This window comes from Macrotis lagotis, chromosome 3 (assembly GCF_037893015.1).
Source record: "Macrotis lagotis isolate mMagLag1 chromosome 3, bilby.v1.9.chrom.fasta, whole genome shotgun sequence".
NCBI lineage: Eukaryota > Metazoa > Chordata > Mammalia > Peramelemorphia > Peramelidae > Macrotis > Macrotis lagotis.
In genome coordinates this window covers 292,218,082-292,335,137 of record NC_133660.1, presented here as the reverse complement: position 1 = coordinate 292,335,137, position 117,056 = coordinate 292,218,082, and the positions used below count along the sequence as shown (strand labels likewise).

The following is a 117,056-nucleotide window of genomic DNA, read 5'->3' as shown; positions in this document are numbered from 1 at the left end:
GAAATTGAGTTCAAATCTTGTCCAAGATATGTAGGATCTATATGAGTCTGGGCAATGAACTTAATCTTTCTCACCTTTTTCTTCATTTAGAAAATACAGATGATAATAACCCCTATCTCACAAAAGTTAGTGTAAAGATCAAATGAAAATTTTAAAAGAAAACTGAAAATGCTAAATAATTTCTATCTCAAAATATCTTGTTGACTAATTATGGGGAACAAGAAAACTAGAAGACAAGATTTTTTTTACTTTTTTGTGTCACGAATATTGTAGATCTGAACATGGCCTATTGCTAGAGCTCTGATATCCAGAATGTCCCCTGTGACAAAATGCCAAGACTCAAAGGAGGAGAACTGATCTGGCAACTTCAATAAAGGTCTTCAAATAGTAGCATAAAACAGAGAAAAAAATAAGAGTTATTGTAGGAGAATTTCTTTGCCATTATCTAATGGTTGAATTCAAAGTCTGAGAAAGCCTCTGCCCATACTAGAAGCAGAATCTTGAATTTATCTCTTCATATTTGAAGCAATAGGTGATTCATTTTTGTCTCAAATTAGCTCGTGATGGTTTCTGATGAAATGAAGTGACATTCATTACAGAAATGCAAAGTTTTCATTTGATTTCTCCATTGAACTATGGAGAAAAAGGAATTATATTGTTTCCCCCATTTGGATCTTTAAAGGAGAACCTCTCTAGGGCTCATAGCCCATTTGTCTAGTATATACAAGGATAGCTGAATGCTTCCACTTTGCCCCAAAACTCAGAGACAAATTGCCATTTTTGTCTTTCAACTTTTGATTGAGTTGTAATTTTTAGAAATTTAAGAAAGCTTGCTATTTTCTCAAAATTTCAGCATTCCATTGAGAATAATTATAAAATTTGTTATTTTAATATTAAAACCTATAATTTTAACTATATACAAATCCCTCCTTTTCTTTTGATTTTATATGTGACAAATTATAAACATGAATAAGATTTGACATCAAGATGGCATTAAAAGAAATTTTCCTGATTCTTTCAGTATGGGTTAAAATTTTCTAAGGGATAAGAGCACCTTCACTTACCTATCTTCAATTCAAACCTTTATTTTGTGAAGGAGAAGAGGCCCCAATGAAGAAACTCCAGTCTGTTTAAAAGATCAGAATTCTTCATCAAAATCACTTATCCTCAATAATGTACATGGATTTCATGCAAGCAAAGTTAATAGTTGGCATGAAGCATGGAAGAAATATTTTCAGATAGACTAAAGAATAATAGACCAACCTCCTGACTGTACTTTTGTTTCACTGAAATTAATTCAAATGAAATCATGAAAGGTTTTCCATATTAATGGACATATCAAGATATGAAAATATAGCTTCTCTTCAGGGGAAATTATTCATCTGAGAATACCCACATTTACAACTAGCTAAATCGAAAATATAATTAGTTCTCTAGTGTATACAGATGCAGTCCTGATTTCTAAGGGAAGCCCTAGGAGTGTTGAGTTGTTGTCAAAACATTTTTTTGTTGTGTAGAAAGGAAATCTGCCATTGGGAGAGTCAAGAAATGAAGGACATGAGCCTCACTAGGCAGCAACCTGTTCTAATCAAGAAAAACACATTCACAGAAACAGTATAGTTTTATAGGGGCAAGTGCACTGAGGCTTCCAAAAATATGACTAGATTTCAATTAAGCCTTTAAAGTAATTTCCAAGCAAATAAATTACATTTGTGTTATGTAGAATATTAAAGAATAAACCAATTTCCTTTTTTCCAGTTCACTAATTATTTCAAAAACATTTCCACAATGGAACCAACAAAAATTAGAGTGATTCTTTGCCCCTCTTTTACATCAGTCTTGAAAACAATGAAGATTAATGTATTGATCACTTTGAAAGCAAATGCCTCCCTACTCTGGCAGCTCAGCCTCCTGCCTCTCAGGGAAATGTAGGTTCATGCTTCATTCTTTCATGAATTTCTAAAATCGGTTTCTCTTATGCTTTCTTAAGAACCAAGTTGGAATAGTCAACAACAGAATGGGTTTTCAGACGTTTAAATGACTTCTGCAGCCAAATTTCTCAATCCATCTTTGAAAAGAATTTTCTCTTCAAGTTTCCTGAGAATTCAGTCTGTCTGAAATGTACCAATATGGAAGAATTTAGGTTTTACTGAGGCATCTCCTGGCAATTTTGTCCTGTTCTCTTTAAGATTTTGCCCTTTATTAAGCTAGATAAATATCCTAAATGGAGTGTCAAAGGGTTACCTTGTAATTGGTACCCTAAATAGGGAAAAGATGATTTATGTTGTTCATGCTTTCATATACCTACTACCTAGAATGTTTCTACCTAATAGAAGGACAAGCCATAGATTGGTTGGTTATTATTCTTTCACAAAGAGGATTGTAGAGTTACCACATCCAGCAGGGATGGATTCGGCTCAGGAGAGAAAAGAAAACACATTAACACTTAGGTAGGGAATATCAGCAAGACAAATGACAGTGCCACTTTATTAAAAATATTAAACAATTCTTATAGAAGAAAACCACAAAAATAGCATACAGAGTAAAAACAATTTTGTTATGGGCAGAAATTAATCCAGCAGGATGTGACCCAGGTCAAGAAGTTCAGAAACAGGGCTTATCAGATAGTGAATTCACGAATGACACAGTTGTGTTATCAAATCAGAGTTCTGTGGAGGCTTTCAGCTCAAAGGTCACCAGATATTAGATTTTCCTGCCCTAAGTGGTATCTTGACCCCAAACTCTATTGAGAAGCCTCTACACTTCCCTCTTTTCTGTTTACACAACAAACTCACAATTGCCCTACCTGATGCTCAACCTAGGTGACAGGATAATGAACTCTATTGATAAGCATATATAGTGGCTTTGGCTACAGAAAAAAAAATTGAAAAAACTTGGTAAGCAACAAAAGAAAAACATAAAGAGAATTAATATAAGACATAATTGTATAATATTCTGGATCCAATGCCCCAAAAGGGTGGGATGATAAAACCATTTAATTATCTCATCAGCTGTCTTTTCAGGAATCAAGTCTCCTTTGGCAGGCTATTTGGATGTCATTAGCCAATAAACAAATTGTCAATACCAAAAGATATTTTTTTAAATGAGAAACAAACAACAAATGATCAATATCATAATTACAACAAAACTGAAATTTTATTTCTATTTCTATAATACCATGTAACCATGTACCAATTACAGGTGGAGAATACAACCAATCATACAATTTGTTACTCAAAAAATGCAATTGTAACAATTAATATTATTAGTCTGTAGAGCATGAGACTCTTAATCTCAGAGTCTTGGGTTCAAGCCCCATGTTGGGCACAAAATTTAGAGTCCCCCCTGTCCACCAGGGGAAGGATTCAGTTCAGGAGAGAAAAGAAAATGCATTAACACTCAGGTGGGGAATATCAGCAGGACGACTGACAGAGCCAGTTTATTGAAAACATTACACAATTCCTATAGAAGAAAACCGCAAAATTAGCTTACAGAGTAAAAACAATGATGCAGCTTCGTTATGAGCAGAAATTAACCAGTAGGATGTGATCAAGTTCAAGAAGTTTGGAAACAGGGCTTTTGGAATAGTGAGACCATGAATGATGCAGTTGTGTTATCAAATCAGAGTTCTGCAGAGGCTTTCAACTCAAGAGTCACCAGAGCTCAGGTTTTCCAGTCATAGACCAGTCTCTTGACCCCAAACTCTCTGGATGGGTCCTCTAAAGAGGATCACAATGGCATTGCTATGTTAGAGTTAAATTTCAGTGTGTCCTTTTGTGGCTGATGAACCCAGTAGGAGTTTACAATGCTCTACTATAGATCAAGCACAAATGATACATGTGAACATTTGGGGTGAGTTCTCTAAACTTGTGCATCTTAATGTCATTTGACCTATTTCAATTCTGCTTTGCTATCAGAGTACAGTATCATCTCTGATGATGGCATGCCATGCTGGGAAATCAAATACCTGTGTCTCCTATGCTACACAATCAATTTTAAAGCCTTAAGAAAGATCATGAACATGTTCTTGCACCATTTTTCTGATCCCACTATGAGCACATGTCCTGTATGTGTTTTCCAAAAAATAATCTTTATGGCAAGAATATGTTTGGCATTTAAACAGCCAGCCTATCAAATTTGCACCCTCAGTGGCAGTTTCAAAGCTTGGCAGTGTAGTGTTGAGAAAATAACTCAGAGTTGGATACCTTAATCTACCAGAATCTTCCTAAAATCATTTAAATGGAAGTAATTCAATATCTTGGCATGCCACAGGTAGACTATCCAGGTTTCATAAGGAATGAGGTCAGCTCATTGATTTCTTCTCTTCTTGAATCCTCACTGGCCTAATGTAATCTACCTATACTTCCCTACTTAATGTTCAACCCCACATTCCAAAATATACTATTTTAATGTGTTCCTTTTCTTTCCCCTAAAACTTCCTTTCCTACTTGAGTCATTCTATATCTTCACAGAGAAAACTGTCATCTTCTCCACAACTACATATACTGAAACCACTTCATTATCTCATGTTTATTTTTCATTTGCCTGTATTTCAGAGAACTCAGGGAATGTTCTCCTTGCCAATGTCAAACATTCTACTTCTATTCATCATCAAATTCTCTCTCCTTTCTACATCAGTATTAACAATAAAAATGTCTATGTAGCACTAAATTGTTTTTAGGTACTTTAAAAATCTTAGTTCATTTTATAGCAGATAGCATTCTTCATAATCATACCACAGTTTTTTCAGCCAGTCTCCAACCAATGGGTATCCAATTAAATTTCAGTTCTTTGCACTGGAAAAGAGATGCTAAAAATATGTATATACATACATACATACTTATGTGTGCATATGTATATGTATATATATATATATATGTGTGTGTATACATATATATGTATACATAAATATATATGCAGAAAGAGAAGGAGAGCTCCTTTTGCTTCCTATTTTTCATCCCTTCTGGATTACAGACATGGTAGTGGTAACACTAGGTTAAAGGGTTGTCATGGTTTTTTATACATTGGATATAGTTGCGAATTGTACTACAGAAGTTTGAATCATTGCATGAATCCTCCAACAGTACATTAATGTCTCATTTTCACTATAACCCTTCCAGCATTTGTCATTTTCTCTTCCTGTCCTATTAACCAATAGGTATAAAGTAGAACCTCAGAATTGTTCTAGTTCACATTTCTTCTATCATAGTGAGTTGACTTTGTTTTAATATGATCACAGGTAGTGTTGATGAGTTCATTTGAAAACTGTTCACATCTTTTGATGTTTTATGAATTGTGGAATGATCTAATTTTTTATATAAATTTGACTGAGTACTCAGTGCTTGAGAAATGAGATTTTTATCAGAGAAGCTTCTTTCAAATTTATCGAGTTTGAAAGTTATTATAGTCGACTGTATTTCCCTCCCTCCTATTCCTTAACCCTCGTTTATTCTATATTCTCTCTTCTTTCACTCTCTCCTTCCTCACTTGTTTTGCACCTCATTTCTCCCTCACACAATCTTCATTCCCTTCTATCATCTCCCTTCTCTACTTTTCTCTAGGATTAGATGGATTTCTTTACACAACTAAATGTGTGTATATTTCTATCCCTGATCCAATTTCAGTGAGAGTAAGGCTCACTCACTCACTTTCCCTCAACTTGCCCATCTCCCACACCACTACAAAAGATTTTTTCTCTTACCTTTTTATGTGAAATAATTTACCCCACTTGTTACCCCCTTTTCCTTTCTCCCAGTACATTGCTCTCATCCCTAAACTCCTTTCTAATATATAATCTTCATATTCAATGTCCAACTGTGCCTTGTCTATATAACTTCTTTCTAACAACTCTCATAAAAAAGAAAGTTAATTTGAATTATCATTATCATCACCCCATACAAGAATATGGCCAGTGCAACATCAAGTCCCTTAAGATTTACCCTTTGTGTTTACCTTTTAATGCTTCAATTGAGTTTCATATTTAAAGATTAAATTTTCTATTAAGCTCTGTTCTTTTCATCAGGAACATTTAAAAGTATCCTAATGTGCTTCTTTTCCCCTGAAAGAATATGTACAGTTTTGCTGGGTATTCTTTTGTCTTCTGAAATATGAAGTCCTATGATTCCTTAATAGAGAACCAACTAAATCTTGAGTTATGCTGATGGTGGCTGCATGATAATTGAATTGTTTCTTTCTGGCTTCTTGCAATATTTTTTTCCTCAACCTGGGAGCTCTGAAATTTGGTTGTAATATTCCTGGTAGTTTTTATTTTCGATATATATCTTTCAGAAGATAATCAGTGGATTCTTTCAATTGCTATTTTCCCCTCTGCTCCTAGATTATCAAGGCAGCTTTCCTTAATAATTTCTTGGAAAAAATGACATCTAGGCTCATTTTTTTTTGGTCATGGATTTCAAGTAGTTCAATAATCTTTAAATTATCCCTTATGAATCTGTTTTGCAAGTCAGTTTTTTTCCAATGAAATATTTCACATTTTCACCTACTTTTTCCATTGTTTTGGTTTTGCTTTTTTGTTTCTTGATTTTTCAAAAAGTCACCAGTTTCACTTGAATCAATTCTGTATTTTAAGGAATTTATTTCTTCAGTGAGCTTTTGTATCTCCATTTTCATTTGACCAATTCTTCTTTTTGAGATATTCACTTCCTCATTGACTTTTTAAACTCTTTTTCCATTTGATTCAGGCTAGTTTTTAAGATGCTATTTACCTTGATATTTTTTCTCATTTCACATAACTGCTGACTCAGTTTTCATGATTTTCTCCACATCATTCTCATTTCTCTTTCCAATTTTTCCTCTACCTCCCTTCCTTGGTTTTCAAAATTCTTTTGTGTTCTCAAAAGATTTGAGATGAATTCAGTGTTTTTCTTGGTATCTTTGAATGAAGAAATTTTGATTTTTTATCTTCTGAGTGTGTATTTAGATCTTCCTTATTCCCATAGGAACCATCTAGAGTCAGATGTTTTTTATTCTATTGTTTGCTCATTTCCCTGATATATGACTTGATTTTAACTCTTTGCTAAAGTAGGGCTCTGCTTCTAACATGTGGGGCACAGTATCCCAAGCTTTTGTAGATTTTTCAGCAGTTCTCAGAGAGATTTCTAAAAGCTTGCACGTTTTTAATTCTTCCAAGGTCTTACGATCTAAGGAGAAGTTTTTGACTACTCTCCTGACCTGTTCCCTGGTGTGTAGATGACCACCAGCACTCCTTTCTGCCCTGGAACTGAGAGGAGTAACACCTGCTCCAATGAGACAGTAGACTTTGTTGGGCTTCTGCTTCTTCTTCCTGGGACTGCAACCTGAGGCTGTGATGCAGATCTAAGTATGGACAAAGCAATAGAGTGCTTGCCTCAATAATATTAAGGAGACACCTGTAATCTCCTTCTTGCCCCCTTATTCTGTGTGGACTGAAAGCTCTGGAAGCAGCTGCCTCTGCTGATTCAGTATCTCCCAAGGACAGCTCCTGATCCATTGGGGCCTGGTCTACAATGCTGAGATCTTTGCTGGACTGTGCTCCACGGTCACTTCAGGGCCACAGACCTTCCAAGACCTTGGCAATCTCTGGACTGAGAGGTCTAGAAATCACAACTGCTGCCACTGACCCTGTCACCCTACCTTCTGCTCTTGTATTGTCGGGGTTAATTCTTCCCACAGGCTACTTTGCACTTGTCTCTCACACCAAGGCAGAAATCCTTCATGCCAATTTTCTAAGTTTTCATGGGGATGAAAATGTCTTTTTTTTCATTCAGTGTTTATGCGTGTTTTGACACTCTAAAATTTGATTAGAGTCACTGTTTAAAAGTTTGGAGTGGCTTGTGGGACAATTCAACAAGTCCTTCCCTTTACTCTGCCATTGGGCTCCTCCTCTACCTTCTATTTTTATTCTTTCCTTTTTCACTTCATTTTTGAATGCCATCAAAAACAATGTGGATACTTCCACATTTTTAAAAAATAAAGCATCTTGCAGAAGAATATTACATCTCAAATGATTGTCAAATTCATGTTCCTAAAACATTGATCTTCTTGTCTTATCTGATTTTTCACTGGAAACCTATGTTTTCTAAAAATTAAAATTTTGATAAATATTTATAATTATGATATAATCTTATAAATACTAGTGCTTTTGCCTTCTCAACAGTTTTCCTAACGTTTTATAGAACTCTTTTTCCTCAGATTATAGACAAGAGAGTTCAGAAAGGGGGACTATTATTGTATAGAACACACTTATGGAGAGACTTACTTCTACCTGAATGAAAGTAAAGATAGGGTTTTTTTTTAAGAAGATATTAAGTTTAAGCAAAGAAAAACAACTCCAAAAGAATACAAGGAAGAGTAAGAGGAATATAACTGTAACTAAACAGCCAGACTGATTAGCCAAAGCCAATTAAAATAAGTTTGGAGAAGGTGAGCAAAACTCTTATGGGGAGTGCAACCACCTCTTGGGCAGGGAGGAGTTAAGGGAGAGGTTAGGGCAGCATGGGGGAAGATTAAGGTATAGTTTAATGCATGACATATGGCTATATTTCTGCACTTGTTTGAGGGATGCAGACATTTGAATTAACCTTAAATTCTCAAATTAAGGTTAAGCTTTAACTAAAGGTGATTGGGATTTTTGGTTTTCATGAATACATGATGACTTTAAGGAATTTATAATACATAGCTAGGAATCTGGTGAGAAAAGATGAAGACAATAGTTTAAATAAAATTACATACCAGAGAAGGTTTAATGGATTTTTAAAATAGCTATTTTAACAGCATGTCTACTTTACTAGGTACATTTCTTACTTGTAGAGATTTGCTGGTTTTACAATATTTGTCTCAATGTGGAATAGGGGGAAGGTTGCAATATTTCTTTCTGCTCACAGTTTCCTTGTTTCATATTGGGAGATGACCTTCTTTCCCATCCCATCTTTTGGAAGCAATGGCTAATGAAGAAATACAATCCCTCAGGCAGATATTACTGAGCAAAAAGTACATGGGAGGATGGAGCTGGGGTTCCAAGAACATCAGTACTTTCAATCCTAGGTTGCTCACCAAAGATATAAAATAAATGAATGTGTGGCTGCACATTTTCTCACCAGACTTTTCTAGTTATACATCTAAAATTCCTTAAAGCCACCATGTATTAATAAAGACCCCAATTTCCCGTTAAACTGATGCCTTCAGTCATGGTTTTACCTTAATTTGGGAATTTAAGGTTAATTTAAAACTTTGTATCCCACTTGAAGCTCTGGAGCATCTGTCAGTCCACAGGAATGAAATCATCCATCTCTGTTATGTTCTCCATAGAGAAAATTTGGAAGTCGATTCAGGCATCAACTACAACAGTAAGGGGAAAAACCATCCTCTTTAAGGCAAAAAAAATAGTAACAACAGAATCATGAAGACACTGGATGGCTTCTGATATTCATCATCCACCTTCTTAGAATGCCCTGATATTCATATTTAAACTCTACCAATGGACTTCTGCTGCTAATTAAGGACAAAACAAAAGCGTTCAAACAAAGAGCTGCAGAATGCATAACAAGTCAAATCTAAAAAGACAGTGTGTTTGTATAGCTATCTGCCCAGGGAATGAAACTCATAGCTCTTTCTCCCTAGAAAGTAATATGATGTCAGGAATTAGTAAGCTGAGGATCCCTATAATAAAAGTTATTTGTGAAGTGTTAATATTTTCATTTTTATGTTTATGTATACAAGACTAGTATATAAATACATAGATGTGTATGTATGTGTATATGTGTATACATATATAAATATATGTTTACTTGAATATAATTACTACCTCCATTTACTCAACAGAAATAACATCAAAAACCTTATCCAAACCAAAGGTTGGATCTAAAACATAACTGAACATGCTCATTTTGTCCATTATCATCAGTGAGGGTATGTGTATCGATACAGTCAAACATCATTTCTTAATTTTGATTCCTTGTTGATCAATTAAGACAGTTTGTAACTCTCTTCTCTGCCTTTTGTAATGTAGCACTCATGTTTTTCCTCAGTTTGTTCTAATTACATTCTCTCTCTTTTGCTAAATTCCTTCTCCTAGAGAGAAGCCTATCTTTTGACTCATTTCTAGATGTCTATCATTGTCTTTTCATATTCTCTAAGATAAGACATTTAGCTCTATGGATTTGAAGAATTTTATATGTCAAAGGACATCAAAACTAAAAATCTGGCCTCAAACACTTGCTAGCTATGGGACACTGAGCAAATCACTTAAGCCTATTTGCCTCAGTTTTCTCCTCTATAAAATGAACTAGAGAAGGAAATAGGAAATTACTCCATTGTTTTTGCAGTTTCCATTGTCTTCTCCAAGAGAGCTCCATGGAGAAAAAGTTAGATATAACTGACAATGATTGGACCAAAAATGGTCTATAGACAAAACTTCTATCATGAAGTCATTTGTTAGATTGCTAGTAATAATATAAATATTATCCATTAACAGATTAGGAAGACTTTAAAAACTCATATTCTTTATCATGAACTTTGAAGGCACAGAAGTACAAATAAAAGGTATATAAATCATTTGTCATATTTAAAATTAAGGTGAGAGGTCATGAGCTGAACATTTTATTCTATTCCTTATTTTATATAGGATGTCTGACATGTCCCTATACTCTGTAGATCTCAGTTTCTTCAGCAGTAAACTACATAACTGCTGAAATTTCTTCCAACACTGAGTCTTACAATCTATTAGATTATATGATATGGGACCATGTCCACTTGATATTCAAAACATGTGATTAATAAACTTTTATACAGACACACACACACACACACAATTTTTGGCAGCAGTATTATAAATCTGAGTAAATTCTGACACTAGCATTTTCATATCAGAGTGCAAAAAAAGATGCAAAAAACAGTATCCTCTTCCAAAAACTTACAATCCAATGGGGAAGGCAACTTGCAAACAGCAATAAGCAAGCTAACTAAATGAAGAAGAGACAGGAAGCAAGAAACACAGGGAAGGCATCAGAATCAAGAGGCTTTGGGGGAAATTTCCAGAAGGAAGTTGACGTTTTAATGTAAACCAAGAATATCAGGATTTAGGAGAGAGGAGGGAAAGTCTTCCAGCTTTGGAGGAAAGACAGAGATAATGCTTGGAGCTAAAAGATGGATTGTCTTGTTTTGTGAAAGAGTTAGGAGGGCAGGAACACTGCACCAAAGAGTATGCATGAGGAATAATATGTAAAATTGGAAATACTGGATTAGAAAGGGCTTTGAATGTCAAAGAGAGAATTTCTTGTTTGTTCCCAGAGGTTACAGGAACCCACCTGAATCTGTTGAGTGGGAGATGTGGGGGGGGGGAGGGATGGGGTGATATGATCATTTTAGGAAAAACACTTTCATTACTGAATGAATGGAATGGAGTGAGAAGGTACTTGAGGCAGAAAATAGACTAGGACATTCTGAAATGGAAAGGAAGGATGTAACCTAGGAGTCAAAACAACTGAACTTGAAAATAGAATAATCCTTCTAAATGACTTAGCCCTGGGCAGAACCTTTAACAAATCAGCAGATGGGGAGGCTAGGTGGAGCAGTGGATGGAGCACCGGCCCTGGAGTCAGGAGGACCTGAGTTCAAATCCAGCCTCAGACACTTAATGGTTACCTAGCTGTGTGGGCTTAGGCAAGCCACTTAATCCCATTTGCCTTGCAAAAACCTAAAAAAAAAAAAAGTCAGCAGCTGTTGAAATGTGATATTAGTAGTTTTTCTCCATGATCCTGATTGCTCATAGAGAAAAGGTACTGCTATCACATGTTCAATTCCTTTTCTCATAAATAATATGAGGTTTAGGAATTTTCACAGATATTAAGATTTTAATGATTATTTATATATCATTCCACTGTCAAACATCTTTGTTAAACCAAATTCAATAGACTTTACCTTAAAAGATGAAGTTCCTTAAATAAGAAAACCAAAACATAAACCACCCAAAATAATCACTTAAATCAATATGCATTTAATGCAGGGGGATATCAGAACAATCCCGAAAAGATTTACATGAAATAATGTTCAATGAAGTGAGTAGAACTAGGAAAACATTGTACACAGTAACAGAAATATATGATTGACATATCTCTTCTCAGCAATGCAATGATCCAAGACAATTCCAAAAGATTTATAATGCTATCCACATCCAGAGAAAGAAATAGGGCATCTGAATGAAAATCGAAACATAATATTTCCACGTCTTTGGGGTTTTTTGTGATTTTTTTGCTTTTATTCTGTTTCTTCTTTCACAACATGACTAATATGAAATTATGTTTATATGATTGCATGTATGTAACCTATAGCAGATTGCTTGCCATTTGGGGAAAGAAAGATGGGAGGAAGGGACAAAAATTTGAAACTCAAAATTTCTTTTTAAAAATGAATACTGGGGGAAGCTAGGTGGTACAGTGGATAGAGCACCAGCTCTGCAGTCAGGAATACATGAGTTCAAATCACCTAGCTGTGTGGCCTTGGGCAAGTCACTTAAGCCCATTTGTCTGGCAAAAAAAACCCCTAAAAATGAATACTGAAAGCTGTCTTTGAATGAAATTGGAAAAAATAAAATGCTATTTCCAAAATATAAGCATTTAGTTATTTAGTTAGTACTTACTTATTTGTAAACGAATCTGCTAGGAGTCAGATATTAATATATATATATATATATATATATATATATATATATATATATATATATAACTTTAAGACCATATGATTTTTGATTCAAAATCTATAGATATCTCTACCGAACAGGAGAAACTGAAATTAAATATTAAGTGTTTGTCATTAGTAAGGTGAGAAGGGAATGGTGGTAACCTGGTTTCACTTAGTCTATATGGGAAAATAGGCTTAAGTCTAAGAAGGATATTAAGGAACAAACTCCACATGGGACTAAAAATGTTAAGTTCTGCATTTCACAATATAAGAAAGATACTGGTAAACTGAAGCATATTCATTCAAAAGAAGATAAGTAGAATATTGAAAAGTCTGTAGTCTCTTCATTAGAGAATCATTTAAGGGAATTATAAATATTTTTTAGGTTTTTGCAAGGCAAATGGGGTTAAGTGGCTTGCCCAAGGCCACACAGCTAGGTAATTGTCTGAGACTGGATTTGAACCCAGGTACTCCTGACTCCAAGGCCAGTGCTTTATCCACTATTCCCCCTAGCCACCCCCTAGGAATTAGGAATTAAAAAAAAAAGAACAGAAGCCTCTATGAGGGAAGATTCTCATTGATTTTGAAAATTTGGGAAATAGGTATAGAATAAATTATCATTTGGTCCCAGAGTTCAGATAGAGGGGAAAATGAAGGAAAGAAATGAAGAGGAAAATTTAATTTTGATATCATGAAGAACTCTGTATTAACAATGAAAAAAACAGAAGGGATAATTTTGAGAGGCTGTGGTTTTTCCTACTTCAAAATTGTTCATGGAAAGTCTTAGTGCTTTCTTGCCAGGAATGTCACATTGAATATGACTTTTGTACATTAGACTACATAGCAATGGAGTTAAATTTAACAAAATAATATCAACCAATAAAACTAAAACAATCTTTCACTTTCTGTCAAATATATGATTCTAGACTAGGTGCAATCATAGGAAATGATTATAATAGTCTGCTGTTTGATAAACCCAAAGAGTCCAGCTTTGGGGAAAAAACTCTCTCTTTGATAAAAACTGTTGGGAAAACTGGAAGCCAGTATGGAAGAAACTTAGATTAGACCAACACCTCACACCCTATACCAAGGTAAGATCAAAATGGATACAGGATTTACACATAAAAAACATTATTATAAGCAAACAAGGAGTTCAAGGAATAGTTTGCTTGGCAGATATTTGGAAAGGGAAGCAGTTTATGACCAAGGAAGAGATGGAGAACATCATTAAAAACAAACTAGATAATAAAAAGCTTTTGCACAGATAAAGCCACTGTTAAGTAAGATCAAAAGAAATGTAGGAAATTGGGAAACAATTTTTACAACTAGTATTCCTGAGAAAGGACTCATTTCTAAATTATACAGAGAACTGAGTCAAATTTAAAAAAAAAATAAAAGACAAGCCATTCCCCAACTGACAGATAGTCAAAGGATATGCACAGGCAATTTACAGATGAGGAAATCAAAGTGATCCATAGTCATATGAAAAAAATGCTCTCAATCATTCCTTATTAGAGAAATGCACATTAAAGAATATCTGAGATACCACCTCAAACCCCCTGAATGGTCAATATGACCAGAAAAGGACAATGTTGGAAGGGATGTGAGAAATCTGGGACACTAATACATTGTTGGTGGAGCTGTGAACTCATCCAACCTTTCTGGAAAGCAATCTGGAATTATACCCAAAGGCCACCAAAAAATGTGCATACCTTTTGATCCAGCAATACCCACTACTAGGTCTGTACCCTGACAAGATGATGAAAAAGGGTAAAAACATCACTTGTACAAAAAATATTCATAGCAGCTTTGTTTGTAGTGGCAAATAATTGGAAACTAAGGAAATGTCCTCCAATTGGGGACTGGCTTAACAAACTGTGGTATGTATGTCATGGAAAACTATTGTACTATTAGAAACCAGGAGAGATGGGAATTCAGGGAAGCCTGGAGGGATTTTCATGAACTGATGCTGAGTGAGATGAGAAGAACCAGAAAAACATTGTACGCCCTAATACTAACTTGGGGGTGATGATCAACCTTGATGGACTTGCTCATTCCTTCGGTGCAACAACCAGGGACAATTTTGGGCAATCTGCAATGAAGAATACCATCTGTATCTGGGAAAGAATTGTGGATTTTGAATAAAGACCAAAGACTATTACCTTCAATTTAGAAAATAAACATTATTTTATGTAATTTTGCAATCTCTTATACTTCATTTTTCTTCCTTAAGGATATGATTTCTCTCTTATCACATTCAACTGAGATCAATGTATAGAATGGAAACAATGTAAATAACAGCCTGCTTTCTGTGGGGGGTGGGGGGAGAGAAGCAAAAATGGGGTAAAACTGTAAAACTCAAACATAATAAAATCTTTCTAAAGAAAAAAAAGAAAAATTGAGTAGATTTTAATAATCTTTTCTACATTTCTTTTTGTTTTTGCAGGGCAATGGAATTAAGTGCCTTGTCCAAGGTCACACAGCTAGGCAATTATTAAGTGTCTAAGTCCAAATTTGAATTCAGGTTCTCCTGATTCTAGGACAGATCCTGTATTCACCACACCACCTAGCTGTTCCAATCTTTTCTACCTTAAACATTTATCTTGACTATAGGGCAGTGATGTGGTACATGGGATAGTGTTTGGACCTGGAGTCAATAAAACCTAAGTTCAAATTTGGCCTCAGATACTTACTAGCCATGTGAACCTGAGTAAAGCCTGTTTTCCTCAGTTTCCTCATTTATAAAGTGCTTTGGAGAAGGAAACAGAAAATTATTCCAGTATCTTTGTCAAGAAAACCCAAAGGGGGCAACAAAGACTTAGATATGATTGAAAAATATTGAAGAAGAAATGGTCTAAAACTACTTATGCCAAGTATTCATTTGATAGGCTTTCTAGAAATAGAATAAAAACTATCCCTTAAAACATCAGGAAAAAAATAAAAGATTAATTTTTATTATAATCTTGAAGGGCTGAAAAGTACAAATGATAAATATATAAGTAAGTAATCACATAAGAAATTGGAATTATTTCATGAGTTCAACATTTGGTACTATTTTTTATTATATGTGGAATGTCTGATTGAGTCCTTTGTACTCTCTTGGTCTCTATTTCCTCAACAACTGCTGAAATCTCTACTAGCTCTGAGTATTACAATCTATTAGAATATGCTAATGCATGCATTTGGCAGTCAGATCATACGATTAAGGACATTTTACACATCCACACCCTAATTTCATTTTTCTTCCTTAAGAGGCATGAGCATTGTGAATGTGAGGAAATTCTAAAGCAAGCATTTTAATATCAGCTAGGTACTTCAAAATTGTTTATTAAATTCTAATGTTGCCAGTGAGAGGGCACTTTTATTTACCCATCGCTAAAAATAATCAAGGTCAGGGAAGAAATCAGAGATCTTCTTGGAGAAACACTTCAATTCATGATTCTGAAAGATAAAAAGTTTTCATACATTGATTATTATCTATTCTGCATGTAAAATCAATTGATGGACTAAAGCACAGAAAAACAGGTTCTAGGTAACAATAATAACAATAAATAATGGATGCCCATTACACCACACATATGGTTCATAGAATTGAGACTAAAATTCATCAGGAAAAGCTATCTGTAACTACATGTATGGGAGTACAAGGATAAGGGCTTGAAGGAACTTGCTCCTCCAAAGCACACACAGAAGTTCAATTCACTAATTGTTTAATATATAATTATGCCTCTAGTCTTTAGGGACACAGATCTGTTTTCTTTGAGAAGTCCTTTGGGTATTCTGATGTTGTTGACAGGCCTTTTACATGATTCATATAAATATGTTTAGTACCACAACAGTCAAGAAATAATGGAGATGAGTTCACTAGATAGCAAAGAGGCTATAGACATTATGTGGTTTAGAGAATCATAGGGGACTAGACAAGTAACTAAGAGATAATAAAATGTTTCTTCCCATAAAGCAACTCTATTTCTTTAACCTCTTTATAAAGAAATGTCTATTCATTTAATGTTCATATAATCACCAGTGGGATATGAGGAAGTACCTCAGTTTCCTTTTCCAGTGCACTGCATATCTGAAAGTAGCTTTCCTCATCCAATCACCCAAACCTCAGAGAGAGATCCTCTATCCCACTGAAAGAAGAATCTAGATATGGAATGTAGTGATTTGTGGGTCAGTTTTAAGTGAGTACTTCCTAACTCTAGTGGCTCAGCTAAATGCCAAGAATGAAGGACCATGGTTCTTCCTATCATATCTGTCAGACTGACTTGCTTCCCTGATTCATTTTAAGAGCCAAATTGATGATCTTAAGTATCAGAGGATTCTGGAATTGTAAATTATTTCAATGGTCATTCTTTTAACCTCATGTTTAAACAAGAATTCCCTCTTCGTTGTTTCTCAACAATTCAACCTTAAAATGAAATTACAAAATGAGGAGGTAAATATTTCTTCCTGAGGCAATATATTAGTACCTATGTGTCAGTGGTTATCTTTGAAAAAATATGCCTCTAAAATATCCTAAATCAATATCCAAATTGGGGCATCAAAATTTACCCTAATCTGTACGTGTCATATTTGGGGATGGGGGTAGATTTTTTTTCCTGATATCCTTCCTATGTTGGTCTTGCTTTCCTATTCCTGTTCTCTTGGAAAGTTCAGGTAAGAAAAGGGAATTCCACTTATAAACACAAAATTAAAAGCATTACTGGTCTGGGTATCGTCTGGTACGAGTTATTCTTCCACAAATCCTTAATTAGTACCAATACTGAATGCCAACAAGAACACCAGAAAAAAAGCCACAAAATTTTGCATTAAGATCCTAAGGACTTAGGGAACCTTTTTTTTAAAGATTATGAAAACTTTGAAATTATTTTCATAGTAATAGATATTTTAATTTAAATATGGCTAATATTAAAATATATATAATCCACATAAACAAAAATTTAGATCCTAAGGACTCAGGGAACCTTTTTTTTAAAGATTATGAAAACTTTGAAATTATTTTCATAGTAATAGATATTTTAATTTAAATATGGCTAATATTAAAATATATATAATCCACATAAACAAAAATCTTTTGGATTCTTCAATAATTTTAAGAAAGGAAAAAATTTTGAGATAAAAACATATAAGAAATATTGAGTCTAAATTCTAGAAAGTTTCTTCTAGTACAAAATGTTTACATTTCTGAATCATGTAAAGGTATGATATATTTGTAATCTTTCCCAAATAATCCATTATCTAACAATTCCAGTCCAATATCAATATTTGATATTATAGGAGTTGGAGAGGCTATATGGAGTGACTCTTCAAAGTTTACTACCAATCTTTAAAATGTGTCTGACCCCACAGTGACACTGACAATATTGCCTACCTCTGGCAACCTTCCTACCTAGTTTACATCTTTGTTATTTCATTCTGATTGTTCCCATACTTACTAAAGAAGTGTCATGCAAAAGAATGAGTACTCAGGGAGGTTAGGTGGTGCAGTAGATAGAGTACCAGCCCTGGAGTCAGGAGTACCTGAGTTCAAATCCGGCCTCAGACACTTAATAATTACCTAGCTGTGTGGACTTCGGCAAGTCACTTAACCCCACTGCCTTGGAAAAAAAACTAAAAAAAAAGAAGGAATACTCAACTGAAGTCAAGAGAATGAAGTAGGTGACCCTAGATGAAGGATCATGGGAAAATTCTGTCACCTCTATGATTCTCAGTGAACTGTATAATGGTATTAATAACATCTATAGTTCTTAACTAATGGAGCTACTATAAGAACTAAGAACATGTAAAGTCATAAGCTAAATGGCAACTATTTTTTTCACTTTTACTTTGAACCTCTCTCCTTATACTTTACCTCTTACCCCTAATAGTGTCATATACTGTCCCTTCCCCTCATTCTGTTTTAATCTCCTGGTTCTCAAAGATCAATTTTTGATTCAAGGATTTATCTTACCTCCAATTATTTAATATTATAATTGTCCCTCCTTTTTATTTTGAAGGAATTCTTGTTCTCAATTTGTACCTGATTTATTTCTCCCTTTATTGATGTCTACTATTGAATTCTGAGATTTTTAGAAAGTGATAATTTCAGGTTTGAACGTATGGTTTAAATTTCATTTACAATTAATGACAAAATGTTACAAGGTAATGATCTGATGTAAAAGTTTTTGATTGACACAACACCTTAAAGAAAAGGGAAAGCTATAACCAAGAAAGTTAGACAAATGGAAAGAAAAATAAAACTATCCTTCCAACTCAGAAGTTCCCTAGAAAAATGTCATCTGCTGTCCATGGTTCTGATTCCAAAAGGAAACCAGAAACAAGTGTCATAAACTTCTATTTAAAAGAAGTAAATAAATGGACAGAGGATTGGGCTTAGAGACAGTAAGGCTCATCTTTTTCTAGTTCAAATGTGACCATAGACACTAGCTGTGGAATTTAGGGTAACATACCTAAACCTATTGTTTCAGCTTCCTCATTGGAAAAATGAACTAGATAAGGAAATGACAAACCACTCCAGAATCTCCGGCAAGAAAACACGAAATGGAGTCACAAAGAGTAAAATATAACTGAATAACAACAAAATCTTGGATGCAATTCAATAAACATTTATTAATTGTCTACCAGGTGCAGGCATTGTGATAAGTGTTAGTGATAAAAAAAAAGAATTAAAAGTCCCTGTCACCAAAAGCTTACAATCTAATGAGGGAGACAACTTAGAGCTAATTTTATATAAATCTAGCTAATTTCAGATTAGATAGAAAGTCATTAAAGAGGGAAGGAACTAAAATTAAGAGAGGTTGGGGAACCTTCCTGAAGGAGGTAGAATTTTAGTTCAGACTTATAGGAAACCAGGTATATCAGTAGGCAGAGCAGAGGAGGGAGAACTTCCCAGACATGGAGGACAGACAGAAACAGTGCTTGGAGCTAAAAGATGAAGTTCTTAATGGTGAAAGAGACAGAAGACCAGTGACACTGCATAAAAGCATATATGTGAGACCTAACAAATAAGGATATTAGGAATATTGTTAGAGGAATGTTTTGAAGTGTTTTGAATGTGAAACAGCATTTCATGTTTGCATACTATTTCACTTTGTCATTTGTGTGTCTTTTCCCTTTTGTTCTGTTTCTTCTTTCACAACATGACTAATGTGAAAATATGTTTTCATAATTGCACATGTAAAATTTATATTAGATTGCTCCTCATCTTAGGGAGAGGAAAGAAGAAAAAAATGGAACTCAATATTTTATTAAAACTGAAGGTAGGAGCAGCTATATGGCACAGTGGATAGAGCATTGGCTCTGGAGTCAGGAGTACCTGAGTTCAAATCTGGCCTCAGACATTTAATAATTACCTAGCTGTGTGCCCTTTGGCAAGCCACTAAACCCCTTTGCCTTGCAAAAACCTAAAAAAACAATGTAGAAACTGTCTCTACATATAATTGGAAAAAATAAAACACTATTTCCACAAATATGCATTTAGCAAGTATCTACTACGCGTCACCTACTAAACTTGGAGTTGGAGATGGACATGTACAAAGTTTTTTTGGATTAAAAAACCTATAGTTATCTCTGGGGAATAGGAGATATAATTAGATATAAAGTGTTGGTCTATCATCAGCAAGGCTAAAAAGTGAAGGGAGACACATCCTCACATGATTATTAGAAAAAATAAGACATATGCAACACAGAGTTGGCCACCATGCAAAATAAGGAATTAGAAAATAAACATATATTAAATTCTTTCTCTAAACCAGGGATTCTTTCTGTGATTTGATATCAGTAACATCTAACAAAAAAGTCAACTGAGGCATGTTGCTCCAAGAAAAATACTGTTTTATTAACAAGGACATGCTACCTAACAATAAAAGAATTAACAGATTACTTTTGTAAAACCTTACAGTTTGCAGGCAGGGGTACAGAACAAAAACCAAAACAGGATAAATGACATCATGGGATTAAGGGTTCCATGATTAGCTCCATAGCTGGGACACAAGAAACAATATAACTGTCTTGAAATTTGTAATGAGGAGCTGACAATAAGTCCCTCCTTCCCTCTGAGACTCAAGATTGTTTGTAGAAAAGACAAAAAATAAGGGCCCAAACTACGTTGCTCAGCAAATCAGACACCCCTAAAGTTTAGCCTGGTAGTGAAATGAGATTAGGCTATATTCTTCTATGCCAGGCCACATTTCTGAAAGTTTGAGAGAAGAATAGAACAATACTAGTAAAAGAATTGTATTTCTAAACTTAATCAATTACAGGTTAATTAAATTCTCAATTAAAATAAGAGGCAGAAAACTGTGATTTAGCAAATTATAGGGCAAAATCAATTAACCAAAAATGGAATCAATAAAAATCACCCAGAATCAATTCAATAATCTGAAATGGGATTGTAACATGTGTAATTAATTAGACCTGTCTACTTCCTAATTCCAAGGAAATCGCTAAAACCATAAGTTGACATAATGAACAGTGTTTGTTAAGCTTTTAAGAAATAAATAAAAGGCTGGAATTTTAAGAAAATGTATAGACTTGCCCAAATTATGAATAATATAAATCACAGAATCTGATTTAGGAAGGCATAAAAGGAACATAATTCCTATGCTCTTGAAGAGGGAGGATCCAGCATTCGTATTCCTTGATCCAGGTGAGCAACAACATAAAGTACAAAGAGATTTTATTATTAATATTCAGTCACTCAACCAAACTCTTCATGATATCCTTGATAATAGTACTCCATGTCCCTCTATCTGCCATTACCTCCTAAAAGTTTGTCCAAGTTCATGTTCATCACTTCCATGAAGCCATCTATTCTCCTTATCTACTGCAATTCTGTTTTTCCTCTTGCCCCCTTTTTATCCCTCAACATTAGGGTCTTTTTCAAAACTTCCTATCTTCTCATTTTGCGATCAAAGTGTTTAAGCTTCAAGGACACAGAAAAGTTGTATGTTAAGGGTGAAAGCGGACCAAAAAACATCCTTGAAAAATTCACTACTGTGTTATGAGAAGCCGAATGATCATTTTATCCTATCCATAATTTTCTTAAAAGCACTTTTGACTTCTTTATTCCTCAAACTATACACCAGAGGATTTAGCATGGGAATTATCATAGTGTAGAACACTGATGCAATTTTGTCTGTGTCCATGGAATGACTAGAGCTCGGTTGTAAATACATGAAGATTACTGTTCCATAGAAGATGGACACAGCTACAAGATGAGAAGCACAGGTGGAAAAGGCTTTCTGCCGACCCTCAGCTGAATGCATCCTCAAGATAGTGATAAGGATGACAAAATAGGATATCAAAATGATGAAAAAGGCACCAAAAACATTAATTGATGCAACAAAGAAGACAACCATTTCATTAATGTGTATGTCAGAGCAGGAGAGAGCCATGAGTGGTGGAATATCACAGAAAAAGTGTTGCACCACATTAGACTTACACAAATGTAGGCTAAAAGTGTTTCCTGTGTGAATGGCAGAAGTAACAAAACCACAGATGTAGCATCCAATGGCCAAATGAGCACATGTATTGGATGTCATGAGGGTGGTGTAATGGAGGGGCTTACACACAGCAGCATGGCGATCATAGGCCATTACAGCTAAGAGATAATTTTCAACAGTGATTAAGCCTACATAGAAGAATAACTGTGTAGCACATTCATTGTAAGATATAATTTTGTTCCCTGGGAGGAACCCAGCCAGGACTTTTGGAGTAACTGCTGAGGAGTAGCCAAAATCCACTAGAGAGAGGTTACTGAGGAAAAAGTACATGGGTGAGTGTAGACGGGAATCCCAATAGATCAGGGTTATCATCCCCAGATTCCCCACCAGAGTAATGAAGTAGATGATAGCAAAAATTATGAAGCCGGGCACCTGAAACTCTGAGAGATCTGTTAGTCCCACAAGGATGAACTCCTTCACCTCTGATCCATTTTCCATGAATGACTTTAAGGATTTGATTGGTTCACCTGTGTAAAGAACAAACGATATGTTTTGTTATAAACGATAGATTCTTTTGGTCATAGAATCACGTGAAAATATGAAAGGTAAGATTCTGGTCTGATAAAATGTGTTATGTAGGTTAAACTTAACACAATAATATCAACCCTACAATGCTTTTTAAACAGATGACAATGAAAAAAAATCCCTTCCCCCACTTTTCAACTCAGCAATGGGTTATTATTACTGAAATTTAACCAACTTAGTTCCCATGATATCTAAATCCTTGATTGGACTATATACTCATAATTGTTCCACCTCTGTGATACAGAACTCTGAAATTCCGTGCTTGAATTTCCATGTCTTATCCTTCCATGACTCATTTTTTCTCACTCCATCTTAAAGAACATTGACTCCTTGCCCGGGTCACAAATTGCTACATCCCTCACTGTTTAAGTTCATCAAACTTATTTTCATCTTTCTCTTTTATCTTCACCATTGTAACACTGTGATTCACTCATAGAACCATATTCGAATACCTATGTTAGTATCCGTGGCATTTTGTAATTATATTAGTCACTGAAACCCTGTGCTAATAGCTACATTTCCTGGTCATACTGATGTGTTACTGAACAAGTCTTATTTTCATATTGATAAAGTTCACAACAAATTCAAGCTATTTTCTTTCACTTGACTTTTCATATGCCTAAAGCAATCCCTGTATTGACTTCCAATTAACTCCCAATGCCACCTTCGAAAATATATTGTCAGGTGTTTTTTCTGTCTTCCAAATATTCCTATGCTACTTCTTTCATACTTCACCTTAGCAAAGAAAGATGTCTTCATTCTTGAATTCCCTCTTTCGTACACTGTTGATAATGACGACAATCTTCCTTAACTCATATTCTCCTTTTATTTCCTTTTATTTAAATGATGGGTTTATAAGAGATTATTATCTCTTACAATCATCTCCTTGCCAATGGTGACTTCTTTATTTCTGTTCCCCACTTACCTCTTCTTTCTCAGTCACTTTTCACTCGTATCTGACTTTCCATGGCCTCATTTGAGGTCTCCTTGGATGACATACAGGAGTAGTTTCCCATTGCCTGCTCCAGATCATTTTGCAGATGAGGCAAATAGCATTAAGCTACTTTGCCAGCATCACTAAGCTAACAAGTATCTGAAACCAGATTTGCACTCAGCCTTCCTGCCTTCATTCCTGGTGATCTCTCTACTAGCACCACCTATCTACCTCTGAAAACAACAATAAACAACATTGTAATAACACAATATTTGCAGATTATTTTTAATACATTAGCAAATTTTATCCCCATGCTAATGCTGGGAGGTAGTTGCTGCTATTATATTTATTTTACAAAAGAGAAAACTGAGGAAGACAAACTTAAAGTGACTCAAGTGACTCAGTCACACCTTAATGTCTGAAACGCAATTTGATCTCTATTCTTCTTGTGAATACATCTAACACAAAATACATCCTTCTCAATGTTGTTTTCTCATTATCTCCTTTTGCACTTCCTCTTTTTCTTTGATGTAGATTAATGCCTTGACTTTCACAACTTTTGAAAAAAGATCTCCCTTAAGAAAATACACCTTCAATTAAATTGTCAATTATTCCTAATGCAAAAATCTGCCTCATTATGGTGCTCCAGGACCTTCAGTCACCTGCACCAGATGCCTACTGCTTCCAAAATGCCTGCATATGTGCATGTGTATCTTTCTGTGTGTGTGTGTGTGTGTGTGTGTGTGTGTGTGTGTGTATGTGTATGTGTATAACAGTGTGGGGGGCATGCTTGATATTCAAAGTCCTTAATTTTGCTCCCTAACTTCCAGAGACATTTCACATTTGTCCTGTCATGTACCCCACATTTCAGTTTCGTTTATTCCAAGTCATTTTCTATCTGGAATCTCCCATATTAAAACTTTGTGTTTTTTTCAAACTGTGCCCCTGCCTCAAATGCTCTATTTCCTTGATATTGTTCTGAGAATCCCTGATGGCCTTAAAGATTGGAATTAGGTGCCAAATCCCATACTCATACCTTTCCTGTTCCTCCTGGTGTAAATGTCCCCACTTGAATGATTTACATTGTATTGGAATATATATATATTTAATTGAGTTCTCTGTGTACATTTTTATCCCAGTGGAATGGCAGCTCATTGATGTCAGGAATTCTTTGTGTTTGTTTATTCATTTACATGTCATCAGAGTTTTAAAATGTCTTGCACATGGTGAGCAAGAAATAAATGTTTCCTGAACTGAATTATCTGAATGAATTAGAATTATTAAGAATGAACCCCAAAAGTTATCACAGAGATCCTAGATTTAGAACTGAAAGTGTTTAGAGTTCATCTAGTTTAATCCTTTCATTTTACAAATAAAAGAAGTGAAGTAAAGGGAGACTAAGGCATTTACCTTTACTGGCAGAGCAAGGGTTTGAATCCCAGTACCATAATTCTAAATTCTTTACTCCTTAAGGAAATTTATTAATGTGGAAAGACTAGAATAAAGTAAAGGATGTGAAAGAAAGGAGAATTGAGTGAAAACCTTGTCCTATATATTAATAATTCACATGAGTCTGGGCAATGTATTTAATCTCTCTCACCTTCTGCTTCATCATTTACAAAATGTGAATGAAAGCAACCTCTATTCACAAAAGTTAGTGTAATGATGAAATGATTTTTAAGAAATGTGAATTACTTTACCAAGCTAAAGTGCTAAATACCTTCTAACTCATCTCCTTCACTTACCATGGGGAACAAGAAAACGACACCGACTTTAAAGACAAGGATATTCATACATATACATACATATGTATATATGTATATATATATATGATATGAATATTTTAGGTCTCAATTTATTTGTTTGTCCCTAGAGCTGTGATATTTAAGATGTCCCTTCTGATAAGATGACAAGAATCCAAGAATGAGAACTGACCTAGTGTCTTTACCAATAGTCTTCAATTGGTAACTTAAACGGAGAAGAAATAAATAAGAGGTATTATAAGAGAATTTCTTCACAATGACTAATATTAAATATTCAGAGTCTGAGAAAGCCTCTGCCCATATTGGAAACAGAGTTGCTGTTTTATCTCCTCATACTTTGTGGCAATAGGTGGGTCAATGTTCACACAAATTAGGTCAGGGTGATTTCTGAGTAAATGAAGCGGTATTTATTGCAGAAATGAAAAGTGTTCATTTGATTTCTACTTTGAACCAAAGAGGAAGAACAATTTTTGTTTCCCCATTTGGATCCTAAAAGTGTAAACTCTGAAAGGGTCATGAGCTATTTTTCTCCGGTGTACGATGCTTCATACAAAGAGTAGGATGAATTTGTTTGTTTGTTTTCTCATCCAACATTTGCACTGTAACCTACAATTTTTTATAAATTTAAGCAAACTAAGTGTTTTTTTTTCTAAATTTCTGGCACATTATTGAGGATAATTTCTAAAATTTGTTTACATTAAATCCTGTGATTCTAACTATATAACAAATTTCTCCTTTTCTTTTAATTTTATACATATCATAAATTGCAAATCTGAATAAGGTATGACTTTAAAATTGTACTATGGGAAAGCTACCTGAATCTTTCAGGTAGGCAAAGAAGTGGCAGAGCACATTCACTTACCCATTTTCAATTCAATGCCTTTCCCACTGAAGAAACTCCTCTCTAGTTGGTGCTTGTAAATAACCAGAATTCTTCAGCAAAATGACTTCACCTCAACTATCACTTTTGCATGGATTTTCTGCAAACAAATTCAGTAGTTTGGACTGAAGCATGGGAACAATATTTCAAGCAGTCACAAGAATAATGGAAAGCCTCTTGATTGAACTTTTATTTTTAACTGAAATAAATCCAAATGGTGTCATAATAGAGTTTCCATATCAAAACTAAGAATGGCCCTATCAAAACATGAGAATATAAATTATCTTTAGGGGAAATTAATCATCTGAGAATACTCACACCTCCAGTAAAATTTGAATTCAGAAAATGTAATTAATTCTCCAGTGTACAGGGATATAGTTCTGATTACTGAGTGAAATCCTAGGGGTATTCAGTTCATATCAAACTTTTTGGGGGAATATGTAGAACAGAAAGATGTTCAAGAGAATCAAGAAATGAAGGGTATGAGTGTCACTAGGCAATAAGTACTGTAATCCAAGGACAGGCAAGAGAAACATATTCAGGGAAACAGTTAAGTTCTGTAGGAGCAAAACCCTGGGGCTTTCAGTAATACAATTAGATTTCACTGAAGTATTTGAAAAGCACTGTCTCTCTACACACTTTCATGTAATCACCAACAAAAGAAATTAGGCCTGTATCAAACGGAAGACCAATGTTCTTTTTCCTGTCCATTCAATGTCTTAAAGTCATTTCATTATGAAACCAACAAAACTTCAGAAAGATTCTTTCCCTCTCCTAATAGTAGTCTTGGGAAAAGTGAGAGTAATGTGTTGATCAGTTTTTAAAACAAATACCTCCTCACTCTGAGTGCTCAGTCTAAATTATAAGGAAAATGGAAGGATCATACTTCATTCTAGATGAACTTCTAAAATTGACTTCTCCACACTTTCTTAAGAGTTAAGTTGAGACATTCAACAATAGAATGAATGGGCTCCAAACTATTAATCACTTTTACAGTCAATTGTTTTAGTCCATCCTTGAAATTTTTTTCCTTTGTTTCCTGATAATTCAAGATTTGTTTGAAGTATTCCAATGAGGAAAATAAGGTCTTCCTGAGGCAATCCATTGCATTTTTGGACTACTCTCTTTCAGATTTCCTCTCAGATAAATCTAAAAAATTCTCTAGAATGGGCTATGAAAGAACTACAATATGAAGAGGTGTCAGCTTCTGGCTTAAAAGCAGGGAAAAGATGATTGCTACATGTAGTTCATGCTATCTTGAATGTTTCCCCCCTAACAAATGGAACAGCATTAGATTGTTAGGTTGCTATTTGGTTGTTGTCCTCCAGTCTTAAAGATGACCCAATGATATTATATTAGTCAAGTATCACTGTGTCTGACTGTGGCTGCTATGTGTTTGACTGTGACTAAAAAGACCAATATAAGCTCTGAATGTTATACCCCAGACCAGGTTCAAATAGTCCATGTGTACATTTAGGGTGATTTCTTTAAACTTATGCAGTTCATATTTCCTTTGAGCAATTTCCCCATTTGGATCTAGTGATGATCAACCTTCTCTGATGAGGGTACACTATGATGGTAAGCCCGGAACCAGTGTCTCCCTTATGGTACAACCAATTCCAAAGTTCTTAAGAGAGATCTTGAGTGTTTCCTTGTATCCCTTATTCTGATCCCCCTGTGAGCACTTACCCTGTGTGAGTTCTCTATAAAAAAAGTCTTTTTTAGTAAGCACACATTTGGCATTTGAACCATGTGTTCAGTCTATCTCAATTGTGTTCTCTGTAATAGAGTTTGAATATTTGGCAGATTAGTCTGAGAGAGAACCATAGTATCTGGTATCTTATGTTTTTTATTGTATAAATATTTTATTTGGTTTCCAATTGTATACAATAGTCATTTTTGTAAGGTTTTGAATTTTACAGTTTCCCCCATCCTTCCTTTCTTCCCCTCTCCCCCCCCTCTACAGAAGGCAATCTGATAATCATTACATTGTTTCCATACCATGCATTGATCAAAGTTGAATGTATTGAGAGGAAAAAATAAATTCTTGAGGAAGAAATAAATTATTAGAGCTAGCAAAATTTTGTAGTATATAAGACATCCTTTTAAAGAAAATTGAAGGTAATAATCTTTATTCTTTGTTTAACTCCACAGTTCTTTCACTGGATACAGATGGTATTCTCCATTGCAAACACCCTAAAATTGTTCCTGATTATTGCACTGATGGACTGAATAGGTCCATTAAGGTTGATCATCACCCCCTTGTTGCTGTTAGAGTGTAGAATGTTTTCTGATTTTGCTCATCATTAATTCATGCAATCATTTCCAGACTTCTCTGAAATCCCAACTCTTCTGGTTTCTAATAGAAGAGCAGTATTCCATAACATACATGCACCAAAATTTTTTCAGCCATTCCGTATTGATGGCCATCCCCTTGGTATTCAATTCTTTTCCACCACAACCAGAGCTGCTATAAATATTTTTGTATAAGTGATGTTTTTACATTTTTGTGATCTCTACAGGGTATAGACCCAGATCAAAGGGTATGAAAATTTTATTGCCCATTGAGCATTATTCCAAATTATTCTCCAGAAAGGTAGGATCAGCTCAGAGCTAGGCCAATAATGCATTAGTGTCCCAGTTTGATATCCTACAAGATGATTCTCAGAATCTTCCTAAGATGATTTAAATGGAAGAAATTCAATTTCTTGGCATGGCACTGGTAGATAGTCGAGGTTTCACAAATGTACAGCAATGAGGTTGGCCTATGGTTCCACAGACCTTAAATCTGATAGTCAGTCTAATGTACCTTCTCTTCCAAAATGTCACTTGGGGTCTCTGGCAATATGTGGGCCAATCTTAGTATCAATATGTTCATCCCTGAAAAGTATATAGTCAAGGGAAGTGAACTTATCCACTCTATTTGCAACTTTCTTTGCTATACTTGATGGTTCCACATATAGATAATGAAGTACTGGAACTGATACTAACAATCCAAACCACATTCTGATGCCCTGAAGACTATTTATGAGCCAAAGAGCTATGGTACATCTTAAACACTCAGTGCAGATGGAGCCACATTAATTATTGATGGCGATATTATCGTAGAGAGATGAACTGAACCAAAATCTTCTCAACAGACCATCAGTGATATCTCCTATCTCAAATGACACAATCCTAATTTCTCTTTCACCATGAAAATTTCATGCTTGAAGTGAGAAATTTTAATTCCCTTATAATAAATTGACAAACATTTCAAATACATGATGTTAGTGTGGATGTTTTTGATTGACAAGAGAATTTAAGAAGGAAATAAAAGACCTAGGAGTTTGGTCAATTAAGCATAAAAATTGACCAAGTCCTTCTTCTAAGAGAGATGGATACTGGAGAGAAACTTAAGAAGTTAGCAGTGAGTTCCATTTTGGAAGAACAGAGCTTCTTTCTCTACATTCCTGGCTGCTAATAGAGGAGATTCACTGTTATAGCATACTCTGTTCCTTTTATAATAAATAAGCAATAGATGTTAACATTTGTAATTAAGTATGTGATTTTTCAATCACCTCGACTTTCTTTTACTTAAACCGAATTCATAAAAGTCCATTTGAAAAAGATGAAGTTTACTGCATCAGAGAATCAAAAAACCTAAAAAATGAAAATAATCAATCAACAAAAATTCATTAAGTATTAACAATCAACCTTGTCTACTTTACTATGCTGGGTATGCTAAAACACAATACTTCAATATCAGGACATTTTCAATAAAAAAAATTTTATGGAATATTTGTGGGAAAGAGGAGAGAAAATTAGGTTTAAGGTGTTGACCTGTCATCCATCAGATGAAAGGGAGCTGACAACTTTCCATTTGTTTTACCTAAAAATCATGCCCAATATAAAGAAGAATCCTAAGGAATAAATTTCATATAAGATTTAATGAATGGTCAGTTCTGAGCATCACACTATAAGAAGATTAATAAGCTAAAGAGCATTTAAAAAAGGGAACCAGAATAGTGAATGACCTGGAGTCCTGTTCATATTACAATCAGTAAAAAGAAATAGACATGTTTAGCATACAGTGAAACTCATAAAGTGAACATATGATTGTCTTTCTATATGTGGAAATTATTCTCATTATATTGCTTGAGTTTGTAGACAGAAATGAAGTAATGACTAGATGTTATGAAACTGCAAATTTAGATGATATGAGGAAGGAATGTCTAACTACAGAAGCAGGACAAAAGTTGATTGCATTACTTTAAGAAACAATGACTTCCTCCTTCTTGGAAGTCTTTAAGCAAAGACTAAAGGACTATTCTGAAGAGACAGGACAAGTAGCATAAACTTAGTTATGATTTCATAAAGAGGTCTATTCAGCTGAATGATGTCTTAAAACTTTGAAAAGACTGGTTTGTATTCAAAGCAGTCAATCAATAAACATTTATGGCATCTTTCTATATGCCAGTATATATTGGATTGTATCTCTAACTAGTAATGTGACAACTTATAAATAATTGAACTTCCAGTTTCCTCCCCCAATAAGAATATAAGTTACTAAAGAATTTCCTGTCTGCATATGGAGGGGTATTTCTCACACTGAGATCTCTATGCATGAATCTTCTGCAAAGTACACACCCCAACTGTTTCTACAAAAGCTTGGGAAGAATAATATCTAAATATTATATTGAACTATTGGGCAACTCTGACTCATACATCATCACACAATGACTTCCAGAGGTCAAAGAGTAAATGATAGACTCAAAAAGTGAACAGTATATGATTGTTCACTATTATATTGGATTTTCATTAAATATTCTTGATAAATGTGAAGTGATCTATTTTAAAATTTCATAGACGATACCTTGATGGTGATATAAAGAAAAAACCTAACTAGCAGCTGCTTAATAATCATAAGTCAGAGCAACCAAGAGAGAATTTCCCACAATACTTAATCTTGAAAATATAAATACATGAGTAGCACAAACATTGTAAATGATAATTTTGTCCCTTGTGAGGAACCTAGTTAGCATTTTAAGAGTAATAGCTGAAAAATAAAGAACATCCACCAGAGATAGGTTACTGTAGGATAAGTACATAGGTGTATGCAAAAAAGGAGTTCCCGAAGACTATAAATACCATCTCCAAGGTCCCCACATGAATGATGAGGTTGATGATAATGAACAATATACAGAAAGGAACTTGAAGTACTAGAGCTTCTGTTAATCCTACAAAAATGAACTTCAAATTTTACCCATTCTCCATAAACTCCTTTATGAATTTGGGTAATTTCCCTGAACAATAAAAATACAATCAGAAAAACAATTCATGAAATGTCATCATCCCTGCTCCAATCTGCTTATTTTCTTTCGTACTTCTGAACCTGTGCTTGTATGGTTCAACCATATTCAATTACTTATACTAGAACCGATGCCCCATTGTCCATGAATCCATCATTCAAACCCGGGACTATGCCTACCATCTACCTTTTGTCATACTATGGAATGAATTATATGGCTTATAGAATGAATTCCATGATTATAAGAACTGAATCTTTGAATATTTTGTATTTGATTCTCTTTCTGAACCCTCATTGGCCTAGATTAATCAATTTACCTCTTTTCTACTTAATGTTCAAATCCACCTTCAAAAATACACCATTTTATAGTTTTTTTCCCTATCTTCTAAAACTTCCTTTTTCCTTTTGATTCATTCTACATCATAGAAGAGAAGTTCTATCATCTCTTTAGGTCTCTCTCCAACACTTTATACACTGAATTTTCTTTATTATTCCAAGCTTATTTTTCATTTTTCTCTTTCAGAGAAAGTGGTCAGTGTTATTTGCAAGTGGTTCTTGCAAATGTCAAATACTGCACTTCTATTTATCATCACATTCTCTCCTCTCACCCCTAGTATTATGTGTCATCATAACATTTGCAAGTACTATTAAAATACTAGTTCATTTTATCCTCACTGCAACCGTGCACAGGAGATGTTATTTCTGTCTCCATTTTAAAAGTAGAAAAATGGGACTGATAAAGTTTGACTTATACAGAATCACATGAACAATGAGTAGCTAAGGAGCCATGAGAACTGTGTCTTCCTGAGTACAATTTCAGCATCATGCCCACTGTATCATCTACACCGCGTATATCATATGTCATCCCAGTCATTCTTTCTTTTTTTTTATTTTCATCCATTCATTTTCTAAGGTTATTAGAAATAATGTGCTTACTACCAAATATTTGAAAATAAATCAACATCCTGAAAAAATAAATCTTTCAAATAATAGTCACATTCATATTCCTAAAACAAAGAGCTTCATTCTCATTCTGGTGTTGCACCAGAAACCTATTGCTTCAAAAATTAAAAAAATTTAAAAAAAAACTATATTTGGTATTTAAAGTTCTTTATCATCTCTCTTTAACCTAGTTTTACAGATGTATTACACATTTTGTCCATTAAGGCATTTCATCATTTCATACTGCAGACAGACTGAACTACAATCCACTAGATCCAGGATCCCATATCTTCTACTGATTTATTTTTATGTTTTTGCAAGACAAATGGGGTTAAGTGGCTTGCCCAAGGCCACACAGCTAGGTAATTATTAAGTGTCTGAGACTGGATTTGAACCCAGGTACTCCTGAATCCTAGGCCACCTAGCCGCCCCTACCTATTTTCCTATGCACAAAATATTCCCCAATCTTTAAATATGCCATCACCTTAACATTTCTTTTGGAAAAAATCAAAACTTGTATCCCAAAAGTCCTGCTCAGATAACAGCTCCTATACTCAAAATCAGCTTAAGCTTTATATTGACTTATTGCATATTCCATGTTGTTAGAAGAGTGTATATGTATGTATGTAAAGAATGTAAACAACTTCATGGTTTGTGTTGTTTCATCCATCTTTTTTTCCTTACTTAAAGTCTAGCACAAATCTAGGCACATGGTAGTCACTTAATACTTACTGAATTGAATTACCTGAATGAATGAACTAGAACATAAAAAATTTCATGGAAGAGAAAGAATGGGAAGACAATAAGGAGAGCAAGAATTAACACAAATGAGTTTATATGATCACAAATGTAGAAGCAACCTGAGATCATCTAATCTACTGCTCTCATTTTTTACTGAGAGAACTGAGACACAAAGAAGATAAGACACTTCCTAAGAATTCATAGCCAAGCCAGTTCCTGAACGCAGCTACCAAATTTTTCATTTTTTAAAGAAATTCAGAATCATGAAAAGGCTAGTGAGCTTTGACTTGGGAGAGTTATCTCATTACCCTACTATTATCATTAACTTACTCAGCTACTTGAAACAACTCCCTCACCTACCCAGAGCCTTAATCACCTTAGCAATAAAACAAGGTTTTTTATAAGGTCTATTCTGATTCAGTCTTCTAGTATACTGACACTTAAGTGCATGTTTGTTTATGTATACTCAGATATTAGCAGAATGCAATAAAGAATAGAATGAAGGATGAGAAGTCCAGAACTGAGCTCCAACCCTGAACCACACACATGAATGAACCTTGGAAATGTATTTAATATATCTCAGTATATTTCCTTATGTATATAATTTGTATGACAGTATTCCTTTACCTAAAAAGGGGTTTGGAGCATCAAATACATTTTTTTTGCAGGGCAGATGGGGTTAAGTGGTTTGCCCAAGACCACACAGATAGGTAATTATTAAGTGTCTGAGACTGGACCTGAACTCTGGTACTCCTGACTCCAGGGCCAGTGCTCTATCCATTGTGCCTCCTAGCTGACCCCATCAAATAAAATCTAATCAAAATTCTTTTCAAAGCATTAAGTGTTAATTAATCACTAATCTTTCATTATCTTCCATTTAGTCATGATAGATAACAGTGCCAAAAATGCCTCCAAACTCATTATTTGAATCCTACGACTCCTCTCCTGAAGACAGAATAATCTTTTTTTTTTTTATTTTTGGCACTTATATTGCAGATATAAATGTGAATTTTCCCTTGAAATCTGATACCTATATCCTCCCTGGGTTCCTTAGACTACAAATGGTAAGATTAACTTAGGATCTTGACATACGTTTTCCAATTAGAAGTATAATTCAGAGAACTGAGGGTTTTTTAGGAGAAATTTTTTCCAGATAGATTTCTCCAGTGCATTACTTGCAATCCCCAGTAATTTTTGCTGGATATTGGTGTCAGTATGGTCATTATATGAATTTAAATGACAGAAATGATTTTTACCTAATTAATCAACTTCAGATTTGTTCTATTGACACTTGGCCAAATGTACTTCAGAAAAGGATTTCTGTGTCTCATGGGAAGGGTCTGAGCATGGATTTTCCAAATATTAGAAGACAAGCATTCATACGGGGCAATCATATATTTTTTTTTCCTGAGAACCCCTAGAGTTCTTCATTTTGCTTCTCTTCAAAACACATGAAAGCACATACAACTCTAAAAGAAGTCATCTTTCACTGCTTAAGGAACTTATTGGTGTGTTCAGCTGTTATCAACAAAGTTTCTCCAATTTACACAGGAAATATGTTTGCTTTCAGTAGAGTCATGAAATCATTGTGTGTGGAACTGATACAGTCACCCCACAGACAACAGAAATCTGACAGAGGATGAAATGACTTACACTTAATGCACTCTAAACACATTTGACTCTGAAAAAAAATTGTCTGGTTATAGGGAGGATGATGTAACAGGTCCTAGAGTATTTATAAGTAATGAAAATGAAAGGGAAAAAAAAGAAAAGAGAACCAATGAATCATTGAAAATACATAGAAAAGAACAAAAGGAATCTCATAAGGGGACACACACAAGGACAGTTTTGTTATTTTTAAAGGTAATGAACATTGAATAACTGAACAGTAAAATAACTGACAATTCCCATTTAAAATCACAATTTTTTCCTGTTCTTTATATGTTGAAAATTTTCTGTTTATTTATGCATGTTAATCATAAAAAAAATGAAACAAATTTAAAAAATACTTGTTTGTCCACTTATGTTCCATGTAACCATCTCCCAAATTTGCTAGTTACAACCTGGGTTCTAGATGAGGACAGAGCATCACCTTTTTTATCCAGTCCATAGTTCTAACCTACAATCAGAAAAAACTATGAGTGCTACAGCAACCCAAGGGTCCTAAAATCCCTTGGCCCCTATTGAGAAAAAAGTGTTGGGGAGGCTAGGTGGTACAGTGGATAAAGCACAGGGCCTGGAGTCAGGAGAACCTGGGTTCAAATCTGACCTCAGACACTTAATAATGACCTAGCTGTGTGGCCTTGGGCAAGCCACTTAACCTCATTGCCTTGCAAAAACCTAAAAAAAGTGTCAGCAATCTCTAAACATGCCTTATGATGGCTCAATTATAGATGCGATGTCTTCTAACTCTAATTGTTCATGTTGGATTTTGGTCAGATGAATAGTCATTCCAGTTTTCATCCTTGTAGCTTAACAATCAACCTCATTGACTTCTGTAGCTCTTTCTTAATATCTACGTTTAAGCATTCACACTCAGATTTGTCCAGAGGTGGTTGACTATTTAATCCTGAAGTTAGAACTCTGAATCTCTGCTCCATGTCAGAGTTTTTTGTCTTATATTCCAGATCTCCACATCTGGAATTCATATATTGGAAAGACCCTTCATTTCTCTGGTGTCTTCCTCTTATTGGATAGCTTCCCAGATTCTCCTTTTATGGAAGTCTTCTTCATCAACCATAACTTTTGTCCTTTCTGAGTTACATGTCAGTTTTTCCTAATTATGCTCCAGAACTGGTTGCTTAAACCCTACTCCCTAAATTTCTATGTCAGTTTAATTTTATTTTTTCTTCTCATTACAAGCTAAGTTATTTAAGCTAAAACCCCTTTTTTCCCCTACTTGTATTGGTATTTCATGCAGTTAATGACATGTGGTAGTCCTTAATAAATATGTGTTGACTGATTTCCAGAGGCCATCTAATTTGGCCATATGTATTCAATAAATATTTTTTGCAATATGGAGGAGATTATACAGATAGAATCAGAATCAGATACAGAGTACTATTCTGATCTTAGTATGGTGAAGAGACTATTACTACTCGTTCAGATTAGCTGATGGAATAATAAATGGGAACCCTGAGAATATCAATGCATAAGTGAAGAATTTTTATTTTGTAACTAAAAACAGAAGCAGAACCACATAAAAGTCCAATTTCCTCACTACTACATACTCACTCAACTTAAGACCTTTACTTACGCATTTAAAAAAACATATAAATAGCATGGTATAATGGTAGGATAAGGGTAGTTTTTTAAAGACCTAGGTTGACAATAATGTTTTTAGAAATCTATGTGAACTTTGGTGATGCACTGGTGAAAGCTCCCGGCAACCTAAAACCATAAGATATTTGCACATTCCAAATTGCTCCCAGTAGAGGGACATGCCACACAGGATGTACTCCCATTACAAAAAAATAAAGGTTGCCAAACAAAAACAAAAAGGTTGAAGAGAATATTAACAGTGTTTCCTGTAACTTTAAATGACTATAAATCTTAAAACAAAGATTAGGCTACTTGCATAAAATTATAAAATGAACAAATTCAATAGACACATGGATAATTTCCAAGACTAAACATCATGCTCCATTTCATTGTGAGAGCTGACCTGAAGGCTCCTCAAATAGATGAATTAAAAGTTTCAGAACTTTAGAAACTATCCTGAACTAAAGGCTGAAATTGTAAGAAAAGATTCAAATTGTCTCAATTCCCAAAAACTGGAGATAAGTATTGTAGGTACAGATTCAGTCATTGGAAAGTAGTGAAAAGGGAAATCTAGATCCTGTGTTCTATAGAAGCTAACAGGGTTTTAGAGGGTGGGATTTACAAAATTTGTATATTGGGAAATTGAGGAAAATGAGATCACTTTCTTCTTATCTATGGATTCACTAGAACAAAGTTATAAATATGGGAGGATTCCTAATCAACAGTATATGAAAATTGTGAGATGGAAAATGCAGATGAAGAGATCCTATTGGTAGTTTTCAGCAGGAAAAATTCTCAAGATGATTTTTACGGTGAATGTGACCATTGGTGGGGGAAAAATATCAAATTACATTATACATAAAATCAATTATCTGAGTTATGTCTCAGAGCAGAGAGAGTGATAAGTGAAGAAAAATCACAGAAAAAGTGATTGATTACATTGGAACTACAGATGTCAAAAATGAAGACGTTGTCTCTGTGAATGGAGGAATTCAGAAAGCCATAAATTTTGGAACCAATAGTCAAATTATTAGTGACATTAAATATTATGCTGAAGGTGAAATGGAGGGTACTATAGAAAGCTATATTTAGATCTAAGGTCAGGAAAAACTGCCAAGCGAAATACCATCTTCCTCAGTAGGCTTTCAAATCTTTTAATTAAATTGTCTTCTCCAGGTAAGTATTTATTATGTATTCTTTATATGGCTTGATTGTATTTATTCTTTATTTTCTCAGCCTTTAGACTTTCATTTCTTTAAGAGCAGGCCCTGTCTTTTCATGCTCTATGTGTTTATCTCCAGTGCTAAACACAATGAATGAGAGTAATAAATATTTACTGACTGATTCACTGATTAAGTGAAAATGATAAATTACGTAGTGAAAAAAAAACTCCGTATTTTATAAAAGTTGCTGGCAAAACTAGAAAACAGTGTGGCAGAAGTTAGAATTGGACCAACACAGTAAACCATAGTTGACTAATTGAATTGTCATTTAATAATTTTCAGTTATTCCTTATCCTTTGTACACCTAATTTGAAATTTTCTTGGAAAAGATAATAAAGTGACTTTTCATTTTCTTCTCTAGTTCTTTAGTATATGAAGAAACTAAGGCAAATTAGATGACTAGTCCAGGGTTGCAGCAAATTGAATTAAATCACCTGTCCAGGATCTCACAGTGTCAGAAAGATAAGTCTTATTAACTCCGGGCTTGGTAGTCTATTCACTGCAGCACGTAGCTGATTTTAAATTGCTAAGTGACCTTATTAAAATTAATCCAAAAATACATAAAAGAGAATCAAATCAAATATTCCTCACAGTTATGGATAGGAAATTATTCTTAAACAAATAAGAGTCAGGGAGTAATTAAAAAAGATAAATTAGATAATTTTAATTACATAAAGCTAAGAGGCTTCTGCATTGAAAATTTTAATGCATCAATTATAATAAGGCAATAAATTGAATGGGAAAAATATTTGTATCAAATTGTAATGATAAAAAGTGTTGTCCAAGATTATTTATATATCACTTTGTGAGTAACACATATATACATGCACATGCATTTGTAAATACATATAATAACCACTCCACAAAATCTGAGAAATGGAAATAAAACAACCTAGAGGTTTTCTTTCTTCCCAAGCAAACTAAAAAAAAAAATAATTGTGTTAGTCAATGTTGGAGGGGCTATGGGATAATAGGCAATAATACATTGTTGGTGGATATTTAAAATGTAAATAATTTTAGAAGATGATTTGGAATTATGCAAACAAAGGGACTTAAATCCCCTTCATCTTTGAACTAGAGACTCCTTCGTCAGTCTTATCCTCAAGGAAGTCACTGATAAGAAGAAATTTCCCATATGCACCAAAAAATTAATTGAAGTTTTAAAAGATAGTAAAGAATTGGAAGCAAAGTAGAAGCACATGAATTAGTAAATAACTTAAAAGAATTAAGGTGCTTGAATGCAATGGAATGTAAGTGTGTTGAACGAAATCATGTATCTCATAAATACCGAGGGTAGAAGAGGAGGCTAGAATTTATGAAATGAAAAATTTAGACTTCAAATTAGGGAAAAAATTCTAAGTAACTAGTGTTGGACAAAAGTGAAATGGACATCTTCAGTGCCCCTGGCTTTCTCCACTTGTTCCCCCACCCCAGAAGAAATCCAGTCATCACAGTTCTTTAAAAAGAGACTGCCTCATCGTTTAATGTTAAGAATGGAAATTTATTCTAAATAAGAAGCAGAATATAAGACCACTAAAATCTATTTTAACCCACAAATGCTTTTCTTCTTTGATTCTAATTCTAAATGATATGAATTTATTTATTTTAAAAAACTTAGAAGAGGAAAAATAAAAAGCAAAAAGTCAAACCTTGAGTTTTTATATTAAAGCAAATATAGGTGAATTAGGAACTTTATTCCCATTATTAAAAAAATTACACGTCATGACATAATGGATAAAGGGTAGATTGCTTTCAAGGCAGTCAATAAGTAAACAAAAAAATATTATGTTCTTAGTGTCAGTCCTGTTTGTGATGCTGTGATCATGTGTTATTAATTCAACTCTTAATTCTCCAATGTAAATGCCTAAAATTATTGTCAGGTAGAACTTGCTAATCCATATCAGGAGAGGAAGTTGTTACACTGTGAGTTTTATACAATTCTCTGTCCATTTGACACGAGCCTCCAATGACAAAAGCTTGGGGAGTATAACAAGTATTTTTTTTCTACCAGACTTTTCAGTAAAGCTTTCAGAGAATTAATAATTTAATGATAACTGACCTTTACCCCTACCCAAACCAAATGAATTTACAATAGCTTACCCATATTCAGTTAAAAAGCAAATGGCAGATTCATAAAGGCTTTCTGTGATGTGAGAATTTTGCTAAATCTCCTGTGAAAAGATGAATTAACACTTAAATTCAGAAGGATGCTCAATTCAGAGTTGAAATGCAAAAACATCCAGATTCACCAATTTTCTAAAGAAAATTATAGCATAGAATCAGGTACTGGAAGACATTAAGGAGAGAAATTTACTAAAATCAATATGGAAAAAGAAAATTTACCAGCTATGATCCATGGCTAATAAAGAGTTTCAAACAAGGAGTGCATAGACTTTAAAGATCATAGTGTGAAAGAAAAATACTAAGTACTTTCCTCCTTAATTAAAAGGAAAGGCCTAATTTAAGATTTTATCTTCTCTATGACTTTCCTAAAAGCACTGCTGACTTCCTTATTCCTTAGGCTATAGACCAAAGGATTCAACATGGGGATGACCATGGTGTAGAACACTGAAGCCATCTTGTCTATGTCCATGGAATGCCTTGAGCTGGGTTGTAAGTACATGAAGATTACTGTCCCATAGAATATGGACACAGCTGTGAGATGGGAAGCACAGGTAGAGAAGGCTTTCTGACGACCCTCAGCTGAGTGCATTCTCAAAATAGCAATGAAAATTAAGAAATATGATTTCAAAATGAAAAAAAGAGCAAAGAATACATTAAACCCTACAGCAAAGAAGACAATCATTTCATTGACATATGGCACAGAGTAGGAGAGAACCAAGAGGGCTGGAATATCACAGAAAAAGTGATGGATCATATTGGAACTGCAAAAATGGAGGCTGAAGGTGTTTCCTGTGTGAATGGAAGCAAAAAGAAAACCAAGGATATGAGAACAAACGACCAGACAAACACACACAGTGGGTGTCATGGTGGTGGCGTAATGGAGGGGCTTACACACAGCTGCCTGGCGATCATAGGCCATAGCAGCCAAGAGATAACTTTCAATTGTGGCAAAGTACACAAAAATGTACATTTGGGCAGCACATGCACTATAGGAGATGTTTTTGTCCCCTAGAAGGAATCCAGCTATCACTTTGGGAGTAATGGCTGAAGAGTAACCCATATCTACCAGAGAGAGGTTACTGAGGAAAAAGTACATGGGTATATGAAGACGGGAGTCCCACAGTATCAGAAATACCAGACCCAGGTTTCCAACCAGGGTGATGAGGTAGATGATAGTGAATATTATGAAGAGGGGGATCTGAAGTTCAGGAGAATCTGTTATTCCCACGAGGATGAATCCCTTCACCTCTGAACAATTCTCCATGAATGTCTCGTATGGATTTAAAGGATTAACCTGGAACAAAAGAAACAGACACATACACATACACACACACACACACACACACACACACACACACACACACACACAGAGACGAAATCATGACATCTATCATTATTTTGTGAGGGCTATAGTATAATATTTTGCATAATATGAAATTAGAGTTTGGCTACAAAAGTTAGACTTTTTGATGTTTGATAAATTATCATCATTCTGCTCTTTCAGTTTTAATTTTTTAGCACACATATGTCCCCTATATATGCATTAAGATCATTATTAAACAAATATTCAATTTCCACAACTTTCAAGATGCATATTTTTACTCAGGATCAGTCACATATAAGGTGGCCGTTCTCTGGAATTATTTATCCCTACAACTCTTTGATACAGAACTCTGAAATTCTTTGAACAAAACCTTCAATCTTTTCATTACATATTCTGTGACACCCATCTTCTCCCTACACATCCTCTTTACCATAACTAAAAGTTCCTACTAGTTTTCAAATATCTTTTCTCACTTTCACTTCATCTTTCCCCTTCATAGAATTCACCCCAGGATTGAGGACTTATGTGATACTCTCTCAACTGCTCAGGAATTTCTTGCCATTTCACCAGTCACATACCTTTAATGATCCCACAGTTATGGAGTTCATCAAGACTTAGAATTCAGCTGAATGAGGTCTTTACAAAACCTTCTTTCTATATTATAAAATGTCCATTCTTGGCCAAAGTAATGCTGGTATTCTTCCCCAATTAACCCGCTGATCCAATTTTCTAAATTACTTTCTTCCTTATGTAACAGCAGAAATAAATGTCATCACACCGAGATTCACTCTTTTCCCTTTTTCATACTCTGAACCCTCTTGATTATTCCATATCCCCTCTCGCTTTTTTGCTATTTTAGGGAAAATAGTGGGTCTTGTCACTGCCAAAGCTAATCACTTTGTGTGTTCCTTAACTCTTCTTATTCTATCTCCTCTTAAAATATTAATAGTTAGGATTGATATATTAATTTATTGTTAATAATTTATAGATTACATAAATATAGTAATAAACACTATTGGTGTACGAATGTCATTTAATAATATTACATCATTTGATCCTTACAACAAAGCTGGGTATAAGAGATCCATCCATTTTACAGAGGAGAAAACAGAAACAGAAAAAGATAAAGATTCTTTTCATGGGTCACCTAATATGTACCTGAGACCCTATTTGAACTCATCTCTTTGTATATATATTCCAGACTATATCCACCTGGTTTCTCTCTAATGCTAAGTGGCTTTTCTAAAATGAAATATGAATTCTTTTGTTTCACATGTAAAACCATTCACAAACTCTCCATTCTATCTTGTGAGATTAATTTCACGTTATTTCCCATCTTATGTGTCACACTGTCAAACAAATGAATCTATGTTCATTTCTCTATCCTTGATGTCCCATCTCCTACCTATTTAAACCTGTATAAAATCTGTCTTTCAAGTTTCCAAAGCTCTGTCTCTCAATATTTCCCCTTAGAATCACTGACTCCCTGAAACAAATAGTTCGATTGCCATCTCCAATTGTTAGAACCTTTGTTGTTCCTCATGTTAGTTGTGCTCCCCATTTGAAGAGTTTAGATTTTTCTTAGTATATATTTCCCATTGACTGATCACATAAACATTATTTTCTACTGACAGAATATAAGACCATGGAGGATGGGCAATATCTGTGTTGTGTCTGTGATTGTGTCTATGTGGTGGGGAAATGGCGTTGGAGGCATAGGGAGTTCAGTATTTTCACTTATTAGCAATGCCTTGCTACATAGACAGCAGTAAGTATATGCACGCTGAATTAAATTAATTGAAGAATAAAATTGAAAACATAAAAAGCACTGTACAGGAAAATTAGGAAAACACTAATAAAGACCGAGAATTTCTACATAAAATCCTAATAGAATTATTTATTTGAAATTTGGAATGCCCTTAAAGGCCGTCTAGTCCAATTCCTTCATTTTTATGATTTTCCCCAAGTATACATGGCTGACCCAAGATTTGACACATGATATTCTGAGGCCAAATTCTTATCTCAATAAGGAAGCCTGGTATAGGAAAGATTAGGAAGTTATTATTTTAGGGAGTTGGGTTGTAGCCCTGTCACTACCACCAACAAACTCTGGAATTTTAGACAAGTCACTGCCCCCATCCTGGGTCTCACTTACATTGCTTAAAGGGTAAAGGAACAGGAGGAGATGATCTTTCTAATATCCAAAATTTATCTTGTGATCTAGGTAATAGGAGATCTTTACTCTTTGAACAAAATTGAGAGGAAGATTTTTATTATTAAAACAAAAATATTATTGCAAAAGCTGAAAGAATTTTCTTTTTTAATTCAATTTTCACAATTCTTTATGAATTTCTTTGAAGTATTTAGGTGAATAAATAATAAATATATGAAATAATTACAAATAATATCATGGCAAAATTATGAGATCTAATGTGAGAATACCTCAATATGAATACTACTTGTGTCACTTCAGGCAAGACCCCAACCATCTCAGAGTATCTACTCACCTATAAAACTAAATGATTCATAAAAATCTTTACCTATTCAATCTAAAGACTGAGAAGGCAGGTAAACAGCAAACAGAATAAAAAAATGACATGGAACATGGATGAAGTAAGTTCAACCTCTGTCTAAGAAACTTGTCATTTGTTTGACCCTAGACAACTCATTTAACATCCCTCAGTCTCAGTTTCTCTTCTCTAAATGGAGGTAATAAAAGCCCCTACTTCAGAGGGCAGTAGTGAGGATCAAATGAAATTTTAAAAGTTTAGTGCATTGTAAATTATGAATTTCCCAGTAAATGCTAGCTACCATTATCATCTATTTGAATGTAATATGAAAATTATGAAAATGTCAGTTGCAAATCTATGATTTTGAACTCTCACCTCCCCATTCAGTTTTTTATTTTATACATTTAAGGCAATGGGGTTAAGTGACTTGCCCAAGGTTATACAGCTAGGCAATTATTAAGCATCCCAGGCAGGGTTTGAACTGAGGCCCTCCTCATTCCAGGGTAGGTGTTCTATCCAGTGCACCAGCTGCCTCCTCCCCATTCATTAAAAAAGGATACTACTCTTCTTTCATGGAGTACTTCTACTGCAAAACTAAAAGCTTTCTGATAGGTGAGACTTACCTGGTCCTTTAGAAGGGTGATGAGACTTTAAACAGGAGAACTTACAAAGTACCTTCACCTAAGCTTAAATTTTAAATTAGAAATTTAATTCAAAGGCAAGAGAAGAGCACTTGTAGAAATTGTTCCTGGAATCTAGTACAAAAAAATCAGTTGTTTATATCATTGCCTGTTCTCTTCAGCTATTGTTGTCCCTTGACTATTGATGACAGTAAGGTCAATAGACAATGTTGAATTTTTTCTGTTCTTATTAATAAATACCAGTAAAAGTAAGACTTGTCCAATGGACATTGGCCCAAATTGATCTGCAAAAGGATTTCAATGGCTTTTGGTCAAAACTTGAATTTGGGTTTTACAAGAATGGGCATAATGATTCTCTTAAGGGATAAAGGTTTCTCTGAGTACACCCATATCTACTTCGTGTGCACCTCTGAAAAGCACATAATAGCAGACCCAAGTCTGTGGGGACTCAATCATGCTTACTAAAGAAAGTCATGGGTGTATTCAAGATGTTGTTGTCAGGATTTCCCCATGATACAGAAAGAACATGACTGCTCTCAAAAGACACAAAAAAACAGGGTCAAGACATCACTAGATCTAGACCTGATGGGGTCACCATATGGACAAAAGAAAAATAGATAAGGGATGAGACTTGTCCCCTAGAGTGCAATCCTCGAATATTGCAGTTTCCATTCATTTGTCATTGTCTTATGTCATAGGGATGAGGTATCCAGAGATTTGAGGCATTAATAGATAATGGTAAAGATTCAAGGGAAAAAAAATAAAAGAGAACCAGTGAATCATTTTAAAAATATTCAGAAAAGAGCAGAAGGAATTTCAAAAGGAGACACAGACAAGCAGTAGTTTTAATACTGATTACATCGAATGCTTAAAACTATACATAATGATAACAATTTCATGTTCATTTTTCTTTTATCATGTGTGTATTGATATGAGCATATCTGTTTATGCTTATTGAGTTCATAATAAGAAATAAACGTTAAATTAAAAGACTGAGGAAATGTCTGCTTTCCTATATTCCAAGTAGTCAGTTCCCAAATAAGCAAGGTATGTGCTAGATGAAAGAGGAAGATGTACCATAGCTCCAGTCCATTACATCCTTTAGGACTTTCCCCTCATCCAACCACCCATGGCTCAGAGAGAAACATTGCCCCTGTTGAAAACAGTCTCAGATTTCCTCTTCATATCTTGAAAGGACAGGTCAATCCATTTTAAGGTCAATGATTCCTTGCTCTAACATTTCAGGTTAGAATTTGATCAGATGAAGAGCCATTAAAATTATCTTAATTCTACTCTATTCCTATAACATGCCTGATTTCTATAGACCCTTCATAATTGCTAAATGCAAGCATTTAATTGTAGAATCAAATACTTTCAGATATAGAAGGGACCTCGAAGTACGTTGTGTCTGGTCTGGTCTCTAATTGAACAAGAATTCTTTTTGAAATGTGGTGATAATCATGGAGAATGAATCAGTTGTCCAATATTCATCTAATCATAATGTGGTGAAAAAACATTGATGCACCAAAGCAAAAAAAAAAATTCAAAGAATAGCAATGTTACCTAAAACGTAAAGAATTATCATCCCCAGGTCACTTAACAGACAATTAGTTTACTTGAACAAAGATATATAATAGATATATGGGCAATTTCTTGAACTCTATATTCTGTCCCTTTCTATTGTAAGGGAAAATATAAAGGCTTCTCAAAAAAAGAGGATTGAAAGCTTCTGAATTTTAGAAACTCTCTTGATCTGAGGAATGCAGTTATGACAAATAAGTCCTAGAAATTGTAGAATGGCATTGAGACTGCGGATTCAGTCATTGGAAATTTTCAAGGATAGGATGCTTCCAAAGTTTAGAATGAAAAGTATACAACTTTCACATTCTGAGGAGACTAAACAGGCTGTGTATCTTGGAGACATTGTCACTAGAAAAAATAAGAATGAAGAAAAAAGCCTATTTCTTAGGTATGATCCTTAATTCAAAAGATTAGCCTAATGATAACTTCATCCCCTGGGAATTTTAATGAAAGCAATATGTTTTCCGTAGGCTATAGATAAGACGACTCAACACTTGGATGACCATAATATCGGACATTGAAACATTTTCTCTATAGCCATGAAATGATTGGAAAAGAGTTATAAATACAGTATTTTACCTTAGAATATGAACATTGAAGTGAGGCAGGAAGCACAAATGAAGAAAGCTCATTGGTAGATTTCAATAGAACAGATTCTCAAGATTGTTTTGAAGATGAATAAGACTATATAAATGACAAAATATGGGACAGGAGAGACAATGAATCAGGTAATATATAAAATCTCTTCTTTAAATTATGATTCAGAGCTAAGAAAGCTCTAAGTAAAAGTAAGTCACAGAAAAAGTGATGTTCTACATATGAAATAGAGAAGACAAAACTGAAGAAACTGTCTCTGAGAATGGAGGAATTCAGAAAGCCAAGAATATTGGAACCAATAGCCAAACTAGCAGTTATGAGAATTGTCATAGTGTAGATGCAGCAGAGAATTCTATAGCTAGTTGCATTTGGATCTTAATTCAAGGGGGTGGGAATCTAATTGAAATCCTATTTTCCACAAGCAGACTGCAAACAGTTTGACTTCTATTGTCTTCTCCATTTAAATGCTTACTATAGACTCTAAATATGGCTTGTTTGCATATTATGTTTGCTTTCTTCCTCTATAAATTGTAATCTCTTTAAGAGCACAATCTGCCTTTTGTTTCTTTTTGTATTTTCACTGCACAGCATTATCATTGACATATGGTAGGGATATAGTAAATGTTTGATGATAATGATTGTCCTTGCTTCTCAAAGCTCATAAGGAGGTGACAACATGAAAAGCACATCAATTGGATTTGACTGAGGGAGTGCTGTGCTAAGTCATCAGTCTCACTGTCTTCTCCAGAACCATCTGGGTCCAGTGGCCAAATATGAATTGGGACAACTAGAGATGACCCTGGATGGGAGACAATCAGGGTTAAGTGACTTGCCCGAGATCACACAACTAGTGTCAAGTGTCTGAGGTTGGATTAGAACTCCAGTCCACCGCACTGCAAGGTTAGTGCTATATATTCACTGCACTACCTAGCTGTTGTAAATGATTTTTGGTTAATGGATTTAATTAAACCTAATTTTAAACAAATCATTATTTGATTTTAACTGCAGGAAAACTTAAAAAGTGATCTGACAGAAGTTAAATTTAGACTAAAACCTTAATATCATATTCCAGAAATAATTTTAAGTGTTTTGTTGTTTAGTCATTTGTAGTAATTTCCAACTATTTTCTTGTAAAAGGCAATGGAAAGGGGGTGGAGCCAAGATGGCGACAAGAAGGGATCCAGTCTTAGGAGCTCTCTGATAAAACTCATCAGCTAAGGACTCTAACTAAACTTTTGAGAAACAGAACACACAAAGGGACCCGGAGAGGCAGTTCTCCTACTCAAGGTAACCTGGAAAAGAGCAGAAAGGCTCTGCTCCCCGGGGCCAGAGGGGCGGCCCGCCAGAGGGGTGGCCCGCCAGAGCCAAAGAACTTCAGCCTCCGGGAGGCAGCCCCAGGGCACTGGGAGCTGTGGCTCACAGCAGTGGGGGAGTCTCCTGAGCTGCACCCTGGGGAGCACCAGGCACAAAGTGGGGGAACAGCAGGGGACCTCTGCCAGAGCGAGCACAGGGAGCCCAGCCCTCAGGGCACACAGCAAGCAGCTTGGTCTTTCTGCAGCCCAGATATAGAAACAGAAGCAGGTGGAGCCAGTAAGCAGGAGCCCCCAGGGCATGAGCACATTGAGCTGAGGGAGGGGAGTGAAGAGAGAGAGAGAGACTGCAGAGCTCTGTCCTCTGCCCCTGGAACAGGACTCTGGGGCTCTGACCACATTCAGTTCCTGATCGCAGTCTAGGCCCCCCCCATAGAACAGCAGGGCCCCCCCACCTCAGCCCCGTGGCAGAGTGGGGTGCTTATGGTCATTCACAGACCAGGAGGGAGGACAAAGCCTCACACACTGAGACCATTGTGGGAGTGTCCCAAAAGCTCAGGAAGCACCCCAAAACCAGGCCCAGGCTAGGAAAATGAGCAAGCAGAGAAACAAAAGGAAGACTATTGAGCCCAAGAAGGATCAAAATACTCAGTCTGAAGATGAGGAAGCACAAGCTCCTGCATCTAAAGACTCCAAGAAAAACAGAAATTAGGCTCAGGCTATGACAGAGCTCAAAAAAGGCTTTGAAAATCAAATGAGGGAGTTGGAAGAAAAACTGAGAAAAGAAAGGAGAGAGATGCAGGAAAAACATGAAAATGAAGTCAGCAGCTTAGTCAAGGAAATCCAAAAAATGCTGAAGAAAATAGCATGCTAAAAAAAAGCTTAGGTCAAATGGATAAAACAGTTCAAAAAGCTATGGAGAAGAATGCTTTAAAAAGCAAAATTGGCCAGATGGAAAAAGAGATAAGAAAGCTCTCTGAGGAGAACAAATCCTTCAGACAAAGAATAGAATTCAGGGAGATTGATGAATTTACCAGAAATCAGGAATCAATACTTCAAAACCAAAAAATGAAAAATTAGAAGAAAATGTGAAATATCTCATTGAAAAAACAACTGATATGGAAAACAGATGTAGGGAAGATAATTTAAAAATTATTGGAATACCTGAAATTCATGATCAGGAAAAGAGCCTTGACATCATTTTCAAAGAATTACTACAGGAAAATTGCCTTGATATTCTAGAAGCAGAGGGCAAAATAGAAGTGGAGAGAATCCACCGATCCCCCCAAGAAAGAGATCCCAAAAAACCATCCCCTAGGAATATTATAGCCAAATTCCAGAACTCCCAAGTCAAATAGAAAATATTATAAGCAGCCAGAAGGACATAGTTCAAATATTGTGGAGCTGCAGTCAGGATCACACAGGACTTAGTAGCAACTACATTGGAAGCTCGTAGGGCTTGAAATATAATATACCGGAAGGCAAAAGAGCTTAGAATGCAGCCAAGAATGAACTACCCAGCAAGGCTGAATGTCCTCTTCCAGGGAAAAAGATGGACTTTCAATGAACCAGGGCAATTTCAAAGGTTCCTTTTGGAATGGCCAGAGCTGAACAGAAGATTTGATCTTCAGATACAGGAATCAGGTGAAGCATGGAGATTGGAGGAGAGGGGGGAAATATGAGGGACTTAATGAGGATGAACTGCATTTTTTCCTGCATAGAAAAATGACACTGATAATACTCATATGAACCTCCTCAGTTAATAGAGCAGGTAGAGGGAGTTTTTGTAGTTGAAGCACAGGAGAAAGCTGAATTCAAAGATAAAATATGGTGTAAAAATGCAGTCAATAGAAAAAAAGGGAAATGGAATGGGAGAAAGAAAAAGGAGAGGGGGAATAGGCCAAGATATTTCACATAATAAGATTTTTTTTATTACAATGAGCTATTGCAATGATATGGAAGGGGGGAGGCAAGGGGGAATGAGGGAACCTTTGCTCTCATCAGAGATGGCTAGGAGAGGAAACAGCAAATATACTCAATGGGGTATAGACAACTGGAGTAAGAAGGAGGGGGGAGCAGGGGGAAGGGGTGGGGATGTGAATAAAGGAGGAGAGGATGGACCATGGGGGGACAGTGGTCAGATATAACACATTTTCTTTTTTACTTCTTGCAAGGGGCTGGGATTGGATGGCCTGTCCAGGACCATAGGACCAGGTGGATTCTGGGCCTAAGGGGTGGTAGGGGGGCTCAGGGCTTCTTGGCCCCAGGACCAGGGATCTGTCTGCTGCGCCACTCAGTGACCCTACAGCAGAGTGAGAGTGAAAGGAGAGAGAAAATATAGTACATGGTAGTGGAGAAATAAGAAAGGAGGGAGTTGCGATCAGCAATGGCAACATTGGAAAAATACGGAAGTAACTTTTGTGATGGACTTATCATAAAGAATGTGATCCAACCGTGACAGAGTTGTTGGTGTTGGAACAAAGACTGAAGCACATTTTTTGTTATGATTATTTGGGGGAGGGTACAGGGCAAGTGGGGCTGGGTGGCCTGCCTGGGGCCACATAGCAGGGTGATCTTTGGGTGTCTGGGGCTGGATTCGGACCCAGGTGCTCCTGGCTCAAGGGCCAATGCTCTGTCTGCCACCCAGCCACCCCTACTATTATTACTATTTTATTTTATTTGGGGTCTTTTTTTTCTTCTTCTTTTTGGTTTTTGCACGGCAGTGGGGATCGGTGGCTTGCATGTCACACGGCTGGGTGATTGTTGGGTTTACAAGGCTGGATGTGGACTCAGGTGCTCATGGCTCCAGGGCTGGTGCTTCATCCATTGCGCCACCTGGCCATACCTACAATTATTACTATTATTTTTTAATGTTAATTTTTTCTCTCCCCTTTACTTTTTTCACCCAAGCAAGTCTATCTATATTCATGGGGGGAGGGGTATTTTGTTTACTTGTAAACAATAATATCTTATTAATGTAAAAAAAATTTGTACAAAATGAGAATAAAAAAATAAATTTAATCCTAAAAAAAAAGGGCAATGGAGTGAGACTTCCGGCCAAGATGGCAGAGAGAAGATAGGCACAATTCTAAAGTCTCCTGATCTCTTCCCCATCTATCACATGAAACAAACCTCTTAAAATAAATCTGACCCACAAAACCCAGTAAGAAAAGCCAGGAGAAAGAACATCTACCTCAGGATTTGTCTCCGCAGCCAAATTCGGGCAGGTGAGTCTGGGCTCAGAAGGAGGATCAGCCCCTGATCAGCCAGATCAACAGCTGAATTGGAACCAGGAGTCTGAGGGCCCCACAGCCGGGCTTATGCATCAGCAGTGGGGCTGGACCAGGGGAGCATGATTCCGAAGGAGAGCAGAGGCACTGGAGTTGGAGTCAAATCTGATAAAAGGAACATTCAAGAAATTCTCATTCCCTGCTTTATTGTAAAATGTCCTTTGTGCCTCTTCATATATCCACTTTGCACCATTCTTCCTCCCCTCGTCCTCCTGTCTCAGTACAAACTCTTTTTTAAATAAAATTCTTATTTTTTAAATCATCCCATCAAAATCAACTTGTGGCCATGACATCTATGTACATTGGCTCCTTCTAATAGCTATTCATTTCTCAAGAGTTATGAATATCATTCTCCCACATAGAGGTATAATCAGTTTAATATTATTGAATAACATTATTTTTCTTTCCCCATTTCCCTTTTTAAATATCTCTTAAATTTCATCTTTGAAGATCAAATTTTTGGATCAGTTCTGGTTTTTTCATAAAAAAATTGAAATTCATTTTCTTTGTTAATGTCCCTCTTTTCGCCTGGAAAAAAAAAATCAGTTTTGCTAGAGGGACATTGCTCTGAGAAACGTTCTGGATCCCACTCTCTCTGGCAGAGGTTTTCCCACTGATCTTCAAACTTGTGTTTGTTGCTCTCTAGGTTGCCAGGTCAGGAAATTGCTTCTGCTACCTGGAGCCAGAGCTCCATGTGATCCAGGCATCTAGGGGTCCAGTGGCCTGTTCTGGGAAGACTGGACCTCCTTTGCTTTAGTGAGGTGATCCTGGTTTTGCTGCTGTCCTCTCTACACCCATGAAACAGAGTTTTCCCAAGATTTTCCAGACAACCTTGGGCTGGTGAATTGCCTCACTAGATCTTTCTGTGTATTCTAACTCTTGAAAATTTAGTTTAGGGCCATAATTTTAAAGTTTTTGGAATATTTCTGAAATAACTCCTAGTAAAGGCTGTTCCCATGCTACCATCTTGACTCCACTCCCCCCCCCCCCCATCTTGTAAGTTTGTAAACAAAAGCTGGATGCTTTTCTGGAAGGGTTAAGAGTGGAGACTTCTTTTGTGTTTGAATTAAATTACAAGATCATTGAAGTATCTCCCAGCTCTCAAATTCTTTCATTCTCTTCTGCTAAATTAGAGGGAAAAGTAAGCCAACACAGTTGAGAATAGTGGAACAGAAATGCTGGCTATTTATGGGCCAAAGACATATGGTTCATCTCAATTACTCAGTGCTGATGGAGCCACATTGATTAACAATAGGGACATGATCCTAGATAGATGGGTTGAACACTTCCATAACAGACCATAATCAATCAATGCAGGAGCCACTGATCATTTATTACAAGTTGAAGTCAATCCCACCCTAGCTAAAACTCCAACTGAAGAATAGGTTTTCAATGTCATTAGGCTCCTTTCAAATCTTCTGTCAAATCATAGAATGAATAGATCAAATGAGGTGGAGTCAAGAAAAATGAATTTAAACTTTGCCCTAGACATTTTATAGCTATTAAACTTTAGGTCAGTTAACATACTTCTTCATTATTTCCTCATTTGTAAAATGAGGATTATATTCAAATAAGTTACTCTGATTCTGACTCTGTCAAAGTCTTTTTATTGACAGGGTGAAAATATCATTGATCTCAGAGTTTGGAAAACTCAGTTATTTTCCTGGTTTTACCAACTGCTCTTTGAAATTCCTTTTTCCTTTCTTAGCATCAGAGACTCACTTATAACAATATGAAATACAGTTAAATAGTATTTCCTATATCTAATATTTTATGACCTATATATTTTAATTTACTTATATCAATTTGATATAATCTCAAGCAATAAAATGAGCCTTAAATTACCAAGGGAAAGAGTATAAGAGATTTTAAATATTCAGACAGTATAATCTTTGAAACATTTACTTTGGAGTGAGATGACATGGGTTCAAATTCTGATTCTGCTCCTTATCACAAATGTGAAAGTTTGAACTTAGCTTTTAGAATGATCTATTGAAACCAGGTAGATTTAGGGCAGAAAGAAGAATAAAGAAAACTTGAATGACCCTTCATTTAATCAAAATTCAAGAAGAACTATTACAATCTGGGGTCATTGAATTTAGAACTAACTGTTCTATCAATTAATAGCATAATAAGAAACTTCGGAGACCATTTCAACAAGGGCAGTGGCTTTTCCGGAGACCAGAAGAAAGGAAGCTATGATGTGTCCTCCTCTTCCACTTCTCACTTATTTGGGGATTGACTATTTGAAAAATATACAGGAATATTTTGCCTCATTCTTTTAATTTACTTATTATTTTTATTATGAATTAAATAATTATAAGCAGATAGTCATTTCAATGCACAAATAATAGAAGACAAGCATACATGAAGTTATTAATTTTATGTAGCTTTAATCTTTATTATATTCATTCAATAGTAAAACTGTACTGTTTATCTGCTTTCCTTCTGAAATTTCTTTTGCTTTTTTCTTTGTATTTTTAAAATAATTCATTGCTTCTCTTGTTTTTTCCTTTTCTCTTGCATCATTGTCATCACTTATCAAGCCCTAAATGTTTGGATATGCCATCTTTCCCCTATCATACATTTTTCTTCAAACGAATTGAAACTGTAATATTAGAAGACATTATCCCTGTGCCCTAAGGAATTATTTAACTCTTGTCATGTGGTGACATGACAATTTATAATATCTAGGCCTAGAGAGCTCTTGGTCCTGATTTCTTTTGTCCTTTAAGAGCAGCCATATTCTCTGTGTACCACAGAGAAGTCCTGACAGTAACATCTGAATACACCCATGATTTATTGATCATGATTGGGTCCCCATGGACCTAATTATACTACTATGTGATTTTCAGATGTGTGCACCAAGGAGCCCTCTTTGTACCCAGAGAAAACTTTGTCCCAAAAGATTAACATTGAGAAATGACTTGTATTCTTATAAATTTAATATAATTTTCTATGTATTTTTAAATGAGTATTTTATCAGAAATAATGACAATAAGATGTCTTTCCTAGTTTTCTTCATTCCTTTTCATCTTGGTTGTATTGGTTTTATTTGTGCAAAACCTTTTAAATTTAATACAATAAAAGATATCCATTTTGCATTTTATATTGTAATTAAAAGGGAGGGCCCAAGGCAAAATGATTACCACAAGGTTTCATTTTAAGAGATTAGAGTGTCTCTCTGAGCAGGAACAGCTTTTCTGCTAACTTAGAGAGAAAAATAAGCCAACAAAGTTTTAAAATCTAGCTCTGAGTTTTGAGTATTTTTCTGGGTTCAAATCTAGTCTAAGATATTAGCTGTGTAACACTGAACAAGTCACTTAATCCTGTTTGCCTCAGTTCCTCATCTGTACCATGAACTGAAGAAATAGCAAGTCATTCCTGCATCTTTGTCAAGAAAAAAAATGGGGTCACAAAGAGTTGTATACAACCAAAATGACTGAATAACAACATATGTGACGAAGGTGTTAATGTAAACTTTCTCCACACTGCTGTGGATTTATAAGTGTCTCTTACAGACCCCTACCTTACAACATCATGGCTTCCCATCACTATGGTTTTCTAAGTTTCTGAGTTTCCTCGATTCAAACAGGAAATACCAGAATACTCCCTTATGTATTGCAATGTGGTGCAGCATTTTTTTTCCTGTGGTATTTTACCCCTTCCAATACTCTCTTATTCTTCCACATACAGCAGTGAATTGTTGTCTTCTTCATTTGAAGGATTTAGTATCTTTCTGCTCTTTTTTCATCTTGAAACCCTGCTTGTTCATCTTTCTTGCCCTTTTGAAGATGGTAAGTTGATGGGTGCCAGAAAGTACTCTCTACCTGAATCCTTATCCTGTGGAACAATAATCTTTATGTATTCATGTATGAATATAAACTATTTATGCATGTGAATATGTAAAACCTAACTCTAATCATTCTACAGATAAAATGATTTCAGTGTTCTACACTAGAGATGTCCAACCTTACTTTTATTGGAATAAAAGACAATGCATTTTGATTTGTATTTTAGTGAGAGCTCAGCTTCATTTGTTAAAGAGTACATTTGAACAGTCTTATTCTACATCATGACCATTCCCCAAGTTAAATCTTTCAGTCAGCAACTTGAGAAAAAGGAGGTCAAAAGTTATTTTAGGAACATGAGAAAATTTCACATTTTTTTATTTTTTCCTATCATGAAACATCGACTTCTCTAAGATTTGAATCCTAATTATTTCCCATGAAGAAGAACTCAAATCCTCTCCATTCTGAAAGTGTAAAACGTAAGACTTTACTGGTTTTAAGCATCTGATTTTAAGATATTCCATTTTCATAAATGTGAGGAAATTAAATTTTCCTCAAAACTGCAAGCCTCCATTAAAGATAATTCTTGAATTTGCATAAAGAATCAGTTTATCTTTTCAAAGAAAATTTAACCAAATTTTCACATCAGATATATAGATGTAGATGTAGATATGGATATAGATATACATAGAAAATCATATATATATATATATATATATATATATATATATATATATATATATATATATCCTCTCCTGAAAATAACCTTTGCATATCTGCATATCTGCCATTTGTTTCATTATATAACCCTTAGCTAGTCAATGTTCACAAAACTTAAGGGACCTATATAATTCTTGAATTCTTTACATTGTTCCTGAAGAGTTCAATCGAAAATCATATTACTTTCCTTAAGCCTTGCATTTGCCAACGGCAAAGCACCTGGTACTGATTCTATTCCATCTGAGATCTACAAGGTGGGGAACAAAGTGGGGAAGGGGGGGTCCATTGGTCATTCAAAAGCTGATTGAAATTTTCCAGGTTACATGACATGAACTGGTTATCCCCCTAAGATTTCAAGAATGCCATTATCATCCATCTCTATAAAGATAAAGAAAAGAGATTTTCCTGTGTCAACCACAGAAGTATTTCTCTTTTAGCCATTGCTGATAAGATTCATGCTATAATCCTTCTCATAGACTGATCCTTCACCTGGAAGGTGGTCACCTCTCTGGTAGCCAGTGTGACTTCAGAAAGGGTCAAGGAACAGGCAGTATGGTGCTTGCTGTCTGACAACTCCAGGAAAAAAGCTAGAAACTGAACAGAGGCCTATATAGAATATCTGTAGATCTGATCAAGGCTTTGATACTGTTAGTCATAAGGGTTTATGAAAAATTATGTCTAAATTTGATTGCCTGGAGAAATTCATCAGTATTCTACAGCAATTTTATGACAGCGTGCTTGCCAGGATTCTGGATAGTGGTCAATGCTCTACAGAATTCCCAGTCACCAATGGAGTGAAACCATGAATTTTCCTTGCTCCCATGATGCTTTAGCATGATGTTTGCAGTCATGTTATCAAAAGCCTTCACTCAGTATGAACATGGCCTCAAGGTCACCTATCATACTGATAGCAAATTCTTCACCTTGAAAAGGTTATAGGCCAAGAACAAAAATAGAGGGAGTGTAGATGCATCATCTCTTTGCAGCTGATTGTGCACTCATTGTAGCCACTGAAGCTGAAATACAAAAAAAAAATATAAACGAATGGATCTATTCTCTGCTGCTTGTGCTAATTTTGGTCTAAAAATTAATACAAAGTAAATACAGATGCTCCATCAGCCAGCAGTACAACATACAAATGTGGAAGGATCAATTACAACAAATGGAGAACTTTGGAGTAGGATGGACCAGTTCACTTACCCTGGAATTATCCTTTCCAGGGAGGTAAACATTGACAATGAGGTTGGCACTCCAAACTAAAGATCGAAAGAACCATCATGCTGATGGCATTGCTATAAGCCTGTGAAACTTGTACAGTCTACCAGCTCCATGTCAGGAAACTAAATAATTTCCATTTAAATTGTCTTAGGGAGATTCTGAAGATCACCTGACAGGAGAAGATACCAACACTGAGGTACGTGCCCAAGCTAAAATGCCTAGCATTCCAATATTACTACAGAGAATACAACTTCGATGGGCTAGTCATGTTGTTAGAATGCCAGGAGGATACTTACCAAAAAACACTATTCTGTAAAGAACTCACACAGGGCAAGCACTCACAAGTGGGTCAGAAGAAGGGATACTGGGACACACTGAAGGTCTCTCTTAAGGATTTTGGAATTTATTGTGCAACATGAGCTACACAGGCACAAGACAACCCAGCATGGCCCTCATCAGTGAGGGTGCTGTGCTCTTTGAGAAGGGCAGAGTTGAAGCAGCTCAAATGAAACATGACATCCATAAGTTTTGAGTACCCACCTCAGGTGTTCACTTGAACTGTTTGTGCTCAACCTGTGGCTGAGGGGGCGGAGCCAAGATGGCAACAAGAGCGGATCTTGTCCTATGCGCTCTCTCATAAATCTTTGAAACTAAGGACTCTAACTAAACTTTTGAGAGACAAAACCCACAGAGGGACCCAGTGAGGCAGTTCTCCTACTCAAGGTAACCTGGAAAAGAGCAGAAAGGCTCTTCTCCCTGGGGTTAAAGGGGTGGCCCGCCAGAGGGGTGGCCCGCCAGAGCGAAAGAACTGCAGCCTCCCAGAGGCAGCCGCAGGGAGCTGGGAGCCATGGCTCACAGCAGCAGGGGAGTCTCCAGAGCTACACCCCAGGGAGCACCAGGCACAAACTGGGGGAACAGAAGCGGACCTCTGCCAGAGGGAGCACTTGAAGCCCAGCCCTCAGGGCACACAGAGAGCAGCCTGGCCAACACAACCCAGATCTAGGAACAGAAACAGGAGGAGCCAGTAAGCAAGAGCCCCCAGGGCATGAGCCAATTGAACCTAGGGAGGGGAGTGAAGAGAGACTACAGAGCTCTGTCCTCTGCCCCTGGAACAGGACTCTGGGGCTCTGAACACATTCAGATCTTGATCATAGTCTAGCCCCCCCACTTCAGCCCCATGGCAAAGGGGGGCACATATGGTCATTCACAGACCAGGAGGGAGGACACAGCCTCACATACTGAGACCCTTGTGGGAGTGTCCCAAAAAGCTCAGGAAGCACCCCCAAAACAGACTAAGGCTGGGAAAATGAGCAAGCAGAGAAAAAAGAGGAACACCATTGAGAAATATTTTGCAAATGAGCCCAAGAAGGAACAAAATACTCAGTTTGAAGATAAGGAAGCACAAACTCCTGCATCTAAAGACTCCAAAAAAACCAGAAATTGGGCACAGGCTATGACAGAGCTCAAAAAAGACTTTGAAAATCAAATGAGGGAGTTAGAAGAAAAACTGAGAAAAGAAAGGAGAGCTTCAGGAAAAACATGAAATTGAAGTTAGCAGCCTAGTCAAGGAAATCCAAAATAATGCTGAAGAAAATAGCATGCTAAAAACAAGCTTAGGTCAAATGGATAAAACAGTTCAAAAAGTTATGGAGGAGAAGAATGCTTTAAAAAGTAAAATTGGCCAGATGGAAAAAGAGATAAGAAAGCTCTCTGAGGAGAACAAATCCTTCAGACAAAGAACAGAATTCAGGGAGATTGATGAATTTACCAGAAATCAGGAATCAATACTTCAAAACCAAAAAAATTAAAAATTAAAAGAAAATGTGAAATATCTCATTCAAAAAACAACTGATATGGAAAACAGACGTAGGAAAGATAATTTAAAAATTATTGGAATACCTGAAATTCATGATCAGGAAAAGAGCCTTGACATCATTTTCAAAGAATTACTACAGGAAAATTGCCTTGATATTCTAGAAGCAGAGGGCAAAATAGAAATGGAGAGAATCCATGGATCCCCCCAAGAAAGAGATCCCAAAAAACCAACTCCTAGGAATATTATAGCCAAGTTCCAGAACTCCCAAGTCAAATAGAAAATATTATAAGCAGCCAGAAGGACAGAGTTCAAATATCATGGAGCTGTAGTCAGGATCTCATAGGACTTAGCAGTAGCTACATTGGAAGCTCGTAGGGCTTGGAATATAATATACCAGAAGGAAAAAGAATTTAGAATGCAACCGAGAAACAACTACCCAGCAAAAATGAATGTACTCTTCCAGGGAAAAAGATGGACTTTCAATGAACCAGGGGAATTTCAAATGTTACTGTTGGAATGGCCAGAGCTGAACAGAAAGTTTGATCTTCAGATACAGGACTCAGGTGAAGCATAGAGATTGGAGGAGAAGGGGAAAATATGAGGGACTTAATAATGATGAACTGCATGTATTCCTGCATAGAAAAATGACACTGATAATACTCATGTGAAATTTCTCAGTTAATAGAGCAGGTAAAGGGAGCTTTTATAGTTGAAGCACAGGAGAAAGCTGAATTCAAAGATAAAATATGGTGTAAAAATGGAATCAATAGAAAAAAAGGGGAAATGTAATGAGAGAAAGAAAAAGAAGAGGGGGAATAGGCCAAGATATTTCATATAATAAGGTTTTTCTTTATTACAATGAGCTACTGCAATGATATGGAAGGGGGAAGGCAAGGGGGAATGAGGGAATCTTCACTCTCATCAGAGGTGTCTAGGAGAGGAAACAGTGTATATACTCAATGGGGTATAGGCATCTGGAGTAAGAAGGAGGGGGGAACAGGGGGAAAGAGGGGATGTGAGTGATGGAGGAGAGGATGAACCATGGGGGGAGAGTGGTCAGATATAACACATTTTCTTTTTTTACTTCTTTCAAGGGGCTGGGATTGGAAGGCCTGCCCGGGACCATAGGGCCAGGTGTATGCTGGGCCTAGGGGGTGATATGAGTGCTCAGGGCCTCTTGGCCCCAGGGCCAGGGATCTGTCTGCTGCACCACTCAGCTGCCCTACAGCAGAGTCAGTGAAAGGAGAGAGAAAATATAGTACATGGTAGTGGAGAAATACAAAAGGAGGGAGTTGTGATCAACAATGGCAACAGTGGAAAAATATGGAAGTAACTTTTGCCATGGACTTATCATTAGAAATGTGACCAACTCACGACAGAGTTATTGGTGTTGGAACAAAGACTCAAGCACATTTTTTATTATTGTTATTTTTGGAGGGGTGCAGGGCAAATGGGGCTGGGTGGCCCACCTGGGGCCGCATAGCAGGGTAATCGTTGGGTGTCTGAGGCCAGATTTGGACCCAGGTGCTCCTGGCTCAAGGGCCAATGCTCTGTCTGCCACTTAGCCACCCCTATCATTACTATTTTATTTTATTTGGGGTTTTTTCTTTTTTTTTTTGTTTTTGCAGGGCAGTCGGGTTTCAGTGGCTTGCATGTCATACAGCTGGGTAATTGTCAGGTGTATGGGGCTAGATGCAGGCTTGGGTGTTCATGAGTCCAGGGCTGATGCTCCATCCATTGCGCCACCTGAATATACCTACAATTATTACTATTATTATTTTTTGAATTCTAATTTTTTCTCTCCCCTTTACTTTATCACTCAAGTGAGTCTATATTTTTGGGGGGAGGGGATATTTTGTTTACACTTAAACAAGAATATTTATTAATGTATAAAAAACATTTATACAAAATTAGAATAAATATTAAATATCAACCTATGGTTGAGTATTCTGTGTTCGTATTGGTCTGATCAGCCACAGTTGGACATGGAACTTGTCTCAAGCTTAGTGATAGAATTTTTGTCTTCTTTGATAATTAAGGATAAGAACCAAGCAACCATTTCTTCTAATCTTGGCTGTATTGGTTTTATTTGTGTAAAACCATTTTTTTTAATTTAAAGTAATCAAAAATATCCATTTTGTATTTTTAATATTCTCTTTCTCTTGTTTATTCACAAACTCCTCCTCTTTCTATAAATCTGACAGATAAACAACTCTGTGTTCTCCTGATAAGCTTATAGTATCATCTTTTATGACTTAATCATGTACTCATTTCAACCTTATCTTGCTATAGGGTGTGAGATATTGGTTTGCCTGGTTTTGGCTCTACCATTTTCCAATTTTTCTAAGAAGTTTCTTTTCAGATAATGAGTTCTTAACCCAGAAGCTGGTTTCTTTCTACTTATTCATAAATTCACTGTCATACAATATTAGAATCACTAAATCACAGATTTAAAGTCAGAAAGCACTTCAAAAGTCAAATAACATAACTATTAGCAAAAGCAAATGTCCTCAACAGTCTTAAAAATAGTAAGGCCTCCCATTACAGCTTTTGTTTATGTGTTATATCTACTGACATTTTCCATACTATAAATTTGAATTTCTGAGTATCCTTGGGAAAATAATTTTAGTATTGCACATCCTTTACAAGGATGTCGTAGACTCCCAAGAATTGCTAGACTACACTTTGAGAACAATGGTCCTAGATCCTTTTCCATTTTCATTATTTGTACTAAATGGGACTTTGCAAAAGAATAATATGTTTTGCAATCTTGAGGGTTACTTATTGCTCCTTTAATTTGATATTTTAAGTGAAAGACCATTATTTTAAGTATAAACAAATAAGCTTTACATGAATAGGGAATTAGAAGCAACATGGGAAAAGAACCAAGAAAATATTTTTCCCCAAAGTGATGCAATAGGTGATAAATTTCGCTATGCTCATGTATGGAGACCCAATTCTAGAGAGTGATTTAAGTTATTTGAGAAGGAAATTGGCAGTACATGGCACCTATACCAACATTGACTATGTATTAGAATACAAAAACTTTGTGATAAAATGCAGAAAGGCAGAAATAGTAGATGCAAACTTCTCAGACCGTGATGCAATAAAAATTACATTTAATAAAGAGGCATGGAAAGATAAACCAAAAATTAATTGGAAATTAAATAACTTATTTTTTTTAAAAATGGATGAATAAAACAGCAAATAAAATAATCAATAATTATATCCAAGAAAATGATGCTAATGAGACATAAAAAAATGCCCAAAAGTCATGTACTAAAGAAGGCAATGGAAAACATCTTTGCCGAGAAAAATCAAAGACAATGTCAATGGCTTCATTTGAATCACTGAACAATACTAACAAATCTGAAAGGGCAGAGGAGAGCAGGATCATCAGCTAGGACATTTAGGATAACAATGTGCTTGTTTATGGCATTGGTATTTTTCTTCCATATGTAATGTTTACTGATATTAATCTAGTAGCTCACTAATGTCTTCTGTACTTTTAAAAATGAACCATGCATTTTCCCCCAACCTTTTATTTATATAATTGTCCTATTATGCGCAAAGATAATTTTCAACAATCATATTTTTGGAAGGGTTTGAATTTCACATTTTTCTTCCTTCTACCCTTCCCTTCCTGCCCCTCTCCCCTGATAGAAAGCAATCTAAAATAAGTCATACATATGTTCAACAATATTCATATTATTTATGTTGTGAGAGAAAAATTAAACCAAATAAGGAAATGAAATGGAAAAAAATAATATATTAAACATATTTTAAAAATTGAAAACAATAAGCATTGATCTGCATTCAGATACCAAAGTACCTTCTGTGGATGTGGATGATAGTTTCTCTCACAAGTTCTTTAGAACTGCTTTTCATTATTGTACTGCTGAGTAAAGGAAGTCCATCATAGTTGATCCTCATATGCTATTGCTGTTACTTTGTATCATGTTCTTCTGGTTCTGCTCACTTCACTCAGCATCAATTCATGCAATTCTTTCCAAACTTTTCTGCAGTTCCATTTCTCGTAATTTCTTACAGAACAATAGTGTTCCAACACATTCATATACCACAGTTTGTTCAGCCATTCCCCAATTGATGAGTAACCCCTTCAATTTCCAATTCTTTGCAAACACAAAAAGCTGCTATAAATATCTGTACATATGGGATTTTTTTATCATTTTTTTGTGTTCTCTTTGGTGTGCAGACCTAGTAGTTATACAGCTGGATCCAATTTTGTTGCTGTTTTGAGTGTAGTTCCAAATCCCTCTCCAGAATGTTTAAATCATTTCACAAATCCATCAAAAAATGCATTAGCATTCCAGTTTTCTCACATTCCTTCCAACATTCATCATTTACCTTTTATTTCGTAAACCTGATGGGTATGAGGTGGTTCCTCAGAATTACTTTAACTTAATTGCTCTAATCAATAAAGATTCATATTTTATACTAGAGATTACTTTGATTTCTTCATCAGAGAACTAGTTAATCATATCCTTTGACAATTTATGAATTGAAGATTGACTGTTATCCATATAAATTTGATTCCATTCTCTATAAAATTTAGTTTATGCATACTTTATCAGAAATACTCATGCATACATTATCAGAAACACTGCATTCCTTTATCATCTCAGTTTATTGGGGTTTTGATTCAAAACATTTTCAACATAATGTAATCAAAAGTATCCATTTTCTTCTATTATGTTCTCTTTCCCTTCTTTGTTCACAAACTGCTCCCTTTTCCATAGCTCTGAAAGATAAACTATTCCTTGTTCTCTTAATTGTCTTTTGGTACCACCTTTTAGGTCAAAATCCTGTATCCATTTCAAGCTTTTCTTGATAAAGGGAATGAGATGTTGATCTATGCCTAGCTTCTGCAGACTATCTTGCAGTTTTCCCAGCAGTTTTTGTTAAAGAATGAGTTCTCCTGAAAGTAGGAGTTTTTGAGTTTATCAAACAGTAGATTTCTATAGCCATTTACTACTATTTCTTTTGAAGTCAATCTTTTCCACTGACCCACACTCTATTTCCTATCCAGTACCAAACACTTTTTATGACTGGTGTTTTAAAGCATAATTTTAGCTCTAATAGGACTGATCCACCTTCCTTTGTATTTTGTTTTTCATTAGTGCCCTTCAGATTCTTGAAATTTTGTTCCTTCATACAAATTAGTTACTATTTTTGGTAATTAACAGAAATCTTTGATAATTTTGTTGATATGCCACTGAGTAAGTATTATAATTTAGGTAGAATTGTCATTTATATTGTTATTATTTATCCATAGTACTGGGCATGGAATCAGGAAGGATCAACTCTTTGATAACTGGTGTCAGTCACTATCTGTGGGCTGCTAGGCAAGTCACTTAGCACTGTATGTCTTAGTTTCCTCAATAGAGAAATGAGTTGGATAAGGAAATGGAATGTCACTCCAGTCTCTCTGACAGGAAAACTCCAAATGGGGTCACAAAAAGTAGAATATCTCTGAATAGCAACAAAAATTTTGGATTCAATTCAATTCCATAAAGATTTATGAAGTATCTATTAAGTGCCAGACATTGTGATAAGTGCCAGGAATACAAGAGAATGCCTACCCTCAAAAAGCTTACAGTTAGGGGCGGCTAGGTGGCTCAGTGCATAAAGCACCTGCCCTGGAGTCAGGAGTACATGGGTTCAAATGCGGTCTCAGACACTTAATAATTACCTAGCTGTGTGGCCTTGGGCAAGCCACTTAACCCCATTTGCCTTGCAAAAAAAAAAAAACTAAAAAAAAAAAGCTTACAGTCTAATGGGGCAGACAACTTGCAATCTAATATATACAAAACTAAATAAATGCAAGTTAAATAAGAAGTGATTAAAAAGAGAAGACACCAGAATTAATTAGAGATTGGGAAAAAACCAGAATTAATAGAGATTGGGAAAATTTACTGATGGATTGAGAATATTAGTTGACACTTAAAGGAAACCAAGCATATCAGTAGTCAGAACAGAAGAGAAAGAGCCTTCCAGGAAAGGGGGACAGACAAAGATAGTTTAGAACTAATTATTACTGAAAGAACCATAAGGTCAGTAAAGGTGTAACATGTTAGGATACTAGAAAGATTAGTAGTGCTTAGGTTATTAAGAGTTTGGAATGCCAAATGCAATTTCTTGTTTGCCTACTATTTTCACTTTTGTTTTCTGGTTTTGGGTTTTTTTTTAATTATTGGACTTTTTGTTTTTGTTCTGTTTTTATTTTATATGTGACTAATGTGGAAATATGTTTACATGATTACAAGTGTATAAGCTATATCAGATTGCGTGCAGAGAGGGGAAGAAAAAATTGAAACTCCAAATTTTATTAAAATCAAATATTGCAAACAATCTTTACATGTATTTGGAAAAAATAAAATACTATTTCCAAAACTAAGCAGCTGTTAAGTACATACTATATTTTAGGTTATTTTTCTTTTTTTTTTTTTTGCAAGTCAATGGGGTTAAGTGGCTTACCCAAGGCCACACAGCTAGGTAATTATTAAGTGTCTGAAGCCGGATTTGAACTCAGGTCCTCCTGACCACAGGGCCAGTACTCTACCTACTCTACCACCTAGCTGCCCCAAGCACATACTATTTGGCAGTTACTCTGTTAGGAGTTGGATATGTTTAAACACTCAATTTTGAATTATATATGGCTTTTAAATAAATAAAAATCTAGAGATATCTCTGGGAGAAAAGGAGAAACTGAAATCAGTCATGAACAAGGTAAGAGGATTGTGACTCAACTTCATTTAGATTGTATGGAAAAGTAAGACACAAAGACGAGAGGATTGATCTGCTTGCAAAGTAGATAATTAGACAATAAACATCTGTTAAATTCTTATTCTATGCCATGTAATATTCTGATTTATGTCTGTGATTTAATATAAGTGGATCTAACAAAAAGGCCAACTGAAGCATGTTGATAAAAGCAAAATATTGATTTATTAACAGAAGAATGCTACTTGCCATTAAAAGAGTCAATTGGTGTCTGAGTTTCTAGCCAAAGATCCCCTTTTAACCTATAGGTTTGGGTGAGTGCAGAACAAAAACAAAGAACAGAGTAGTAGCATCTAGGGATGAAAGTTTCCATAATTAGTGCCATAGTCAGGACACAGGGAACAATATAAGTGGCTTGAAATTTGTGATGGGAGGCTAGCAACAATCCCTTGTTTCCTTCTGATGACTTTGAAGTATTCATTAAAAGGAAAAAAATAAGCATCCAGATTTCTTTGAAGGGCAAACTAGACATCCCTAAAGTTTAGTCTTGAGGTGCCAGAATCTCTTATGGGAGGTCACATACCCCAAAGTTTGAGGGAAAAATAGCACAACAATAGCAAAATAACTGGATTTATAAACTAAATCCTTTATAGGTTAACTAAATTTTAAATTTAAAAAAGAATCATAGAACTATGACTTATCAAGTTACAGGACAAAATCAATTAACCATAAATAAAATCAATAAAAAACATATAGAATCAATTAAATTTTCTCTGATAGGATTATGAACATGATGTAATTGTTAAAGTTCTGTTTCTACTTCTTAATTCCAAGAAATATTCTAAATATGTAAGTTGAAAAAATGATCGGATAGTTTATTAAACTTTTAACAAATCCTCAATAAAGGGATAGTACTATAATAAAATTTTGAAACTTGCCAAACTTATGAAAATTATATGTCACTGAATCAAATTTAGGAAGGTGAAAAAGGGACAAGATTCTCTGGTTCTGGATCAGAGAATATTCAGAGTCCTGGAATGATAAGAGGAATGGCTTGAAGGACACAGATATTTTGTTGTTGTTATTCAGTCATTGTCTAACTCTTCATAAGCTTGTTGAGCATTGTGCTCCATGTCCTTCTATTCTCCACTACATCCTAAAGTCTGCCCAAGTTCATTCATTGGTTCCATAAGACTATTCGTCTCTTCCTTTGAGAATCTCTTTTCCTCTTGTAATCAATTTTCCCAACATTAGGGTCTTTTCCAATGATTCCTTTCTTCTCATTAGGATCAAAGGATTTATACTCCAAGGATAAAGAAAAGGTGTGCTTTGAAGGTGAAAGTGGACAAGAGAAGTCATTGAAAAGTTTATTGCTGATTAAAGAGAACATGAATGCTCATTTTTTCCCACTCATGATTTTCTTAAAAGCACTTTTCACATCTTTGTTCCTCAGACTGTATACCAGAGGATTTAACATGGGAATGATCGTAGTGTAGAAGACTGATGCAACTTTATCTGTGTCCATGGAATGACTAGAACTTGGTTGTAAATACATGAAGATTACTGTCCCATAAAAAATAGACACAGCTATGAGATGAGAAGCGCAAGTGGAAAAGGCTTTCTGCCGGCTCTCAGATGAGTGCATCTTCAAGATAGTGATAAGGATGACAGAATAGGATATCAAAACGATGAAAAAAGCAATAAAACAGTTAAATGATGCTACATAGACAACAACTACTTCATTAATGTGTATGTCAGAGCAGGAGAGAGCCATGAGTGGTGGAATATCACAAAAGAAGTGATGCACCACATTTGACTTACAGAAGTGGAGTATAAAAGTGTTTCCTGTGAGAATGGCAGAAGTAAGGAAACCATAGAAGTAGCAGCCAATGGCCAAACGAGTACATATACTGGATGTCATGAGGGTGGTGTAATGGAGGGGCTTACACACAGCTGCATGGCGATCATAGGCCATTACAGCTAAGAGACAGTTTTCAACACTAATTAAGAATACAAAGAAGAATAACTGTGCAGCACATCCATTGTAGGAAATAATCTTGTCCCCTGGAAGGAACCCAGCCATTACTTTTGGAGTGATAGCTGAAGAATAGCCAAAATCCACCAGAGAGAGGTTACTGAGGAAAAAATACATGGGTTTGTGAAGATGGGGATCCCAAGAGATCAGGATTATCATCCCCAGATTCCCCACCAGGGTAATGAGGTAGATGATAGTGAAAATTAAAAAGAGGGGCACTTGAAACTCTAACACATCTGATATTCCCACAAGTATGAACTCCTTAACCTCTGATCCATTTTCCATCAATGACTTTAAAGATTTAGGTGATTCACCTGGAAAAAGAAAAATGATAATTTCTGGCAGTAATCAATATGTTGTCAGGGTCATAAAATCATCTGTTTTATTGAAATATGAAACTATGAGCTTCTTGTATGACAAGATATTTTATGTAGATTAAATGTAACTCAATATCAGTAGTATAAATATAATTTTTTTCATAACATATTGCAATTAGGAAAATCTCCTTCACTTATTAATGAGCTTTTATTACTGAATTTTAATTTTCTCAGCATCTATGATTTCTGTATCGGTTCTACTTGAGTCATTGAGAGAAATGTTTATATCCATGATTGAACCATTACTCATTATTTTTCTACTTCCATGATTCAGGACTCTGAAATTTCTCTCTTGAATAACAATGCTTTATCTCTCCGTCACATATTCTATATCACTGCCTATCAAAACTAATTGAACCCTTATTCTGAACACCAGGTGCCATATCCTTCAGTGTTTTGCAAGTCCATCAACCTTATTCTGATCTGCCTCCATTGTCCTCATAATCTTGACCGTGTGGTTGACTGATATTACCATATTCTAATGCCTGTTAGTGTTCTTGACAGTTACACCAATTAATTCAACTCTATGTTAGGTCTAATATTCATATTTTCTAGTCCTATTAATGTACTAATGACTGAGTTCACTACAAATTCATGTTATTATCTCTCATTTGAGTCCTCACAAACCTAGAACAATTTATTTAATCATCTCCAATTAATTCCTGATACCACTTTGCAAAATATATTATTCTCAAATATTTTCCTCTCTTCTAAGTCTTCCTACAGTACTTCTTTCATCCTTCATCTTAACAAAGAAAGTTGTCTTCTTTCCTGAATTTGTTCTTTGATCTATTCCACACAATGATGACAATGTTGCTAATCTTCATTAACCTATATTCTCTCCTCCTTTCACTTTATTTTAGGGGAAGAGATGATTTTATAAAAGATTGCTTTCTCTTATGCTCATCACCACATCCATATGAATTTCTTAGTTTCTTTTCCCCATTTAGCTCATTCCTCTGACAGCAATGTTGTGGTTCACTCACTTTTCAGTCATATCTGACTATCTGATTTCATTTAAGGTTTTCATGGATACTGAAGGGATATATCATTTCCTTATCCACTTAATTTAATTGAAGAGGAAACTAAGGCAAACAGGATTAAGTTATTTCCCAAGGATAAAAAGGTTAGTAAGTATCTGATGCCAGATTTGAATTCAGTCTTCCTGATTTCAGATCTGGCAACCCATCTTCAGCACCATCTAACCACCGCCCAAAACAATAACAAAAACCAGCAGTGAAATAGCACAACGATGTTTATAGATTATTTCTTAAATATAAGTTCATTTTGTCCCCAGACTAATGCTATTAGATGATATTATGTGTATATTTGTGCATATATATATACATATATGCATACACACATGTGTATGTATAAAAGTCACACACTAAATAAATGTATGGAATTCAATTGGACAACAAAATTGTTGTCAGAGGGAAAAAAGAAGAGGGTAAATGGAGAACAGAAATTAAAACGTTTACATTGACAAGGAGATGAATATAAGAGAAAGAACTCTTTTATAAAATCATCGCTTTCCTTAAAATAAAGTAAAAGGAGAAAAGAATATGGGTTAATGAAGTTTAGCATCATTATCATCAGTGTATAGAATAAGGGAAAGAAGAATTCAAGAAAGAAGACACTTTTTCTGCTAAGATGAAGGATGAAAGAAGTAGGGTATAAAGACTTAAAAATCAGGATACATCCAGCACAAAATCTACTAGAGTATCTGCCATACTACAGGAATTTGTCCAACTATCACTCCTAATATTTTATTTTCATTATCTCTTTTTCTATTTCCTCCTTTTTCTATCACCTAAAATAATGTCCTAATGTCTCTATTTCTGAAAAACAATCATTCTTGAGAAACACATGTTCAAAACAATTGCCCATCATTTCTAAAGCATAGATCTGCCTTGACATTCTATTGCTTCAGGACATGAAGGGGCCTTCATAGGATGTCTACTGCTTCCAAAATGTGTGAGTATGTGTCTGTGTGTTTGACATCTTAAGTCCCTTAACATTACTCTCTAATGTATCTATCTAGATATATTTCACATTTATCCTCTCATATATTTCCCATTTTAGGCATACTGATCTCATATATTTTGTAACTCATGATCTTCCATGTTCAAACTGTGTGTCTTTTTCAAACTCTCTCATGCCTCAAATGGACCATTTCTGTGATATAGCTCTAAGAATCCCTGATGTCTTATAAGATTGAAATTAATTACTAACTCCTTTATTCATAACTTTCCTATTCTCTCTGTGGTTAGGGTTCCCTACTTGAATAATTCATATTGTCTTGGAATATATGCTGTATTGACTTCTTTGTATGCAGTTTTCTCCCAGTGGAATGTCAGTTTTTGATGGCAAGAATTGTTGTGGGTTTATTATTCTTAATTTGCAAATTATCAATGACTGGCTCATACTGGACAACTAATAAATACTCATTGAACTGAATTATTTGAATGAATTTGTAGAACCCATAAAATATTTGGAATAGGAAGCTCTAGCAAAGAAAAATGAAAATTATAATGAACTCAATTGTTCTCATAAGATCATAAAGAGTTGGGAGTGGTAGACATCATCTAATCTAATTCCTTCATTTTGCAAAAATAAGGAACTGAGACTCAGAGAGGATATAATGGATTTGTCTAAGGTGAACTGTCCGAGGAAGAGTGTGAACCCCAGTACTCTAATTCTAAATAATTAACTTCTTTAGGAAGTCAAATATCGAGGAAAGGCTAATGAGTTGGCATTGGAAGAGCCTGAGTGTAGCGTGCCACTACCACTAACTTACTCTGTTATCTTAAGCAGGCCCTTCATTTTTTCAGACCCACAATCACTTCAACAATAAAGTTATATGTTTCATAAGTTCCTTATTGGATCAATCCTACTATGTTTCAAGTGATTTGTTTGTATAATCTCAGAGAGTAGTTCAGAACCTATAAAGTAAAGGATGTGAAGTCAAAAAAAGAATTGAGTTCAAATCTCAGCCCAGATACTTATGATCCATATGAGCTTGGGCAATGAAATTAATCTCTCTCACCTTCTGTTTCATCATTTACAAAATATGGAAGAGAGTAATCCTTAACTCACAAAAATTAGTGTTAAGGGTCAAATGACTTTTTTAAATGAAACAACTAAAAGTGATAAATAATTTCTATCTCTTAAAATCATCTCCTTGACTAACCATGGGGAACAAGAAAACTGTCTCCATTTTGAAGGCAAGAATATTTTTTGTACTTTCATGGGACATGAATATTGTAGATCTGAATATATATATTCTGTCACTAGAACTCTGATATCCAAAATGTCCCCTATGACAAAATGAAGAGACTCCAAGGAAGAGAACTGATCTAGCAACATCAATAAAGGTCTTCAAATAGAAGCCGAAAACATAGAAGAAATAAGAGGTATTGTAGGAGAATTTTTTTGACAATATCAAATGGTTAATATTCAAAGTCTGAAAAAACATCTTCCCATACTAAAAAACAAAATCTCTAATTTATCTCCTTATACTTTGTAGTAATACATGAATCATTTTTGCCACAAATTAGCCCATGATGCTTTCTAATGAAATGAGCTGGCATTCCTCAGAGAAGTAAAAAGGTTTCATTTGATTTCTCCTATGAACTATAGAGAAAATAAGCAATATTGTTTTCCCCATTTGAATCTTTAAAGGATAACTTTTCTAGGGCTCATAGACCATTTGTCTACTGCGGACAAGTATAATTGAAAGTTCCCTTTTGTCCCAAACTCAGAGACAAATTGCTATTTTTGTCTTCCAACTTTTGATTCTGTGAGTTGCAGTTTTTAGAAATTTAAGTAATCTTGCTGGTCTCTCAAAGTTTAAGCATTCCTTTGAGAATAATTTTAAAATGCTCTTTTAATATTAAAATCTTTGATTTTAACTATATACAAATCTCTCCTTTTCTTTTGACTTTATAAGTGACTTATAAATCTGAATAAGGTATGACATCATGATTGCTTTATAAGAAATCTTCACTGGTCTTTCAGGATGAGTGAAAAAATTCTAAGGGATAAGAGCATATTCACTTACCTATCTTTAATTCAAAGCTTTATTTTGTGAAGAGAGAAGAACTACCAATGAAGAAACTCCCCTCCAATCTGTCTAAAAGATCAGAGTTCTTCATCAAAATGACTTATTCTCAATCATTTGCATGAATTTCATGCAGGAAATTTAATAGTTGGAATGAAGAATGGAAGAAATATTTTCAGATAGACTAAAGAATAATTGACAGCCTCTTGATTTAACTTTGGTTCACTGAAATTAATAAAAAGCATTTCCAGATCAAAAGAATGAACTTAGCAAGATACGCAAATATAGTTTCTCTTCAGGGGAAATTATTCATCTGAGATTACCCACACATCCACAAGTAGCTGATTTCACAAAATATAATTAGTTCTCTAGTGTATACAGATGCAGTCCTGATTTCTGAGGGAAGTCCTAGGGGTGTTCAGTTGTTGTCAAAACTTTTTTGGGGGGGTGTAGAAAAGAAGACTGTCCTCAGGAGAGTCAAGAAATGAAGGACATGAGCTTCACTAGGCAGTAACCTGTTGTAATCAAGATAAACACATTAAAGGAGACAGAATAATTTCATTGGGACAATTTACTGGGGCTTCCAAAAATACAACTAAGCAAAGAAATTAGACCCAAGTTACATAGAAGATAAAAGAATAAACCAATTTCCTTTTTCCAGTCCACTAAATGTCTCAAAACAATTTCTACATTGAAACAAAAAAAAGAGTGATTCTTTGTCCCCCTTTTATATCAGTCTTGCAAACAATGAAGATTAATGTGTTGATCACTTTTAAAGGAAATGTCTCCTTACTCTGGCAGCTCAGTCTGAATTCTAAGGGAAATGAAGGTTAATGATTCATTCTTACTTGAATTTCTAAAATTGTTTTCTCTCATTCTTTCTTAAGAGCTAAATTGAAACATTTAACTACAGAATGAAAGGTTTTCACAAGTTGCAATGACTTTTTCAGTCGAATTTTTCAATCTGTCTTTGAAAAGAATTTTCAAGGTTTCTAGTATTTCAGGCTTAATCTGAAATGTTCCAATGTGGAAGAATTTGGTTCTTACTGAGGCATCCTCTGTCAATTTTGTCCTGTTCTATTTAAGATTTCCCTTTTCATAATCTAGATCATTATCTAGAATGGACAGTCAAGGGGTTACCTGGTAAAAAGTACCCTACTTAGGGAAAAGATGATTGCCCCATGTTGTTCATTCTTTCATAAATCTACTACCTTGAATATTTCCACCTAATAGAAGGAATTGGTTGGTATAAAGATGATATTACTATGTTGGAGTAACATTGCAGTGTGTGTAATTGTGGGTGATGAGATCAGTATGAGCTTAGAATGCTCTACCACAGATCAGGCACAAATGGTCCATGTGGACATTTGGGGTTAGTTCCTTAAACTTGTGTATCTCACATTTCATTTGAGCTACTTAAATTCTACTTTTGCTAACAGAGCACATACTCCTTTCTGATTATGGCATGCCATGCTGGGAAACCAAGTACCAGTGTCTCCTTTGCTGTACAATCAAATTTAAAGTTCTTAAGAAAGATCATGAAAATGTTCCTACATCATTTTTTCTAATGCCACTATGAGCACTTGTTCTGTCTGTGTTCTCCATAAAATAATCTTTATGGTAATAAAATGTTTGGCATTTAAACTGTGTAGTTAGCCCATCAAAATTACACCCTCAGTGCTAGTTTGAATGCTTGGCAATGTAGTTTGAGAAAATATCTCAGAGTCTGATATCTTATCTTGCCAGGTGATTTTCAGAATCTTAAAATAAATGGAAGCAATTCAATATCTTGGCATGGCACAGGTAGACTGTCAAAGTTCCATAAGCAGTGAGGACAGTTCAGTTTTCTACTTCTTCAGTCCTCGCTGGTCTAAAGTAAACGACCTATACATTTCTACTCAATGTTCAAATTCACCTTCCAAAATATACTATTTCAAAGGTGTTCTTTTTCTTTCCCCTAAGCCTTCCTTTGCCACTTGAGTCATTCTTTACCTTAGAAGAGAAATAATCTCTCATCATCTCCACAAATCAACTGGACCCTCTTCATTATCCCCACATTCATTTTTCATTTGCCTATATCTCAGAAAAAGCAATGAGTGTTCTCCTTTGGTAATGTCAAACACTCCACTTCTATTCATCATCCAATTCTCTCCTTTCTACACCAGTATTAAAAACAGCAACATCTATGTAGTATTATAATGTTTGCAAGTGCTTTTAATATCTTAGTTCACTTTACTTTTACATAATCCTGAGAAGAAAATGATATTTTTATTCCCATATAACAATATAGAAAAATGGGAATGACAAAGTTTGACTTGATGGCATGATTCTTAATAAATATATTTGGTCCAATTTGAACAATGATCTTCCTGAGTACGGGTCCAGCAGTATCCATTGTATCATCTATGCCTCTAAGAATTTATCATCTTAGTCATTCCCTCTATTTTTTAATCTTTATTTTATTTTTCTCTGGCTTCATGTAAAAAACACTTTCTTTCTCATCAAGAAGGCAAGTTATTTGAAAAAGGCTGAAAATGTGTAGTCTTGCAAAACATAACTGTAACAGTCATGTTATGAAACTCAACATACCTCCCCCAAAAAAGAAAAATCTTAAGAAAGTTTTTGAAAAGAATGCTTCAATCTACTATCAACCCTGTCTTTAGGGAAAGATAGCACTCTCTATCATAAGTCCTTCATACCTGATTGTCCTACAATATTATTCTTACTTTGTATATAGTAAAATTTTCATTGCATCTGCTCATGTAAGTCTTTCCAGGTTTCACAGAGAGTATCTTGTGCATCATTTCTTAAAGCAGAATAGCATTCCTCATAATCATATACCATAGTTTATTAGCCATTCCCAACTGATGGGTATACCCTCAAATTTCAGCTCCTTGCAACCAGAAAGGAACTGCTTAAAATATCCCTATATCTATACATCCATGCATGCATAAATATATCTATCCATATACATATGTTTATGGAGAGAGAGCGAGAGAGAACGAGAGAGAGAGAGAAAGAGAGAGAGAGAGAGAGAGAGAGAGAGAGAGAGAGAGCGCTCCTTTGCTTCTGAGATACATATCAGGTAATGGCAATGCTAGGTCAAAGGGTAGCCATGATTTTACAGACTATTGGACATAGTTGCAAATTGTTCTACAGAATTGTTGAGCCATTTCACAACTCCTTCAACAGTACATTAATGTCTCATTGTCCCTACGATCCTTGTAGTATTTGTCATTTTCTCTTTTTGTCCTATTAACTAATTCAATAGATATCAGGTAGAACCTCAGAATTGTTTCAGTTTGCATTTCTCCAATCAATAGTGAGTTAATTCTTTTTATATGATTATAGATGGCATTAGTAACCTCATTTGAAAACTGCCCATATATTTTGATAATTTATCAATTGGAGAATGCTCTAAGCTTTTTTTAAAATCAATTTGACTCAGTTCTCAATATTTGAAAAATGAGATCTTTATTAGAGAAACTTATTTCAATTTTTTCTTTCAGTTATTGTCAACTGTATTATCCTCCATCCCATTTCATTATCGTCATTTATTCTATTCCCCCCCTTATTTCACCCTTTCTCTGCTCAAAGCTGTTTGCATCTGATTACGCCCTCACACAATGTTACTTCCCTTCTATCATCTCCCTCCCCTTCTCTACTTTTCTCTAGGATTAGATAGATTTATTTACACAATTAAATTGTGTATATTTCTGCCCCTGAGCCAGTTTCAATGAGACTAAGGCTCACTCACTTACCCTCAACTTCCCCATCTCCCACACCACCACAAAAGTTTTTTTCTTACCTCTTATATAAAATAACTTATCACACTCCACCCACCCATTTCATTTTCTCCCAGTACATCCCTTTCACCCTTTAACTCCTTTTTAATTTATAATCTCTTCATATTCAACTCACAACTGTGCCTTGTTTATAGATGTTCCTTCTAATAGCCTAATAAATGAAAAAGTTCATATGAGTGATCAGTATCATCTTCCCATGCAGGAATATGAGCAGTGAAGCATCATTAAGTCCCTTATGATTTACCTTTCCTGTTTACCACTTTATGCTTCAATTGAGTCTCATATTTGTGGATAGAATTTTCTATTAAACTCTGGTCTTTTCAACAGGAAAGTTTGAAAGTCCCCTACTTCATTGAATTTTCTTCTTTTCCCCTGAAAGAGTATGTTAAATTTTGCTGGTTAATTCTTGGTTGTAATACAAGTTCTTTTGTCTTCTGAAATAGCATATATATGAAGTCATATGATTACTTAATGAGGAAGCTATTAAGTCATGTGTTATCCTGATGGTGGCTACATGATAATTGAATTGATTCTTCCTGGCTGCTTGCAATATTTTTAACTGAACATGGGATCTCTGAAATTTGATTATAATGTTCCTGGCAGTTTTCATTTTGGTATCTCTTTCAGGAGAAAAATAATGGATTCTTTCAGTTTCTATAGTTTACCCTCCTCTTCTAGAATATTAGGGCAATTTTCCTTAATAATTTCTTTAAAAATGAATTCCAGCCTCTTTTTTTGGTCATTGCTTTCAAGTAGCTCAATAATTTTAATTTATCTCTCCTGAAAATGTTTTTCAGGTCAGTTGTATTTCCACTGAGATAGTTCACATTTTCTTCCATTTTTTAATTGTATTGGGTTTGCTTTATTGTTTGTCCATTTCTCACAAAGTCAACAGATTCACTTGAATCAGTTCTATATTTTAAGAATTATTTTCTTCAGTGAACTTTTCTGTCTCCTTTTCCATTTGACCAGTTCTGATTTTCAAGGCATTCTTCGCATGCTCTTTTTGAACCTCTTTTTCCATTTCCTTCAGTCTGGTTTTTAAGATGCTATTTTCCTCAATATTTCTTTTTTCTTTTTCATATAACTGTTAGCTCAGTTTTCATGATTTTCTTCATATCATCTTCATTTCTCTCTCCAACTTTTTCTCAAACTCCCTTCCTTGCTTTTCAAAATCCTTTTGAGCTCTTTTCTTTGAATCTTTGAATGAAGTAACCGATTTTGTTATCTTATGAGGATATATTTAGATCTTCCTTATTCCCAAAGTAACAATCTAGGGTTAGATGTTTTTTCTTCTGTTGTTTACTCAATTCCCCAGCATACGACTTGATTTTAACTCTTTATTAAGTTGGGGTTTCTGCTTTTAGGGTGTAAGGCATACTATCCCAAGGTTTTGTGGATTTTGCAGTTATTTTCAGTAGCTGTCCTTGGGAGGAACTGCAAGTTTTTAATTCTTCCAAGGTATTATGATCTGAGGAGAGGTTTTTGACTATTCTCCTGACTTGTTCTCTGGTCTATAGATGACCACAAGTACTCCTTTCTGCCCTGGCACTGTGAGGAGGGTCCACTGCTCAAATCAAACAGTAGGCTTTGTTGTGCTTCAGTTTCTTCTTCCTGAGACCGCAACCTGAGGTTCTGATGGAGATCTAAGGATGGACAAAGCAACAGAGTCCTATCTAGGTAATATCAAAGAGAGCCCGTAAACTCCTTCTGACCCTTTTATCCTCTGTGGATAGAAAGCTCTGAAGCAGATGCCTCTGCTGATTCAGTACCTCCCAAGGACAGCTCCTGGTCCACTGGGGCCAGGTCTGCACTGCACTGCTGAGGTCCTTGCTGTGCTCCACTCTCACTCCAGTGCCACAGAACTTCCAGGTCATCCTTGGCAATCTCTTGGCTGAGATGTCTGGAAATCATAACTGCTGCCACTGACCCTGCCACCCTGTATTCTGCTTCTGTATTGCAGAGACTGGTTTACTCCTGTGGGCTACTTAACACTCATCTCTCACACTAGAGCAGCAAACCTTTCCTGCCAATTTTCTAAGTTCTCTTTGGTTTGGAAAATTATTTTCATTCAGTGTTTATGTGTGTTCTGCCACTTTAAATTTTGTTTAGGGTCACTAAAACATTTTGGAGTGGTTTTGGGTCAGCTCAGCAAATCCCTCCTTTTACTTTGTCATTGGGCTCCTCCTCTTCCCTTCCCTCTATTTTTGTTCTTTCCTTTTCTACTTCATCTTTGAATAGCTTCAGCAAAATATGTATGTATGTATATATATATATATATATATATATATATATATATATATTCTCACATTTTTAAAAAATAAAGCATCCTACTGAAAATAATTATATTTCAACAGATTTCCAAATTCATATTCCTAAAAAACATTAATCTTGTCTCTCTGATTTTATCCTGGAAACCTATGACTTCTAAAAATTAAAAATTAAATAAATAAAACTACTAACTTTGGGATTTAAAGACCTTTCTTATCCCTCTTTAAGCTAGAAGTAACTTTTTAGATATACTTCCCATTTTGTCCATTCATGTATTTCATATTACAGATAGACTAATCTACAATTCAGTAGTAACCCACATCTTTCACCTATTTGTCTTTGCCCAAGCTGTCCCTCACATCTCAAATATTATCATTTTAATATTTCCTTTGAAAAAATGAGTAACTTAAAAATCCTGTTGAGACAACAACTCTTACATTCAAAAGTATCCACCCATCATTAGTGCTCCCCATTTAAATGCTTTACATTGACTTAATACATATGTTCTATTGATATATATGATGACAAGTGACAACCATCTTTTTTATACTTAAAAGCTACCATAATACTTGGCACATGGTAGACCTTAATAAATATTTGTTGAATTGAATTACTCAAATGAATGAAATAAAATATATAAATTTTTTGGAAGAGAAGGAATGGGCAAACAATAAGGAAGATCAGGAACTACCACCCAAAGTGATTATATGAGCACAGAAGGAGAGCTAGAAGAGACTGGAGATCATCTAGTCTAATGGCTTCATTTTAAGAATAAAGGAACTGAGGCACAGAGAAGATAAAGGACTTGGCTAAGAGTATATGGCTGGGCCAGATCTTGACCTAACAGATTTTTTGTTCCAAATTCTTTTCTTTCTTAATAGGTTCAGAATGATGAAAAGGCTGGTTTGTTAAGAGTTGCAAGAGCCACTTGTTGTCTGCCTCTGCCACGAACTTATTCATTTACTTTAGGAAAGTCTCATGCCTTCTCAGACCCTGAATCACCTTGAAAATAAAACTGGATATTTTATAAAGTCCATTCTGATTTGATTTTATGGTCTATTGTCTTTTAGGTGCTTGTTTATTTGTGTGATTAGCAAAATTATATAAAGGGTAGAGGGGAAGACTGTGACATCAAGAAGAACTGAGTTCCAACCCTATATCAGATAATTATTATTTGTATGAAACTAGAGAAGATATTTATTTTCTCTCAGCTCCAGTTTCCTCATGTATCGAGATGATAATAGTCACTAACCTCAAAAGGGTTGTTATGATCATCAAATAAAATCAAAAAAATCAAAATTCCTTTACAAAGCATTAAGTGCTAAATAATTGCTATCTCATAATATCTTCTATTTAGTCAACTATGGAAAATATTATGAAAAAATATCTTCCAAAACTATGATTTTTGTATTCTATCCATTCTATATTGAAAGACAAGAAGATTCATTTTTGACACATATTGGAGATATGAATGTGACCTATCACTTGAATTCTAATATCTGAAAACTTTTTGCATACTTGGGCTGGTGACAAGACTTCAACTGGTAGGATTAATTTAGTATGCTCACTGAAACTAAATTAGAGTCCAGAGAGTACAGTGAAAAGTCTGCAAAGAAGAGCAAGAGTCTTATAAGAAGATTGTTGCTCAGGGTCTGCTACTAAATATTTAGAGTTCTCCAGGGTATTGTTTGTTGTTTCAAGTCCTTCTTGCTACATGAATCTTAGTGTCAAAATGGTCATTAGATGAACTGAGATTGAGAAAACTGTTTCTGATTTACTACATAAATTATGAATGACCAGCAAATCTAAGATTTCTTCAATGGATAATAGGTAAAAGATTTCTGTGGTTCATGGTAAGGACCTGAGCATTACATTTTGCAATTATTGGAGGATAGGTGTACTTAGGGACAAGGGTTTTATCTGAGGATCAATGAGTCTAAAATTATCTCTTCTAGATATTTTTTGAGGTCAATTGTTGTTGTTCTTTTCAATAGGATATTTCTCATTTTTAAAATTTTTCATTCTTGATTCCTGCCAAGATGGTGGAGAGAAGTCAGGCACTGTGCTAAGGTCTCCTCTCTTTGCCTCAGAAATAATATGAAATAAACCTATTAAGAGAAAATTGATCAACAAAACCCAGAAAAAGAAGCTAAGAGAAGAATATCTACCTCAAGGTTCATCTTTGGGGATCATGGGTGAGCTGGGCGCAGAGAACAGGGTTAGTCATGGAAACCTTAGTCATGGAAGCTTTGGCCATGGGAGCAGAGGTCTGGGGAGCCCCAGTGGGGCTCAAAGGCGAGTTCCAGTACAGAGTTGCAGAGTGCAGCTGGACATCAATCTGCTTGGCTCGTGGCCATGAAATCCATCCTTTCAGCTGAGTCCTCTTCCTAGAACAAACACAGTAACAGCTCCCCTCCTCCCCACCCCACCCCCCACCCCCAGGCTCAGGCATGAGCAACAGAACTCCTGCAGCTGAATAGGGAGATTAACTTCTCCCAGGGGCCTGCTCATAATCGTCAAGGACAACTATCCAGCTAGTCTGACTATACCTTCCACACCAAGGGAGAGGGCCTCAAATCAAGCCCACAGAAATCCCAGAGGAAGCAACCAGCACCTCCTAGTGGCTGGCCCACTTAGAGCTACAAAACCCAATGAGCAAAGCCTCTAGGATACTCAACACCAAAGATCTGTGAGCCAGTCCTTCCCCAACACAAGATCTAGGAAAATGAAAAAAGGACATTGGAAGGGGGATCCATAGGAAACTACTTTGAATTAACAGATCCTAAACCAGAGAGGTACAGAACTTCTGAGGAGAGTATGAATTGGTCTCCAGCCCAGAAGGACTTTTTCAAAGAGATCAAGAAAGAGTTTAAAAAATCAAGTGGAAAAATTGGGAAAAGAAACTCAAGAGAAAATTAATAACTTACAAAAGAAAATGAACATCTCTCAACAGGAAAACAAATCCTTAAAAATACAATTGGACAAATACAAAAAGAAAATAATTCTCTCAAATCTTAAATTGGGCAAATGGAAAACTCCAAAAACAGAACTGACCAGTTGGAAAAGGAGGTACAAAAGGTAAATGAAGAAAATTATTCTCTTAAAAAAAATGGAATTTGTGGAAACTGATGACTTCATGAGACAGCAAGAGTCTGTTAAGCAAAATTGAAAAACCAAAGAAAATAGAAGAAAAGGTAGAAAGCAAAACCACTGAATTCAAGAACAGATCGAGAAGAGACAACCTAAAAAACACTGGGCCTCTTGAAAACATTGAAGAGAGAAAAACAAGCCTAGGCTGAATATTATAGAATTTAGTGATGCCAAACTGCCCTGATATCATGGAACCAGAGGGGAAAATAGTTATTGAAAGAATGTATCTATCTCCTCTGGAAAAGGATCCCAAAATGAAAAATCAAGGAACATTGTGGCCAAATTCCAGAACTATCAGATAAAAGAGAAAATCCTGCAAGCAGCCAGAAAGAAACAATTTAGATACCAAGGAGCCACAGTAAAAATTATGCAGGACATGGCTGCAACAACATTAAGGGATTGAAGGAACTGGAATGTGATATTCCAAAGAGCAAGGGACTTGGAATGGAGGCAAGAATCCACTATCCAGCAAAGCTGAACCTTCTTTTCCAGGGGAAAAGATGGACATTTGACAAAAATGAGAAACTTCCAACGTTTCCTGATGAAAAGATCAGACCTAAACAGAAAATTTGGAAATCAAACAGGAGACCCAAGAGACACATGAAAAGGTAAAAAAAAAAGTTTAAAGAACAAAAACTTCTATCCAATAAGATGAAACTGGCTATATCCCCACCTGGGAGAAAGATTTTAATAACTCTCAAGAATTCTAACTCTATTAGAAAGAATATACTTAGCCAAAAGTAGGACAGTCATGACTTACCTGTGACTCTGATAGAATGATTTAAAAACAATATCTCCTTAAAAAGGTGACAGTTAAGAGATGGGAGGATGGAGTAGATTGAATGGGGTTGATCACATTATATAAAGAGGTACAAAGGACCTATTGCAATATAAGGGCAGAAGGGCAGAGCTGAGAACCACCTAAATCTTCCTCTCTTCAGACTTGGTTTACATACTACACTCAGTTAAGTTGAGAAATTTATCTTACCTTTCAAGTATTAAAAGGGGAAAGTGGGAGGAGGGAGGGAAAACAGGAATTAACAGAAGGAAGGGAAGGAAGAAGGATCAAATGAAAAGGGGAAAGAAAGGGGAGGAGGATTGGGTATAGGAGGGCAAACATACTGAAGGGGTGACATTCAGAAACAAAATACTGGGGAATAAGGTTAAAGAGAAAAAGGTGGGAAATACAAACAGAGGGAAGAAAGAATGGAGGAAAAATATAGAGTGAAGATAGCATGGAGAGCAAAGCCTTTGAATGTGAATGGAATGAACTCTCCCTTAAAGCATGAGTGAATAGCAGAGTGGATTAAAAAACCAGAATCCTACAATAAGCTGCTTACACAAACCTCATTTGAAGCACAGAGACACATATAAAGTAAAGGTAAAAGGTTGGAGCAAAAAAAAAATTTGCTTTAGGTGAGGGGGAAAAAAGCAGGGGTAGAAATCCATATCTCAGACAAAGAAGCTGCAAAAGTAGATCTCATTAAAAGACATAAGGAAGGAAACTATATCCTCCTAAAATGTATCATAGACAATGAAGCTATTTCAAAACTAAATATATATGTACCCAATGGTATAAGCATCCAAATTCTTAGAGGAAAACTTTAAGGAGTTACAGAAACACATAGACAGCAAAACTATACTGGTGGGAGACCTCAACATCCTGTTCTCAGATTTAGATAAATCTAACAATAAAATGAACAAGAAGGAAATTAAGAAGGTAAATAAAAATTAGAAAACCTAGACATGATAGATCTTTGGATGGGGATAGAAAGGAATATACATGTTTTCTGCAGTTCATGGCACTTACACAAAAATTGACCATGTACTATGGCATAAAAACCTTATAATCAAATGCAGAAAGGCAGAAATGTGAATACATCCTTCTCAGTTCATAATGCATTAAAAATAAAATGCAATAATGGGCCAAGAAGAGATAGACCCAAAACTAATCAGAAACTAAATAACCCTATTTTAAAGAATGAGTCAATCAAACAACAAAGTGAAGAAAGAATAAGATAGTGACAATAATGAGACAACGTAACAAAACCTATGGTATACAGCCAAGGTAGTTGTCAGGGGATATATTATATCTTTAAATGCTTACATAAATTAATTGGAAAAAGAGAAAATCAATGAAGTAAACCAGCAATTAAAAATTTAGAGAAAGAACAAATGAAAAACTCCCAGTTAAATACCAAATTAGAAGCTCTAAAAATTAAAGGAGAAATTAATAAAATGGAAAGCAAGAAAACTAATGCACTAATAAAACCAAGAGCTGATTTTATGAAAAAAACAATAAAATTGAGAAACCTTTATCTAATTTGGTTAAAATAAAAAAAATTTGAGCTCACCATTAATGAGGAAGAAATTAAAGTAAAAATGCAGAACTATTTTGCCCAACTATATGCCAATAAATTTTATAATCTAAGTGAAATGATGAATATTAAAAATATAAGTTTCTCAGGTTCAATGAAGAAATTAAATACTTAAAATAACCCTACCTCAGAAAAGGAAATTCAACAAGCCATTATTGAACTCCCAGGAAAAAAAAATTCCAGGGCCAGATGGAATCATAAGTGAATTTTATCAAACAATTAAGCAACAATTAGTTCCAATTCTATATAAACTCTTTGGCAAAATAGGTGAGGTTGGAATTCCACCTAACTCTTTCTGTGATATCAATATGGAGCTGATAACTAAACCAGGAAGAGTAAAACAGAGAAAGAAAATTATAGACCTATCACCTTAATGACTATAGATGAAAAAATCTTAAACTTTTAGCCAAAGGATTACAGCAAGTTATCACTAAGATAATACACTATGACTAAGCAGGATTTATCTCAGGAATGCAGGGTGGGTTCAATATTAGGAAAACTATTACTTTAATTTATTATATCAATAACAAACTTATCAGGAATCATATGATTATATCAGCAGATGCTAAAAAAGCCTTTGACAAAATACAGCACCCATTCCAACTAAAAACACTAGAGAGCATAGGAATAAACACTTCTCTCACTAATAAAATCAGATTTTTAAAAAACGAGACAAATATCAACTGCTCATGGATAGGCTGAGCTAATATAATAAAAATGAAAATTCTACCTAAATTAAACTACTTATTTAGTGCCTTACCAATCAAAATGCCAATAAATTACTTTAATGAGTTACAAAAAATTGTAAGTAAATTCATTTGGAGAAATAAAGAGTGAAGAATTTCCAGGAATTTAATGAAAAAAGTATAAAAGAAGGTGACTCAGTCCTACCAGATCTAAAATTATATTATAAAGTATCAGTCATAAAAACTCTCTGGTACTGGCTAAGAAATAGAGTGTTGGATCAGTAGAATAGTCTAGGTGCAAAAGAAAAAGCAGGAAATGATTATAGCAGAGTTCGATAAAAACTATTGGGAAAATTGGAAGTTAGTATGGCAGAAACTTGGATTAGACCAACATCTCACACCCTATATCGAGATAAAATCAAACCAGGGTTTAGACATAAAAGACAATATTATATGCAAACTAGGAGATCAAGGAATTATTTAGCTGTCAGATCTCTATGGAAAGGGAAGCAGTTTTTTTGGTCCAAGGAAGAGATGGAGATAGAGAATATCATTGAAATCAAACTAGATAATTTCAATTACATTAAATTAAAAAGCTTTTGCACAAACAAAACCACTGTAACCAAGATCAAAAGAAATACATAGTAAATAGTAAATTGGGAAATAATTTTTACAACTAGTATTTCTGACAAAGGACTCATTTCTAAAATATATAGAGAACTGAGTCAAATTTATAAATATAAAGCAAGTCATTCCCTAAATTGACAAATCATCAAAGGATATGTAGAGGCAATTTACAGATGAGGAAATCAAAGCAATCCATAGTAATGATTTAGAGCAAATCATTACTTATTAGAAAAATGCAAATTAAAGCAACTCTGACTACCACCTCTTACCTTTCAGACTGGTCAATATGACCAGAAAGGACAATGATCAATGTTGGAAGGGATGTGGGAAATCTGGACACTGATACATTGTTGGTGGAGTTGTGAACTTATCTAACCTTTCTGGAGAGCAATTTGGAATTGTGCTCAAAGAACAATAAAAATTTGCATACCCGTTGATCCAGCAATATCTAATGTGCTTGTGCTCCTCCTTGCCCTGAGACTGAGGCCCGAATGTTTAACTCAGATCAATATATGAGCAATGCAACAGCATCCTGACCCTTGAGAAGTCACTTTAGTTCTATTTGATTTAGTTGTTTATCTCCAAAATGGGAACTTACTGGAGAAGGCAATGAAAAATTATTTCAGTATCTTTATCAATGTTTTATGTCTACAAAATATCTGATAATGGCATAAAATATCAAGTCAAAGCAGCCACTGATCTTGCTACTGTTTTGATCTTTGTGAGTTCTGACATAGAACAGACCTTATGGTAAAAATATAAATTAATCAAGGACACCTTTATTCACTAATATGCAACTTGATTGTTTGCCTGCCAAAAGTTTATGACCTTGTCTTTTCTATAAATACTTTTCTTTCATTAATATCTGTGTTGAAATCTTTTATGATGCCTTCTATTTATATGTTTCTAGGTAAATATTAGAAAATAAAACCTAACTTTAAAATTTCTTTTACAACCCCAGATATTTACAGTTGAAAATAACTGTGTCCTGACTCAGATTTTTGGATGGAAATTTGAAGAGAGACGGATCTTCCTCATCATCCTCCATTTCAACCATGCTACATGAAAGACCAAATCAGGTAAATAATTGCCTGAAGAAAATCATGTCCTTGGAAGAGGAGAGGTCTTCTACTCTTCTTTGAGCCAATCCCCTGTTCCCTATCAGAGTCAGATGGACAGATGACTTGCAGAGGCTTAGATTCTTTCCTAATATTATAACAGTAATCCCCAGAGTTAGGTCAGATTTTGAACCTGGATTGTGGACTTGAAAATTAGTAAGTCTATCATTTTCCCACTAAATTGCTCTAATTTTGAACCTTCATTTGGGTTGAAGTATAATTATTCTCTAGGATTTTACATCTAGCTACTGATTTTTTTTCCTCTTGTGAGAATTTTCTCTGGTTTATCTTACCTAACTATCCCCTCTGGTTTTCTGGATTCTCCCTCTGTTCATTTTTGCTGTTCCCTAGAGATAATTGTGTTTGGGTGTTGTGACTGGATACCTTAGAGTGAGGAGAAAAATGGGTTTCTTTGTATTTTTGTTAAATTATTGCTTTATTAGTGTCTCTGGAATCCTCTCAATTGAAAGGAATGCGAGCTTCTCATCTGTCTTTTGATAAATTTGCTTGTTTAATTAATAATGGGTAAATCACAATCTAGGATTAAAGATCCAGCAGAAATGGCAACTTAAACAGTTTGTAGCTGAAATGGCCCTCCAGCTCACTCAAATTTTCAGTTAGATTAGATGGAGAACTTAGAGACAAAAAGGAATTGAGAACAAAGAAATCAAATATATACACTAGCAATTTCAATCTCTCACTCAGCAAAACCATTCTCTGTTTTACTGTGCTGTCAAGTTGTTGCTACACACTCACACACACTCTCACACAGACACATACACACCCAAAGATACACAGTCACACACATACACATACACAAACCCACAGACACACACCCTCACATACACTCACCCACACCCACACATACACACTCATAGACACACACACACACACACACACACACACACACACACACACACACACACCCTCACATACAGACACATACACAATCACTCCTCAGGTATTTCTTACCTGCTCCCCATTCTCATTGAAAGTTAAGCACTCAACCTCCTAACCCTTCCCCTCTGTGCATAGCCAGGAAAGAAGGGGAAAAATTCTTTTTCTTTATTTAAAACACACAACAGGCAATACAAGATGCAGCTTTTCCTTAAAGTCCTTTGTCTTTGGAGTGAGAAAAGAAATCTGTTCTCCTATTTCCAATTTTTCTTTAAGGTTTGATTCCAGATATGCACCATCTTCTCTTCCTTCTAGTCATTCTTTCCCTCTCTGTCTATGTGTTCTAAAGCAGCAATTCAGTTGTCAGAATATCCAGGAAATTCTGTCACTCCTCTCTGTGTTGGGATTTTGCATGCAGCAGCTCCTCCTTCACCATTCTGTTTTGCAGAGGGCTGTCATGTTGCCAGATGGTCTGGGATATTTTATTAGGAATAAAGGCTCTTCAAATTAAAATTTGAGTTAATTAATGAAAAAGGTATTCTTTGAGTTGGACTGTGTATTGGGAAGGGTGAAATTCTTGCTAGAAATTAAATGACTTGTTCTTCACCATGCAATTCATAAAGTAAGCCATGGAAAGGTGGAGTATATTTGTGATCATTCCAAAATAATCTATTCTCAAGTAATTCCAGTCCTGTGTCAGTATATGAAATTATGGGAGTTAGGTTACATGGAGGAAAGCTTCAAAGGCCAATAACCATCTTTAGAATGTGTATGAATGAGTTCACAAACACACTGAAAATAATTCCTTCTTCTGACAATCTTCCTAGCTAGTTGGCATCCATATTATTTCATTTTGATTATCCCATAATTACAAAAGAACTACCATGAAAAAGAATGAGTGCTCAACTTAAGTCAATAGAATCAGGTAGATGTTCCTAGATATGTGACCATGGGAAGATTCTGTCACCTCTGATTCTCAAAGCATTGTAAAATGGTATTAATAGCTTCTGAAGTTTTTAACTAATGGGGCTACTATTAGAACTAAATGATGGAATACATGTAAAGTCAAAAACTAAATGGCAACTATTATTTTCACTTTTGCCTTGAACCTCTCTCCTTATACTTCATCTCTCACCTCTGATAGTGTCACATAACTGTCTCTTCCCCCAAATTTTAACCTTCAAAACCTAACCAATCCAATAAAAGATCAATTTTTGATTACTCCTCTTTCTTTGACATTCTTATTATTCCTCCTTTTTATGTTGAAGGAATTATTGTTCTCATTATGAACCTGATTTATATCTCCCACTATTGATGAATGCTTTTGAATTCTGACATTTTTAGAAAAATGATCATTTCAGGGCTAGAAGTAATAGTTTAAATTTCATATACAATTAATGACAAAATGTTACAAGGTAATGAGCTGATGTAGTATCTTTTGATTGACACAACACCTTAATGAAAAGGAAAAAGATATAATTAATAAAGTTAGACAAATGGGAAGAAAAATAAAATTATCCTTCAAAATTAGAAGGTCCCTCAATGGAAAGTAACATATCTGCAGTAGGTAGACTGTTCCCTAGAGAAATTGCATTCTTTTGTCCATGGACCTGTCTCCATAAAGAAATAAAAAACAATTGACATAAACTCTTCTACTTAAAACAACTAAATAAATGGACAGAAGATTAGGCTTGGAGACAAGAAGCCTCATCTTTTGAGGTCAATATGGTCTTACATATTAGTTGTGGATTTCTGGGTAAGCCACCTAACCCTATTTGTTTCAGCTTCTTCATGGGAAAAATGAACTGGAAAAGGAAATTACAAGCCACTCCAGAATCTCTGCCAAGAAAACATGAAATGGAGTCACAAAGGGTAGAATATAACTGAATAACAAAAAAAGCTTTGGATTCAATTCAATAAGCACTTATTAACTGTCTACTATGTGCTGGCATTGTGTTAAGTGCTAGTGATGCAAAAAGAGTCAAAAATCCCTGTATTCAAAAAGCTTACAATATAATGGAGGAGCCAACTTACAGGCAAGTATATACAAAGCTAGCTAAATGCAGATTAAATAGGAAGTCACTAAGAGAGGTTGGGGAAAAATTCCTGAAGGAGGTAGAATTTTAGTTGAGACTAAAAGGAAACCAAGTATATCAGTAGTCAGAGCAAAGGAGAATAGCTTTCCAGTCATGAAGGACAGATAGAAATATTGCTTGGAGCTAAAAGATGAAGTGTCTGTGAAAGAGATAGACCAGTGACAGCGCACCAATGCATAGTATGAAAAGTAACATGTAAAGATACCAGAAATACTGGTAGAAGAATGTTATGAAAAGTTTTGAATGTGAATCTGAGTATTGCATGTTTGCATACTCTTTTTACTTTGCTTTTTGTGTCTTTTCCCTTTTCTTCTATTTCTTCTTTAAAAACCATGACTAATGTGGAAATATGTTTGCATGACTGCATGTGTAAAATTGATTACAGATGACTTGTCATCTTAGGAAGGGTAAAGAAGAAAAGATTGGAACTCAAAATTTTATTAAAATTGAATGTAGAAAACTATCTTTACATTTAATTGGAAAAATAAAATGCTATTTCCAAAAATAAGCATTTATTAATTACCTACTATGTATCACCCACTCAGTTTGGAGTTGGAAATGTTCATGTATACATCCTCAAGATCATATTTTTTTGAATTAAAAAAATCTATAGATATCTCTGAGGAATAAGAAAAACTGTAAGTAGATATAAAGTGTTGGTCTATCATTGGTAAGATAAGAAGGGAATAGTGACTTGCCTTCGCTTAGTCTTTTAGGGAAAAAAAATATATAAGTAACAGAGAGGTGGTCTGCATGCAAAATAGTGAATTAGACCAGGCTCTATGTTAGTTTCTTTCTGTGATTTGACATGAGTGAAATCTAACAAAAAGATCATCTGAGGCATGTTGCTGCAAGCAAAATACTGTTTTGGGCATATTACCTATCAATAAAAGGATCAACAGATGCTTCAGTTTCCAATGAAAGACTCTAATCAAAAAGGCAGTTCCCCCTTTATAAAAACCTATGGTTTGGGGGGAGTACAGAATAAAAAACAAAACAGGGTAGGTGACACCAAGGGATTAAGGGCTCCATGATTACTTCCATAGCTGGGACATAGGAAACAACATACCTGTCTTGAAATTTGTAATGAAGAGTTAATGATAAACTCCTCTTTCCCTCCTGAGAGTTAAAATTGTATGAAGAAAAGAAAAAAATAAGAAACCCAGACTACTTTTGGCAGGAAAAACAGACATACCCAAAGTTTAGCCTGGTAGTGAAATGATATTAGGTCAGATTCTTATATGGTAGCCCACATTTCCCAAAATTTGAAATACTTATAAAAGAACTACATTTCTAAACTTTTAATCCATTACAGTTTATTTAAATTCTAAATTAAATTAAGAGAAAGTGTTACAGGACAAATGCAATTAACATAAATAGAACCAATAAAATTAATCAATTAAATCGTCTCAGATTAGATTATGATCATATGTAATTAATTACATTTATCTACTTCTCTAAAACTATAAGTTTAAAAAAATGAACAGGCAGTTTGTTAAACCTTTAAGAAATCCTCAATAAAGGGCTGGAATTGTAAGAAAATTTTCAGTTTTTCCAAAATTATGAATATTATAAGTCACAGAATCTGATTTAGGAAGCCATAAAAGGAAAATAAATCCCAATTTCTGGATGAAGAGAAGTAGTCAGTATTCATATTCCTTGATGCATGTGAGAAATGACATGAAGTACAAAGAGATTTTATGATTGTCATTCGATCACTCAAATTGTTTATGAAATAGTTGATAATAATGCTCCATGTCCTTCTATCCTCCATTATTTCCTGCAATTTGTCCAAGTTCATATTCATTACAAACCATCTATTCACTTCATCCTCTGCAATTTTCGTTCCCTCCTGCCCTCATTTTCCCCAATATTTGGGTGTATTTCAAATATTCCTATCCTTTCATTATGTGGTCAAAGTATTTCAGCTCCAAGGACATAGAAAAGTTGTGCTGTAAAGATGAGCTGGGAAAAAAATCATTGAAAAATTCATTCCTGAGTTATGAGAAACTGAATAATCGTTTTATCCTATCCATAATTTTCTTAAAAGCACTCTTGACTTCTTTATTCCTCAAACTATACACCAGAGGATTTAACAAGGGAATTATCGTAGTATAGAAGACTGATGCAATTTTGTCTGTGTCCATGGAATGACTAGAGCTCGGTTGTAAATACATGAAGATTGCTGTCCCATAGAAGATGGACACAGCTACGAGATGAGAAGCACAGGTGGAAAAGGCTTTCTGCCGACCCTCAGCTGAATGCATCCTCAAGATAGTGATAAGGATGACAAAATAGGATATAAAAATGATAGAAAAGGCACACAAAACATTAACTGATACAACAAAGAAGATAACCATTTCATTAATGTGAATGTCAGAGCAGGAGAGAGCCATGAGTGGTGGAATATCACAGAAAAAGTGTTGCACCACATTAGACTTACAGAAATGTAGACTAAAAGTGTTTCCTGTGTGAATAGCAGAAGTAACAAAACCACAGATGTAGCATCCAATGGCCAAATGAGCACATGTATTGGATGTCATGAGGGTGGTGTAATGGAGGGGCTTACACACAGCTGCATGGCGATCATAGGCCATTACAGCTAAGAGATAATTTTCAACAGTGATTAAGCCTACATAGAAGAATAACTGTGTAGCACATTCGTTGTAAGACATAATTTTGTTCCCTGAGAGGAACCCAGCCATGACTTTTGGAGTAACTGCTGAGGAGTAGCCAAAATCCACCAGAGAGAGGTTGCTGAGGAAAAAGTACATGGGTGAGTGTAGACGGGGATCCCAATAGATCAGGGTTATCATCCCCAGATTCCCCACCAGAGTAAGAATGTAGACAATAGCAAAAATTATGAAAAGGGGCACCTGAAACTCTGTGACATCTGTTAGTCCTACAAGGATGAATTCCTTCACCTCTGATCCATTGTCCATGAATGACTTTAAGGATCTGGGTGGTTCACCTGTGAAAGAAAAAAAGGATAAATTCTGATTATATTCAATATTTGGGGGGGGATTATAATCATGTGAAAATATGAAAGTGTGGGCTTCTGGTATGATAAAATGTATTATTTAGAATAAATTTAGCACAATAATATCAGTCTTACAAATGATCTTTCCCTCACACTTTGCAATGAAAAAAAAATCCCCTACCCCACTTTCCAACTCATCAATAGACTTTTGTTACTGAAACTTAACCTTATTAGATCCCATAATCTTCTACTTTAGCCACACATAAAAATGTCTCTATCCTTGATTGGACCATTACTCATAATTGTTCCACTTCTATGATCCAGATCTCTGAAATTCCTCTCCTGAATATCAATGTCTTATCTTCCCATCACACATTTCTTCTCACCCCATATGAAATCAAATTGACTCCTTGCCCTGATCATGAGTTGCTACATCCATCACTATTTTGTTAAATTTATCAACTTTATTCTCATCTTTCTTCTCTATCTTCATCATTGTAACTCTGTGATTGACTGTTATAACCATATTCTAGTACCCTTTGTCAGTATCTATGACATTCTATAATTACATCAATCACTCCAACCTTCTACTATGCCTAATATTCACATTTCCTGGTCATATTAATGTGTTCCTAAACACATTCCATTTTCCTGTTGATTAAATTCATTACAAATTAATGTTATCTTCTTTCATTTAACTTTTCATATGCCTAAACCTATCCCCTTATTCATTTCCAATTAACTCCCAATGCCACCTTCCAAAATATATTGTTGTCAAGTATTTTTTCTGTCTTCCAAGTCTTCCTATGCTATTTCCTTCATCCTTCACCTTAGCAAAGAAAGACGACTTCTTTCTTGAATTCCTTCTTTCACCTATTCCACACACTGGTGATAATGATGATAAACTTCCTTAACCCATATGTTCTTTTTCTTTTCTTTTATTTCAGCTGAAGTAATGGGTTTATAAGAGATTTCTTTCTCTTATAAACATCTCCTTGCCAATTTATTATGAAATAAAGGAAGAGGAAAATTTACCTCTTTTCTCTGATAGAACTTTTATTATTATCGTTCATTCACTTTTAGTCATTTCTGACGCTACATGACCTCATTTGGAGTAGTTTGCCATTTCCTGCTCCAAATAATTTTTAAAATGAGGAAACTGAAGCAAACAGGATTCAGCTACTTTCCCAGGGTCACAAAGCTAACAAGTGTCTGACCTCATTAGAACTCCACCTTCCTGACTTCATTCCTGATATTTCTTCTACACCACCTAGTTACCTCTGAAAACAACAATAACCACCATTGAAATAATGCAATAATGTTTAAAAATTATTTTTAAACATTAATTTTATCCCCATGCTAATTCTAGGAGGTTGATTGTATTTATTTTACAAAGGAGGAAACTGAGGAAGACAAAGGTGAAGTGATATTAGAATCACACTAAATAAACGTCTGAAACCCAATTTGAACTCTGGTCTTCCTGAGAGTGTATGGAACACAAGATATGTCATTCACAATACTGTTTTTTTCATTATCTCCTTTTCTACTTCTTCCTTTTTGCCTGCCATTTAAATTAATGACCTGACTTCCACTTTTTTTGAAAACAAATTTTTCTTAAAAAATGCACCTTCGGAGCAGCTAGGTTGCACAGTGGATAGCACACTGGCCCTGGAGTCAGGAGTACCCAAGTTCAAATCCGGCCTCAGATAATTGCCTAGTTGTGTGACCTTGGGCAAGTCATTTAACCCCATTGCCTTAAATTAAAAAAAGGAGTCAAAATTAAAAAAAGAAGGAAATGCACCTTTAATTAAATTGCCAATTATTCCTAAAGAAAAAATCTGCCTTGCCTTGTCCTTAAGCTCCAGGACCTGTAGTCACCTTGACCAAATGTCTACTACTTCTGAAATGTGTGTGTGTGGGGGGGGGGGGTGCTTGATATTCAAAGTCCTTTATCTTTACTGCCTAATTTCCAGAGGGTTTTCACCTTTGCCCTGTTCCATATTAAAACTGTGTGTCTTTTTCAAACTGACTTCCAAGACCCAAACCCTCTATTTCATTGATATTATTCTGAGAATCCCCGATGGCCTTAAAAAAAATGGAATTAAGAGCCATCTCCTAAATTCATACCTTTCCTGTTTCTCCTGGGGTAAATTCTCCTACCTGAATCGTTTATATTATATTGGAAGATATTGCTGAAGTGTGTTCTCTGTACAGTTTTATCCCAGTGGAATGTAGTTCATTAATGGCATGAATTCTTTGTGTCTGTTTATTCATTTACATATCATCAGAGGTTGGAAAATGTTTGGCACATGATGAGGAACTAATAAATGTTTGTTGAACTGAATTATTTTAATGAATTAGAGCTCTAGCAAACAATAATGAGGATTAAGAATGAACTCCAAAAGTTATCATAGGATCATAGATTTGGGACTGGAAATGTTAGAGTTCATCTAGTTTAATCCTTTAATTTTACAAATAAAGAAGTGAAGCAAGGAAGTGAGAGATTTGCCTTAGGTCTACTGTCAGAGCAAGGGTTTGAACCCCCATACCACAATTCTAAATTCTTTACTTTTAAAGGAAGTCTAACAATGCAGAAAGGCTAAGATAAAGTAAAGGATGTGATCCATATGAGCCTGAAAAATGTGCTTAATCTCTTTTACCTTCTGCTTCATCATTTACAAAATATGAATGAGAGTAGCCCCTATTTCACAAAAGTTAGTGTAGGGATAAAATATTTTTTAAATGTGAATTGTTTTACCAAGCTAAAAATAACAAATAATTTCTAACTCTTATAGTCATCTCCTTGACTTACCATAGGGAACAAGAAAACTACACTTACTTTAAAGACAAGAATATTCTTTCTCATATATATATATGTGTATATATATATGTATATATGCATTACATATATATGGCATAAATATTTTAGATCTGAATATGGTCTGTCACTAGAGCTGTGATATCCAAGAGGTCCCTTCTGATAAGACGACAGGGCTCCAAGAAGGAAAACTGATCTAGCATCTTCACTAAAGGCCTTCAATTAGAAACCTAAAACAGAGAAGAAATAAGAAGTATTGTAGGGAAATTTATTCAAAATGGCTAATAGAAAATGTTCAAATTCTGAGAAAAACTCTGTTTCCAACATGGGCAGAAGTTAATTTATCTTTTCATACTTTGTGGCAATAGGTGGGTCAATGTTGACACAAATTAGCTAAGGGTGATTTGTGATCAGTGAAGTGGCATTCATTGCAGAAATGAAAAGTCTTCATATGACTTCTACTTTGAACTAAAAAGGAAAAATATTTGTTTCTCCATTTCAATATTTAAAGTATAAGCACTCAAAGGCTTATCTCCTGTATATCAGGTAGCATAATTTTCCATACCTTATACAGAAACCAGGAGGCAACTTATTTGTTTGTTTTGCTTTTCAAGATTTATTTTGTGACCTACAGTTTTTAGAAATTTAAGGAAGCTCACTTTTTTCAAAATTTCTAGCATTTTATTGAAGATAATTTTGAATTCTTTTATATTTTTACCTTTACTTTTAATTTTATATAACTTAAATTATGAAACTGAATAAGATATGACATTACAATTGTACTATTGAAAAAATCTACCTGAGTCTTACAGGATGGGTGAAAAAATTCTAAGGAACAGGAGTGGGAGAGCACATTTACTTACCCATTTTCAGTTCAAAACCTTTCCCACTGAAGAAATCCCTCTCTAGTCTGTGGTTTTAAATAATCATAACTCTTCATCAAAACAACTTAACATGAACTATCACTTTTGCATGGATTTTCTGCAAACAAATTCAGTAGTTGGACTGAGGCATGGGAAAAATATTTCAGGCAGACTAAAGAACAATGGACAAACTCTTGACTACACTTTTGTTTATAATTGAAATCAATCTAAATAGGATTTCCATATCAAGCAAATTGAGAATGGAGCTATTAAAGCATGAGAATAAAAGTTCTCTTTAGGGGAATTTATTCATCTGAGAAGATCCACAATTCCACAAAAAGACTGAAGTCAGAAAATGTAATTAGTTCCCTAGTGTATAGGGATACAGTTCTGATTTCTGAGGGAAGTCCTAGGGGTATTCAGTTCACATCAAAACTTTTTAGAGAGTGTGCAGAACAGAAAGATGTTCAAGAGAGTCAAGAAATGAGGGACATGAGGCTCATTAGGTAGAAACCTGTTGTAATCAGAGGACAGGCAAGAGAAACATATTCAGGAAAACAGACAAGTTATGTAGGGGCAGTACCCTGGGGCTTCCAATGATGCAACTAGATTTTTGCTGAAGGCTTTGAAAAACAGTGTCTCTCTGCATACTTCCATGTAATCACCAACAAAAGAAATTAGGCCTGTGTCAAGTAAAAGATCAACTTTCTTTGCCCTGTTCTCTAAATGTCTCAGAGTCATTTCCTTAATGAAACCAACAAAACATTAGAGAGATTCTTTCCCTCTCTTAATAGTAGTCTTGAAAAAACATGAGAGTAATATGTTGGTCAGTTTTAAAGCAAATGCTACCTTACTCTGATTGCTCACCCCAAATTTTAAGGAAAATGAAGGATCATGGTTCATTCTAGCATGAACCTCTAAAATTGACTTGTTCAACCCTTTCATAGTTTCCAGAGCTATTAATTAATGATTTTGCAATCAAATATTTCAGTTCATCCTTGAAAAGTATTTCTTTGTTTCTTGACAATTTGGGATTTGTTTGGAGCATTCAAATGAGGAAAATAAGGTCTTCCTGAGGCATCCCATTGCATTTTTGGAATACTCTCTTTCAGATTTCCTTCCAGATTAACCTCAAAAATCTCTAGAATGGGGTATCAAAGAGCTACTCTATGAACAGGTGTCAGTTGCTGTCCTACTTAGGAAAAAGAAAATTGCTCCACATTGTTCATGCTACTTTGAATGTTTCCCCCTAACAAAAAGGAACAACAATGGATTATTTGGTTGTTGCCCTTCAGTCTCAAAGAGGGCCAAAATAACAGCTATGTTAGAATCAAGTTGCAGTGTATCTGACTGTGGTTGCAATGTGATTGATCAGACCAATATAAGCTCAGAATGTTATACCTCAATTTAGGTATAAATAGTCCATGCAAACATTTATGATGATTTCTCTAAGCTTATGCAGCCCATATTTCCTTTGAGCTACTTCAATTCAGCTTTCTTCCAAGAGCACAGCTCCCTCTCTGATGAGGGTACACCATGATAAGAAGCTAGGTACCAGTATCTTCCATGTTGTACAAACAATTCTAAATTTCCTAAGAGAGATCTTGAGAATGTCCTTATATCCGTTCTTCTGATTCCCCTGTGAGTACTTACCCTGTGTGAATTCTCTATAAAATATTAAGCACACATTTGGCATTTGAACAATGTGGTCAGCCTAGCTCAGTTGGGCTCTCTGAGAGTTTGAATACTTGTCAATTTGGTATGAATACTTATCAATTTTGTGAGAGAAAGAAACCTGGGATCTGATGCTTATCCTACAAGATGATTTTCAGAATCTTCCTAAGATAATTTAAATGAAAGTAATTCAATTTCTTGGCATGGCACTGATAGATTGCCCGGATTTCACAAGCATGCAACAATGAAATCAGCACAATGGTTCTGTAGACCTTCACTTTGGTAGTCAGTCTAATAGAGCTTCTCTTCTAAACATTACTCTTGTCAATATGTGCATCAATCTTATTATCAATATGTACATCGCTGGAAAGCATTTGTTCAAGGTAAGTGAACTTATCCACAGTATTCACAATTCATTTGCTATGGCTGGTAGTTCCACATATAGATTGATGTGGTATGATGTGGTACTGGAGCTGATAGTAACAATCCAAATCACCTTATGATACCCCGAAGACTATTTATGAGCCAGAGTGCTATGGTGCATCTCAACTACGCAGTGTTGATGGAGTCACAAATAATCCTGGAGAGATGAATTGAACCAAAATCTCAACAGAATATCAGTGATATCTCCCATCTTAAGTGTTGGAATCCTAATTTCTAATGCATCATGAAAATCACATGTTTGAAGTGAGAATTTTTAATTCAATTATAATTAATTGGCAAACATTTCATGAACTGAGTGTGGAAGTTTTTAACTGACAAGATAATCTGAGAAAGAAAGAAAAGGCCTAGGTGTTTGGGCAATTGAGCATAAAAATGAACTAAATCTGTCTCCTATGTGAGAAGGATACTGAAGAGAAAGTCAAGAAATCAGCAGTGGGTTCCATTTATGAAGAGCTTTTTTTCTCCATATTCCTGACAGCGGATAGAAGAGATTCACTGTTACAGCATACTCTGTTCCTTTTATAATAAATAAGCAAGCATAATGAGTTTACATAGGGATTGAAATTTTAGTGATCTTGTCTGTGAGTTTCACAACACCTTGAATTATTTTTTGGTTAAACTGAATTCAATAGAATTCCATTTGAAAAGATGAAATTTACTACATAACAGAATCCAAAACATAAAATGTCAAAATAATCAACCAACAAAAATTCATTAAGCATTGACTATCAACCTTGTCTACTGGTATTCTGGTTATGCTAAAACACTATCATATGACTTTTTCAAGAAAAATATTTATGAATATTTGCAGGAAAGAAAAGATTAAATTAGGTATAAGGTACTGCTCTATCATCAAAAAGATGAAAAGAGGTGACAACTCTCCATTTATTTTGACTAAGCATCATGCCCAATATAGAGAAGAGTACTAAGGAATAAATTTCATAGAAGATTTAATGAGTGATCAGTTCCAGGCATCACAATATAAGAAGATTGATAAGCTAAAGAGCATTTTAAAAGAAGAAACCAGGATAGGGAATGAAACAGAGTCCTTACAAACAGTTAAGGGAAATGGACATGTTTAGCATGAAAATTAAACTCAGAAAGTGAACATATGGCTATTTTCCTATCTGTAAAAATTATTCTAATTATACTGTTTGAGTTTTGAGGACAGAAATGGAAATTATGGACAGAAATTATGACACTGCAAATTTAGACTTGATATGAGGAAGATTTCTAAATATAGAAGCTGGACAAAAGTTGATTGGATTACTCTGAGAAACAATGACTTCCTCCTTTGACATCTTTAAGCAAAGACTGAATGACTATTCTGAAAAAAAGTGGAAAGGTAGAGAAAATGTATTTATGATTTTATAAAGAGGTCTCTTCAGCAGAATTATGTGTTAAAAATCTGAGAAGGTTGATTTGCATGCAAAGAAGTCAGGCAATAAACATTTATGGCTTCTATTTGCAGCATATATTACTTCTTATCTGTGATTAGTAATTGACTATTTATAAATAATTGAAACTTCTAGTTCCTCCCCCAACAATAATATAAGATACTAATGAATTTCTGGTCTTCATCTAGAGAAGTATTTCTCACATTGAGATCTCTATGCACTAACCCTCTGTAAAGTAGGCACACCAACCACTTCTGCCAAAGCCTGGAGAGCACAATAACTACATTTTATATTGAATATTTGGGCATCTCTTCCAGTTAGATAATAGAAAAATGGTGACTCATAAATCATCTAACAATGACTTGTTCAGGGGTCAAACAAAGATAGACTCCAAAAGGCAATTTCCATTACAGTATAACATTGTTCATTATTATATTAGATTTTAATTAAATGTTCTTGGAAAATATGAAGGGATCTATTTTCAAATGTCATAAGTATATAGACTGGATGTCATCATGGTGATATGAAGGAAGATTTTGGTGATCATGAATCGGAGCAACCAAGAGAGAATTTTCCACAATGGTTAATCCTGAAAATAAAAATACATGAGTAGCACACATTGTGAGAGAAAATTTTGTCCCCTATGAGGAACCCAGTTGACAATTTAAGAGTAATATCTAAAGAATTCACCAGAGATAGGTTACAGTGGGGAAAGTACATAAGTGCATGCAAACAGGAGTCTCCCAGAAGATTAGAATTGCCATTTCCAAGGTCCCCATAGGAATGATGAGGTTGTTGATGATGAGCAATACGTAGAGAGCAAGTTAAAGTACTGGAGCATGTAGGAATCCTACAAAGATGAATTCCTTCATATATTAGCCATTCTCCATAGACTACTCAAGTAATTCTGGTGATTTACCTGAATAAAAATGCAATCAGCAAAACAATTCATGAAACATCATCACCCCCATTTGAATCTAATTATCTTCTTTTGTACTTCTGATCCTGTTTGGTTGGTATAAGCATATTCTATTAGCTGTACTATAATCCATGCCACCTTTCCCATGAAGCAGTGATTCAAACCTGGGATTATGCCTGCCATTCATGTTTTGTCATCCTAATAATGACGTTCTGAATAAATTCCATGATTACATCAACTGAGTCTTTGAATATTTTATTCTTTTTGATTCCTCATTGGCCTAAAGTAATCAATTTGCTCTTTTTTACTTAATGTTCAAATCCACCTTCAAAAAGGCTATTTTGAAGTTTTATTTTTATGCTATCTCCTAAGACTTCCTTTACTTTTTTACTCATTCTGCATCTTAGCAGAGGAATCTGTTATCTCTTTCAGACTCCCCACCACTTCATTCATACACTGAAGCCTCTTGATTATTACAAGTTTATTTTTCATTTGCTTCTCTTTCGGAGAAAGTGGTTGGTGTTCTTCTTTCAAATGTCAACCACTCCACTTCTACTCACCATCAAATCCCCTCCTCTCTCCTTCAGTAACACTATAATATTTACAAATCCTATTAAAATATTAGTTCATTTTATCCTCACTGCAACCCTGCACAGAAGATGTCATTTCTGTCCCCATTGAAAAAACATAAAAATGAGACTGACAAAGTTTGATTTACATAGCATCACGTGCATAATAAATACCTGAGGCCCCATTTGAAGGATGGTCTTCCTGAATACAAGTGCATCACCATATCCATCATGTCATCTATGCCTCCAAGCGTATCATGTCAGCCACTCTATTGGATTTTCATTCATTCCTTTTGCAATTCATCATTGAATGTCATCAGAAATAATGTGTGTACTCCCAAATCTTTGAAAATAAAGCATCCTCCTGAAGAAAAGATATCTTTCAAATAATGGCCAAATTCATATTGCTAAAACATTCCTTCTCACTCTGGTGTTCCTCTTTTGCTTCAAAATTTAAAAAAAGAAAAGTAAAACTAGACTGTTTGTATTTAAAATTCTTCACCGTTCCTCTTGAACCTAGCTTTTCAGATGTATTATCCATTTTTTTATTCATGAATTTCATCTTGTAGATAGACTGAGTTACAATCTAGCAGAATCCAGGATCCCCTATCGTCCACCTATTTTCTTATGCACAAACTATTCCCCACTCTTCACATATGCTATGACCTTAACATTTCTTTTAAAAAAGATCTAGTATTCCAAAAGTCCTGCACAGATAACAGCTGATATACTCAAAAGCATTCTTAATCCTACCCACATAAATGTTTTATATTGACTTATTACATATGTTCTATTATTATAACTGTATATGTTGTTTTATCCAAAAAATGAAAATGACTTGACAATAGTTATTCTTTTATATTATTTCATTAATCCTTTTTTTTAATTTAAAGGCTACCACAAATCTTGGCACATGGAAGACAATAAATACTTGTTGAATTGAATTATTTAAATGAATTGGCTAAGACATAAAAAATCATGGAAGAAAAAGAATAGAAGGATAATAAGGAAGATCAAGAATTAGTCCAAATGAGATATAGATGAGACCTGGGACATCTAATCTGATGTCCTCATTTTATGACTGAAGGGACTGAGACACAAAGAGGATAAGAAACTTCTTAAAAATTCATGACCAAGTCAGTTCCTGAACTCAAGTTTCAAATTCTTCATTTTTTAAGGAAATTCAGAATCATGGAAAGGCTAGTGAACTTTGACTAGGGACAGCAGGGTTGTTACCCTACGACTATCATTAACTTATTCAGCTACTTGAAGCAAGCCCCTCACCTTCTCTGAACCTCAGTCACCTTAGCAATAAAACTAAATATTTGATAAGGTCTATTCTGATTCAGTCTTATAGTGTACTGTCTTCTAGTTGCTTGTTTATGTATATACATATATTAGTAGAATGCAACAAAGACTAGAGTGAAGGATGTGAAGTCAAGAAGGAACTGAGCTCCAATCCTGACCCAAGCATTTATGAATGTACCTAGGAAAGGTACTTAATGTCTCTCAGCATATTTCCTTATGTATATAATTTCCATGGCAATAGCCCCTTACCTCAAAAGAATTGTTTAGGCTTCATATAAAATTAATAATCAAAATTTCTTTTCAAAGCGTTATGTTAAACAATTGCTATCTTTCATTATCTGACATTTGGTCAACCACAGACATTATGAAAATAAATGCCTCCAAGCCCATAGTTTTGAATCCTATCCTTCCTCTCTTGAAGACAGAATAATCTATTATTTTATGGCACTTATATTATAGATATAAATGTGACTTGTCACTTGAAATCTGATATCTATAACCTCCCTGGATCCTTTAGGTTGGTGATATGCTTCACCCAACTTTTCCAATTAGAAGTCTAACAAAGAAAACTAAGGCTTTTTAGGAGAATTTTTCCCTCCAGTGTTTGCTACAAAATATTCAGAGGTCTCCAGGGTATTTTGAAATCTCCAGCCATTTTTGCTGGATCTTGGTGTCAGTATGGTCCTTATATGAATTGAAATAACAGAAATGTTTCAGATCTAATTAATAAGTGAATATGTAATAACCACCCAACTTCGGACCTGTTCTATGGATATTTGCCAAATATACATAGGAAAAAGATTTCTGTGGTTCATGAGAAGGGTCTGAGCAGTGGATTTTGCAAATATTAGGGGATAGGCATTCTTAGGGGACAATGATATATTTTTTCCTGAGGACCCTTAATTCTTCTCTGTAAAACACATGAAAGCACATCCAACTCTGTGATAAGTCATCTTTCACTGCTTAAGGAATTGATTGGGCTATTTGGCTATTTCAAAACTTCCTCCAATTTACACAAAACATATGTTTACTTTCAGTAGAGTCAAGAAAGCACTGTACATGGATCTGATGAAATTACCCCATTAAACAACAGGAAATCTGACAAAGGATGAAGTGATTTAACACATAAGTTCACTTGATTTGAAAAAAGTTGTTTGCTTAAAGGAGGATGGTGCAACAGGACTTGGAATATTTGTAAGTAATGAAAAATGAAAGATGGAAAAAGAAGAAAAGAATCAACGAATCATTCAAAATATATAAGAAAGGACAGAAGGAATCTCAGAAGGGTACCCAGACAACAAGGACTGTTTTGCTGTGTTTAAAGGACATAAACATGGAATAACTGCACAGAAAAATAACTGACAATTCTCATTTGCAATCATATTTTTTTGTTCTTTGTATGTTGAACATTTTCTGTTCATTAACAGTAAGTTAATCATAAAAATAAAACAAATGAAAAGGGAACTGTCTGCCCAATTGTGTTCCATGTAGCCATCTCCCAAATTTGTTAGTTTACAAGCTGGGTTCTAGAAAAGCACATAGGGTGTCTTTCTTTATCCAGACTGCAACATCTAAGTTCTTCCTAATTCATCAGCCTAAATTTTCCAAAAGGCCATTGCCCCCATGTCCACAATCTTTCAACATGCCTTAGGATGAGACAATGATAAATGCTATGTCTTCTAATTCTATTTGTTCATGCTGGACTTTGATCAGATGAATGGCCATTCCAGTTTTCATCCTTGTAGTTTAACAATCAACCTCAAGGTCTTCTCTCACCTTCTTTGGAGGGGGGGGCAAGGAAATGGGGTTAAGTGGCTTGCCCAAGGTCACACAGCTAGGCAATTATGAAATGAGGTCACATTTGAACTCAGGTCCTCCTGACTCCAGGGTTGGTGCTCTATCCACTGTACCACCTAGCTGCCCCTGCACTTTTCTTAATATCTAATTGTAAGCATTCAGACTCAGATTTGCTCAGAGGTGGTTGACTCTTTTGATCCTGAACTTGAACTCTGGATCTCTGCTACCATGCCAAGGTTCTTTGTCTTATAGGCTCTCTCCAGATCTGGAATCCATACATTGGAAGTATCCTCCCGTTCTATGGTGTCTTCCTCTTATTGGATGGCTCTTTCCAGATCCTCCCTTTAAGGGAATCTTCTTTGTTAGTCATATATTTATTTTTTTCTGAGCTATGTCAGCCTCTCTTAACTATACTCCAGAACTGGTTACATTAACCCCTCCACCTACATTTCTATGTCAGCTTAATTTTACTTCTTTTCTTCCTCATTAAACGTTAAGTTTTTCAAAGTTAAAAACTCTTTTTTCTACTTGTATTTATATTTCACATGATTAATACAGTACCTGGCATGTGCTTAATAATTGGCATCAATGGCATTAATAAATGGCATTAATGCTTAATAAATGTTTGTTGGCTGACTAACAGAGTACATGCATATCCAATAAATATATTTTTGCAAAATGGAGGAAATGTTAAAGATAGAACCAGCTATAGATACTGTCCTGATCTTGGTATGGTGAGAAGAAGCTATTTTCATTCCTTTAGATTAGCTGATGGAATAATAAACCAAGGACCTTGAGATATCTCAATACATTAAATACGTATTTAATCTTTTACTGAAAACAGAAGAAATTGCACAGAAAAGTCCAGTTTCCTTACTATTATATACTCACCCAATTTAAGACCTTTATTTACACATTTAAAAAATATATAAATAGGAAGCCGCTAGGTTGTGCAGTGGATAGAGCACCGGCCCTGGAGGCAGGAGAACTTGAGTTCAAATCTGCCCTCAGACACTTAATAATTCCCTGTGTGACATTGGGCAGGTGACTTAACCCCATTGCATTAAATAAATAAAATGATGGATAGATAGATAGATAGATAGATAGATAGATAGATAGATAGATACATCATAGTATTATGGTAGGAGAAGTGTATTGGGATGAAGACCTAGGATGATAATGCTGTTTCTAAAAGGCTGGGTAATCATAGGTAATGCACTTGTGAGAGCTCCAAGTAATCTAAAAACTTAAATTAATAGCATATTCCAAATTATTCCCATGTCATTCTGGATGTGCCATGCAAAAATAAATAAATAGATAGATAGATAGATAGATAAATAAATAGATAAATAAATAAATGCCAAACAACAAAAAGACTGAAGAGAATATTAATAATGTTCTCTATAGTATTAAATAATTATTATTGTTTCAAAGATACTTAAATCAAAGACTAGGTCACTTGCACAAAGCTATATAATGAGCAAGTTCAATAGGAATGTGGACAGTTTCCAGGACTACACATCATGGCCCTTTTTATTGTGAGAGCTGACCTGAAGACCCCTCAAAGAGATGTGTCAAATGTTTCAGAACTTCAGAAACTACCCTGACCCAAGGGCTGGAATTATGAGGAGGGTTCAAATTGCCTGAATTCCTAAAAACTGCAGCTCAAAGTTGGAGGTGCAGATTCAGTAAACTTATATGGGGAAGATAATAAGGTCATGGAAAAAAAGAGAAATTCTAAATTCTATGATGTATCAAGGCACAGTGGAACATGGATCTTAGAGAGTTGATGCATCAGGAAAATATAAATAAAGAAAAAAATAATTTCTTAGATACTCATTATTTAAAAGAATAAACCTAATGATGACTTTATCCCCTGAAATTTTCATGAAACAACATTTATATCTATATCAAGAGTGGGATATCAAGATATAAAACACTGGCATTACTTTCTTCCTATCTATAGAACAATTCCTATACCACAGAACATGAAAATTGCTGTGAGAAGGAAAATAAAGATGAAGAGATCTTATTGGTAGCTTTCAGCAAGATAAATTTTCAAAAAAATTTATGGTGAATATGACCAGTAAGATGACAAAATGATGGGAGAAAGATATCAAATTATATAATACATTAACTCAATTGTCTGAGCTATGTCTCAGAAAAGAGCTGTAAGGAAATCACAGCTAAAGTGATTGATTAGATTGGAACTACAGAAATCAAAAAAGAATGAAGATGTTATCTCTGTGAATGGAGTAATTCAGAAAGACACAAATTTAGAACCAAAACCTGAAATATTAGTTATGTTAAATGTTGTGGTGAAGGTTAAATGGAGGATGTTATGGAAAGTTCTATTTAGCTCTTAGACCAGGAAAATATGCCAAGTGAAATTGCTTAATTCTATTGGCTTCCCCAGTTAAATATTTATTATGTATCTTTTATATGACTTGACTGTATTTATTGTCTTTTTCTCAATCATTACACTTCAAGTTAAGAGTAGAATCTGTCTTTTCGTTCTCTATGTATCCCCAGGGTTTAGCACAATGACTATATATAATAAATGTTTATTGGTTAATTGATTGATAAAGTATAAATAATAAGTTACTTAGACAAAAGCTACAAATTACATTTGATAAAGGCTACTGGCAAAACTTAAGCCACTAGAGTAAACTACATTTGACTGTATATTGAGATTTAATAAGTTTCCCTTATGCCTTACTTTTTGTAAAACTAAATGGGGATTTTCATAGAAAGGATAATGGAGTGACTTTTCATTTCTTTCTCTAGTTCATTTAGTAGATGAAGAAATTGAGGCAAATTAAATGACTTGCCCAGGGTTGCAGCAAATAGCATTAAATCAACTTGTCCAAGGTCTCACAGTGTTAGAAAGATTTGTCTGATTGACTCCCAGTCTAGTAATCTATTCATTGCATCATCTGGTTGAGTTTATAAGTGATCTTAATATTAAAATTAATACAAAAATAAATTGATGAGAAGTAAATCAAATATCCTCACAAGTAAATCAAATATCCTCAGTTATGAATAGGAAATGTATTCTTAAAGAAAGAGGCAGGAAGTTAACAACAAAAGATAAGTAGATAACTTTGATTACATAAAGCTAAGAGAGGCTTCTGAACAGACAAAATAAATGCATCAATGATAATAAGGCAATCTGAACTGAAAAGATATCTTTGTATCAAATAGCAAGGATAAGAAATTAGTGGTCAAGATTATACATCTGTATGTAACTTATGTATGCATATGTAATGTCAATATGCACATAGATATAGAGATAATAAGCACTCCACAAAATAAGAGTAATGTAGATGAAACAACCCAAAGGTTTCACCTCTTCCCAAACAAATTGAAAAATTAACTAAAAAATGGTGAGTCAATGTTGGAGAGCCTATTGATAATAAGCATGATAATACATTGGTGATGGAAATGTAAAATGGTATAACAAATTTAGAAGGTGATTTGGAATTAGACAAAATAATGAAAATTCCCATCGCCTTTGAACCAGATTCTTACTAATCTTATATCCCAATGAAGTCACTGACAAGAAGATTCATATACACCAAAAATTAATTGCAGGGCTTTAAAAGATAATAAATCATTGGAAATAAAATAGAAACACATCAACAAGTAAATAATAAAAGAGTCGTGATGCTTGGATGCAATAGAATGTAACTGTCCTGTGAGAAATTATGTATCTAATAAACACAGAGGGTCGATTACAAGAAAAGAACTTGTGAAAAAGCAAACATACATGTTATTAGAAAAAAATTATAAGCCATTAATGTTGAGCAAAAGTGAAATGGATATCCTCAATGGTCAGTGACTTTCCCTGCTTGTTCCTCCCACCCCCAGAAGAAATCCAGTCTTCACTTAGTTCTTTAAATAGATCCTGGATTCTTCATTTAATGTTAAGAATGGAAATTTTTTCTCCCTATTCAGGGGTCAGAATATAAGATCACTGAAATCTCTTTCAACCTTCAAATGCTTTTCTTCTTTGATTCTAATTCTAAATAATATGAATTTATTTATTAAAGAAAACTTAGAAGAAGAAACATGGAAAGTAAAAACTCAAATCCTGATTTTTTTTTTTATATTCAGGCAACTATAGAGGGATTAGGAACTTTATTTCCATTATTTGAAGAAAAGATATTTAGACCTTATGACATAATGGATAAAGGGATGGCTTGCACTCAAGACAGTCAGTAAGTGAACAAAAATTTATTAAGTTCTTAGTATCTGTCACTATGAAAAGCTCTGTTTGTGACCATGTGTAATTAATTCAACTCTTAATTCAACACCTAAAAGTATGTGGTAGGTAGAGTTTGCTAATCCATATAAGTAGAAGGCATTGCCACAATGTGAGTTTTGTACAATTCTCTGCCCATTTGGCAACACCCTCCAAGTGCAAAAGCTTGGGAAAAATAACAAGTAATTTTTTGCTGGATTTCTCAGGAAAACATTAATCAGTAAAACATTAAAGGAAACAGACCCTGAATCCTACCCCCCAAACAATTCAATTTATAATAGCTCACCCAAATACAATTGAATTATAATTGTCAGATTTATAGGGTCTTTCTGTGATGTGAGAATTTTGCTAAAGCTCTTCGGAAAAGATGAATTTACACTTAAATTCAAAAGGATGCTGCAATGAGAGCAGAAGGGGAAAAATATCCAGATTCCCAAAACATCTAAAAAAATATCAAATCATAGAATCTGATACTGGAAGTCATTAAGGATAGATATTTAGCAGAATCAATATGGAAAAAGAGAATTTGATGCCCATGATTCATGGCAAATAAAGAGTTTTCAACCCAGAAGAGGATATAAAGATCATAGTATGAAAGAAAAATACTTAAGTACTTTTCTCCTTAATTAAAAGGAAAGGCCTAATTTAAGACTTTATCTTCTCAATGACTTTCCTAAAAGCACTGCTAACTTCCTTATTCCTTAGGCTATAGACCAAAGGATTCAACATGGGGATGACCATTGTGTAGAACACTGAAGCCATTTTGTCCATGTCCATGGAATGCCTTGAGCTGGGTTGCAAATACATGAAGATTACTGTCCCAAAAAATAAGGACACAGCTGTGAGATGGGAAGAACAAGTAGAGAAGGCTTTCTGATGGCCCCCAGTTGAGCGCATTCGCAAAATGGCAATGAAAATTAAGAAATATGATTTCAAAATGAAAAACAGGATAAAGAATACATTAAACCCTACAGCAAAGAAAACAATCATTTCATTGATGTATGACATAGAGTAGGAGAGAACCAAGAGGGCTGGAATATCACAGAAAAAGTGATGGATCATGTCGGAACTGCAAAAATAGAGGCTGAAGGTGTTTCCTGTGTGAATGGAAGCAAAAATAAAACCAGAGATATAAGAACAAATAGTAAGACAAACACACACAGTGGGTGTCATGGTGGTGGCATAATGGAGGGGCTTACACACAGCTGCCTGGCGATCATAGGCCATAGCAGCCAAGAGGTAAGTTTCAACAGTGGCAAAGTACACAAAAAAGTACATTTGTGCAGCACATCCATTATAGGAGATGTTTTTGTCCCCTAGAAGGAATCCAGCTATCACTTTGGGAGTAACGGCTGAAGAGTAACCCACATCTACCAGAGAGAGGTTACTGAGGAAAAAATACATGGGTATGTGAAGACGGGAGTCCCACAGTATCAGAAATACCAGACCCAGGTTGCCAACCAAGGTGATGAGGTAGATGATAGTGAATATTATGAAGAGGGGGATCTGAAGTTCAGGAGAATCTGTTATTCCCACAAGGATGAATTCCTTCACCTCTGAACAATTCTCCATAAATATCTCGTAGGGATTTAAAGGATTAACCTGGAACAAGAGAAACACAAAAATACACACACACACACACACACACACACACACACACACACACACAAACAAACAAACAAAGACAGATAAAATCATGACATCTATCATTCTTTTGTGAGGGTTATAGAATAATATATATTTTTTACAATATGAAACTACAAAGTTTGTCTACAAACATTAGGCTTTTTTGATGTTTGATAAATGAACATCATTCTGATCTTTCGATTATGATTTTTTTCAGTACATACTCATTATTATTATTCTTAAATAGATGCTCAACCTGCACAACTTCCATGACCCCTATCGTTACTCAGGATCAGTCACATATATTATGGATATACTATGGAATTCATTATTCCTCCAACTCTATGATCCAGAACTCTGAAATTCCTCTTTGAACACAGCTTTCAATCTTTTCATTGCATATTCCATTTCACCTGTCTTCTGCCTACATATGCTCTTTACCATAAATACAGGTTCCCTACTAGTTTTCCAGTTATCTTTTCCTTACTTCGACCTCATCTTTCCCATTCATAGGATTCACCCCATGATTAAGGACTTACATGATACTGACACAACTAATCAAGGATTCTTTGCTTCTTTGCCTTTTCACCAGTCATCCCAAAGCAGCATTAGACTTGCCATATAACTTTAATGGTGCCACAAATATGGTGTTCACCAAGACTTAGAATTCTGCTGAATGAGGTCTTTATGCCCATCCTAGGCCAATGTAATCCAGTGTTCTTCTCCAATTCACCTTCTAACCCAATTTTCTAAATCACTTCCTTCCCCATGTAACAGCAGAAATAAATGTCATCACTCTGAGATTCTCTCTTTTCCCTATTCTACACTCCAAACCCTGTGGATTATTCTATGTCTCCTTCTGCTTTTTCCCTATTTTATGGAAAGTAGTGGATCTTCTCATTGTCAAAGTGAGAACATTTTGTGTATGTCCTTCATTTCTTCTCAACCTATCTCCTCTAAAAAATAATAAAATGATATATTAATTTATAAATAATATATATTATATAAATATGATAAGTTCTATTAATTTAGGAAAGTGACTTACTAATATTACATTATTTGATCCTTATAACAAACCTGGGATATAGGTTCACTTCCCATTTTACAGAAGAGAAAACAGCAGGTAAAGAGACGATCCTTTTCAAGGGCCCTCGCAAGTATCAGATTTGAACTTAAATCTCTCTGAATTCATATTCCATAATATATCTACCTAATGTTTCTTTGTTGCTCAGTGATTTTTCTTCAGTAAAATATGAATTCTTTTGTTTTACATTTAAAATATTCACAAACAATCAGTCCTATCTTTTGAGATTGATTTCACATTATTTCCCATCTCATATGCTCCACTTACAGGATGACTCTCTGTTCATTTCTCTACCCTAGATCTCCCATCTCCTACCTAGAAACCTGTATACAATCGGTCTTTCAAGCTTCCAAAGCTCAATCTCTCAATATTTCCTCTTAGAATCTCTGGCTCCCTGAAACAAACAGTTTAATTGTCATCTCCAATAGTTAGAACCTTTCCTGTTCCTCATATTATTTGTGCTCCCCATTTAAAGAGTTTGCGTTTTAATTACTATATATTTTCCATTGATTGAGCATGTAAACGTTGACTTCTTCCAGTAGACTGTAAGAACATGGAGGATGGGACTAGTGGTGTTTCTGCCTGTGATGGTGGGTATTTGGTTGGGAGGAGGGGTTGGAAGGACATGGGGGGGGTGTCGATATTCTTGTTGATTAACAATGCCTTGTTACAGAGACAGCAGTAAGTATGCACTTGTTGAATGAATAAAATTGAAAACATAAATACGACTGCACAGGAAAACTTGTCAAATAATGAAGACAAGAATTCCTACATAAAGTCCTAATAAAATAAATCATTTAAAATTGGGAATGACCTTAAAGTCCATCCAGTCCAATTTCTTCATTTATGTGATTTCTCCAAAGTATAGATGTCTGACCCAAATTTGAACCATGATATTCTGGTTCCAAATTCTTATCTTAGTAAGGAAGACTAGTAAGGCAGAAATTAGGGAATTATTAGTTTAGAGAGTTAGCTTGTAGCCCTGCCACTACCATTAACATACTCAGAGCTTTAACAAGTCACTGCCCCCAACCTGCGTCTCAATTAAATTGGTAACGGGCTCAGGGAGTAAGACCAGACAATCTTGCTTATCTCCAAAATTTAGCTTGAAATCTAAGTAAATACAGGGTTTTAATCTGTGGACAAAATTGAGATGAAGGATTTTTTTTTACTCTTTTATTTTTTACTCTTAAAGATACCATTTGCAATAGCTAGAAGAGGTTTGTTTTCTTTTAAATTAAATTTTCATAATTAATTATGAAATTCTTTGAAATACTTGGGTGAAGAAATAATAAATTAATTAAATGATAAGTGAGACCATGGCAAACTATGTGATTTAGGGTGAGAATGCCCAGATATGAATACTAATTCTGCTCTTTATTATTTATGTCACTTCAGGCAAGATCCTAGTCATCTCAGAGTTATCTATTTCCTCACCTATAGACCTAAATGATACATAAGGCCTTCACCCATTCAATCTTAAGATTGAGGAGACAGGTAAGTGGCAAAGAGAATGGAAAAATGAAATGAAGTCTGTATGAAGTTCAACCTCTGTCTTAAGACACTTATCATTTGTATGACCCTAGACAAATCACAACATCTCTCAGCTCAGTTTGCTCATCTCCAAAATGGAGGTCATAATGGCCCTTAATTCATAGCACAGTAGTGAGGATCAAATGAGATTTTACAAGTTCAGTGCTTTGCATACCTTGAAGTTCCCAATAAATGCTACCTAACATCATCATCTATCTGATTATAATACTGAGCATTATAAAAATGGCAGATCCAAATCTATGATTCTGAACTCTTACCTCCCTCTATATTAAAAATGGATACTGTTTTTCTTTCATGCTGCACTCATATTGCAAAACTAAGTGGGACCTTTCCACAGCATTCTAATAACTGAGACCTACCTGATTTTTTAGAAGGGTGATGAGGAGGAAAACTAACAAAGCACCTTCACTTAAGCTTAAATTTTCAATTAGAAGTTTAATCCAAAGACTGGAGAAGAGGACTTGTAGAAATTGTTCCTGGAATCTGGTATAAAAAAATGCAGTGTTTTATCTCATGGTCTGTTCTCTTCAGCTATTGTTGGTCCTTGGCTTTTGGTGACAGTAAGATCACTAGATGAACTAAGAAATGGAAAACTCTGATCTTAATAAAGCAAAGACAACAGTCAAAGTCAGCAATGGTCCAAATTGAGACTTTAAAGTTTTCTGTGGTTTTTGGTCAAAAATTGAAGTTGGATTGTATAAGAATGGGCAGAATAGTGTTCTAAAGGGATGAAGAATTCTCAGAGGACACCCACAGCTGCTTAACATGTACCTCTGGAAAGCACATAATAGCTAATCCAAGTCTGTGGGGAGACAGTCATGATTACTAAAAGAAGTCATGGGTATATTCAGATGTTGTTGTCGGGATTCTCAATGGCACAGAGAGAACATCACTGCTCTCAAAGGACACAAAAACCAGGGACATGTGCACTAGGTCTAGACCTGGTGGAGCCATCACATGGACAAAATATAGCCAAGCCATGAGACTTTTTTTCCATAGGGCCCAACCTCTAATATTGTAGTCTAATGGGGGAGGGATGAAGTATCCAGAGATTTGAGGCATTAATAATGATAACGATGCAAGGAAAAAGAAAAGAAATAGGAGAATCAGTGGATCATAGAGAAAAGAGTAGAAGGAATTTCATAAGGGCACACAGAAGTGCAGTACAGTTTTATTACTGGCTAAACATAGTACTGAAAAGTGTACAACAGGAAAAATAAGACTTTCATGTTCCTTTTTCTTCCATCATTTGTGTATTGATATGACCATGTCTGCTGATGCTTATTGAGTTTATAATAAGAAAAAAATTAAATTAAAATAATGAAGAAACAACTGCCTTCCTGTGTTTTTTGTGTCCAGTACCCAAGTAAGCAAGGTGTGTGCTAGATGAAAGAGGACGACATACTACAGCTCCAGGTCACTACATTGTTTAGAAGTTTCCCTAAACCCATGTCAAAGAAAGACATGTTGCCACTGTTGAAAACAGTCTCAAATTTCTCTTAAGAATGATCATTCCTTGTTCTAGCAGTTCTGGTTGGAATTTGATCGATGAAAGACCATTCAAATTACCTTAATTCTACTCTATTCCTATAACCTTCCTGGCTTCTATCAAGCATCTAATTGCAGAATCAGATGCTTTCAGATATAGAAGGGACCTTAAAGGACATTATATCTGAACAAAAATTAAATAAGATTTCTTTTTGCAATGTGGTGAAAATAATGGAGATGGAACAGTTGTCCACTGTTGGTCTAATCCTAATGTAGCAAGAAGACATTGACAGACCAAAACAAAAAAGTTTGAGGAAAATAATAGCAATGCTTTTTACATATTAAAGAATTACCATCCCAAATCACTTAATAGAAAAATTAAGTTACCTGAACAAAGACATAAAGAGAGCAAGTGAAATAGGCACTCTGAATTCTTGGGCACTACAGTCTGCCCCTTTATACTGCAAGAGATAATCTAAATATTTCTCCAAAAAGAGTATTAAAAGCTTCTACGCTAGGGTGGAGGAGTGGATAGAACTCTGGCCCTGGAGTCAGGAGGACCTGAGTTCAAATCCGTGCTCAGACACTTTATAATTACCTAGCTGTGTGGTCTTGGGCAAGCCACTTAACCCCATTAGCTTGCAAAAAAAAACCTTTATTAAAAAACAAATCTTCTGAAATTCATAAACTCTTGTGCAATGATGCCTGGAGCTATGACAGATAAGTCCTAGAAAATTTATAATAATAATAATAATAATAATAATAATAATAATAATAATAATAATATCCTTCATTTTCAACAAAGACCACAAAATCAAGGAGGTGGTGCCATGACAAGCATACAAATTGGATTTAAATGAGACAGTCTGTGCTGAGTCTTCATCCTCACTTTCTCCTCCTCCAGAACCTTCTGGGTCCAGTGGCCAGATATGAATCAGGAAGATTGGAGATGGCCCTGGATGCGAGGCAATCAGGGTTAAGTAACTTACCCAAAGTCACACAACTAAATAGAGTCATGTGTATGAAGTCAAATTCAAACTTCCATCCTCCTGAATCCAAGACCAGTGCTCTATCTAATGTACCACCTAGCTATCTCATCCTGGAAACTCTAATCCTGCTTTGGGACTACAGATTCAATCACTAGAAATTTTCAAGGATAAGATATTTCCAAGGTCTTGAATGAAAAGCAGTATCCAGCTTTCACATTCTAAGGAGGTCAAATAGGATGGAGACATTGTCCCTAGGAAATTATGAATGTAGGAAAAATCTACTTCTTAGATGTGATCTTTAATTAAAAAGATAAATCTAATGATGACTTTTTCCCCTGGGAATTGTAATGAAAACTACCTTGATGTCTTTATTCCTCATGTTATACATGAGAAGACTCAAGATTGGAATGATCATGATATAGATATAGTTAACATTTTTCTCTGTAGTCATGGAATGACTAGAACAGTATTCCTTTCCCAAAGAATATGGACATTGTAGTGAGACAGGAAGCACAGATGAAGAAATCTTATTGGTAGCTTTCATTAGGACAGATTCTCAGCTTCTGCACAAACAAAACTAATGCACCTACGATAAGAAGGTAACCAACTAAATGAGCAAAACAATCTTTGCATCAAATTGCTTTGAGATTGGTATCTAAAATCATTTAAGTCCTAATGTATGCAGTATGTATGTACATAAACATACATATGTATCTTTATCTGTCTCTTTATCCATCTATTCATCAATCACCATTCTTCAAAATAAAGAAATATGAACCCCAACAACGCAGAAACTTTACCTCACACCAATCAAATTGTCAAAAATAATCAGTGTGAGAGGGGGCTGTGACACACTAATATATTGGGGGTAGAGCTGTGAAATGATACAGAAATTTTGCAAGGTGATTTTGAATTATGCAAATAAAGATCTAAAATTTGCAAAGCTTTCAGACAAATGAATCCATTATTGGGTTGATAGCTCTATAAAAAGGCATTGTTAAGAAGAAATATTTCACACACACACACACACACACACACACACACACACACACACACACACCAATATATTTAAAAGATCAATTTTGAAGAAAGAAAAGAATTAGAAATAAAATGGATGCCTATCAGTTCAGGAATGGTTAAAAGAATTGTGATGTTTAAATGTAGTGGGATAATTTCTGTGCTGTGAGATATGAGTTTGATGAATTTGAAGAGTTGAATATAAAGTGTAGAATTTATGAAGAGGCAAATTTAGACTTGATATTAGGGGAAATTTTTCTAAGACATAAGTTCAGGACAAAAATAAATGATTGTCTTCAATGGCCAGTGAGTTTTCTTTCTTGCAGGTTTTTAAACAGAGACTGGATTCCTTGTTCGGAATATTAAACATAAAGATCTCTTTTGGGTATGACTTAGTCATTGAAAACTCTTCCACCTCTCAAATTCATTTCTTCTTTGATTCCAATTCTAAATAATATGAATTCATTTATTAAAGAAAACTTAGAAGAGAAAACAAGAGAAAAAAATGAACCCTAGAAGATTTTATCTTAAGGCAATTCTGGGTAAATTAGAATCTTGACATACATTATATTCTGGGTAAATTAGAATCTTGACATACATCATATAAAAGATCAAGATTTCTGAACATAATGAACAGTGGGCTGGCTTGCACTGAAGGTAGTAAATAAAAAAACAGTGGACAAAAAAAAACCTTATGTGTGAGTAACTATGAAATGTCTTTTCTGTGAATGACTGCAACCATGTGTAATTCATTTAAACTCTCAGTTCTCTCACACAACTCTTTGAGAAGGAAAAATAGGCAGAGTACACCAGTCTATATTAGTAGAGAGAATTGCTACATTGGCAATTTTATTTACCCCTTCTTTGACTATTTGGCAACATCCTGCAAGTTCAAAATCTTGGGGAGGATAGAAGATAATTTCCATTGAATTTTTCATCAAAACATGGAGGATAGTTATATATACCCTCCCCCATCTAAGTCACTTTAGGTTGGTGATAAGACTCCAAGTAGTACAATTAACTTGGTATTTTATCTTCACTCGACTTTTCCAATTAGAAATCTAACAAAGAAAACTAAGACTTTTTATGAGAATTTTTCCCCCAAGTGTTTGTTACAAAATATTCCAGGATATCTTGAAATCTCCAGCCATTTTTACTGGATCTTGGTGTCAGTATGGTTCTTATATGAACTGAAATAACAGAAATGTTTCATATCTAATTAAGAAGTAAATATTTAATAACCACCCAACTTCAGACCTGTTCTACGGATATTTGCCAAATATACATAGGAAAAAGATTTCTGTGGTTCAGGAGAAGGGTCTGAGCAGTGGATTTTGCAAATATTAAGGGAAAGG

At 35.0% G+C, this 117,056-nt stretch overlaps 5 protein-coding genes across 5 annotated transcripts; all 5 read right to left on the bottom strand.

The window, feature by feature from the left end:
* Window positions 1-21,695: 21,695 nt before the first annotated feature.
* On the bottom strand, window positions 21,696-91,867 carry LOC141516680 (olfactory receptor 5B12-like). The gene is made up of 2 exons (XM_074227677.1): window positions 91,787-91,867; window positions 21,696-22,648 (listed from the first exon to the last, which is right to left on the bottom strand). Exon 2 carries the CDS (start codon window positions 22,617-22,619, stop codon window positions 21,696-21,698), a length of 924 nt encoding a protein of 307 aa, XP_074083778.1. The 5' UTR covers window positions 22,620-22,648; window positions 91,787-91,867.
* Window positions 40,202-41,128, bottom strand: LOC141516679 (olfactory receptor 5B3-like). The gene has a single exon (XM_074227676.1). The coding sequence runs from the start codon at window positions 41,126-41,128 to the stop codon at window positions 40,202-40,204; it is 927 nt and encodes a 308-aa protein (XP_074083777.1).
* LOC141516678 (olfactory receptor 5B3-like) lies at window positions 66,803-67,738 on the bottom strand. Its single transcript, XM_074227675.1, has one exon. The coding sequence runs from the start codon at window positions 67,724-67,726 to the stop codon at window positions 66,803-66,805; it is 924 nt and encodes a 307-aa protein (XP_074083776.1). The 5' UTR covers window positions 67,727-67,738.
* LOC141519490 (olfactory receptor 5B12-like) lies at window positions 90,005-92,056 on the bottom strand. Its single transcript, XM_074231719.1, has 2 exons — window positions 90,949-92,056; window positions 90,005-90,099 (listed from the first exon to the last, which is right to left on the bottom strand). Exons 1-2 carry the CDS (start codon window positions 91,850-91,852, stop codon window positions 90,005-90,007), a joined length of 999 nt encoding a protein of 332 aa, XP_074087820.1. The 5' UTR covers window positions 91,853-92,056.
* A 16,532-nt stretch (window positions 92,057-108,588) lies between these two features.
* Window positions 108,589-109,515, bottom strand: LOC141516677 (olfactory receptor 5B12-like). The gene has a single exon (XM_074227674.1). It carries the CDS (start codon window positions 109,513-109,515, stop codon window positions 108,589-108,591), a length of 927 nt encoding a protein of 308 aa, XP_074083775.1.
* Between the last annotated feature and the right edge of the window lie 7,541 nt (window positions 109,516-117,056).

Excerpts from the sequence above, each read along its gene's own strand:
- LOC141516680 (XM_074227677.1), bottom strand. The coding sequence starts at position 22,619 with ATGGAAAATGGATCAGAGGTGAAGGAGTTCATCCTTGTGGGACTAACA.
- LOC141516679 (XM_074227676.1), bottom strand. The coding sequence starts at position 41,128 with ATGGAGAATTGTTCAGAGGTGAAGGGATTCATCCTCGTGGGAATAACA.
- LOC141516678 (XM_074227675.1), bottom strand. The coding sequence starts at position 67,726 with ATGGAAAATGGATCAGAGGTTAAGGAGTTCATACTTGTGGGAATATCA.
- LOC141519490 (XM_074231719.1), bottom strand. The coding sequence starts at position 91,852 with ATGGACAATGGATCAGAGGTGAAGGAATTCATCCTTGTAGGACTAACA. Across the intron at positions 90,100-90,948 it reads CAAGAGTGCTTTTAAGAAAA|CTGTTTTTCCTGCCAAAAGT; the intron begins TTATGGATAGGA and ends CTTTGGGTATGT.
- LOC141516677 (XM_074227674.1), bottom strand. The coding sequence starts at position 109,515 with ATGGAGAATTGTTCAGAGGTGAAGGAATTCATCCTTGTGGGAATAACA.